This window comes from Aplidium turbinatum, chromosome 5 (assembly GCF_918807975.1).
Source record: "Aplidium turbinatum chromosome 5, kaAplTurb1.1, whole genome shotgun sequence".
Classification (NCBI taxonomy): domain Eukaryota; kingdom Metazoa; phylum Chordata; class Ascidiacea; order Aplousobranchia; family Polyclinidae; genus Aplidium; species Aplidium turbinatum.
In genome coordinates, this window is record NC_137476.1 from 1,818,901 (window position 1) to 1,963,079 (window position 144,179).

At 36.6% G+C, this 144,179-nt stretch overlaps 2 protein-coding genes across 2 annotated transcripts; both read left to right on the forward strand.

Annotated features, from left to right (window-relative positions):
• The first annotated feature begins 35,163 nt into the window (after positions 1-35,163).
• On the forward strand, positions 35,164-40,025 carry LOC145769920 (adhesion G-protein coupled receptor G6-like). The gene is made up of 6 exons (XM_082581470.1): positions 35,164-35,252; positions 35,885-36,014; positions 36,681-36,849; positions 37,717-37,807; positions 39,056-39,216; positions 39,644-40,025. Exons 1-5 carry the CDS (start codon positions 35,185-35,187, stop codon positions 39,171-39,173), a joined length of 576 nt encoding a protein of 191 aa, XP_082437596.1. The 5' UTR covers positions 35,164-35,184; the 3' UTR covers positions 39,174-39,216; positions 39,644-40,025.
• A 19,613-nt stretch (positions 40,026-59,638) lies between these two features.
• On the forward strand, positions 59,639-108,836 carry LOC145770187 (adhesion G-protein coupled receptor G7-like). The gene is made up of 24 exons (XM_082581774.1): positions 59,639-59,738; positions 60,223-60,270; positions 61,399-61,446; positions 64,771-64,818; positions 66,973-67,140; positions 67,709-67,862; positions 73,273-73,566; positions 74,991-75,056; positions 80,107-80,229; positions 82,248-82,336; positions 84,082-84,243; positions 84,489-84,568; positions 85,987-86,099; positions 87,272-87,430; positions 88,055-88,230; positions 88,624-88,773; positions 91,467-91,576; positions 92,576-92,798; positions 93,119-93,255; positions 103,621-103,750; positions 104,437-104,605; positions 106,040-106,130; positions 108,025-108,116; positions 108,554-108,836. The coding sequence occupies exons 1-23, from the start codon at positions 59,676-59,678 to the stop codon at positions 108,071-108,073; spliced, it is 2,850 nt and encodes a 949-aa protein (XP_082437900.1). The 5' UTR covers positions 59,639-59,675; the 3' UTR covers positions 108,074-108,116; positions 108,554-108,836.
• The last annotated feature ends 35,343 nt before the right edge of the window (positions 108,837-144,179 follow it).

Below are 144,179 nucleotides of genomic sequence, written 5' to 3' on the forward strand. Positions count from 1 at the left end.
CAATACTTTTAGATTTGATCCAAAACCCATTTGGTTGGTTGGTTTTGAATCTTTATCCTCGGGCTGACCAATCCTTGATGGTTTGTTCCTGGTAGTTTCGCATACTTGCAGAGGCTCTTGACACAGGGCCGGTTACCGAGATTGGCAGAGTGAAGTTTTCGATTGTTGCTGAGGAATTATTCCATTCACTAGGTGCCGTTTAATGGAGAGCAGTCCTGAAATGCGTTACTCAAGCGCACACCCCGAGAGTCGAACTTGCGCCGCGTGATCTTGAGCTGGGCGCGTAACCACTGAGCTAACGGGGCGGATCATGCAAAAACAGAGTACCGATTACCTCTCTTTCAAATCTCAAAAAAAAATTTGCAGATCTATCTTTTAACTAAGTTGTGGCTTGAATTCTCTGGAAAAAAGTTTCACACTTTTTGGCTTAGCCTAACGTTAGACCGGAATATTCACCATTAGGCCTATATGGCTTAGCAGTAACCGCACTCCTGCCGTTTGTCTCCACGTATATGTGCGTGTTAGTGTTTTCAACGTTGCTAAAATACCGTTCCAGCGTAAATAACGTTGAAGCTGCCTTGAGACCAGCATTGACAAACATCGAGCGACTTGCTTTGTCGCAGAGTGCAGTCGCACCCATCACACTGAATAAATGTGTTTACTTTTGTTTGGTTTTGTTTCCAGCAGGCTACAAGGCCTAGTAAAGTAGTAGGCTTCGAATACGGATAGCTTGCTTTTAGTTTTCGTTCAAATTAAACCTTTCAATATAATATCACAAACGTATATTTCGCATTGTTTATCCCTTTAACCGTAAAGGGGGTCGCGGAAAATTTTAGGAGATTAAAAGGGGTCGCGAGCAGAAAAGTTTGGAAAGCCCTGTAATAGAAGATAAGTTATGCACAGTAGTCAGTAGTGCATATATACTGTATAGTTAGTAACGTATAAAAACGTGGCGTCGTACCACGATAACAGACAAAAGTTTAAACAACTGAATATTTGCGACTATTCACAAACAGGTGATGGACACCATTGACTTAGAAGCTGTTGCAAATGAGCTCATTCGAGCAACTGACTCGCGTAAAATGTACTTCGGATTGGTTTGATATTTGTCTACATACAGAATACAAATTATCCCGTGGACACATTTTATACTTTGCTGCAGATTGTGATGCTATGAGCGTGAAATTTCTGTTTCGTTTCTTCTTGTTCAATCTATATCATTTACTTATCTTCATCTGTCTCAAAAAACGATTAACGAACTGTCCAGCATTATCGCTATATCTTATCTTAAAACTTGAAAAAAAAATTGGCCTTTCAGCAACAAAAGTTTCCTTTGCTGTCTTTATTTTAAAATATGATTTAGAGTCTGCATAAAGAAGGAGAGGTGGATGGCTTCTTGGACTTTGTTGAGAGTTCATCCAATTTAACCTACCTTCAGTTATGATTCATGAAATAAAATTTGTTACGATTTTATCTTGAGTTAAAATTTTCCATTTGTTTTTCAATTTACAGTTAATGAAACCACGACTATCATGCAAACATTCACAACACCTCTCGTAATGGAATCGACCATTTCAAGTAAGTATTGGATGGATTTTTTTCAAATAAATCAACCAAAATTGCATAAACAGTAAACACATCACATTTTAATGTTTTAATCCAACCATCCAGTTTCACACGATCAAAGGTCAATGGTATTGATGGTTAAAAATACGAGAAACACAGCTTTTAAATGGTACGCCTACAACAGGGATAAAGCTTTCCAAGAGTTGTTTATAAACTTTTCTTTAATTACTAATATTGTTATTTTTGTATTTAAATTCAACTTATTTGAAGACAGAATGTTGTTCAATTTAAGAAACGGGCATACACGTGAGAAGCAAGCTAAACGACAATATTCCTCTTTTGAAGAATGTTTAATGAAAAAACGATTTACATTGGGTAGTTTTCTTCAAATTGAACCATTTGTTTCTGTTAAAAAAACCATCTGTTGACTGTTTCGTCAGTTGCCTGCATCTCTACAGATTTGTTAACCTGCTCTCTTCATTACAAAACTGATGGCTGCTTGAACTTTGTTAGAAGTTGGAAGTGGATCCAGTTTAATTTATCACCACTTATAATTTATACAAAAACAATTATTACGATTTTATATTGAGTTACGATTTTCCAATTGCTTTCTTTTTTACAGTTAAAACCACTACCGCCATGCAAACTTTCACTACACTTTCCACAATGGAATCGACCGTTTCAAGTGAGTATTGAGTAAATTTTTTTCAATTAATCCCTCAAAGTTTCAATTACTTTTCTGTTATTGTAGTTGAGTGTAACAAAGACATTGTGGCCTTTCCTTTGGACACTTCTATCCTTGTCGTCTTTCCTACAACACCAGCAGGATATTCGGCGACGTCTGAAACAACTTGTGGTGACAACACACTTAGCGGTAAATATAGTTTGTGTATAATATACAGCATAAGTAACTGCAGACAGTAAGAATAATGAAAAAAAATAAAATAAAAAGATAAAGTAGATGTAATAATATCTTTGATTAGTGAAACATGACAGATAGCAATCAATTTAAAAGCTGTATCAATAACATAGAGCTTCTTGGGCTGCAGTGATTATGATCTAAACAAATTAGTTACTAAAAATTAAAAATGTTATCAATAGAGTAAGTAACGTAGAAATGTCGCAATAACATAGAAAAAAAGTTACACCTAAGTTGTTGTATTGCTTATGATACAAAACAAGTGTTATCACATGAAAAATAATCTTATAAACTTATTATTAAGTTGAAATTTCCTGATCTTCTTATCATTTACCTTTTTCCTGCCATTGTTATGCCCTTCTGATCAACTTTAAGACATATTACATATTAAGACAATATTAAGACATATTAAGACATATTTCTGATCAACTTAAAGACATGTTACGGCCATCAAACTTTACAAAATAAATTTTTATCACAACAAAAAGTAAATATTTAAAATTTACTAAAGTCTGATGAGTGAAACTATGCGCCATAAATTAAAGGTTAAGTTTAGAATTGAGGTGAATATCTGATAATAAATATCGAGAAGATTAAAACCATTGATATGAACCAGGGATTCTAATAATTTAAATTTCAGCTCAGCCAGAAATAGTTTACTACAAAAGTGATCTTATAACAAAGACCAATGAAGAAGTTGTTATAGTTGATTTTCATTTAATTCTAGCTAGAACACCTTTTGCGTCACGGAACTGCCTTCTCAATGCAACATGGGGTGAAATTACTTGGTTGTCATCTTGCATGGTGACTTTGAAGGTATTACTAAACATTGGTGTGGTTGTCTTGTCTACTATTATTTTATCAACCATTAAAATTTTACCCTTTTTCTTTCTATATACTATACACAATATTATTATTTATTTTTTTTATTAAAATATTCAACTATCTGTTGACACTGAAAAGACGAGCGATTATTTTTGACCACAAAATGATTTCTTTTTTCAGTTATCGTGTAGTTGGTTATTGTGGTGTTAAGCGCCTTCCGTACCTCCCGGCCTGGGGGGTCACGGCTAATTAAGGGCTCACTGATTTTAGTCTGTTTAAGGATTTTTGACAGTTTAAAACATAGAAAATTTGCTACAGAAGCTAGATATTCAATAACTTAAACCATGCAAGGCCGTATCTACTGCATCCCAAACCAATGGCTGGGAGCTCACGTTTGCTTAAGGCTCCACTCATATTTAGTTCGTGAGACGTTTTTCTTGTTGCAATTTTGCATGTATTCGTTACATTTAATACGTAATTTTTTTCCAATTTGTAACATTTTCTGGCTTGTTTCGCTCACCCAACCACATTTTGTTCAACTAGCCGGCAATATTAGGCATGCATAGCTCTAACAGTAAATTAAGAGAATAAAAAGGGTTTTCGTAGGCCATAAAAACAAACAAAATGATGTAATATTCCCAAGTAGTCTAAACACTGCGTACTCACATAGCCTAGTTAATTAACAATTAAATTCACAAATTTCATTAATAATCGAGATAGGTTATGAAGTTAAATGTGCTGTGAAAATGCTTTCGGTGAAACGAAAGTCAGGAAACCTCAGGTAAATTTTAAAAGTTTCAGACTGCTGAAAAGCTATAACACAGTGTGTTGTAGACTTTTTTTTATAAACTTTAAAGAAATAAATTATTGAAATCCTTCGGTGAGAGTAAATTAAAAAAAAAATGGTGGGCTAACTTAAATTTTAAACCAAACCTTCTACCCCAATCCAATTTTTATTTGATCAATTTGGTTTCAAACTAAGGGTGCGTCTTGATGAAAAAAAAACACTGTTGTTCCTAAAAGTGCGTAAAAAGTGACCAAAACAGGATGATATTTGTTAAAATTGTCTGAGGGGCAAGCCCTCCACGACCATTTTATTTTTTTCTTCTTTCCTAGCTTTATTCTACATCTACTACAGCATTGTAGGCTGTCACGGTTTCTTTCTATCTCTTACCAGGAAAGAGACTTGGAAAAGTTCAATGACGTAGTTTAATGGGTTAAACCGAAAAGCAGTCAATCAAATCTTGAACAGTCCTTCTATTGAAATGATAATGAAAATTCTTCAAGGTCTTTAACGAATGGTTCAGCACTTCTACCACTAATCAAAGTAATAGTTACAGTGAACAGTAATAGATTACAACGCTTACAACTATTAATCGAGTTTAACGTAATCCACTCACAGCTTCTCATACGATTCTAATTTCAATCAGAAATTATATTAGCATCAACTTTGCTTTACTCGTATTCAATAATTTCAACTCTCAATCAACAATAGTCTTCGCGTCTATTGCCAACTACCACCACTACAATAATGATCTCTCGTAATAATGGTGCGCAAATTGCACCACTATTTATAGCAGGTTGTTTGGTCTAGTAACTTCGAGAAGGTTACGTAATGTTACAGAACTCATTGTTCTGTCAAGTTGCATTGCACGTAAACATCTTTGTGACGTCATAAACTCTGCACCTGGCAAAACACGAGAAGCAAGCAAAAGAAGCTTCCAGATTTGCACGTAGGGTAGTATTTTCTAGAAATACGTTACGTAACAAAGATTTCGCAATCAAAGATCCAATGATAAACATCCTTATGACGTCATGACAAACGACATTTCGCAATTGTGAAAAACAAAAGAACATTCCAGGTTTGCATGTTTACAGAATGCTCTAAAAATACGTTACATAATAAAGATTTCGCAATCAGAGGTTACTACAAGACAGTAACAGATAATAACACATCATTAAAGAATTCCACAATAAAACAGCACGTTCGGTCGATACAAAGCAGCCGTCATGAGGCTCCGCGCATTGATTGTGACATCGGCATTGCTTAGGCCTAAGTTGTTTTTTCAGAAAATGTTAAGAGTTGTTTACTCTTTGCTAAAATGATGAGTGTAATTTTTTCTCCTCGCTAAAAGCCCTAAATGCTTTTCTTGTCTGATTTTTAAGCGCCTCCTTTAAACATAGCAGCCGACTTGTGGATTTAAGGGGGGAGGGGGGAGAGAGAAATGGTGATCTCACGGCCCTGTTGGTGAACATTAACCTTTGTCACTTAATCACTTTCGTAAACTTTTTCTAGATGTAAGTAGAAGTAAAAACATTAAATTGATGCAATTTTTGAAAGGCGATACTTAGAAAGACCAACTAAACGCATGACAAACTTAGCTTAGAAAAAATGCTATTTTTAGAATAAGAGGCTTTTATAAGTGACACAAACATTTGGTCGTTCACAGAATTAGTGCTTGTCACAGCCTACAGTAGATTGATGTGTTACTCAAAGGTGTCTCAAGGTTCGTTTAATTTAATCTTGAATGATTAAGATTAGCCAAGTTCCAAATTTCAACTCAATAGATTGCAGTATTTGCCAATAACTTGGAGAAAAGGTTTAAAGTGTAAGGGCTGCTATAAAGATGACCTGTAAAAATGCATCAAGATGAAGCGAAGATGATGAAGAAGAAAACACGCTTGCGAGCATTTCGTAAAGAATTCGTCTGTCACATTTCGTCTGTCACATTGATCATGTTTTCCATTAAAATTTTGTAATGCAGTTTGTTAGTAGAAACTCCTTGTGATAGTTTCTACCTACACCAAAAAAGCGTATCTTGTTTTTGGCCTTTCAAACTACTTTAGGAATTGCATTATCGGTACTAAGTTTTAAAATGATGATATGTATCAGCTTTATCTATCAGCAGCAATAAAACTGCTTTTTGTAAACACAGGATTTTGATAATGTTACAATAACAACTCCTGAAGAGCGTCTGGAAGTTGCAAACGATTTACAAGTTTTAACATCTGAACCCGAAACTTTAAATGCTGAAAACTTGTCTTCAGCTGTGATTGCTTTGGAAAATGTCGTTAATGCGTCGAACTTAGAACAAAACGTAAGGTTATTTCTTGTAATCTGGGATGTCGTCTTGCAACATCTGTACTTGTTCGTGTGCAAATGTTTGAAAGTGCTCGTTTTTATATCTCTTGTCTTGAAATTACATACGTAATGCTATGAGTTGGGCAGAAAATAGTGGCACAATAGTATTTATGGTTTACAAACAGTGTTTAAAGCACAAGATCATATTGAACATTTTCTGTTTTTAGACAGCGTCTTCTGTTGTGCGAACGGTTGGAAATTTGCTTAACGTGCCAGAAAAAGAGTTGCACAGCGGAGAAACGAGCAAGTGAGACTAAAATATAATTTGGCATTGTCACAACTCTGTCTAGTTCTTATACGTAGAGAGACTTTGGAAAGATTGATGACGTAGTTTATCGGGCCATCAAACAAGAGTCAAATAAATGGTCAAATAATTCTACTTGTGAGATGATAGATGAACATTCTTAAACTGAAAAATGGTTCACCACTTCCAATACATACAGCAATCAAATTCTTAACAGTAAACGTTTTTGTTTAAATTAAACATACACTACTACTTACAACAGTGTCTTTACAATTGGCAATACTGTATATATCCCTCTTTACAATCTATCCAATTTCGGTTGAAACTCTACGATCATCTTCAATATACTTTTCATTACAACTTCTGATCCCCATAATACACAAATTTCAACACAACTCTAATAGTGGGGTTCCATGCCTGTGCATTTTTTCAATTTCATTTCAACTTGATGCAAAAGTTTTGTTTTTAGTACCAACTTGAAGGTAAGGGCCTATGGAACAATTTTGGTTTGGGTGTCAAGCTGTCAGATAAAAAACAACAAAATGGCCCCCAAAATCCAAGATGGCAGCCAATTTCCAGATTTTTTTACATTATGTCTCGTAAATTTTATACTATTGAACCTAGAATGGTGATTTTGGTCTCGAAACCTAGGTTTGCATGTATGAGTAATTCAATTAAAATAAAATAAACACGATTAGAGCAATATGTTTTCTTATATTGAGTTAACTTCCAAATAAATGTGTAACAATCTTGTTAGTTCTGCGTTAGAAGTACGAATGACTGCGAAATAGCGAAGCAATGCAGAGTTGACCACACAGTTAGTCGAAGGCACGCAAGAATGCCAAATTTCTACATCAATAGGCTACAGATTCAGCTCGTATAGTTTAGGGCAGTTAGGGCAAAACTGTCGGCACCAAAAGGTGTTTGGCACGCGAATAAGTCATTAACATTAGCACTAGCACATGGCCACATAATTCGAAAACTGATAGGCTGCGTTGAAAAGGTTGCCGACCAATGGTTTAGGGTCATAAAGCAAACTCAATTATAACAAAAGGCTTGCAAAATTGCTCGAAAAAACTCCTCGAAACAATACATTCAATAAGAAAATGGCTAACAAATTAACGAAGGCCCATATATTGAAATAATTGTATATTTTATATATATGTGTCAATTGTCAATATTGAAAATTGTTGTGTAGTCCAGCTATTTCTTGCATGTGCACTTGCACTGGCGTGTGCATTTTAACTTAGTCTTTACGCATTTGCACCGAGAGCAGGTAATTGTGCAAGAGCACTTCACATCTAGATGGAACACATCCTTGGCGAGGGGCAGCGTGGTCCAAATGGGAAGCAGCTTGCCGTCCTCTTCCCTCCACCCATGGTCAATTGGGTTCATGACAAGCATCGTGGACATGTAGGCTGTTGCCCAGATGCTTGCTTGGAAAACACTTTTTTTAAGATGTTGATCCAAAGCATCACTAGTTGGGGGAATTCTCTCCACGTCCCTAGTTGTCTGTGAGAAGAACTTCATTCGGACGAGGTCAACATCATTGTCCTCATTTGATTCATTTGAGTACAGTTTACAGACAAAGTTCTTTGCCACCTCCTTCAACCTTGGGGATGTTTGGAATGAAGTGTCAGCAATAGTTGCAAATTGCTCCATGAGGGATGGAACTTCGTGCATCAACGTGCAGCAGGATCGCTTACCCTTGAACTTGAAGGAAGAAGTACTGTCTGATCCAGTGAATGCATGGAAAAGGGCCATGGCTTTGTATATTGTCGTGTCTAGATTTATGGTAATAGTATTCAGGGAGATCATTTTGGTCCTCTTTCCCGCTTTGAATGAGATCCAAATTTCTGCTGCCGGGTTCAGAGCCTTTATGCGATGAAAGTTATTCAGAAGGATTACGACAACATCTGTGTCTCCAGTATACACCATCCCAATTGACGAAGATTGGAGGGCGTGGAAGAGATGTACTAAAACACGCGTGTCAGCTTCCTCATAGTTGCATTGACTCATTGGTGGCCCGTTCCCAACATGGTGAACGTGATCACCTGCAGTGATGTAGACATTCTTGTCATTTGGGAACTCTTCTTCTGTTATCTTCGACAGAAATGTGAACAGTTCCTTCTTGTTATCAACATTCGCTAGAAACTTCTGCCAATTTTCTGGGATTTTGGCAGTACCAGATACGCGCTGTCGGATGCCTGTTCCCAGTGTTGGGCGCGATAACTCATTTTTCAGTTAAGCGATAACGATAATCGATAAACGAAAAATGCCTAAAGCGATAACGATAAACAATAAATCGAAAAAAAGTTAAGCGATAACGATAAACGATAAATTATCGCCGATAATGTCCGATAACGATAAATTTTTTTTTTCTTTTCTTGATTAGCGCTGCCCCATCCCTTGCAGCACGAACTGTTTTCATCAACATGACGAAAAATCGAACATAATATACTGTAAAGGGACAAAACTTTTTGTAAGTTATGCATAAATAGAATCGCAATAGTGGCAGTGGGTATCGAATCTTCAACCTCTTGATCCACAATCAAACCACTGAGGTAACCGCCGTGCTTATAATTTTACCTTCAGATACCAGTTGGACGCTTTTATCAATTGAGTTACACTGCCGCTTACGTGCAGTAGGCAAAATAATTAAATCAAATGAAAATACCATAAAAATTCTAAACTTTTTATTTTGCTTTCTGCAGGGCTGTTTACAGCAATGTTAGCAATAATTGAAAAAATTCCAAAAAACGCAAAATGCTTGAAAATTCATCAGTAATCTTAAGCGTTATTTGTTTTTGGTAGTAAAAATGTGCATAGCCTAGGCTACTATGAAATCCATCAAGCTGGTCAAATTAGTCGTGTTTGTTTAAGAACAATAACATTATCGTAATTTACTGATAACTTCAGATATTTTTTTTTGTTTTCTTTGTGAACACCATCATTAAAGCAATGGCAGAACGCTGAGTTGTTGAGATAAGAATTACAATGTAGGCACTGTATTGGTGCGAATAAAAATATTTGATTGAGGTAGGCTCAGGGATGGGAGTCGATAGTGAAAAAGTAAAGAATATTCCGATATTCGATAGTGCCAAAAAAAGTAAAGAATTAACCGATTTCGATACTAGAAAAAAAAGTAAAGAATAAAGAATGTAGTAATCGATAGTGTAAAAAAAAATTATTCCACCACTCTTTCTGAATGCTCAAGGCAGTAACAAATTGAAAAAAATTCAAAGAAGTGAAAAATACTTCCCACTCAAAGGACTAGAAGTAACGAAACATAGTTTCAAATGCAGTCATGCAATAATAATCCTTCTGAGAAGAGTCACAAACACAGTTTAAATCGATCAACCAGGGTTTCCCCGCAAAAAAGAATCGCTCTTTCTTTCAATAGAATTTCAAAGTCTGCCTAATAAAATTGTGGAGTTCGGTTAATATTTTACGTTGTTTATTTGTAAACTTTACAGAAAAGTACCGAATATCGAATATCGGATTCAACGCACAAAAAAGTAAAGAATAGCAGCTGATCGATACTTATTTGAAAAAGAAAAGAAAACACGGATTCGATAGTGACAAAGTAAAGAATAACGCTATCGAATATCGATTCGTAATCGATAGTCCCAACCCTGGGTAGGCTATGTCGCATAGGTAAGCTACGGTAAATGAGAAAGGTTATACTGTATTTAGCATAATTTTACCACGCAACTCGATCCGTCTATTGTCATGCAAAAATTACTACAAGATGCAAAAAATGTGATGTCGGTCTGCATGTTAAATGCTTTAAGTAATATCATAATCCGCAATGACTTGTTTCAGTGATGTTGTGTTACTTTGCTAATTTTCATCTTCATATTTTTTGAACTTTCATTTCAATAAAATGCTCGATGACAATAATGACATGACAAGACATGAACAAGACATTTCCCATTTATCACTTTGAGCGATAAGTAAAATGTAATAAAGCTTAAGCATTACGCACCGGAAACTTGTGAAATTTGATAACGGATTTGCCTAGCGTCTTATATATAGGACGGCTTTTTTTCAAAAAGTACAAACACAATTAGGAAAAAAATAATTGTGATATGTTTTTTAGGTCATAATTAAGCAATATTTAAATTTTCCGAACTTTTTTTTAAGTAGCCTACTTTCACTTTCGGCACAAATGGGTTAACTTTTGTAGTTAAATGGCACTTATGCATTCGGTTATTATTTTTGGATTAAATTTATATCGTCAAGCTAGAAAAGAATCGATCTTACAGTCTATAACCGATCTTGTGTTGTTATTGTGTGTGAATTTTGTCTTTTAATCTGAGTTTGTGACGTAACCGCACGTCTCAAGGCAAGTTCTTGCAATTTTAGTTAATCTACTCATCTAAAGATTTAATGCGCTTAAAACAGTAAGTTTCATGTTTTGACCAGAGAGATTTTATTTTTTTTACCACAATTACTAAAAACTAACACTTCCAACGAAAAAAGAAAACACAAGAATAAAATAGTTGATCGTGAGGTGGCGCGAAAGACCATGTTTCCGATGTAAAAGCGGCCTCGTATTGCGACACTTTCACAAACCACTTGCCAATTTCTTTCGCTTCGCTTCAAAGGAAGTTGTGACGCCTGTGCGCTTACATTTTAATTGTAAAATTCACTCGCGATTGCCCATTGCAGCAAAACAACAAGAGACTTGTTGCATGCATTTCATTGCATTGCAATTTGCACTCTAAAAATTATTGTGTTGTCAGGGCCGTCGCTGCAGGGGGGCATGCCCCCTCCCCTGATAACGACCTGTGCACACACACTTCAGGCACTGAAGAAGAACTGGTTTTAATTTTAGTTTCATTAACTAGGTGGCTAGTAAAAATATTACTTTTCATGATCTTTCAGCTTGTGTGTTGATCCGAAATAAAATTTATCGGCGATTAATTATCGGCGATAATCAAATATTGCTTTTGGCGATAACGATAAACGATAACTGAAAAAATAATTGAGCGATAACGATAAGCGATAAAAATTTATCGCCGATAATTATCGCCGATGAATTATCGCCGATAATGCCCATCACTGCCTGTTCCTCGTTTTTCCCTTGTGCCCCCTTTGATCGTCAGTGCACGATACTGGACTGGTCCCAGGCAATGTCTACTCTTGTCCATCGGTTCAAGTCATGGTGAATTCTTGGGCAAAATACCTTGTGAAAGTATGAATCAAAGGTCTTGCCTTGGACAGTTGTACCACGAAGTGAGTGTATCAGTACTCCACCGTCAATAATAATGAAGTCGTAAACATCTAGCGCAAGTAACTCCTCGTCGACAGAAATTGCGCTACTTGCACTGGCTTCCGTGATATATACCAGAAAATCTGACTTTGTACAAGAGTTGAGGGACTCTTCAGAAGACAACGCAGGTGGGTATAGGAAAGATTCGTGCTGAAAAAACTTCTCCAAGTTCCCCCCACGGCTGTCTAATACAAGAAAAGCTTGCCCAAAAAGCTCTGCGTGACGTTTGAAGTGCTGCATTTTCAGCTTAATTGCTGACTTTTTTTTGTGATTTCTTCTCATGGAATAACACTAACTTGTTGCGCTTGATCGGCGCTGTGAAAGGTGTGTCATTGGAGTCTCTGTCTGAAGTTATAGTACAGCTCTTGTCCCAAAGACTCGACTTTATGGACAGATACAGCAGCAACCGCATACTCACACATTTTGTCATCTAATGTAACCATGTCTCCACTGAACTCCTCAAAAGGATTTCCACTGCTCAGCAACACCTCCATCAGGTCTTTAACATGGCGCAGAAATCGGTGCTGAGATCCACATCCTCCTTCATGATGAGGGAGTTCTTCTTCATCATCGTCGTGAGCATTTACACCACTGAACTCCTCAACGACACGGCTGATTTCTGGGCCAGTCAATATCCAGCGTTCTAACGGGTGCGAACAGTGAACGTAACATTGATATAGACACCAAAATCACCACTCTGTGCTCATCATGTTTATTTTATTTTTATCAAATTACTCATACATACAAACCTAAGTTTAGAGACTACAATCACCATTCTAAGTTCAATGGTACAAAAGTTACGAAGCATAATGTGAAAAAATATGGAAATTGGCTGCCATCTTGGATTTTGGCGGCCATTTTGTTTTTTTTATCTGACAGCTTGACACTCGGACCAAAATTGTTTTATAAGTCCTTACTTTCAAATTGGTACTGAAAAAAAAACTTTTCTATCAAGTTGAAATGACTGAGTGCCTGGGAACCCCACTATAATAATAACTCTTAGAAGAAAAAAGAAATCACGTGGCTATTTATCACAGGTTTTCTTGGACCAGAAGCTTCCAGAGACTAGGGTAATATTACATCACAAAAATTCATTCTTCTGGTTAACAAGTCAAAGAAGTTTCCAGAATGTCACTTACACAAAAACTTTCTAGAAGCGGATTTCACAATAATAGAATGCGTAACTAAAGGTTACTATCGGTCAATAAACATCGAAACACCACATTAGAATTACGCAATAAAATAGTTCACTTATTCAAGAACAAAAATGTAGCTTACGCCGGACTGCGCATATCGATTGTGACAGGAATCTTGATTTTAATTGCAACTAATTTATTTTGAAAGAAACATATTTAGATCGTAATTTCCTTTGAAAAAGTATTTGTCGGTTCCTGTTTGCTGATAATAAAACATTTCTAAGATTAATGTATCAGCATTAAGTTTTGTAGTTCAGTATCATCAATGGTTACATCAAGTAATAGTAAAGATATGGTTTGGTTTTTGAATCTTTATCCTCGGACTGACAAAGCCTTGATAGTTATTCCTGGTAGTTTCGCATACTTGTAGAGGCTTTTGACGCAGGGCCGGTTACCGAGATTGGCAGAGTGAAGTTTTCGATTGTTGAAATGTTTTCGCTGGGGAATTATTCCATTCACTAGGTGCCGCTAAATGGAAAGCAGTCCTGAAATGCGTTGCTCAAGCGCGCACCCCGACAGTCGAACCAGCGCCGCGTGATCTTGAGCCGGGCGCGTAACCGCTGAGCTAATGGGGCTATACAACAACCCGCGTTAATTTTAATGTATTGGATCAAAATTAATGTTAATGTATTGTTTGTCAGTTTTGTTTGTTTTTAGTAGAATGTTTCTAAGAGTAGCCTGAGGCAGCAGCATCAAGTATGGTAATACAGCTTTTCGATGGATGATAACATCAAGTAATGGTAAAGAAATGTAAGAACGTTTTATTTTTATTATATGGAATCAGAACGGACACGGTGTAGCCTACGGCTGTTGTGGATTATCTGCAGGTAACCAAGCAATTATTTGTTTAGAATATTGGACATACTTGATGCCGTCGGTGAAAACGTGGAGTTAGAGGATGGAGAAATATATGAAGAAGTTGCAGCGACACTCGGATTTGCAGTTGTGCAAATAAAATTAAATGGTAAAATTGTTTAACTAAGCTGAGCTTGGACAATAAAAGACGTTTCCAAGACAAATTTAACTAAATGTTGGGCATCTGTTGAAATACCTGCCTGGTGATTGGGTTCTAAAGTTAACATCGAAAAATAGAATAGTTAGATATAAAGCTACGCTGTTTGCAAAGCCAGGAGTTGGCCATGATATCTAAGGGATTTGCAATGTTGACTTATATTTGCAGTCAAATGTTTTAATAAACAACATAACATACTTTTCAGATAGAGCAACCTTGCGTATAAAAGTTGAATGAGGCTGTACATCTGGACTTTCACCAGAGCGTATATCATGTTATTCAACCGTGCGTATGTTAACTTTCCCAAGCCGTTTTAATTATTGCTTTGTGTCACAATCAATATGCGAAGCCTCACGACAGGCTGCTTTATGTCTTGACAGAGCCTACTATTTTAATTGTACTGTATAATTCTTATACGATATGTTTTTATCGGTAACTGTCGAGTAGTGACCTCTGATTGCGAAATCTTTTCTATGTGACGTATTTCCAGAACAATCTCCGTACGTGCAGGTCTAGAAACTTCTTTAGCTTGCTTCTAATATTTTACCAGGTGTAAGGTTTTATGACGCCAAAAAGATGTTTATCAGTAGTAAAACTTGACAGAACAATGAGTTCTTATAATGTATGGTAATAATTATTATCGCACCTTCTCGAAGTTACTAGACCAACAAACCTGATATAAATAGTGGCGCAATTTGCGTAATTATTGTAGATTGTAGTGGTAGACAGGGGCGTTGACAGGGGGGTCTAGGTGGTACTTTTGGACCCGGGCCCAAAATATTTAAGGGGCCCGGATTTAAACAATTTCCCGCGACTTCAAACATTATCAAGATCTTAATATAATCAGATCTAAAGGAATTGCCATCAGAGGATAAAACAGCCATTTCAGCCGTCAGATGGTTAAGTACCGGGCCCCCTTCTGGGTACCGGACCCACTTCAGCTTTCTGGTGGTAAAATAGCCACTTCAGCCACCAAACAGTAAAATAAGAATTTAGTCTAGTACGGTAGGCTATAGTGATTTCCCTAACCACAAATATTACCCGAAACACGAATTTCAAAATAAACAGGTTAATATTTGTTCAAACTCAAAAACTGAAATGGCACAGGTAAGAAGATTACTATCCCTATTTCTGCATTAAAAATTAAACCAAAACCTCTTTTCAGGTTGCAGTAATCAACAAATGTTTGACCTTGGACCAAACACCTTTCCCAAATCAAATTGAAAACTTTCTGACTATGTCTGCACCAACTTTGCTGTAAATTCTCTTCTTGTGAGCCTAGAATGACCAGTGAAACATCAATGGAATCGGGAAGTAATACTCTAGCGCCGTGTGACAAATAAAAATTCGAAAATCAACCGCTAGATAGAGATAATAAGTTTTGCGGTTCAAAAAATTTTAAGATTGTGCAAAGTTTGTTAAATGACCATGCTAAAACGACATCGATAAAATTTTGATCACAACCTTTATACCGTATTCATAACATTGTCAATGAAGGGGACCCGAAAATAAATTGGAACCGGGCCTGAGAAATCTTGTCAACGGCCCTGGTGGTAGATGATGCAGATATTATAGTGAGACGATTGTTGAGAGTTAAAGTTATTGAATACTACGTGTAGATGAGAGTTGGTACTAATTAAATTGTGATCGAAGTTAGAATCATATGAGAAGCTGTTAGTGAATCACGTTAAAGTTGAGTTACAAGCGTTGGAAATCTATTGTCGTTCATTGTTACTTTGATTATTTGCTGGGAGTGTTGAGCCGTTCGCTGAAGTCCTACAAGAATTTTCATTTACCATCACATTAATAGAACTATTTGATCATTAATTGACTGCTTTTCGGTGATATCCCATTAAGCTACGTCATTAATCCTTTCCAAGTCTCTTTTCTGGCAAGAGATAGAACGAATCGTGACACTTCGTATGTGTGTGTGTGTGTGTGTGTGTGTGTGTGTGTGTGTGTGTGTGCAGGCGCGGATCTAGGAGTTATTTTTGGGGGGGCCAGAAAATTTGAAAATGAATCAAAAAGTAAAAAAAAGATAAAACAGATATGAGCAATCAGTGGCGTAGCCAGGAATTTGGGGGGTTTTGACGGCTGGTGGGCGAAGCCCGACGGCGTGTTTGTCAAAGGCGACATCCAGCGGCGGGGGGTCTGGGGGTCCTCTTCCAGAAATTTTTTAAAAATTACTTTGAATTTACATTCTCACTAGAAGACGCCACCGAAATCTGGCACGAATGGGCCATGTTTAATTTGAGTTACAGAATGAGGCACATCAATCCTCTTTTGTTCTCCGACAGCATTCCACATGCCCCAAATCCAAACGAAATGTATGCGGACATCTTCAAGTCCTTTTGCAAACTCAAAGGCTTGAAACACGACTGGGAAAATACTTCCTATAAAAACATCTACCTCAAACTGAAAACGCAAAATGAAAATAAAATTAACAAGATCGATCAAAACGGCAAGAAGATTCCTTGGAATGAGATCCTTTTGAAAAACAAGGAAATCAACCTCCTCCTTCCACCTTACCTATCCTCCATGTCGTTTCAGATTGCTCATGGAGGATAAAAATGGGGAGCATTTAACAGATCAATACAATCTGATAGAATAAAAAACTGCAAATTCTGCGGAAAATCTGAAGACAACGTGGCCCACGTCCTAATCGAGTGCTCCTTTCCACAAGGAATATGGAAACGCCTGAAACAACAATACTCTGACCTGACCAACAAAGACATGAAAATAACAAAGGACATGATCCTCTACAATCAACTCCCTGGAGGACATAAGAACAACCTGATTCTTTTGACCATGATGAATGTCGCCAAGCACACCATCATCCAAAAGAAGATATCTCTGGACATAGGCGACACATATATACAGGACACAAAACGGTCCACCATTCAAGCCCTGTGGGTGATCACGACAAAAACAAAAGAATAACAAAAAAACACAACATACCTTTGTCATTTGACATTTCTCCTCCTTCCAAATCTCCTCCTACGGTCAGAAGAAAGAACCATTCGAGACCGTCTCTTTAACCGCCCCTCTCAGCCGTCCTCGATGGTAGGGACGACTGATTGCAGCGGTGGGTCTCACTAGCCAAGTACGGTCGTAGATCATCTTTGAAGAAGCTTAGACAGCCAAGGGCGTAACAACCCACCTTTAACCCGTCCCTCTCACTCATCTGCAACGGCCTGATGCCGGAAGAGTGATTGCAGCGGGAGATCTTTAACCGTCCCTCTCCGTTGTCACACTCGCCCTGGGATGACAGGATTGCAGCGGCTCATTCCAAGATGACTTTGGGGTCAGCGAAAGTTACCCTCCCTTTGGCCGCTCCTCTCTGGCATCTCCGCCAAATGAGATGTCAGACTGCAGTGGCCCGTTTTCTACAAACAGGTGACCTTCTTCAAGCGGGCAACAAGAAGATACACACACACAAACAAACTCAAATAAAATTAAAATTAATTATCTACCAAAACGTGCTAGTTCTTGAGCTTGACCCACCATCTCCTAGACTGCTCCAAGATCAGCAAGAGGAAAGTCGAGACAGGCAGATCAGCTTGAGGCAGCCACTAACCAAACATTTACATCCACAGATTACCATCTACCGTAGGTCCCTTCGGTCGTAGTGAGTCCCTCGCCTCCCTGGTAGGTATCTTCCATGTAAGTATGGTGTGCCTGCTGAGTGTTTGGGTGTGTGGACGGCTCCCGGAGCGGACGCACTAATGGTGAGACAGGAAACAAATCCATTTCATATGGAAAATTGTAAACCTGCAAGATGTAATTTAAAAAAAAAAAAATGTCGAAACGGTGTGCACTGTCTGCAGTTATGTATGTATGTAAATCAAATATAGTTATTACTATCTTAATCTTTAACAGCCTGTTTAACCTAAAGGAGGATCATCAGAAAGTCCTGAAAAACATGCAAAAGCAATAAATCGGTAATTCCTGAAAAGATATGAAATATTATACCCCTAATCCAATCTGCAAAATGCTTCTTTGTGATGTCACAGGTGTTGGCATCAATTTTTTTGGTTTCAGTCTGAACATTCTAATCGAGGCTTTGTTGTAACAGATAGAGGTAGCCCTTTGTAATTCTGAGGTTTTTTTGCAGATTAGATTATGGTGATAATATTTAATATTTTTTCAGGAATTACAGGTTTAAAGTTTTTTTTTGCAGATTAAATTACAATTGTAATGTTTAATATCTTTTCAGGAATTACCGATTTATTGCTTTTGTATGTTGTTCAGGTTTCAAGGGCTTTAAAGAGGTCAGAATAAGATGTTTGGCGGAAGATCCCTACATGTGGACAACGACAAAGATCAAAAATCTCAGTTAGCGAGATACTGCGATGGTGGAAAGAACTTTGGAGGCTCTACCACCATAATTTTTCATACCTCCAGACTATCTCCTATTATGAACAAAATAAATAAGAAAGCAAACTTTAGTTGGTCAGATAGTAGGCCCCCCAGGCTGTCGGCCAGCTCTGTAAAAGCGACTGGGGAAGAGATCCACACTGGTGAAATTGGTTTACATGGTGATGCAAAGCATGCCATTTATGATGTGGCTATATTAAATCCTTTTGGAAGTCTAGTAACGGAAAATGTAACTGATGAACGTGTGAGACTAAGAAAAGATTTAATGTTTGGAACATGGAACGTAAGAAGTTTGATACAACCTGGAAAATTAAATGTAGTCAGTGAAGAAATGAAACAACAAAAAATAAAAATACTTGGGCTCAGTGAAACAAGATTGAAAGGGAAAGGTACTTTCAGAACAGCTGATAATAATCTGCTTATTTACTCGGGGAAGGAGGATGGAGATGGATACTGCCATGGTGTTGGTGTTTTGTTGGAAAGGAATACTTCGAACAGTCTTATGGGATATCTCCCAGTAAATGACAGAGTTTTAATGATAAGAATCAAGGCAAAGCTTTGCAACATCACAATTATACAAATATATGCACCGACTACATCAGCAGAAAATTCTGTTATCGAAGAATTTTATGATTCATTACAAGATACAATGGACAAAATTCCAAAAAGAGATATTTTAGTAGTTATGGGAGACACAAATTCAAAAATAGGAAAAGTTAATTGTGCATCAAGTACACATGGAATCCATGGACTTGGTCAACAGAATGCACAAGGAGAACAACTAATAAAGTTTTGTGAAAACAACAAGCTTGTAGTAACAAACACAACATTTGCACAGCATCCTCGTCGACTGTATACCTGGACATCACCCGATGGAAAAACACGAAATCAAATTGATTATATCATGATCTCACAAAAATGGAGAAGCAGCATTAAAAAAGTAAAAACTTATCCTGGAGCTGACTGTGGTACCGATCACCAACTGCTAAAAGCAACATTAAAGCTTCGACTACAAAAGATGACACACTCTTTACCCCCACTTCAATTCGATTATGACAATATGACAGAAAATTATTCCATTGAAACAAGTAACAAATTTAAGGTTTTATTGGGTATAGAGGAGGAATCATCACCTCAGGAGCTTTGGAATAACACAAAGGAAATAATTTTAAAATCAGCCAAGAACACATTACCAATGAAAAACAGGAAGCGAAACAACTGGATTAGAGAAGAGACATTAATGAAAATAAAACAACGGAAAAAATTGAAAGCAAACATTTCCCATTCAGAAGAGGCCAGACAAGAGTACGCTCAGCTCAATAGAGAGGTACAAAAGGCCATGAGAAAAAACAAACGAGACAATATAGAACAACAATGTTGTAAAATCGAAAAACACGCATCAAATAACTCATGTCGTGATTTATACCAAGCGGTAAAAAGCATAACCAATAAGTTCAAACCAAAGCTAGACAACATAAAAAGTAAAGATGGTGAAGTTTTGTGGCAGAAAGAGGAGGTAAAAAAGAGATGGAAAGAATATTGCGAAGAATTATACAAAGAAAAAGACCCTATCGATAATGTACAAACAAATCCAATTACACAATGCAAAGATGAAAATAATACAGAGCCACGACCACTGCTGAGTGAAGTAGAAAATGCCTTAAACACTATTAAAAACAAAAAAAGTCCCGGATCTGATGATATACCCATCGAACTATTGAAATATATTGGAGAAAATGCAGTAAGAACAATTCATAAACTTTGTATCAGAATATGGGAAACCAACATTTGGCCAGATGATTGGGTAAAGTCAATATTTGTCCCATTACCAAAAAAAGGCGATATAACGGAATGCAGCAACCACCGAACAATTGCTTTAATTAGTCATGCCAGCAAGGTAATGTTAACAATAATTAAAAAAAGATTAGAAAACAAAATTGAGCACGAATTAGCTCCTGAACAGGCTGGTTATAGACCCCGCAAAGGAACAAAAGACGCAATATTCAATCTTAAAATGCTGATAGAGAAACGAAGAGAACGCAACCTTTCAACTCACTTATGTTTTCTAGACTATCGAAAGGCTTTTGATTCAGTGAAGCACCAACAATTGTGGACAATTCTGAAAGGTTATGGCTTTCCTACACATCTGATCAATTTAATGCGAAGCCTGTATACTGCTCAAAAAGCAGCAGTAAGAACTGGAAATGACCTCACCGAGTGGTTTACCATTGGAAAAGGTGTCAGACAGAGATGCATATTGTCACCATATCTTTTCAATCTATATACTGAACACATAATGAGAAAAGTTTTGGAGAATTTTGATGGCTCTGTGAAAATTGGAGGAAAAATGGTAACCAACTTTCGATATGCTGACGACATAGTGTTGGTTGGTGGAAGTGTAACGGAACTGCAAGAACTTTTGAATAGGGTCAAGTCAAGAAGTGAAGAATATGGTTTGCAATTACATCCCACAAAAACAAAAGTGATGGCCATAAGTAAAAAGGATGAAATTTGTCGAAACTTATACATTGGTGGTAATGTTGTTGAAAGTGTAAGTAATTTCTGCTATCTTGGCAGTGTCATAACTGACACTTATGATGATAGCACGGAAATTAGAAGGCGAATTGCTATGGCAAAAACAGCTGTGACATCACTTACAACGGTGTGGAAACAGAGGTCAATTGGTAAAAACACAAAATTAAGATTGCTGCGAACTCTCGTTTTCCCAATTGCCACATATGGATGTGAAATTTGGACATGCAAAAAACGTGACATTAAAAAGTTAAAAAGTTTTGAAACGTGGTGTCACAGAAGACTATTACGCATCAGCTGGATGGAAAGAAAAACAAATGAATTTGTTTCCCAACAAATAAACGATAAATGGAGTCTGATTAATAACATTAACCTTAGAAAATTGAGATATTTCGGACACATAGCAAGAAGCAACTCGTTGGAAAATTCAATGTTGACTGGGATGGTGCAAGGCAAACGAACAAAAGGACGACAAAAAATGAAATATTTTGACAATATCAAGCAAATTACAGGAATGAAAAGCATACCGGAAACACTAATAAAAACAAAGGACAGAACAAAATGGAGACAGTTCATAAGGGAGATTACAGCTGATCAAACATGATCAATCTGTTGAAGAAGAAGATGTTGTTCAGGACCTACTGATGATCTTCCTTTAGGTGAAACAGGCTGTTAAGGATTCAAATAGTAATAACTATATTTGATTCGCTCTGCTTTGCTTTTTTGCTTAGCATTGCGCACTTTTTGTAGTATTAATAGTTTTAATTGTTTTATGTGTGTATGTATGTATGTATGCATGTATGCGTATGTTAACTTTCTGAAGTTATTCCTTCACTTCTATCTATCTACTGTACAGTAGGGTGGGCCGTTTTTGACTTTTTTTCGAAATTCAAAAACGGCTAAGGCACCTGCAGCTAATAAGGCCCGCTAATTTTCAAGCCTCAATATTTTTCTAAATACTGCATAATTTTGAACGAAACTTGGAATGAGGATACTTTGGGTCTATCTTAACAACATATCTATGAAACAAGTTTCTAAGTAAAAGGGGTTGTAAAATATGAAAAAAATAAAAAAAAATCTCAAGCGGGCCTTATTAGATGCACGTTTTGTGAATACGGCCCGGTTTGAATTAGCACCAAAAGTGATGGGCAAAGGTGTATTTTCACAATAACAACACCACAAAACAAATTCTAATCGACAACACAGGCACATAACTAATAATTAAATACACAGAGACAACTATTCCCACCCCCGCCCCATGCTCCATTTTTTAAAAAGCGACATGGTGTTTTTAGATATGGTAGGGATGATAAAGTATTTTGATTCTGAAATTATGATATTTCATTGCAATAACAAATTGGATTAATGGTGTAACAAGAATTGTTTAGGTCACTTAAGCCTTTAACCCTCACTTTCTTAACCAGGGGTGCACGACGTTACCCCAGGGGCCCATGGGCCTTATTATCAAAATTAGCCTAATCTGATCATCATTATCAGTCTTGCTTTAATTAGACAAAAAGTTCAAATTTATTGGTTTTATTGCATCAGCATGCACATATCTTTCACATAAAATGAAAAAACGGAAGTCAAAGCGGTTTGTTAACTGCAGAACAGTCTAAAATATGTGAAAATTAATAAAACCACTCAACTTCAGTCCCCCCAAACTTCAACTTTCCGTAACTCAAAAAGTTCTCAACTTTAGGCTGTGAAACTTTACCAGTTAGTCTCAATTCACCATAGCACCAATCAGAGCTTCCAATTTTGTTAAAAAGATTTGTAACAACGGAGATCCAGGGGGTGGGCCTTATTACTGGCCGGGCCTTATTAGCTGCAGATGCCTTAGTCATAAAATGTGGCACATGCATGAAAACATTACGTGTGCAAAATTTTATCAGTTTGGGGGTGCACCTTCTACCACCGCAGGGGGGTCAAACTTTCAATTTTTTGAAAAAAAAGGGGAAATTTCACTTTCCGTTTTAACATAATTTTTTTTAGAATTTTTCTACTGGCTAATTATAAATTGTAAGTGGGATGTACCCAGAACTTTTCTATGTAAAGGCATGTTCGAAGCTTAAGGTTTACTGCCCCCGCATCGACGACCAAAATGCTGAATTTTCACCAATTTGATATGCTATTTTGTCATTGCTCAATAAACAAACTTGTCGCAAAAGGGCGAGATGGTGTTAACGCTGTACGCTCATTTATGTTCTGTCCACTAACTTTGTAGGATGATACGAACTGACAAAATATAAGACGTAGTCTTGCTTAAATTGAAAGCAATAGCCTACGTTTGGTCAGTTGCAACTATAAAACGCAACCTATAATTTACTTCAGAGTAAAAGCAATATGATCTGCAGGTTCCGTAAATGGAATGGATTGTACAGTTCCACGTGAATTGTTATCATGATCTTGTTTACACAAATTTGTCATTTACAAACCATTAAACTTTCACTTAATAGGCTACTACAGAACCACATACAAGAGTAAACTTTGTTTGACAGTAATGTAATGATCAAAAAGAACTTGTTTTAACAAAACAAAAAAAAACAAACGAAATTGTGTCAAAAATACAACAAACAACAAGATCTTTTAGCCAGTTCCCCAGATTATTGCTCAAATTTAGTTCTGGCTGAAGTCTAATGAATCATAAAATCTTGTTTCGACTGGAACCTATGAATTTTTTTTCCTTTATTGTAATATTGCTTTAATGTAGGCTACCCATCTCTTTCAACGCTGTCCACCACATGTGATGAGCATCTGTTGTGTGTGGCAGAGAAAATGTAGAAAACAACTGTTGTGAAGGGATCTTTGTTTTGATGTGCTCTTTTATCACATTGCTGTCAACACCACGCATCGCTGGGGGTTCCGTAACTGGAATATTTTGCCAGTCTATCATCTCAAAGTAACGTTCGGAACTGAACTGCAATATTGACAGAGTGAATTTTTGCTGACGAGTGCTATGAGATGATAATATTCTTGAACTGAAAATTCTTCTCCATCCTAGGTCCCTTACATACTCTTTGGTATAACATATGCTTGCAATCAAAATGTTTTCAGGATGGTCATAAAACGCATTCCTCTATGTTACTTTGTTGAGGATATTGCGAGCTTTATTCGATAGCTTCTGAGCACAGTGTAGTATTTTAAAGAAATGTTTTTGGCCATTAGTGAAATTGCTTTCCTTTATAATGGCAAGCCATACTGGAATATAAACATTCATAATAAAATAGTCCACACGTTCCACCAATACAGCTGACGCTTTAGATGCAACATATAAACGTAGAATTCTATTGGCTGTGTTCAACCATCTTGAGTGGTTCATCATACCTGGACTCCTATATGAGAAATGAATTGATATATCTCCACTTTTCACTGCTCTGTGCATGTGTAGAAGATATTTTTGGTCAGTGCTGAGGTCATTTTCATCAATTTCAATCTCTGGTGCAGGAACTGCTTTATATTTTACAACATCTAGTTGTGTGACATTGGCTAGCTGCTTTATAATGGGCCCAGTGAAGCTATCAGGTCTGCTAGTATTGCCATATCTTTTATAAGATGCCTAAGAGGCAATTCATTACTATGGAGTAGGCATCTTAACCATTGAAGTGGCTTTTGGAAATGATCTTCCAGGAGCTTTATCACGACGCCTTTTTGACTTGTGTTTATTGCGGTTCCATCGCATCCAATTGCCATTACATTATCGTAGCTAATTTTATTGGATCCAAGATATTCAAGAATCCCGGTAGCTATTGACACACTAGATCCGTTGGCTGCAGCAAAATGACCAATGAAATGAGAACTTGGCTCCTCAAGTAAAGTAATGTGCTCTTCAACTGCGAAACGTTTTCGAAGTTGCCCACCAATTTCATTTTGTTTGATGGTTTAACCTTTTCGGCCATCAAAATATATGCTTTGCAAATTTATGCACATGATAGGCCTACTTTCCATTTGAGTTGTAAACCTCATTTCTTTTCTCGCTCTTCTCACTTTTCTTTTATCTATGACTGATTGACAACTCCCGCATCTTGTAGAAATGATAAAGCAATAAGTACTGCATACCTATCTGAAATACCAGTACGATCGCATGATTCAGCAAATACTACTAAACTGGAAGTAAACTTGCTTTTTCAGGGGTTTTCCGAGGCAAAACTGAGTTGATAAACAAAATCTTCGCAGCGTTCTTCATTGGATGACAAATTTTCTGAGCTTGAATAAGAAGTTAAAGGCGTTTTAACCAAAGCGCTACTTGTGCCTACTCCTGGGTCTTCACGTAAAGAACGGAATTGTTCTGATCTTGCGAGTCTCCTTGGAAAACGTTTAAAATTAGATTTTGTTGCCGATTTATCATATTTATCAATCACCATTATGCGAGTTGTTCTTTGATCAAGAAGGAACTGTTGTTCTGCAACAGGGATACGATTTTCCTGCGGGCAAGTACATTGCAGAAAATTGGAACACTTAGGCTACAATAACCGATTTCAAATATTTTTGCTTTGCAGACTCTTTCATTTGCTCCAAATTTTGCTGAAATTTAGGCCCACCTCTAGAATTTGACTTCAAAAGGTTATTCACTTTTTTGTAACTCTTTATCATAAATATGTACTGATGTTCGTACCTCATTCGTATCATTCTGCGAAGTTAGTGGACAGAACATAAATGAGCGTACAGCGTTAACACCATCTCGCCCTTTTGCGACAAGTTTGTTTATTGAGCATTTGAGCAATGACAAAATAGCATATCAAATTGGTGAAAATTCAGAATTTTGGTCGTCAATGCGGAGGCAGTAAACCTTAAGCTTTCCACATGCCTTTACATAGAAAAGTTCTGGGTACATCCCACTTACAATTTATAACTAGCCAGTAGAAAAATTCTAAAATAAATTATGTTGAAACGGAAAGTGAAATTTCCCCTTTTTTATCAAAAAATTGAAAGTTTGACCCCCCTGCGGGGGCAGAAGATGCACCCCCAAACTGATGAAATTTTGCACACGTAATTTTTTCATGCATGTGCCACATTTTATGACTAGCCGTTTTTGAATTTCGAAAAAAAGTCAAAAACGGCCAACCCTACTGTACAGTATATTTATCGATCTATTTATTTGCTTTCATTAGTCTAGTCAAAAGTTCAACATTGTTAGACGTAATATTAACACAAACCTTGTATAAATAAAGCAACTGCAAGATTGAGCGCACAGCACGTTTAGGCTACAGCAAGCAGTAGACAGTGCAAAGCTGATGAAGCTACCTAGAGCAAGATTTTTCAAGCATCTTCATTAGAGTCGGTGCTCTAAGAAGCATTGTAATGGAAGTCACATTTCTTGTCTCAAGTTGGAAACTGTTTGCTTTCTGTTCAAGTCGCTTTAATTACTGCAGATTTTTCTATAATAAATAACTTAATGGGTAGGAGTAGGTTACATTATGTATTTGTCATTTAAATATTGCAGACGTTTTACCGGGAATAAGTTATACGTTCAATCCTCTGTCTGCACCAAGTAATCTTGGCTTCTATAAAAATCAATTGCATATTATTGAAAGTAGACCCACCCAGGGAAGCTTTACGTCGTCCGTATATGTACCAGTGGAGGCTATCGACAAGAGTCCAGGTAGTAAAGCTACATAAACCAAATATTTAACAAAATCTTAACATAACATAAGCTGCTTTACTGCTTACTACGATAATCATAAATAATCATATGCGTCGGTATATCTCATTCTGACATGTTTTGATTTTAAAACTCTGTTGAAATTTAACTTATTCCCTTTAAATTCAAATGATTTTAACCGAAGAAAAGAAATGTTGGAAAATATTTGCATCGTCAAACATTGATGATTTTCCCAATGGTCCGAAACACAATGGGTGCAACCTAATTCGTACCATGAACAATTCGTACCGTCAGTTCGTACCTTGAAAAGATCGAGAGAAAAAATAAGAGTTTCCGCAAACATTTTAAAATTTCCGGTGATGATCCTAAAAGTTTTTGTTTGTTTGCGGAAACTCCGATCAGCAACTTCGGCTTTTTTAATTTTTTCTCTCGATCTTTTCAAGGTACGAACTGATGGTACGAATTGTTCATGGTACGTATTAAGTTGCATCCAACACAATCAAGTTTAAAGCTGACTTTACAAATTATATACTTTCTATTTGGAGTTCAATGTTATATTAGTTACAAATGTTACTGATTTCAACTTTGTATATAACAAAATATGTGATCTGTTCAACACCTTTTGAGGCAGTTATCTTTGATTCTCGTGGAGCATATATCGTTGAGTTTGAACTATCAGAAGTATTGTGCAGTTTTTGTTTTTTTCTGTTTATAGATTTAATAAAGTATTGTATTTTATTCACATGTAGTTAAATTATATGTTATTCTTGAAGAGGACATCTTGTGGGGTCGAAAACGTTCGATATTTAATTTGTTACGTAGTTTTGTGTTTCTGTAGATGTAATAATCTTTAATATGTTAAACTTGATCACGTTGCTCGGCTTCATACGCCGATGGTTCAACAATACAAACTCTCTACCGAAGTTCTATAACAAAATAAGTTTGAAGTAAACTGTTACTCGAGTATTGTAGCAACATATATCAACATTAACTTTTATGTTATCACCAGAGAGTCGGGTTAGTTTTTATGGGTTCCACGATGATTCTCTTTTCAAATCGAGCATCCAACAATATGAAAATAAAACTGTCAATTCAGAAATTATTCTAACAGCTACAATTGTTGGAAATGATGACGTGCAAAATCTTGAAAATCCAATAGAGCTCCATTTCTCATTTAATCAAAAGGTAAAAAACAATTTAAACACAAGGTAATTTTTTTCTCAGAGTGCAGATAGAGTTGGCTCGTCTACACAAAGGTTACTGCATACAGTGAAAGAATACAGTATGTTGTTTTTGTTTAGACAATATTAAGTAGCTTACAAATGCGAATCGTATCTTAAAATTCAAATCCGGGAAATCGCATTTTGTTAGGTAGGTGTAACATTTCATATGATGAAGCAATGGACTACATGGACACCATATCAGGTGCTATTCAAATCTTCAATCAAACTTTCTGTTTTCCATTAACATGGAATGTAACATAACCTCTACAAAAGTTGGACTGCTGATGTAGTGTGCAAGTAGCTTAAACGTTTTACTGGTGGATGTAAAGTATTCAAAGTTGCATGTTTTAAAACACTTTCAGAATGTCACTAAAAACGAAGCTGACGACACAGAATGTGTTTTTTGGGATAATGAAATTCAGATGTGGACAATCGGAGGAGGCAAAACAAATTCCAACAACACAGGAGTGCATTGTATCTATACTCATCTTACAAACTTTGCAACATTATTTGTAAGTTTAAATTTGGGTTTTTTAAATATGAAATGTTTTTTTTCTAAAATTAAATGAGAGCAGTTTTGTCTATCGTAAATAAGCGTTTCTGTAGTATACTACTGTGTGTCTGAATGGATGAAGATGTTGACAAGGTATAATTTTGTATACATGGCTAAGAATTACGGCTTAGTAAAAATATTAACTCACGTTCAAACTACAATTTTCAAATCTATCGTCTTTCTGAAATGCAATGTTTTTGGATATGTCACTCACTTTTATAAACAGCAGTTGAAAATAATGAAACCTGTCTAACATTACTCCAAGCTAACTTGGCAGACTCACAGAGGTTTCTGCTGATACTCACTATGGACATTAGGGTGGGGTGAAAAAGTACTAATTTTGGATTTGAGCATTCTCTCGCAGATATTTCTTGTGGAGGTTTGAGAAAACATCACACAAAAAATTTCAGCGATTTTTGACAACAGGAACCTACCCACTTTTTGAGTTGAAATTTCATAATATTTCAAAATATCCCTAAAATTTCAAAGTTTTTTTCGCATTATTTAAAGTTGATATAATATTGTAATATTTCTTTTATACCTAAAACTATTAGTTTACTTATGTGTTTTTCCCAATATGGGGCCAATAGATGCAAATTAAAGTAGGGAAATGAATCATAAAAAGTGTAAAAATCTTGGGTTTTTTCTAAAAATTTACCAAAGTCAAAAGTTACACTATCTAGTTTTGTATAGGCCAATAATTCCCGCATTCAATAGTTTCCTCGTCGAATAGGGCCTCGTCGAAAAATTGCTGCGTCGAATAGCCGTTTACCCTTTTGTGATTGTCTGACAATTTGATACAGACGGTCTTCTTCTTTCGTTTGAAACTACATCAAATTTCAGGACAGGTGGTGGAGAGCCAGGTGAGTGTAGCTTCGTCCAGCGTTGCTATACCATGCGTTCCATTTGGTGCCTTGTAGATGGGACATTCGAGAACGACATGGTCAGCAGTTTGTTCCTCCGCTCCGCATTCGCTGGCCGATGAGAGAGCCAGACCCCACTTGTGCATGTTGGAGTGGAAGCGACCGACTCCGGTTCGGATTCTTTTGAGCTTGACTCAAGTCGGCCGAGGCAGGTCCATACCAGGGGGGCGCGCCACCGGGTGGGGTATAAAACCATGTAGTTTGATGTCGGTGGCGCACCACGCTGCTTTCCAAGTATCTTCCATGAAGTGTGCTGCGCTGATGGCATGATCGCTGAATAGATGTAGTAATTCAACAGCAGCTGGCACAAAGGGGTGTCTTGACTTTAGTTTCCGGGGAGATTCCTGAGGTGGGATGTTGAGTTTTGCATGGAGCAAGTGGTTAGGATCTCCCGCCCGGCGAGCCAGGTGTATTATGGCTCCCTTTCGGCGGAGCTCAGCAGGTTGGATGCCTGCAAGGATTGGTAAGTACTCTGTTGGAGTTGGGCGCAGGCATTCAGTCTTCAGTCACAGTTCGCGGCAGAATTTTGCCGTTAACGGTCACTTTCAGGTCACGTTTTGCCTCCCTGTTGTTGACATGGAAGACTGCCGTCACAGTTTTACTTTCGCTGAGCTTCAGTTTCTATTGATGAAGGTATCCAGATATGGTCGTCATGTCTTGGCTCAACGTCGTTTGTAATGATTGCCAGTCTTTCGCAGAGTACAAGATGGCCAAGTCATCAACATATGCATATTTGTCAGATGTTGTTGATGGTAGGTCGTGCGTATAGACGTTGAAAAGGAGGGGAGCCAAGACTGATCCCTGTGGGACACCGTTTTTGAGTCGCCGCAGTCTACTTGGTTTTCCGCTTCCGGTGGCAAGGGTAAAACTCCTGTTGTAGATGAGTTCCATGATCATTTTGACCATGTGCCTGTCAGGGAGTAGGCGGAGTAGCTTGTAGACTAGGCCACGGTGCCAAACAGTGTCATAGGCTGCTGTTAGGTGGATAAAACAGCCCCCGCTTTCTTTTTTGCTGAGAAGCTCTTCTCAATATCTTAAGTTAGTAGTGTGACTTGGTCTACAGTTGACTTCCGGTGTCGGAAACCAACTTGTTCTTTGGGAAACAGTGGGTCAATTATTGGTTCGACACGGGCGTAGATCAGTCTCTCAAGGATCTTGAAAGGGATGCAGACCAACGAAATGGGGCGATTTGCATCGTCTAGTGGTTTGTTTGCTGGCTTAATGGCTTAGGGATTGCGACGACCAGAGATCTTCTCCATACTTTAGGAATCTTGAGGCGGCACAGGCAGGACGACAGGAAATTGCATAACCAGGACTTTAGAACATAACCAGCGTGCATGATAAGCTCTGGACATATCCTACCTGGACCAGAGGCCTTACCTGGTTTTAGGTGCTTGAGGGCAGCATTGAATTCGCTCCGTGAGAAGGAGCTAGAAATGCTCTCCTAGTCTGGTGTGTTGATCTCCCAAAGCTTTGTCACTTCTTTGGTAACAAACCGATCGGAGATATGGTTACACGGCTTATATATCCCATTTTTTATTACCTGCGATGCGATCTTATTAGCAGGAATGGGACATTGTCGGGGTGATTGTCTTGATCGTCCGTAAGGTTATTGAGTGTGCTCTACGCTGTACGGCTTGAGTGCGAGAGATTGGATGGTCTCTGTCCAGCGTTCTTTTTTTTTGCATCGAGTCATTCCAGAAGAGCCTTGGCGGCTGAGGGTGTTGTTTGACCATCTGAAGAGCTAACAAAAGATTGGTAGAGGCGCTCGCACTCTGCATCCCTAACACGGAGTGTAGTTACTTCTACGACCGCAGCACACTCTGAAAATGTGATAATGGCAATGCTTGCGGATGACACCAGAAAAGTTCGAGAAAATGCAGTCATGGCAATATTGAAAATTCGCAATGGGGCAAATATTGGTGATAGATCCGTTCGGAAGTTTGTTGTTCCAACGATAAATTATGAGGCCAACCATTATTCGACATCACCGTATATTTATGTTATGAACCTATCTTCACAACCACAATTACATCTGATTACATCATCTCATATCGTGAAAGCAAAATAGAAGTGAAAAGCTACCCAAACCACTCCCAATCAGTAGAAAGAATTGTGAAAATGGTGACTGATGCATCGTACAAAGTGTGTGGGTTTGATAGAAGACATGGATTCATCCGTGCTGGTATAGCTTCCAGGAATCTGATTCCTGCTGCAGATACAAAGGCGCACTACAGCCAAGCACATTTGTAGATACTGTTAACACTAAAATCAAGTGCTAGTATATTTGTGTTACAATTGAATTAGTGACTGTTGAATTCAATTGATTTTGCATGACTGTCATTTTATATTCCCAAAACTGATTTTAAAATGCAATGGTATTCGATTTTTGAAAAAAATTGCATGTTTTTGCAAAAAAAATTAAAGCAATCGAATCTCAAAACCTAAACAAAACTTGTATTAGAAGCTAGTCCAAGTCATTATTAGTGCAATGTAAAATAGTACATTGAACATAGCCAAAAAAAGTGTCTTTAAAGTTCTATTTTCATAAGCATATGTTTTGCATATTTTTCGAAAAAGGCAGAATTTTCAACCCAAAAAGTGGGTAGGTTCCCAAGGTCAAAATTTCCTCAAATTCGGTTTCTGGTCGTTTTATATTGTTCCACAAGAAATATCAACGAGACAAAGCAAAATTTTTGGTTCACCCCACCCTAATGGACATAGAAGCTTGGGGTGCAAAGGGTGCGACCGCATCCCCAAACTTTTTGATTTGTCGAAAATTTGGGCAAATTTGAAATATGTTAGATAAAAATTTTGGCTAGATATTTTAACACGTTTTACAAATTTAGTTAAAATTTAACTGCTTTTTGATTTCTTGCATAAGTAATCAAACGATTCCGAAATGTTGAATCTAACGCATGCAACATATTACCAAATCCAACTGCTTTTTGATTTATTGTCTAAATAATCAAAATTAAGCCCTAATATGAAATTTAACGCATGTAAAATTAGCAACATCAGCTAAAGAGGTGCATGATTTATGGTGTCAGAGCAAATGTGTAATTTGAGGAGAGTATAATTTTGGCAAAAAGATCCATATGATAAAGCTTTGGTAGAGAGTTTTCTTTGTTAAACCATAGACAAACAAAACCAAGTAACCTTAGCGGGTTTAACATAATGTATTACACACAAAAAATATATAACATAATAACTCAAACGATTTTGACACGTGCGTGTTTCCTCATCAGGAATTACTTAAATCTGTAATATACATAAAATCAAAATTGTAAGATAAACTTGACTTTGCTCTACAGCTGTAGCAACACTCCGGACTGAAAAGCACAAACTGAACAAGTGACACAGGAATGATTACCAGTAAATTATACGGCTGGAAACAGATCACATGTGGTGTAAACTACAGGCATGTGACAAACAATTAGAACACACACAAAAGGAACGATGAACCACAGGCGAATAACTGCCGGTTGAGAGACAGATTATTACGTTTGATTTTTTGAGTCCGAAGTGTCGCTGCAGATATAAAGTTTTCTGATCATCATAATACACATAATACAACTCTCAACACAACTCTAATATAAAGTGTAATCAAGTCACACAAATCAAATCTATTTATAACAGGTTTTCTTAGACCAGAAGCTTCCAGATACTAGGGTAATATTACATGACAAGAATTCATTCTTATGATCAACAAGTCAAAGAAGTTTACAGAATGTCATGTACACAGAAACTTTCTAGAAGCATATTTCACAATAATAGATTGCGTAACTAAAGGTTACTATCGGTCAGTAATCGTCGAAACACCACAATAGAATTACACAATAAAATAGTTCGCTCATTCAAGAACAAAAATGTAACCTACAGCGGGCTACGCATATGTATGGTGACAATAGTGTATAGGCTAATACTTCTTATATAGTACGGTGTGTTGCATTGGGATTTTGTTCAGTCTTCTTTATACGATTCTAGTAACAACATTCACTCTAACATCTTGCTTTCTCAGACACCAAGTAATGCTGAAAATATTTTACCATTGAATTGGATAACCATGATTGGCTCTTCGATATCAATTGCTTGCTTAGTCTTGACTATTATTGTATATGCAGTTATCAGGTAAGAGATCGCTTTGTATGATCGCAATTAACGTACCTTAACACAATTGTTCTGACATAGCCTGCTTTGTTTCATTGATCTATTGTATGATTTTCAAAGATATTTCGTCTTATTTGATTATTTTTTTTATAAAATTGTCTTAAAACGTTGTTGAATATTACGTTAAGTATATTTGCATTACATAATGCATTAAATGTATGTGATAAACATAACCAATGCATACCCAATACTACGTCTCATACTTCAAAGCTATCAATAGCGTTTACAATAACTTTACAACCTGTTTCACTATAAATTAAGAGGTCATCAATGTTGCTTGTTATTCAAATATTAATCAACTTAAGAATTATCAAACATTATATTGAAACAAATTGGAAGATTTCTTATGTAATGATGATTTTATGAATAATACATATTTGTTTACATACACAAAAGTTATGAATTATATTGATTAAACGATAGCATTGAAATATTTACTATGATTTGACATCTGGATTTGGCACCTTTGAATCAACTTCAATCTAACTTGCAAAATAATCATTTTAGCCTATTTGAAATCCAAATCAGTTTACTCACTTTTCACAAAGCGTCATACTAAAGCAACTTAATTCAACTTGAACAGATGCTGATTTTTAATGAATACAAGCTGCTAAAAGATAGAAGATATTTTTGTCAGTACAGTTGTAGGCCTTTTTATATACATAGCCTACATTTGCTGGGGTTTGTAGGTGCACTAACTGCAAATAGCTTGAATGCATTAAGCTTATCACAACAACAACTATCATCAACATAAATATAAACAAAAAAGAAAGCAATAACTGTCACCACCATATCTAAAACCTTGTAGATTTGTGCAATTTCTTGCCATTGATTGGTATGTTGATTAATCTCATATCGCAGGTTTCAAGTTTTCACTTCTGTTTTCCCAAGTTAATTAATTAATATGATCAAAACGCAAAAAATGAATCACATTAAAAATGTCTCTAATGAAGTATGTTTCAGGTCATCATCGACTGGAACAAAATTCCGATCCTCTTTCTTGCTGGCCAATCTATGCTTGGCGTTGCTTTGCCTCAACCTTCTTCTCATTTTTAGTCAGCAGAAATATGTTACATCCTCTAAAGAAGGCTGCATTGCAGTCGCTGTGCTTTTGCATTTCTTTTTACTCAGCGCAATTGCTTGGATGACAGTTGAAGCTTTTATGATTTACATAACAATGGTTCATGTAAGTTTTTATACTATTTAAAATGCATTTCTGCAGCCACATGTAGAAATTCATCCACATTTTACTTGAAAAGTAGATGTTCATGGCATTATTAGCAGAACATTACCACCCTGAATCGACAACGACATCCAAACTGAGACAACTAGATAACTCTGTCGACATCCAATGAAGGGTCCAAGTTCAATGTCATATGTCATAATGTCATAATGTCATAATGTCATAATGTCATAACGTGAGAAGCACAGCGATTGAAGTAAAAATAAACAAGCCATTGTTCTAACCTCCTCAATTTTCCACTTTTATAATTTTGTTTATAATAATGTTAACTAGTCACAAATAACCAACCATTCTTTGACACTATTCCCAGGTGATGTACACCAAAGCACACGTAACCAATAGGATGGTGATAACAGCCTCAAGTCTGTGGGGTTGGTTAATGCCAGCTGTTTTTGTTTCCATAGTGATTGGAATTGACGTTGACAATTACATGAAAGTAAACGACCAGTACGTATCTAACTGTTGCATTTTAATTCTCGAATTCGCAATAACGAGATTGAATTTTGATTCTTGATTTGTAGTGTTTCAAAACAAGGTTTTAGAGTTGCTAGTATCAAGCTTTGTATGACCATTGAATTAGTTATGCTTAATTGAGGACTTGACATATATTTGACATATTGTCCTTGGTTACAAATCTTTCCACAAAAACAGAACTATGTCGCATATGTACAAGATAGCATGCTACAAGCTAAAATACCTTTTAAAAAATAAACGTATTCTATGGTGTCACAAATCAAAATGCTTCACTGAATTCAAGTAACTGGAAGTGTTTAAAGAAAATTATTGAACCAAAACAAATGTAATGCGAAGAAAATCTTATTGTGTAGCAGCTTGTTGTCAATATGGTATAAAAATCAATTATAATAATTGACCGAAGCAACCAGGTGGGTCATAGAGTTCACTTACAGTAGGAAGAACAGGGAAAGAAAAAACGTAATAGTTTAGAACTAGCATGAAGCTTTAAGTAAAACAAAAAGTATGGTTGTGCTTATCTGATGCAAAGCAACCTATACGTTACAGAATATCCTGAAATATCATAATTGGCACATTGTACTGACGATAATATTGTGACTTTTAAGGTGTTGGATATCTCTGGATTTGATTGAATACTTAATAGTTATACCATGCTCCATCATGTTGGGTTTCAACTTCATTGTCTATGTTCTAACAACATATAAAGTGACTTGTGGTCGCCAAACCTTCAGCAACGTAAGATGAAAACGTGAACAAGTTTTTCTAAGGTTACATACAGTCACACAGTGTATTTGCAAAGTTTAAGCATGTAAAAAATTTTTGAACTTTAATTTCACCATATGACTTGACTCAGACTATAAACAAAGTAAAAACTACCTTTCACTCCTCATAGCAAATGACAAGGAAGGCAAATCGCTACTACCACAGCAAACTCCCAGCATCAAGCTAAAACAGGTCGCTTGCGTCTACATTTGTGAAATAAAAAGTGAAAGAATTAGCATTCGCATTGTGCATGTTTATAACTTTTCTATAGTGAGAGCAGTATCATTGAACCAAGCAGGCCTACCTAGAAGTGGACGATTGGATAACTCTACATACATGATTACATACCGACATAAGATCATCACAACCATTAAGCAGTTGGAATCTCCGGACTTTCCAATTTTCGGAATTCACAAAATTAATCAATTTCAGTGTTCTGAACATATATGATAATAACTTATCCAAAGCAACTTGCAATAAAATTTGAAAGTAATGGAATTTCAACCACCTTATCTAAATTTGTGCAAAGTGGTGTCTAGTCATCTTTTAACCACATGTTTTTTACTTCTTTTGACAATAATATGTTACCGCCTGACATGGTATTGTTACAAGCATTACCCAAAAATTACATTTCTTTAGAGCACCACCCAAGGCTTTGATGTCAAACGCAACTTGATAATTTCTTGGACACTTTTTTTAACTGTTGGAGGAACCTGGATATTTGGCTTCGCTGTGTTTGCTTCGGACTCTGTTAAAGGCGTACAAATTGCATTTTCCTATGTTTTTACTATTTTAAATTCACTACAAGGTAAAATCCTAACAAGATTCTAAATTGATGATGATTAGACCTATAGCGTTTTTAATTTTGTTAGTCGAAAGAGATTGAAACTCTAATAAACCCTTTTACTTGCAAGGGTGTGTAGATTACAGTTTATTTGCCTTCTTCCAAATCTTTCGAAAATTAAGGAAGAAACATTTTCTGTGTTGATGCAGTTCGGTACTGTATTTCCTATTTAAAGCTGAATGGTAACTAATGAGGAAGATTAGTCAAACCAGAATTCACATTTATCTTTATTTCCGTCAAAAATTTTTTTTACACAATCTATTCTAACCCACTGGGTAACTTACTCTTGTTATGATTTATCGTAAAGACTTGTCTTCTAACTATAATGAAGAGTTAAAAGGCCATTGTGTTCACATAAGAATAAATTTCGTTCAGAGTTTAGTTTATCTTTAATTTTCAAAGAATCTCGTTTGTTTCTGTCAAAAGTATTTTCCCACAAAATGTGCACTAATCAGAAACACAGCGTTAAAGAAGCCACTGGTCAGGTTGGATTTGTATGTCACAAACTGATTAGACCTGTTTAATATTTATCCCATGTTTTTAAGACGGTTAGTATGTTGTTGAATATCTAGAACATAGCTTATGCCAATTCACTTTATTTATGGCCATCAAAACAAAAATAATATAACAATACATACATTTATAGAAAGGTAGAAACGACAAAATGCAGACGTTGAAACTTGCTCTCAGTGCAGACGTTGAAACGAGACTAAAATGTAAAAGTAGAAATGTAAAAAGTATATAGAATTTAGCCACGAAATAATATTTGCACTTCCATTACTTTTGTGGTTAGTTTCGTTTTTTCAAAAAGCAGGTTTTGTGTATATTTAGGTTTCTTTTTGTTTTTGATGTACATTGTACGACAAGAATTGCTGAGTGCGTTTCTTCAAAAAGCAAGAGCAGGATTGTCCAAAGATAAAGGGTAAGTTTTCATTTCAGACTGTGTAAATTTTTGGTTGGAACCAATACTTTGTGGCTTTTCCAACCTTTTATGGTGTGCCACGTAAAGTCTGCATCATTTTCTGTTTAGTTTTGAGAATCCAACTTGTGCCATTGAACATTGGCGACCATTTGTGGTCGGATTCAACCCCATTCATATCATCGGATCCTTTAAATTTATTTCAACAAAATCGCTATAACTTGAAAACTGAAGAATATAATGACATAGCGTTTGGTATTGAAATAGTGCAAGTTTAAATTCGCAAAAAAAATGGTTTAAAAACTCTTTAGGCTAAATACTTCATGCTCTGCTTGGCTTTTTTGCTTGGCATTGAGCATATTTTATAGTATTAATAATATTTATTATTTCACTTTATATTATATATTGAAGTGATCTATATACTGTACAAAGTGTACAGTGTACAGTAAAATCGATCTAGTATGTTTTGTTAACTGTAAAAAGCAGAGACCTATAATGAGATTGAAACTTTACCATAACAAAATGATGTGTTCTGTGTTCCTATCAAAATCCTCGAAAGGCTGATTTAAGCCTGCGTCAATCCAATCATCGACTCCTTCAAAAATTTAAAGCTGGGTTGCGGCGCGAAAAGTCCACGTAGATCAGGTTACACTTTTGACTCAAGACATCGAGGACTGCTTTTAGGCAAAAAATAAGGCCGGCGCTGTCTTTCTAGATCTCACAACTTCATATAACACCGTATAGCACCGTGGCCTTACATGCAACTGCTTCGCCGGCTTCCTGACAGACACATCGTCTATATGATCATGGAACTTGTTGGGAATTGAAGCACCCTCACCACTGGCAACTCACAGAGACGCAGACTGAGACACCTGAAATACAGCGTCCCATAGGGATCGGTCCTGGCTCCACTTCTTTTCAACATCTACACCTATGACCGACCACTACAAAATTTGACAATCAAAATGTTTCGTGAAACGATTGAAAAACACCGCTCAACTCTAGCCATCAATGTGTAATAATATGGATGTTCGCAGTTGCTGAAGAAAAGGCGGCCGAGAGAAAAGAATTGTTATTGCCGTAGGTTGAGTATAATGAAAACCTTATCTTATCATTCTCCAAAGCCTAATAACTGAGCATGGGGCCTTTACCTTACATTACACAACTAAATAATACATTTCTGTGCTGTTTCCGTAATTTGTTTCTAAATTTGGTTTGATACATTCCCACGTCCTTTTGTTGTATGTTCAGTGGTATTCGTTCAATTGACAAAGTGACGAATCTTTCAATGACTCAATTAAATACGAATACATGCGCCAGAACACATCCATTCACATTGAGTGGAGATATTGGAAAAAGAGAAATTTAAGATGTCGAGGAAAAACAAAAAACCTTTGCCATTGTGGAAAACAGTGAGTGCATGTTAATTTGGTGCCAACGTAGAATATTGCAATTGTTATTCTATTTAATTATTGCAAAAATATTAGTGCATGCTAATTAGTTCAATAAGCGCGTAAAAGTTTCTTGCTTTATAAAATTTGTTGACTACTATAGCAAGTGAAATACTGAAACATATTTTATTTGGTTAAAACGAAAGTCAGGTCCTTCACAGAGGAATAGAGTATATTAAGTTTGATGCATCTTCAAATTTGTTGCTTGTGATATTTTGAGCATTTTCAACTGTTTATTCCATGTACAGTATGATATTGTTCTTAGAGCTTTGTAGTATCATTGATACAAGCAAAATTGAAAACAAAAAATAGCAAAAATGTAGAATATGTTGGAATTTTAAAATAACCTTGAGAAAAATTTAAACCATAGTTTTTTTGTTTATGAAAGTGATCCATTGCGTCTAATCGAGAAGTTCACAAGTAAATCATTCAGTTCTGTCCACGAAGAATGTCCAGTCAAAGAAGAGCTGACAAGTTGACAACTTAGATTATGAAGAAAAATCACAGCCTGTCTATGTTTTTTATACACTGCTGATTATGAAATCAGTTTTTAGCTGTACAATATTTTATGGCACTGTATTGTTACAATTACACTTTCGTTACAATCACAATTTTGTTGCAATTACAATTTATTACAAATACAATGCGTTTCGATTACAATTTTGTCACAATTGACAAATAAAACTTTTCTGTTTTTGTGAACCAACCCACCAAACTGTCCACTTGAAGTGGTTGACTGTCTCGTATCATTCATATAAGCGTTGTTACTCAATGCAACAAACAGTGTACCAGCTTCATTTTTTAATCATAAATCGATTTCACTAGCACAGTATCCTCAGTATGATCAGGTCAAGAGCAAAAAAAAAAATTCTTCAAAGGTTTCAAGTATAGGTATTGTGGGGTAACAATTGCATGTTGCGCCACCATGTAGATTTAAATAGAATAAAAAAAAAAAACAATGAATGAATGAATGTCGAATCTACAGTGAAGAAACTTATTACTTATTTTTTACTTCAATTGATAAAAGTTACAGACTCTTTAGGATTTTATTCTATTTAAATTTACATGTCACGTTTCTTCATTAGTAATTACGTAGTAGTCGATTATATAATTTGTTTAATTTTTTCCATGGTGGCGAAATATTCAATTGTTACGCCACAATACCAATACCTAAACTTGAAACCTTTGAAAAAAAATTTTTTGCTTTTGACATGATCATAATAAGGATGCTGTGATAGCAAAATTGATCTATGATTAAAAAATGAGGCTGGTACACTGTTTGTTGCATTGAGTAACAAGGCTTATAATAATTTAGCAACAACTACGATTTTGTTACAACTATAACTGCGTCACAGTTGAAATTGTGTTACAATAACAATATCGTCACAATCACAATCTATTACAATTTATTTCAGTTGAAATTTCATTACAATTAAATTTGTGTAATGTACAATATGAAACGTGGGCAATTGTTGAGGCTTTATATGTAAAAATGTAGAATTTGTTGGAACTTTAAAATACCATAGACAGATAATTGATAGCAACTTAATAGAGTTGAATTGCATAATTCAAAAACAAAAAATAAAATGAAAGATAACTTCAAAATAATTCAAAATCATGCAAAATAATTCGAAACTGTCAAACAGACCCTAAGCTCAACAAGCAATTATTTGCTGGACGGGCATCTTTCTTGTTAAATTTGTATTAGATTACGTTTGTTTTATATTGCTTAGAGATTTTCCTTGATTGCCTTAATCTTGTTACCGCTCACTATCTTATCTTTTGACCACACTCCCGCATAGTTTATAACAGATTGTTACCACCTTTTGTGTTTGTTCTTCAGTTGTTGCTTGTACGTAGTTCAGTGCAGTTTCTAATTAATTTCAGTCATTTATTATTAACATTTCACGAATATCTAAGTTTTTTTTTTGTTTAGATGAAACGAGGTTTGCCAAAAACGTTCGAATTTATGTATTAATCTTTTATTTTATGCATTGTTTTTGAATTATGCAATTCAATCCTATCAAGTTGCTATCAGAATGTTTATGGTATTCAAGAAGTATCTCTCTATTAAAGTTATAATTTTAAAATAACTTTAATACATTTTAAACCATAGTTTTTTTGTTCATGAAAACATTTGAAACTGCACGTGTCAATTAAATAAAATTGACTATGTTGACCTAAAATGGAAAATAAGTTTCGGGAGAGAGTTAGCTTTTTTATACCAAAGACAGGCAAGACACAAGAATACAACAGGGTTGAGCATTACAACAGTACAGTATTTTTTACATATTTACAAATAGTTAAACATTCAAGCGTTCTCGTCTTAACTTTCAGAAATCTGCAAATATTTATAAAATACAATAAATTTCAACTTCTTGAAAGTAACTACCGTAACTAACTAAACAACTAAGCATCAAGAAACACGCGACAATTAAAAGCAATAGTGTGGAAAACAAATTACATTTGGAAAAATTTCATAATGTAATTTGTTTTCCGTCTGTCTGTATATTGTAGGGAAGGCAGTAACGAAACCTTTTCAGTAATACAATTAAATCCTGTTTAATCGGCCCGCGTTTAATCGAACAACTTGCTTAATCGGAGCATTTTTTGCTGGTCCTGAAACTAACTTGATTTTTCCATGCAATTTTCTTTACCTAATTGGATTGCGCATCAACATGGGTGATCTGTTTCCATGAGACACAGTTTGTAGCTAGCTCGCACAGTGTCGTTAAATTGCTTTCGGTTTATGCCTGGATGTTGTCATGTTATTGCCTTGGTGGTCTACCTCGTCTTCTCTTTTCGTGAATTTTACATTCCATGCAGATTTTGCTAACTCCGTATTTTGATATTTTAGAATGGCCGAATAGTTTTAGAATTCTGATTTTATTGTTGCTGCAATTGGGTGTAGCTTTGTCATAGTCATTTCTATTTTCATGTGGTCAAGTTGCCTTTTGTTGGTCATGCTTTTCATCATGCGATTTTGGAAAGTAGTGAGTTTTTTAATTGCACAAAATTTGCACATTCTACTCTAGGCAGTATAACACGACTGGTAAAACGTGTGTGTTGAAAATTTTTGATTGTAGTTTTGATTGGTAGTCTATTGGAGGTTAAGATCTTTTTATTCTTTTTAAATGCTGCCCAGCCTAGACTGATTCAATGTTATACTGCAGTTTATCCATTGTTGGTCGATGATAGTTTGTGGCCAAGATATGTGAATTCTGATACTTGCTCTATTTTCTTTCTGTATACGTTGAGATTAAGTGAGCTATCAATTGTATCGGTTGTCATGCATTTGGTTTTGGCCACATTTATTTGAAGGCGGAATTTAGCAGCGTTTTTTGACAGAATTTTGAGAAACTCTTGTATTTTCTGTTTAGAGTTGCTGATTATGGCCATGTCGTCTGCATAGCATATTCTGAAACTATACATATATTGATTTCCATTAAGGATTCTAGGGGATCTCCTGACTAAGAAGCAGCAGGCCAGCGATTCTCCATCAAGTATCAATTAATCATTCTTTATTACAAAAATACATGAAAAATCAGCAGAGCCCTATTGGCATATGCATTTCACTCTACTAGTGTAGAGCATCATTAGTGCCTAAAAGTTCCTAAAATTTCTGAGACTATTGCAGCAGCTACGATGCAAAACAGGATAGTGGACAGAACATCTCCTTGTTTAACATCTTTCAGAATGTCAATCGATTAGGTTGTTCCGATGTATGTTTGTTTGGTATGTGATTTTAAGTTGTCGTAGGTTGCTTTTAAAAGGCTGATGTATCTTTTGTTGATGAAAGTTCATCTAAAAGTTGCCAGAGGTAAGGTAATCTAATCATTTGAAGGTTGGGGGAGGCTGTCAATTCAACTTTTTTGTATCAACAGTTGTATCTCTAAAATCACTGAGACTGCGACTCGGAGATTTCTTGACGTTTCCTAACTTTTATTCACCTCCGTTGAGCTGAAATTTGAGCGAATAAAGGTTATAAATTGAGAGATATAAGGCATTTCTCAGCACATCTGAAATATTTCATATTCTATTGTTCAAAATTTTCCCACCAGCTGGATGAAAGTAATTAATTTGGCCCATGTCTCGTTAATCCTAACTGTTTCGAAGCGTAAAGGGAATTGGCTGTATGTAAAATTATGTAAAAAAAACTTAATCACAACATTGCAATGCATGTTCTTCATTACTCTACCAAAAAATAATGTGTGAACTCACGCTACAATTACAGTCATAAGTCACCTTCACATTTCAACGTATATGAGCACTGAGCATTCTAAAATTCACTTAGTTTTAATTTTCGGATATGTTCAGCGTGAATAATTTTACAAAGTGAATCCCAAATTTTGAAACCGTGCCTCAAAAAATAACAGAGATATCACTAACGCATAAGAAGAATCGACAGCCCCCTCCCCCACCGAAAAAAATGAGCAAGACTCCAGGAGCCCAACCTTCTAACGGTAAACGCTGTCAAAGGTCTTTTTGAAGTCAACGTAGATTATATGAACAGGGTTGTTGATTTCGATAACTTTTTCTATAATTTGTTCCAAAGTTAGGATGAGTTCGATTGTTCCTCTTCCTGGTTGGTAAGCTGCTTGTGCTGGGGGGAAGAAATTGAATCATTAGTACTCGTGTAGCGATAATAGTGATAAAGAGTTTAAAAAATATGGTTGAGTAAACTGATTATACGGTAGTTGCTGCAATCGAGTCTATTGTCTTTCTTGCAGATTACAATTACTAAAGCTTCTTTAAAATTACTAAGGGATCTTTTTTGCCCTTACAATAGAGTTGAAGAGGTGAAGCAATAGTGTGATTAAAGGTTCACCTCCTGCTTTAAGGTATTCCTGATAAATTTTGTCAATATGTGGACATTTCTCACACTTTAAATTATTTATAGCATTAGATATTTCTCTTCTTAGAATAGATAGTATTTTGTCAGAGGTAGAGTCATGGGTATGTATCTGTTTTGGATTGTCGTGATGTAGCCTACTGGGAAGAACAGCTTTTGACGCTTTCTGTAGTTATAGCTTCCTTATTGCATTTATAGCTTCTTGTATACACTCTGGTATGTTATTTAATGTAAAGTGGTATGTTTTGTAGATTTACGTGGAAATGTTCATTGATTTTTTGTTGTTTTAATTGATTAAGGTGAGGTTTCCGAGTAGGCCATGTGAAGCGTACTCTAAACTTTGTACATATCATTTCATTGTCTGATATGACGGGAGTGTTCAAGGTAGAGCTGTCCAAGGCATTTAGTCTGGAGCAGTAGCGCAGCGTCCAAGGGGAACGAAAATTGGTTAAAAAAATTAAGTTGGTTCAATAAAGTTGGTTCGAAAATTTTATGGATTTTGAACTATCAAGGGTGTTGGAGGGTGAAAGGTCACAGGTCACTTAAATTGCGCAATTTATGCATTTAAAAAAAAATTGTTTTTATAACTCGAATGCAAGACAAGAAATAGTTACAGTCCAAGAATCTATCAACACTGAAGTTGGTGTTTTTTAAAACAATGTGACCAACAAGTTTTTACAAACGAGTTTGTGACATCATTATCTTCTTAAGGACGCATCAAAGTAGCCTGCCGTTCGCTTTTCAACATTCTGTTGTCAGCGAAAGTCAGAAAGTTTAAAATCGGTTTGCTGTTTAGCGACGTGCAAACCACTAATTTTAAGGATAAAGGTATTTTTATGAGTTTCTGAATTACTAAAATTTTTATCTTTGTTTCGTTTAGGAATTAGGAGTCAACCGCACCCATTGAGAGAAATATCTGAATATTGATCGTTTTGTTATTGCCATTATGGCATTCTTACATTATTTATTACTCTTTCTCAGCGCTAATTGACCTAATTACTTTTGTATATACAGTAGAATTCACCTATAGTGACACCTGAAGGGACCGCGGAAAACGTGTCACCATAACCGAAATGTCGCTATAGACGAATTCTACTCAACTGTTGCGTATGCAAACGGGACTTTGCAACAGGTGTCACTATAGGCGAAGTGTCACTATAGCCGAAGTCACTATGGGCGAATTCTACTGTACTGAGATTAAGAAAGATAGAAACTATGTTTTGATAACATCAGTCAGCCTATATCCAAGAATTTTTGTGATTGAACAAAATAGGCATACGAAGCCGAGCAACGTGATCAAGTTTAACATCTTCAAGTTTATTACATATAGAAACATAAAACTACGCAACAAATTAAGTATCGAACGTTTTCGACATCACAAGATGTCCTCTTCAGGAATAACATATATACAATTTTACTACATCTGAATAAAATACAATGGTTATATAACTATAAACAGGAAAAAAACAAAAACTGCACAGTACTTCTGACTAGCTCAAACTCAACGATATAGGCTCTGCGAGAATCAAAGGTAACAAAATAATAAAAAAATCCGTTGCTGGTATCACAATTTCTAATTTTTGGCGACTGTTAAGTTTTTGTTCCTAAGCCTATAATTGAGCTGTATGAAGCAATATTAGGCTACTGTAGACCCAGGTAAACCATCCGCTTGAATAAGCTGACCAGGTCTATTTTTCATTTGTGGCTAATCTAATTTTCAATGGGCTACAACTTTCACTTGTAAGTTATTGGAACTACTCGCTTTAATTTCAACGTGACTAAATTTTTTCAATCAGATCTGACTTTGATGAGTTGGTTATTGGTGTTATGTTGAAAAGCTTTCAGATCTACCACAAAATATCGTTTTATTTCGACGGAAAAAATCTTTTCCCTTGTTTCATTTGGACATTGTGGCAATTTAGTTTCGTAATGTGCTTGAAAAAAAAAAAAAAAAACTGCAGGAAATTGTTACAACGCAGAAAGGTCGAAGTGCAAAATGAGCGAGCTTGCATGCAAAGTGCTCAGCCAAGATGAACTATAGTTTCGCGTAAGAAAGTTTCATGCAAAATGCTGTGTATTCAAAATTTTTGCTTCTTTTTGTCGCATACAGTAATTCCTATGTCTTGTTTTTCTTTTGGAGTTAAACGTCTTCCAGGGGTGTCTAACCTTTTTGGCCAAAGGGCCATATGCGATTTACGAATGATTGCGCGGGCCACTTAAGTGTTTATTGCTAATTTGTATTCTTAGAAATGGCTGTTTTATAATTTTTAATTAAAACCCTCACACCAAAATTATAATCTTAGAGCTGTATAATATCTTTTTTACAATTATAAGAACAATAAACATACCATGATTTAGTAAAGTCAACAAAGTCTTACGTCGACATTTCAATGTAAAGTTTGGCACTGTTTTTCTGAAGTTTGACAATATTCGCTGAGATGGCCGATGTAGCAAATGCGAAGCGAGTTTTCCATAAATGTCAGAAGTTAGTGAACTCACAAGGGATTTAACCTCAGACAGCCACTTCATCTGGTCCAGATTGGGTACATCTACCAGATCTGGATCAGATAAAGTGACTGTCTGGGACATGGTCTATCGGCGAAAAAACTTGCTTGCACAAGTAAGTGCTGCCGAATAATGAGGTCACGAAAACTGCTAATCTGTGAATCCTCTGATATTTTTCTTTAGAGACATATTTTTCTTATTACTGCAGAGTGCAGTAAATATTTTACTGCTAAATGCGTTTTGCGCGAGTCTCTGATTTGAAATGTACCTCAATAAAGCAAGAAATATTACTGTTTGACTAACTCTTGACTCTTGAAGCACAAGTAAGATTCTGTGGAAAGGATGTGGACGTAACAATGTGCATTGTGATGCAATAAAATTAACTTGAATAGTTGCGCATCCCTGCACTAGAGACTAGGGTTGCCAGATTGGGCGCTTTTACGCCCAATTGGGCTACTTTTGATTTCTCCAGGCGCCAAAAATTCGCGTTGGGCGCGCTTTTTTGGTTGGCGCCCAATTGGGCTACTTTTTTTACAAATATAATATAACTTTTATGTAAAAATTGTATTATGTTTAGGATTTTTACCTAATTCATAGTTATTTCATTGAGGAGTAGCGTTTTTGGAGGCCTCGGTCAGGCAGGGTTACCAATTTGGTACGTATAAAGATGCTAATTTTCAAAAATGTGCATGTTTAAGCTTTAATATCTGGCAATCCTGGCAACTTAAAGTGATCCAGATTTTCATGAAAATGCAGTGGACATCAGTTCAGCTTGTTATTATTTCTGACGATCACAACGAAAAACAATATATTTCAAACATAGCAAGGTCTAGAAAAAGGTAGAAGCAACAAAACACGGACGCTATAACGTGCATGACGCCAAAGCAAGACAATCAGTTATGGCATGGTCGCAACACCTTAATAAAGTTTTTACAAATGTAGAAAGATGAGAAAAGAAAGGCTAGTGAATTTTTTTTAACAATTTATATGAGTAAAAAAAAAGATAGTTTCTATGTTAATCGACCAAGGTGGGTTATCAAAACTGTTGATGGTCTTGAGGGGAACACTCTTGATGCGTTAGCTCATCACGAAAAGCAATTAAACCATTTTTTGTGTTGCTTGGTGTGGAAGTTGGAACCGGTACTTGTTTGTAGTTATTTTAACAAACAGTTGAGTGAATGCATGGTTGCCGATCTGTCTGAAAGATGTGAAGAACTGGAAAAACACTTATAATTTGGGACTGATGATCAAGCGTTCTTGAAGAATTTTGTATGATAGCCTATTTTTTTGCTTGGGCTCCAATTTGGGCTCTATTTTAGAACCCCAAAAAAAATTGGGCTACTTTTGGGCTACTTTTTGCATAAGCTTGGGCTCTTTTTTATATTAACCTCTGGCAACCCTACTAGAGACTATAGAGCCCGTTGGGTTATTTAATCTAGCCCTCCTGATATTGGCGGAAACGAATGCTTTAACCCAATTCATTACTATTTTTTCTAATGCACACAAAATCATTCTATCTTATTGAAGTTTTGTTATGTAGAAGTCTATGGTTTAGTATTATGTCACAATTAAGAATTGTTAATTTGGTTTATTGTTCCGTCACAGTTAAACGATTGTTGAATCTTTGTTTAATCACTTTTTGTTTTTTGAAAGTTTTGCTTATCACTTCATCTTTAATAATAAATAAACATCTTTAATAATTAATAGTAAATAATAAATCTTTAATCTTACATCTTTAATAATAAATAAATAAACCTGTTAAATAATCAGAAGAATATAGAATATAATCGTAATCGTAGGATCAGAACTGAAGATGTACTAGCAAGTACGAAATATATTTTCTGTCACATATACTGACAACATATCCCTGTTGCCTTAGCAATTGAGGTTTAGCTTTCTAGATCATCAACATTTTTCATCATTTATGATCATCACTTTAATATCATGTTCAAACAATAATTAACTTAATGTATATTCCTGAACACATCATTTATCGATTCCCATTTTAAAACTGCACCACTGTTGTTGCTGCGAACACTTCACTTCATTTTATTTAAAAACGAAGCACTGTACAGTGTACATAGTTTTTTTGTATAATAAGCTCACCGTACGTTTTTTCTTAAATGCTCGTGTTTTTGATTTTTCTTTTTTTTGTATTGGTTGTAAGATTCAGTTGTCCCCGCATGGCTTCTTCAACTGCCAGACCTCCAGTTGCTTTAGGTATGTAGATGCAACTGATTCTTTCAACTAATTCATCTATTTTAAACTGTTATGTTTGGTGGCCGTGCTTAAATTTACTTTCATCGACGTATCCTTTAAATTTACATTGCATGCACGTTTTAAACTTCCTTGGTTTTGTCGCCGTTTCCTTTTGTTGGTTTTATTCCCGTAAACTGTTGGTAACTTTATCATTACTGTTGTTTTCCGACAAAGAAAAATAAATTGAACTGAATAGATATGGAACAGGGATCGTTTCAGAACAAGACTAGGTCAGATAGCGAAGCAGACTCTGACTCAGCTCAGCAGCAGCCTAGAGCAGTTGGCTATAGCTGTTAAATAATGTTGTTAATAAACTGTAGCTTAATACTCTTGTCCATTTCATATACTCACATGGCCGCTTGTCAAAGATTAAAAAGTTTTTGGCCCGTGGTTGCCCACCTCTGCGATAGAGTAATAGAAAAAAATGCAAACAATAAATGCCGATTTTTCGGAATGTATATGTTCGCCATAAATTACGTAGGCGGTCAAATTGATAATATAAGTCATTGCGAAAATACTGCGCGTGCCACATGTGGCCCGCGGGCTACGGGTTTGACATCCCTGTTTAAAAAAAAAAAGTGCTTTATCTGATTTACTTCAAACACCCCTGTTTAAAGTGACTTGTTTTCAGCAAAAGCAATCAAAATTTGTTTTTAATAAATTAAGCTTATCGTAAAATTGTAAATCAGTATGATCTAACTTAGCCTAATTTTGTCCATGGTTACTAGAAGATTTGTTTGCGAGTTAATGACGATGCTGGCTTAAATTACTGATGATAAAACCATAATTGTTTAAAGAAATATTTCGTAATGTTGATAATATGACTACTTGCATGGTCGAAGCGTTGTAGTTATCAACAAGGATTTAAAATTGTAAGATACTTGCAGGTTTTTATTTGTAGAAGTTCATATCACCATTGACTAACTTTTTTTCGAAAAGCAAAAATAAGTCACAACAACTAACAAGTAGTATGACGCAATCTTAATGTAACTTCCAGGAATATTTTTTTTGTTATCTACTCCACAGGAAAGCCTTTACTGAACAATCTTGCAGCTCTGATCATGAATATAATTACAATAAAGCCTACATTTTCTAACTTTTCATAAGCCCAGTTTTATTTTTGACGTGGAGTAAATGTAGGTTATCATGGTTTTATTACAAATGCTTTTATTGGATAAATGGGTAAATTTCGAATGTCATTCATAGGCTGACAAAAAATTTCCTATTTTATAAGTCGATAAGTTGATAAGTCGATTCGGTCTCTTAACCTGTCCTGTCTGCGTGGTCGAGTAGGCAAGTTCATGCTGACTCTAGCGGAAGGTCCCGCGTCGTCAGGGGAATCGATGGACCAGGGGATAGACGTAGATACTCTCCGCCAAATGAATCTGCGGTTTCTTATTAACAATCGGTCGTTAGCAATTTTAACAGTATATTTCCGGTAGTCGTCTACAGCGACTATTTTCTTATAAATGTCCCACAGTCCGGTGTTCGAATTTTCTACTGTGGCCTGAGTTCCAATTGGGAATTCAGGAAGATGATGACCATGATTGTTAGTGAACCCAAGTTGTCCTCTCAATGACCCTGCGAGTAGCAACGGTAGCGGAAATCCACGAAATGCATGGAGAGTTCATTGGAAGCTTGAATAGCGGAAAAACGCATCTTGATATTAGAAGACAAGTAGCGCAGCGCTTGCTGAACGTTCAAGAACACCGTGCAACACCAAGCAGTGTTTATTCTAAGCTGCCACAAGATATACGATTTTATGGCCTGTTTTACTTCCTAGGGCTAGCAAGGTAAATCCAGGTAGGCGCAGCAGGTGTAACAAGAATACAAGAAGTATGTGAACAAAGTGCAACGTCCTTGTCTATGAGGAGCGTGGCAAAACTTGTTTGAAAGATTATCACACTCGTCAGTGCGTAATCACAAATAAAGGAATGTTTTTCATTAATTTGTAACTCTTACCAGACAGACGTAGTTCTAAGTTCTAGTTCTAAGTAAAAAATTGAAAAGCTTGTTACGGAAAACTGACAATGTATCTCAAAGGGAACATGACGTAACTTCCGTTAGAGACATGTTACAACCTTAAAACTTCACAAAATAACTTTTTATCACAACAAAAACAAAATATTTAAAGTTTACTAAAATCCTATGAGTGAAACTATGCGCGGTAAAATAAAAGTTCATCTCAAGCGGTTCTTGTTCAAATCCATAACCGAGGACGTTAGCTCACACACATGAACGGAACAAGCTCAACACTTTCTTGCAAACTTTCGCATTTAATTTCTGGAAATTTGTTTTTATCCAGCTGCTGATAAAAGGCACAAGTGAAAAATGTTATTGTCGGCTTAGCAGAGAAGTTCAATTAGCAGCGGTCGTTGAATTTGCTGGCAAGAAAACGCATTTTCTTGCATCACTCATAACAACTGTATCACTCATAACAACACTCTCAGGCAATAATAATTGATTTTGCGATTATGACGCAGCAATGATTTCATCTTTTCTCGCATGGATTTGTGAGTGAGAAAATACTGTCATCATCAATTTAAAAAAACGCAAGTAGAATTTGTATGATTTGTGTATGTCTGCGGGCCAAAAATAACACATTGTGCAACACCAGGCGCGGCCATACAAAAACGCATCGCGAGCCAGATTTGGCACGTATGCCGGACTTTGAACATCTATGGTTTACAGTTTAAAATACTAATGTCTTTACTTTCAACACGCTGAACAAGCACTTCGATGAACTTTGTGAAATTCAAGTGCGACTTAATCTCATCTGTCCAATGATCAGTTAATGGATCATACTTTTCTACAGATTTTAAAGAAATATTAGGTTTGTTGCTTTTTTCCGCCTATCGCATGAAACGTCCGCTACTTTAGCTGCCATTGTCGTGGCATTTGCAAGCGAATGACATTTTTCCATTTATCACCATTTTGCAAATGCTTAACTGATGTTAAAATACGTTTAGATTGCAAAACTGTATTAGTAATTACTACTAAAGTGCAATAGCGAGGGGTAAGTTAGTATGAAATTTGAACTGAACATAAACAAAAGAATACTGCAACGGCAAGAAAAAATATAATTCGAACAAATAGTTTTCTAAAACGACATCAACCACTTTCTTATTGTTGAAAATATTTATTTGTTTGTTGGTTTCAGTAGCACGAAAACGTTTGCTTTGATGCTTGGAAGTGAGGGAGTTTGCACAGGAAGCTGTTTGCTTAGAAAAAACCAAACAAGTTTGCTAAAACAAAGCAGATGCATAGCGTCATGACTGTATTTCGTTCAGGGCGCAAAGAAATATTAGCATGATGCATAGCGATGATGCCCACGGGCGCTTGATTGCAACGAGATAGTTGCCTGACGACAACAAGAACATTCTTCCCAGCTTGAAGATAAAATTAGACAAACCATTACGTTTTACCAGGACTTTGACTTACACAGGAAAAGATCAACGATAAGTGTTAATAAGGTTTTTAAATTCTCTGCAAAATACGCTGAGCAATAACATTTGCTTTTAGTTTTTGTTTTTTAAGATTAAAAAATGTGTTAAAGGGCTTACCGCCTTGTGTTTCTGGGCAGCCGAATGCAGCAAGAATTGACAGCTATAGACACCGCGATGGCTTGCACCCGGTAGATCTTTTAAGCAAAATCTTTCATGTTTAAATTAACTTTCAACTTAAGTCTGTTTGAAACATTTTCACCAACATTGTTTTTTTATTGGAAGCTACGCGTATAACTTTGAAATTGCATGTGTTACCTACAGTAGCCAACAAGAGAACTGCAAAAATTATTACGTAACATAGAAGTCTATTTCACAATCGTTGTCGGCTCCAGCTCGTGTCCGAGTATTAGTTTTGTCTATCGGATTTGGTTTTGGATGGTGATGTCGTATGTGGCTTTGGAGGCGCAGTCTATGATGGAAAAGACGACGTGGGCAAATATCAAATTTTATGGAGGGTGGTGGACGTGGTATTTGTCATATTTTCATCCTGCATTTTGGGAAAGCGGACTTTAGCGCTATGCATCGGTGTACGCCTTCCGACGTACACCTGACCCACGCTGCAGCCGACGGCAATGTCTGTTTCCGGTTGTCTACTCTATTTATGACTTAAATTTGGTACTACCCATTACTCGAAATCGATCACTGGGTAGAGGCAATTATCGTAAAGTTTCTAGGTAGTTTTGTAGCTTTTCTAGTGTTTTGTTTTTCTTGGACTTTTTGTATACAGTTTTTTTTTTTTTTCGAAAATTTCAGTGCCTTCCCTAGGTATTTTTTTCCAGAGTGTTCTGTCACTAGCAAGTTGTTCCTATGAATCCAGATCAATGTTTGCATGGTAAAGTTCCTGGTAGTTTTAGCTTTTCTAGTGTTTTGTTTTTCTTGGACTTTTTGTATACAGTTTTGTTTTTTTTTCGAAAATTTCAGTGCTTTCCCTAGTTATTTTTTTCCAGAATGTTCTGTCACTAGCAAGTTGTTCCTATGAATCCAGATCAATGTTTGCATGGTTGAGGTAGACTTTCAGCTGATCTTCGTATCTCATTTTTGATCTTCTGAGGTCTCCCTGTCAGTTAACCATAAAGCATTATTTGAGGAAGCCTCGTTAGGTCCATTCGTACGACATGTCCTGTCAAGCTAATACTTCTTCTTCTCTCGTGTTGTCGCTATATGTCAGAGCATCCACTGGTTAACCACCGCCCGGCGTCGTCATCGATAGAAACTAGGCCCCCCACACCATGAGGAGGTCTGCACAGCCGGCAATCCTTGATAATGTGGGCTGCCGTCTGCATTTCACCACACTCACAAGCAGCACTCTCTGCCAAGTCTCAACGCAACATATCTGCACCATAGCGTCCAACACCAGTGAGCAAACGGTTACGCCTTGATGAGGCAAGTCTAGAGAGGCCATGGCCCAGCTGGTTTACGGGTGGGGACCCGAATACTTGGCGAAATGGGGATGGTCTGCTTGACCATTGTTCACACTACGCCTCGTGGCACCACTGGTTGCTAGGGCTTCCATCAGAGGCTGCCAGAAAGTCCTTTGCAGCGCATTCAAATGGCTTTCTTGAGTTTAGCCGCTGCTTTGGTGGATATCTCAGCGTGGTTGCGTGTACCAGATGGCCGGGGTTTAGGGCTTTACGCTCAGGGAAAGAATAGCACGTTGGGAAAGAATAACAGCAGGCTAAGGCGATGTTGCAATATGGTGGCTTCTAAACTGGGCATTGTGGGCAACTTACCGCGATCAAGGATTGCATCGTTGGTGAGACAATCTTCCCAACGACTGCCTAGTATTTGGCTAAGGGGCCTCTGCAGGAAGTTGGCAAGACGATTGATATCACGGTGGTATGAGTTCAGTTCAGTTTGCTTTTATTTCTGACCATCACAACGAAAAAACAATATATGACAAACATAACAGAGGTCCAGAAAAAGGTAAAAGCGACAAACGCGGACGTTATAATGTGCAATGTGCATGATACCAAAGCAGGACAATCAGTTTAAAATATGGCACGGTCGCAACCATATAATGTCCAGGTTTCACAAGCTAAGGGAAGGGTAGATAGAACGACTGCACGGAAGACCATAATTTTCTTGCGGATAGATACAGCACGGTTGTTGAAAACATTATGGTTAAGTTTTCCATATGCACAATGTGCTTCTTTTATACGTTGTTCAATATCCTTTGCACATGTTGATGCTGCTGAAACTATGCTACCTATGTAGGAGAAGTAATCTACATCACCTGGTGGTCTTTCGTTGATATTGATCCGCAGGGTGATCAGGTGTGATCAGGTGGAGTTTGGTTGAGTATCCTAGTTTTGTTAATGTTAACTTCCATTCCAAAATGCTCATAAGAATTGTTTTAGATGGTGGCTATGCTTGGCAGGGTCTGTTATCGAAACACCCTCTCCGATCTATTCACTGTTACATGTGGTTTCAAACCAGGATGCGTTCTTGCATCTACATGTTTTTCACTAGCTTGCTTTGTAGAGGTACTGAGGTGAGTGAAGAGCTGAGAATGAGGAAAGTAGATGTATGCTCTTTGAAGGTATTCCGATGGAGGAACAAAGGAGCCAAGTTTTTAGGTGTCAAGGGAAGGAGATACAAGCAGTGGTGGTCGGCAATGACATTGGGACCAGGGAAGTTTGGATTTTAGTGAAAGAAGAGCTTTGTGAAAATGTTGTTGAGGTTCGTAGACAGAGTGACAGAGTACTGACGATGGTGATGGTGTTCGAGCACGTAGTAATAAGAGTAATTGGGTCTTGGGGACTTTAATGGGCACGTTGGCAAGCAAATCGATTTGGTTGAAGTGTCCATGGAGGATTTGACGTGGAAGAAGGAATCGCGATGGAAGGCGAATACTTGAATTCTGCTACAAAAAGGACCTGTGTGTTGAAAATACTTGTTCCAAGAAAAAGGAAAAAAAGTGACTTTCAGTGCAAGTGGAAATGAAATTAAATTTCGATAAAGGTTGAGGTACACCAGGGTCTGTCCTCTCTCCTCTAATCTTTGCCATTGTGCTTGATGTAAAGGTATGCCTGTCAACATCAAAAGGACAAAGATTGTAATAAGTGGAACGGAATGGGAAACCACAATGAGAAACATCGACCCTTGTGGCATATGTGGAAAAAGAGTAAATGAAAATTCTGTTTTGTGTACGAAATGCAGGAAGTGGGTGCATGGAAGATGTGCAAAGATGTAGAGAGTGACATGCAGATTTGAAGATTGTTTTGAATGTGAAAGGTGCAAGAAGATTGAAGAAAGAATGGTTGGTCCTGTTGAAAAGCTGAATGACGAAGTTGAATCAGTGAATGCCTTTTGCTATCTAGGAGATAGATTGAATGTCAGTGTTGGTTGTGAAGTGGCAGTGACTGCAAGAGTAAGGTTTGGTTGGGTAAAATTCATAGAGTGTCGAGAGTGGTTATGTGATAGAAAATTTACGTTGAAAATGAGAGGAAGAATTTATACTAGTTGCGTGAGAACTACAATGCTGTACGGAAGTTAGACATAGCGCTTATGGGAAAAGAATTGGCGATTTTAAAAAGAACTGAGAAAGCGATGGTGAGGGCAATGTGTGGTGTGAAGCTGATGGAAAAAAAGCAATATCGAAGAACTTATAAACTTGCTTAGGTTGAATGAGAATGTTGATAAGTTGGCGAAGGCAAATGGAGTGAGGTCGTATGGGTATGTTTTGAGAAGGGATGAAAATGATGTTTTGAGAAGAGCTCTGGAGTTACAAATGGAAGGTCGTAGATAACAAGGAAGATTCAAGAAAGCGTGGAAAAGGTAAGTTGAGGAGGAAAGCAGCAAGATGGGCTTGACAAGAGAGAACCCGTTAGACAGATCGATGTGGAGGCAGGGTATGAAGGCGAATACGGCAATTGGAGGTGAATGCGGCCATCCTCGGTAACCGGGATATCACCGGATTAAAACTGGACTACTACTACTACAGTACTACTACCATAAAAGCCGAATGTATATACAAGTTATTTGAAGTTATTTGAGTGACCGCGCATCGAAGCCCTTCTTTGCAACATTGAAATTTAGTTTTTCCATAAAGTTGGTTCTTTTTAAGGCAAAGCTTTGTAAAAATAAAACGTTGATTAAACTAAGAAGTGACAAAAGATACAAACAAGGAATACATTAAAGTTTAAAAAAAAAATGTGTTTAGTAAGATAGTATATGAAATTATTAAATTAACTTTGATGAATGCATAATAACAATCAAAAGGACAAAATAAAACCATGAATTTGCTCCAAATTGTTTGCGATTGTGAGCCATTTCTGCGTCCTCTTGAAAGTCTCTGGAAAGACAAATTTCTTTAGATGTCTTTGCTTCTCAGTGATGTTTTCTCATCAAATCTATCAAACAAAACCAAATTAAAACTCCCTGTGCTTCCTGTTACTAGCCTACAGATGCTTGAAGACTTTATTGTAAACATATTGTTGTATGTCGCTTCACACAGCTATCGGTGACCTCTAACAAGTCGTGCACTCTCACAATTAATGGACTAGAAAACTAAGAGCAAGATTTGAATCGACCTTTAGCCCATAGGTCGGTTTAAATGTAGGCACTAGGCAGGCAAAACTTTGTATCGGTTTTTATTTCATTTATTAAAACAGTACTTTCCTGAACTCAAACTTAAGCAGCGCTTAGACGTGCAGGATATTGCAGTGATTACTACGTCATTTATTTCGAAAGGAAAAGAAACAGCTGTTGAAAGGCCTCGGCGTTTGTAAATTAATAAGCATCAACGTTCTAGTTAAGTGTGTTGGCAAAATCAATTGTTGAAAAAATATAAAAAGTAAAATGAGCCAGATTCAGAAACTTACCTATAATTTATTGATAAACTTTTGCCTCCATAAGACGGCTTTCATTCTCAGTGTCTTATTCAAGTAGAATAAGCCTGTTTTATTTTCTGAAGTTTAATTTTAGTAGCCACGTGTCATTGCAGAAGCTTTCAACTTCGGGTTCTCAACCCTGAGAATACTTCGTCTATCAATGTGTTGAACTAATTAAGAAACTTCAGGATAACTTCTCACGTTTTAACTTCAAAAGTATCTTCAGAGAACTTTTTCTGTGGCCAGGGTTCAACGAGGGTAAAAACAGTTAAAGTCTTTGTTTTAAACTGTTGATGCAAGTTCAATCGGGTGTTCAAACCAGGTTAGTCGTGTAGGTTGCCTATCTGTTGGAATCGGTACTCCTACCCATAGAAATGGAACAGTTTTATATATTTGTTGGCTTCTTGTGAATGCTGTTGTGCTGTGTCCCGTCACAGAAGCAGTGAAGGTATTGACAACCGATGCTGATTATAATAGTTTAGTTTGTTTTTGTTTCTCACCATCACAACGAAAAACAATATATGCCCAACATAGCAGAGGTCCAGAAACACGTAGAAGCAACAAAACGTGGACGTTATAACGTGCATGATACCAAAGCAGGACATTTAGTTTAAAATATGGCACGGTCACAACACTTTATTAGAATGCAAGACTAACAAACACGACAGAGTGGATATTATTAAACAGCATAAAAGTATAAACAATTCGTTGTAAGTTATCTTATATCCCGCTTAGTCGTAACCGTAGGCGTATTTGTAATCCGTAGGCCACCGCAGCAGACAGAGTGCTCTTCTCGAAACATCTCTTACTGCAACTAAATTAAAAAAGTGTTTAGCCGTCATTAGCGTAGCTCAGCTGTCCAGAGTTAGGGATGCAGCAACCTCGACGACGTGGGTTCGATTCACCTCCGCCACCAATTTTTCTCTTCTTTAATTACATTGTTCTGCATGACATTTTTTTGTCTATGAAATCAACGTTTTCGACCTAATCTTGGGGCGTTGATTCCAAAAATACCATCCTTCTGTACCTTACCTATGACAACAAGTTTTAAAGTTACTTTAAAAAAACATACCATCCCTAAAATAGGTGTGTCACAGTCTACATAGCCTATTCCCCGACCACGCGATTGTATCGCACGAAAATGCAAACTTGTATGGATGGGTTTCCATAGATTCGGTTGGGATCGGTTTGAAAAGAAATTGCAAACGTAATCTGGCACGCAACTGTTGAAATCTAGATCTTAAATTTACGTAATTTGACAATGAAAGTGTTTTCAAATCGCATTATAGATGCGTCTGCTGAAATTGATGGATAGATTGATCAAGATTGCACAAGGGTGAGGTGAATACTAAACAGCAATGCAGACAAATGTTTATGTTTTTAGTAGGAAAAAAATTTGAAGTTGAAAAATGCAGGACAGTGTTATCAAAGTTCAAAGCAATAATCAACTCTCTGGCTGATTCCCAGAAAGGTCACAACGACTGCAGTCAACTGGTCTACTGAGAAAAAACGCTTAATGTTCAAAGCGTCTATGGTTAAAACAATCCATCTGCTGCAGCGACCCATGGGCCACAAACACCTCAACCGGAGTGAGCTGGTAAGCACTTATTGTGCCTTAAGTGTTTCTAAAAACTCACTCCATGAAGTGTTGAGGGTAACAAACGTTTTTCATTCAAAACTACTGGCTTACAACCCGAAGACGAAATAAAAAAAAAAACAATTGAAAAAGAGAATTTACAATGGTATTTTTAGTGGTTTAGCAAATCTTTTGTAGTAAATCTTGTAAATTAATAAATTTTAAAGTAGTAAATTTTGTAGTAAATCCAGGAGGGAGCAAGTGGTCACGTGGTTAACTTTTGAAACCTTTTTGTGTTTGTGAAAGAAAAAACATCCAAAACGAACATCAAGTTTAAATCAAAACTTATCCAATTTTAATTTGATAAATTTGGTCAACTACAAGGTGTGCTGAAGCATTATTATTGGGCTTAATAATGCACAAAAGCAATCAAAACAAAGTTGAATTTTTGGGAGGAAACCCCTACACAACCTGCTGCAGTAGTTCTTTTTCAAAATATCTGGTACCTTCTCGAAGAAAGATCCGTTACTGGTCGTCACTTAGGTTTGACTGTTCAAATTGGACAAGTAGTTTAGTTGAGTGTTCAAATTAAAAGATATTGAAAAAGTGTGGAAAAGGACTGACATTGGACTTCACAAACCTATGTGCAACAAATGTTCTTCTTGGGGTGTCGTCAAACAAAGTGGTCCATGGTTTTTTTTTCTTAATAAAGAGTACAAAAAGGTTGGAAACCACTGGTTTAACGTATTACGGAAATCTTTTGACTAAAAATTAATCTTTAGTAGTCTACAAGTCAATATTAGTAGCCTATTAGTCAATTTGTGACAATCTACAAAAATTTTCATTTTTAGATATTTTGTTACAAGTTAGCTTTATAAAGTTGTGAAACAATGAGATCAAGACAAACAAGCTTGCTGTTAATTATCATCTTTCGCTTTTTTTGTGATTTTACGGTAAGAATGTTTGCTCAGTTGAAAGCTGTTTTTTGCTCGTGAAGACGTGTTGTGGCAACGTTTGCATGCGTTGTGTTCTTGATAGATGAAATCGCTGTTTAACAATATACAGACAAAGCTATGCTCGAAAGTTTATGGTGTATGTAGGTACATTTCGCTGTATATTATATTTGCATTAAAGAATAATTACTATTATTAAACAATAACTACAAAAAATGCTCAATGCCCAGTAAAAATCCAAGCAGAACAAATTATATTAAACACAGTTACTATAAACTAAAAGTTCAGTATTTGTATTCGCAACAAGCTGTCAACGTTTTCAACCGGTTGCACCCGTGTTGGGATCATTATCAGAACGTTCCTTAAGATACAGTCCGGGCCTATAATCAGAAAGAATTTTCACTACTCTAACCTCATTTGTATATTTTTAAGTATTGATTTAGCATCTACCTCAGCATTTTGTTTCTGTTGTTTTTTTTTACAGACAAACGATGCTTCTGATTCTTTTTTCTCGTCTCCCGGGGAAAATGAGGTAAGTTGATCCACTTGTTACTTAAACGCTTTTACTAAGAAAACCGTTTGGTTTACAATAAAAGTGAAAGTGGCAGCATAATAGTTGATGTTTTAGCCCTAATTTGAAAAAAAACATTTTTGATGTCATTTCGGCTCAACTCACCTACCCCACGGGCTGATGGCGGAAAGTTCCTCCAATAGTTGTCGGATGAGGAAGCTTCTTCACAACATCCTCTAAGAAAAGCACACTCATCGTCTGCTTTAAAGACAGGACAACTTTTCCTCAGACTTTCCAGGCACTTTTCGTAAAAACTGGGCCTCAATTTCTCCATCTTCATTGAAGCATTCGATTTGACTGATTTAATTCAACAAATTGCTGCTAATAGATGGCAAACAAGTCCTCATTGCTCCAACCAGATGAAGACGATACTCCTTTGGATCCAATGGGAGCTCCAGCAAAAGTAATCATGATACTTTTTTTTGGGAAAATTTAAAAACCAGTGGAACATTATTTCCAGATGCACTAATAGTGCACACTAACAGCTGATGTGACAGAGCCTACTTGCTTCTGCCCAATTTTGCACAATACATTTCGTGGCACTTGGACCGTCGTGACGCTTGTTTCGTCGACATTGTAAATATATGCTGGGCAAAATTGATGCCTGAAATTATAAGCAATGCCTTAGTTCAAATTTCATGTTTTTATTAAGTTTGATTTGTTGCTTCAATGTTATTTCAATGTTACAGTCTTTACCAGCTGTTTCTTTTCTCTTCCTTGAAGAAGGTATGCAAGGTAGGTTATCGGTCATAGCAATTTTGTAGGCCATTGCCCGCAAATCATCACCAGTTATTCCGTAAAATGTTTGTGCTGCCCTTTTTACATAATATTCAACCAAGTGATTTTCAAGTTCAGTGACAAAAGGTAGCCCTAGAGATTTATATCCCACTTTGCTCTCTGCTCATTTCTTATATGCAGCGACGTACCGACTTAGTAATCGATAATATTGATACCGTATTCCTTCTCGGCTTCTCGCAAGCTCATTTCATTATTCACAGAGCCAATGGCTAGTTGTACAGCATCTTTAGATGCTTTACCTCTTATTGATTTAGCATCTACCTCAGCATTTTGTTTTTGTTTTTTTTACAGACAAACGATGATATTGATTCTTTTTTCTCATCTCTAGGAGAGGATGACGTAAGTTGATCCACTTGTTACTTAAACGCTTTTACTAAGAAAACCGCTTGGTTTACAATAAAAGTGAAAGTGGCAGCATAATGGTTGATGTTTTAGCCTTTAATTATTTTTATTTTTTCACAACTAATAAGAATAATTATTGAAAAAAAAACATGTTTCAAATATGATGTCATTTTGGCTCAACTTACCTACCCCACGGGGTAAGTTAGGGCGGGGTGTGAGGTAAGTTGAGCCATTCGTTTAAGTTTAATAACAAAAGCTGTAGCGATGGTACAACATGTAAAATGCAATACATGTGAAAGCATACATTTATTTTGTTGTGACTGTTCGACTGTGAAATTGTGCACTTTCCAGCTGACAAATCTGCCACTTTTTTGTTGATTAAACGTCAACAGACGTTGAATCAATGTAGAACTAGCAGATTGTGTTAACTGAACTGCTGAACAGAAAATAAAGCTATGAATTAATACAGCACAGTCCTGATAAACCTCCAAATGTGAATTTGCTAAATCAATTTCCGTTGTCTGTCAGATCTTAACTTATTCAATATGCCAATTATCAAGAGAGCATGGAAAGCGAAATTTCTGCTGACGGCGGAAAGTTCCTCCAATAGTTGTCAGATGAGGAAGCTTCTTCACAACATCCTCTTTAAGAAGAGCACACTCATCGTCTGCTTTAAAGACAGGACAACTTTTCCTCAGACTTTCCAAGCACTTTTCTTAAACAGTGGGCTTCAATTTCTCCATCTTCCTTGAAGCATTCTATTTGACTAATGTAATAAACAGGCCAGGTTTTCCCTTCGAACTGGACAAGAACAAAGTCCCCCTTGTTGTAAATTTCCTCTCCATTATTTTCAGCAGTGTTTTTTTTTTCATTATGCTTTGTAGGCTCATCGTCTTCCACACGAAGAGACTCTTCTAAATCTTGAACTGAAAATGTAGTTTCATCTTCAGTGTTGGTGAAGTTCAAAACTCTTTTTCTTGGCTTCTTAGCAAGTCTCTCCTTATCTTTTTTAGCTTGCGCTTTGGCATTTTTTTTGCCGTTCATTAAACTTCTGTTCTGTGAGACGTATTTCCGGGGTGTCAGTTAAAATTTTCTTCCTCGCTTTCGACTCCGCTTTTCCTTTCGAGGAGATGCCTTCAGAAATGTATTTAAGACAACAGGAGGTGTATAAATATTTGTGTTGGAAGGGCAACTTGACATCTGTGTTTGTAAAGCATGAGGTTAGTCATAGTTATATGCAGCTGCAGCAAGAGAATCGCTGTTCGAAGGGGCAGGTGAATTAGTGTTGCTCGATTCAGGAGCCCTCAAATCTGCGGCAGGCCTGGTAGCAGGAAATGCATTAGCTTCCACATGTAGAGCAGCGGATGAAGATGCCTGTGCTTCTTCCAAATCAGCAGGCATGGTGCATCTGTCAGCTCACTGGGATCAAATTCTTCTTCAGCAAATATGTTTATGTAAGGCATATCCCTTTGCTTCTAAATCCTGACGGAATGTTGCTTGGAGACATTGCAGACAAATATACCGAGTTGACCAAAGCTGGCAGGTTATGGTGCTTTAACCTCTGCGCTGGATGGTTTCGCATCCAGCAATCCATTGCCCTGCTGAAATAGGACTTAAATGGTCTGTAGACTGTCTTGTCCAATGTCTGCAGACGAAGGGAAGTATGGGGAGGTATCGATAACATCACAATTTCATGATCCCGAGCAATGGTGACAGCTTTGAACGAAATATGGGATTCATGGTTGTCTAAGATTAAACGGACTTTTTTTTCTCTTGAACACCTAATATTTTCAACAAAATGCTGCAAATATATGACAAACAAGTCCTCATTGATCCAACCAGATGGAGACGATACTCCTTTGGATCCCGTGGGAGCTCCAGCGAGGAAGTAATCATGATACTTTTTTCTTGGAAAAATAAAAACCAGTGGAACAGTATTTCCAGATGCACTAATAGTGCACGCAACAGTCACAAGTTCGCTGCGATCAGCTGATGTGACAGAGCCTACTTGCTTCTGCCCAGTTTCGCACAATACATTTTGTGGCACTTGGACCGTCGTCATGCTTGTTTCGTCGACATTGTAAATATCTGCTGGACAAATTGATGCCTGAAATTATAAGCAATGCTTTAGTTTAAATTTCATGTTTTTTATTGAGTTTGTTAGTCATGAGCAAAAGACAAAATCAATGGATTGACATACCTGTCTAGAAAGCTGGTCAAATTTGTGAAAAACTCCGAAACGGTGTGTTTATTAAAAGCGGTTGCACGTGCCAATGAAGTTGCTTCTGGCCTTCTGTTCGAGAGGTGGTGTCGTTTGTTAAAAGCCACCAACCATTCTCTTCCCGGATCAAAAATAAAGCAACACATTAAAGTAATGTAAGCTAAGGATGAAAGTTGAGTTAAGTCTAAGAAAATAGGAAACCACACTATAGGCCTAGGTCTGTAGACCTATTAAATTCTTCAACACAATAGCACAAAAAACTCAGCGGCCTCTATATTTTCTGTCTAGCTGCGAGCCATCTCCACATTATTTGCCACAGTGATGTCATATACCAGCTTTCGAAACTTCACCGAAGATAAACCATGAAATTGTTTGGCTAAATCCTTCGCATGGTTGGCTAAGCCTTCTTCATGGCCTTTTCAGAATACGCGTTGTGCATAGGCATCACTGCTATAACCATAACATGATTCAGCATTCTCCTTCCTTCAGGCAATGTAGCGCTGAAGCATCATTCTATTGATTCCAAATTCTTCTGCACTTGCACTATAGACATTCCGTTATCTTGAACATTCTTTGCAGCATTTTCCACAATTTTTGGATCAGTTTGACCACGCTCTGTTGTACGCTTGTGAGGCATGTTGCTTGTAGGCTACAGGTTACAAATAAATTCAAACTTCAATACACTAATGTACAAATTATTTTTCTAGAGAGTTAGACTATTAAGGAGTAAAACACACTTTGTTGGATATTAAATGAGTACGTATATCATCACTTAAAGCTGAAGTGAGGTAAGTTGAGCCACCGTCATAAGTAAAGTAGACAACCGGAAACAGACATTGCCGTTGGCTGCAGCGTGGATCAGGTGTACGTCGGAAGGCATATACCGATGCATAGCGCTCAAGTCCGCTTTCCCGCAATGCAAGATAAAGATAACAAACAGACAAACTTATTGGGATTATTATCAGAACGTTCCTTAAGATACAGTCCGGGCCTATAATCAGAAAGAATTTTCACTACTCCAACCTCACTTTTATATTTTTAAACATTGATTTAGCATCTACCTCAGCATCTTTTTTTTGTTGTTTTTTTTTTTTTTACAGACAAACGATGCTTTTGATTCTTTTTTCTCGTCTCACGGAGAGGATGAGGTAAGTTGATCCACTTGTTACTTAAACGCTTTTACTAAGAAAACCGCTTGGTTTACAATAAAAGTGAAAGTGGCAGCATAATGGTTGATGTTTTAGCCCTAAGTTAAAAAAAACATTTTTGATGTCATTTTGGCTCAACTTACCTACCCCACGGGGCAAGTTGAGGCGGGGTGTGAGGTAAGTTGATCCACTCGTTTAAGTTTAATAACAAAAGCTGTAGCGATGGTACAACATATAAAATGCAATACATGTGAATGGACACCTTTATTTTGTTGTGACTGTTCGACTGTGATATTGTGCACATTCCAGCTGACAAATCTGCCACTTTTTCGTTGATTAAACGTCAACAGACGTACAATTTGTTAAGTATTTAGTGTACACTTTGTTAGGTTTGTTACACTTTGTACACTTGTACACTTTATTAGGTATTTAATGACTACCTATATCATCACTAGCTGAAGTGAGTTAAGTTGAGCCAGCGGCTCAACTTACCTTTACATCACTGGCTCAACTTACCCCAAGGCCGCCATTATAATTTAAACTGAAATTTCTATAGACATACATGAACTAGCAGCCTCACTTGAATAGTTTCTGAATAAGCTAGCATTAATGATTACCGTTATGTTATTATCAATACTTGTGTATGCCACAGACATTTTCTACAACCCAAAAAATTGTTATCAAAAAGTAAAGTTCAAAAAACCGCTCAAACTGCTCAAAATCACTAAAAATTGTTTATCTGTTTTTCTACAAGACAAAGACTTATAATCTCTACATAACAGCTCCAAATAAGATAAACGGTCAGGTAGGTGCCAGTAGCAAGTTGATGCGATTTTATTTTTCGAGTTACGTGATGTGGCTCAACTTACCCCACTCTCTCAACTTACCTCACCTCCCATATTGCAGTTTACCACAAATACATTTCTTTTAGGCAAAAGTTAGATTTCTATTATTGCTTTTGTAAATGTCAGTTTACTTGTTATGGTTCAATGATTACAGTACAATACATCGCAATAAATCTGATATCAAGCAGAACGAAGATTTGATGTCATGCCTCACTTTTTTCTGACAACCGCTGACGCAAAATCCAGCGGCATAGATAAACACTTTTTTGTTTCACTCTGGTATCTTTTTTTAACCATTTTTAGAAATTTGTTGTAGTGAGGTACGTGTCTATCATTGCTTTTTACAAAATACAGTAGTATACTACACAAAATGCTTTTACCACCAAAATAAGTATAAAATGTTTTTACGAAAATTCACCACAATTCAATCGATTCAAGCCAGTAGCCTTTGTACAATCGATGACATTTTTCTGTGTGGACGGATTCCACCACCGTTAGTCTAAAAGTGGTTAAGTACGTAAACATGGTTTAATAACAAAAGTAAAGTAAAAAATTGTTCTCAAAGAATCAGTATTTTTCCGCTTAACAATCAATTCAACATAATGGTCATTATGGTTTGTTGTGTTCACTAATAAGAATAGACCAGAGTAACTGTTCTCAACTGTTTTTCAACGAGTTTAATTAACCAGCAAATAATGTTTTTGAACTGAAAATGCCGTAAACAGATAGTTACTTTATGAACATCCACAACGATAAGATTTGGATATCCACACAACAACAAAAAGCCTTTCTGGAAAAGTACTTTTAGTTAAAAAATACTTTTTGGACAGCAATTTTAAAACTATCCAATTTTTTAAAATACTTGCTTTCTCTTGATCTCGAGAATTTGAATCTGACATTAAAACACCTCCCTCTTCTACCTCAACATCACTTAGCAACCAGATAATTTCAATACAATTTTTTGTAATATTAAAATAGTGCCAGACGTTTGACATTGTCATTTATCTAAAACCAATAAATTTGTTAATAGGAAAGTACGAAAGTCGCAATTGCCTTTCACATGATCTGTTTTTTCAATATTTTGGTTGTGGAGTTCTTTTATTGTTTGTTTTTTAATTTGCATTTTATATAATTATTCAAAACAATCAATTTCTTCGTTGAGCCGCAGTTTTTTCCCACAGTATAAATGGGCCATATGTAAGAGATCTTACGACACTGTCACTAAGTACTTGAGGCGATAAAGTTGCACACTGATATTTCAAATGCTACAGTGAAGAAATGTTTGATACATTTATTGTTAATGTTGCAGGATTCAGAAAAACCGTATGAGCCAACAGGTCTAGTAACAGATTTAGTAACTTCCACAACTATTGTTCTAAAGTGGCAATCAGGACATAATGCATACATTGTCAAAGCAGTACCAGCTCCTGATTCTGTATCGGATTGCTATGGTGGGGAGGAAAACGTAACTTCTCCGGTAAGTCTGCACATTTATGCAAGTAATGGTAAGTCTGTATTTGATATAACAATGGTGATAAGGAGAGCATAGACATAAGGAGATGATGATGTTTTTTCTCCGATAGTTGGCTTGTGGATCCCGGTGCGATGATTAAACTAGAAAGTCGTAATTCTCACTGTTGAAAATGAAACAAAAAATTCCAAATTTTTTAAACTTATGTTTTGTTTCAAACGGCATGAGTTGACGTGACTTTAAAGCAACATTGTTGCTGATTTGAAATATCGATTTTAGATTTAAGTTAATGCATTTATTGACGAATTAAAGTCTATTATTATTTGTCACAATTTTCATTACGCTGATTTACTCTAGGACGATGTACAATTGTACATTGTATTGTAACATTATGAATCATATATATCTTAACTTTTCAAAGTATCTTCACATTAACGAATCAACGTAATTTTCTATGTCAAACTTTTTGTCTATCGCGAATCCTTGTGTACCAACAAACGAACCAACAACGAGGAAAATGTTAAAACTTACAAATCCTAAATGTGACTTAAACTTACAAGTGCTTTTGTTACAGTTCAGATTGACAAAGGTTAGCGACGGGTCACCATTACAACCAAGAACCGAGTACAACATCGGAATATGCGCTGGTTCGATTCCGGACCCCGTACCTACACCTCCTGAGTCACAAGTATCTATGAGTGATCCCTTACAATCAATTTTAATAACAGGTTTTACCTTTAACAAATAGTGTCAGTTTTTAGTAACAATAGTAGCCTAAGTGATAGAAATAACATTCCAACTAACACCAAGTACAGCATCGGTATAGGCTATGCACGGGTTCAATTCTCGACCCTCCACTTAGTTCTCTGACTCACAAACTTCCATGAGCAATCCTTTCACTTTCAATGCCGTTGAAACAGATTTAGTTTTCACAAATTGTGCAAAAAGTATTCAACTTGTGTTTGTTTCTTTAACCACAAGTTAATTGTAATAGATGAACGTCAACGATTTTTCTTAAAAGTGATTTCTTTTACTGCATCGTAGGTTTTATGATGGAAATTAACTTTGTGTATACTTTGTGGCAAGCGCCTGATAAAATTTAAATTCTAATCTGAATTTGCTTGAATATTTTTCGGTTCTTGTAAAAAACATCAACTTTTTTTGAAATTGGAAGGCTCTGTCTTAATCACACAACACTTTGGCAAGTTAAAAATGCCCTGTTTGAGTCTGCTCAACTTACAAAAAGGTCATCCATTAAGTGTAGCTTATAGATACAAGCGTATAGGTATCACAATTTCACCCTATACCATTTTGTTGCCACTAGGGTGAAGATTTTGAGACCAAATTTGAAATCCCGAGATCGGAATTTCCCAGGATTTTACTCCTTAATTCCGGGATTTTTCGGGATTATCAAAGTAGGAAAATACACATGCAAGCTACACAAACCACATTTATTTATTGTAATACTGACGCAAAAACATGAGAGCATCGAGAGTATCATGATTCAGACGATTTATGTTTTTGATTATGATTTACATTTAGCTGACAAAATATCCAAGAGCTAACAATGCACGTTCAGCCTCGACAGATGTTGGCTTAATACTTTTCAATGCTGCATATAAATTGTTCAGGTTTTCTTGCTTCTTATAGCAGATTTTTTTTCTTGATTCTTATAGTAGAATTTCTTTTTGTATTAATCGAGCGCCGACATCACAGCTTTATGCTTCTTCACTTTCATTTTATGTTACGAAAGCATGCAGCTCTTGAGCTAAAGTCATTTCAGTGCCATGGCTACTATCTTCTGTAATGGCATCTTCATGCTGTTCAGTAGGGTGGAGTGAACATAAGTTTTTCGCGAAATTCAAAAGCATAGCCCCCTAAAAAGTTGCTTTTCTTCATGAAAAACACATTTTTGAAAAAATAAAAATAAATAATGTCTTGATGAACCTCAATCCACAAATCAAAGATGGCCGCCAACTTTGCTTAAAAATACAGTAAATTCACCATAACTTTGCCAATACTTGCCCAATTTTCATCATATTTCAACAAGCTTTCCTCGTTCATGTCATAAAACACTAGAAATACATATGATGACAGCGTGAGCAAATTATGACGTCACCAAATCCAATATGGCGGCCAAATTCAGTTTTTCACATTTCCTATCCATATTACTCACTTTTTTTTCGATTTGCTCAAACGTTTGACACTTATATGGTTATGCTGTCTTCTGTCGTGGGTACGATTGTTCCTCTTGATAATAGTAAATACAGATGGAAGCTTTATTTAGTATAGTATTCATCTAGAAATTAAAAATACCTTCAATAATTGCAAAAGAGTAGGATAGGACTTTTAGCTGTTAAGCCCTTAGAATTAACGTTTCCAGTTCACGCCACGTGGAGGCAGTCCTTCATGTGAACCTTTTAGGGGACAAACCGGGGATGAAATACGTTTGTCGCCCAGGGATATTCTGGGAAGTCCAAGGGATATGAATTTTACCCCAGAATGACCTGTTCAATGTAACCTTCACTGAAATTCTAAACTTTGAAATCAGCCTTGCTGTCCAGGGTTACCTCGGCGTAACCCTGGACAGGTCACTCACGTACCGACGACACCTGGAGTCACTGCGCAAAAAACTATCTGCGCGCGTTGCACTTTTGAGGCGGCTGGCGGGTTCCGGCTGGGGAGCTGATGCGAAAACCTTTCGCACAGCTACCTTGGCCCTTGTCCATTCTACCGCTGAGTACTGCGCACCAGTGTGGTGCCGCAGCTCTCACACCCGCCACATTGACACCGCCATCAATGACGCACTACGCACTGTGACTGGATGCCTGCGTCCCACTCCAACGGACTGCCTTCTCATCCTTGCAGGCATCCAACCTGCTGAGCTTCGCCGTAAAGGAGCCATGATTTCCCTTGCTCGTCGCGCACTGGACCCCGACCACCTCCTCCACAGTACATTCCAGCGCCTACCTGGAGGACAGCAGCGACTGAAATCAAGACGCCCATTTGTGCCCGCCGCACGACAGCTTCTGAACAACGTTGAAGATCTTGGAATAAGTGCGGCACACTGGACGAACTACACATGGAACATGGAGTGGCAAAACAACACCTCCCGACTCCGTGATTTCCTACCCGACGTCGATACCCACCCTCCGGGAATGTCCCTCGCAAAACTTGCGTGGGTCCGGCTTAACCGCCTACGAACCGGCGTCGGTCGCTTTCGTTCAGACATGTGCAAATGGGGCCTGGCTCCCTCACCGAGATGCGAGTGTGGCGCCACAGACCAGACAGTAGATCATGTCGTCCATGACTGCCCAATCCATCAACCACCACATGGAGCGCCTGGACTGAAGGCCCTGGATGACGAGACTGTCGAGTGGCTGATGACATCATGCCCAAACATATAGTCCAGAAGAACAGCTCATACGACGAAGAAGAAGCCTTGCTGTCAAACTTTGGCATTTTGCGCCTGCTCTCTAATCGAGCCCTGATGAAACCATCTCTGTTATCTTCTCCACAAACGAGGCCTGAAGCCTCTGTCACAAGCTTAACATGGCGTTCCACAGCCTGGTTATGACAGGGGAAACTTTCAACTGTGAGAGGACTCATCGTGAATGGATTTGTTTTGATCATATTAATCAAATCTTCATTGCTAAGGTTCTTGGTGTGGGGAGCTTCAGTAATATCTTCGGTCTGCCAGTCAATTATTTCTATATAATTCCTAGCGTGAAGGTTCAAGGTTGGCACTCTAAAAATTCGCACTGTACTGCTGCTTTTGCGTTCTCTGGACTTCAGCATTCGCCTGAGAGCCAGTTCTCTGATACTGATGTTGTTGTCTGCCAACATTGCCAGCAGAACGTTTTCAGGGTGCGCAAAAAAGACATTTCTCTGGATAGCATTCACAACAACTTCCTTAAGCTCATCCTCAAGATATCTGGCCTTGTCTACCATGTTGTAGACATGTTTTGCTCCATCTGTACACAAAGATGCATTTTTAATAGAGAACCACATCGGTGCATACACTTTCAAAATAAAGGTGACAACAGTCTTCAATTCTGTGGATGGTGCTTCTGTTGAAATATACAACCGCAATATGCGATTTACTAAAGTCAGCCATCTTGGTTGATGAATTGTACCAGGGCATTTGAGTGAAAGGTCTAAGGAGCAACAACCTTTGCTAATAGCCAGACAGATTTCAAACAGATACTTTTGATCGGTGCTTAGATCTTTGAGTTGCAGTATGTGCTCTAAATCACAAGGTATTTTGTCAAAATTTACCAGTGGTTGACGGTCACAGGTATGAACAGCTTTGCTGATTGGTCCTGTAAATCCATGGGGGCCAGTAGTTGGACCAACCATCTTCTGAAAAAGATACCTGAGAAGAATCTCATTTGCATGCAACAGGCAGATAGCCTACACCATTGTAATGGTCTACCTAGTGACTCTTCAATTAATCGAATGACTCCCTTCTTTACACCAGTATTGACGACTGTTCCATCAGTACCAATTACATTGAGTTCATTTGTATCTACCCCCGTTTTTTCTAAATAATCTATCAACTTTGAAGCTATCTCAGCCCCTGTCCCGTTACGTGCATAAACATGTCCGAAGTAAGATGATCCTGGTTCTGCTATAATTTTTATGTGTTCCTCTGATATTATTTTACGGTGAAATTTGGCATCAATCTCTTTTGCATTAAACATTGTCTGATCTTTTCGGCCATCAAAATATAAACCTGTAATCTTTGTGCTAGCTTCACCTGACAAAGCTGTGCGTTTCTTCATCTTTTTCCTGCGAACTTTGCTTCTGTCGATCACCAAGGAGTTGCCGCCTTGAACATCAGCAAGAACAGAACTCGTTATGGCTGCTGCTGCCCTATCTGAAACTCCATATCTGTCACAAATGGTTGCCATTGTTTGCAAAAATTTGGAGAAGACCTTTCTCTTCTTTGGACAGGAAGCATCTATATATGTACCACTATTGTTGAGACATTCTGTGTCACTGTTACTGTCACTATGATAAACCTGAGATGATGCAGACGACTGAGTTGCACAACTTCTTGGGGTCATTTCACAATGCTTTAACAATGTTCTCCTTTTGTTTCTTTTTTCTAGTTTTAGTGTTTCTGCTTTATCAATACTACCAATAATCATTTGCCTGGCATTTCTTTGATCTATCAGAAATTCCTTTACGACATTAGGCAATTTACACTCTTTCTCACACTTGCAGTTATACAAGTTAGCACACTTGCAAGTCGAAACGTCAAATAGAAAATTGAAATACTATACTATCATACCCTATACTACCATAATACCATACCCATTGAAGAAGAGAACGTAGCCTAAATAACTATAAAAAAATGAAAGAAGAAATAGTAGAAATGGAAAAAAGTGCAAAATAAACATAATTTAGCGGCCATATTGGATTTGGTGACGTCATAACTTTCTCACGCTGTCATCATATGTATTTCTAGTGTTTTATGACATGAACGAGGAAAGCTTGTTGAAATATGATGAAAATTGGGCAAGTAATGGCAAAGTTATGGTGAATTTACTGTGTTTTCAAGCAAAGTTGGCGGCCATCATTGATTTGTGGATTGAGCTTCATCAAGACATTATTTTTTTTTTCACAAATGTGTTTTTCATGAACAAAAGCAACTTTTAGGGGGCCATGTTTTTGAATTTCGCAAAAAAGTTATTTTCACTCCACCCTACTGTTCAGTAGAGCCTCGAAACATTTGGGCTTGGGAACAATCTTTGAAGAACGTTCGTAGCCAGGGTAGCAATTTTCTGATGCTTTATTTTATGACCAAGCTGATCCTGTGATTGATCAATGTAGAAATGTTTCTTAAGGTAACCAAAAAGGTGAACCAGTTCGACTTAAACAAATGTTTTTACAAAACCAACAAACTATTTTATAGCAATATGAACATAATTTCCTCAATCTTGTTTATTATTCTAGTGCAAGTATTTATGTGAGATCTCATCCCAGTCAGCCCATTCTGGGCAGCCCATTTGCAAAACGACATTTTACAAATTTAGTTTGAAAATAAAAAATAGTTCTTTTTCTTGAAGTTATTTAGCTGTATAATTGTATAACGCAACAGTCTTTCAAAAAGTTATTTGTGTTCATTCCCAGGACCTCCACCGCCAACAAACGTGCGAGTTCCATTCACAAAAGCATATGAAATATATGTCGAATGGGATGATGATTATACATTTAATGATTATGGATATCCTGCCTCGCAATATATCGTGTATTATAAACCTACTGCTGGTGACGTTGGTGAAAGTGGAATTATGACAACAAATCGAACTAAAAGTATAACAATCACTGAACTCAAATCCAACACCGAATACACGATCAGTGTTGCTTCCTATGTAGATCCTATAGTCATCAGTGATAACAGTTCTGCAGTTACAGCAATGACAGGTGAGACATACAAAATTTCTTTTAAAATATTATTACTGTGTTAACATTAAAGTAAAAAACTGATTGATTCCAAAGAGGTTGATTGGATGGAATACTTCTAGAAGATTCTGGCTCCTGATGTTTCTACATTTCACAGCAAACAACGTAAGACAACGTTGGTTCTACATGGCCACCCCTACAGATATTACAGTAAAGATGAATATTATAAAGATGAGTTGCACCACTCTCACAGCCACATGTTGCCTGCTCATTGCACGATCAAACAAGAACACTTATCTGTACCAAATGGTGGTTGTCTCAACCAAATAACGTGTTGATTTGTAAAATGAACATAGTCAACCATAAATAATAATTAATCCATTCATAAGGACTTTAAAAGCGCAAAAAAACTGATTTAAAAATTAATTCGTACAATCAAAATATCTGAACATTATTAATTAGTAGGCCCAAAAATTTGTTAGTATTATTTAGTTTTGTGCATCTAAACTATAAGCTTAACATATATAACATATACACTACTTAAGTTAAGTTATGTACAATATTGCACATGTTATGTTAAGTAGCGTATATGTTATGCTAAATTAGAGTGTATAGGTTATGTACAGTAATGTATGTGCTATGGTTGGCCATTTTTTTGATGCAAAACATGCATGAAACAAAAACGTACAATGCGCATCAATTTAGTTTTGCATGAGTTATGTTTAGTAGAACATAAGTTATGCACAGTAGTCAGTAGTACATATGTATAGTTAGTAGTGTATAAAGACGTGACGTCGTATCACAATAACAGACAACAGTTTAAACAACCGAATGTTTGCGACTATTCACAAACAGGTGATGGACACCATTGACTTAGACACTGTTCCAATTGAGTTCATTCGAGCAATCGACGCGGGTAAAATGCACTTCGGATTGGTTTGATATTGGACTATATACATTATACAAATTATCCCGTGGACACATTTATACTTTGCAGCAAATTGTGACGCTATGAACGTGAAATTTCTGTTTCGTTTCTTCTTGTTCAAGTTATTTCAATACATTTCATTTACTTATCTTCATCTGTCCGACAAAACGAACTGCCCAGCATTATATCTATATCTTATCTTAAAACTTGAAAAATAACTGACCTTTTAGCAACAAAAGTTCCATTTTTGCATAATCCCCCCTCCCCATCAAAAATCGTTCCAGAGCCACTGCTTCATTCGTCGGGAAACTGGTTGTAGAGGATCTCGAGGTTCTCATTTTTATTTCAAAATATGATTTAGAGTCTTGCACACAGAAGGAAAGGTGGATGGCTTCTAGAACTTCGTTGGGAGTTCATCCAAATTCAATCTACCCTCAGTTATCTTTTATGAAAAAAACTGTATTACGCTTTTATCTTTAGTTACTGTAATATTTTCTATTTGTTTTTCGATTTACAGTTAATGAAACCACGACTACCATGCAAACCTTCACAACACCTCCTGTAATGGAATCGACCATTTCAAGTAAGTATTAAATAGATTATTTTCAGATAAATCAACCAAATTTGCATAAACACATCACATATTAATGTTGTAATCCAACCATCCGGTTTCAAATTTGTAAATGATTAAAGGTCAATGTTCATGATGGTTAAAAATAAGGGAAACACCGTTTTTAAGTGGTACGCCTACAGCAGGGTTAAAGCTTTAAATTTAGCTTATTTGAAGACAGAATGTTGTTCAATTTAAGAAACGAGTATACAAGTGATAAGCAAGCTAAACGACAATATTCCTTTTTTGAATAAAGTTTAAATAAAAACGATTACTTTTGTGTTGTTTTATTCAAATTGAACCATTTGTTTTTTTAACCCTATCAGTAGCGACACCGGGCTTTATGAGGACGCCCCACACTAGTAGTGAAATATTTCACAGAAGGAAATATGCTAGAAATGTGAAATTTCTTGACTTTTAGTTTTTATTCTTTGCGAATTTTCTGAACCTACACTGGTCATTTTTCTACCTTCCTGCCATCCACAATAAGCATTTCGTCTCAGGTGGCTAGACATTTTTGTGCAATGCTAGATATATATAATTTAATGTATAATATTTCGATCTATAATTTAATGTAAGTGAAATGTAAATGCTAGTGCAATTACTTTGCCCAAAAATGCCTTATATTTATGAGCAAAAGTAATTTTTTGCTTAGTTTAGCATTAATTTATGTTATAAATCAAAAATTTCAATTTTGAAGCTATTTTTGGGAAATTAAAATAAAAACCAACTTTCTGACGTTTTTCCATCTCAAATAATTTATTTCAATAAATTTGTTGGGTAACAATTTAATGTCTATATGCACAATACACATGGCTATCATCTTGTAAAATGTTTTAGCTCTGTGATTTTCATAGCTCTCGTTATTAACGATTAATTAGCACGGGCTAAGATAGCCCGTGACGTACTTTCCGCGTACGCAAACAAGATAGGGTTAATAAGGCCATCTGTGCTCAGTTGCTTCAATTGCCTGCATCTCTACGGATTTGCTAATCTGCTATCTTCATTACAAAACTGATGGGTTTTTTAACTTTATGGGAAGTTGGGAAGGACCCAGTTTAATCTATCACCAGTTATAATTTATACAAAAATAATTATTTCGATTTTATTTTGACTTAACATTTTCCATTTGTTTTCTTTTTTAACCCTTTTTCCTGTGACGTATTTTGGCCAGTTGACTTGCGGACGGGGGGGGTCGGTTCGACACTATCACTTTGAGCTCGTGTAACTCAAAAACTACGCAAGATAGATCAATCAAATTTTCACATGGTGTAGATAATTTATCTGACAACATATCATCGAAACTCTTTTGTAATTTGTTCAACAGTGCAACTTGAAAAATCAAATAATTTGATGGTTGGTCATATTTTTTTATTTGACTTGAGAAATTGCTTCTTAATTAACTTATAATTGAGTGTGACGGGTTAATTCCATTGTGTAGATTTTAATCTCTTACGCGGAGACGTCGTCCACGCTTCAATGAAATCGTAATTGGCGTCCGACTCGCGTTTGCTTGTTGTTTTGCCGGAGGCATTGTAAAAAAAATTGCTTTGTTTCAACATTTGCAGAGAATGAGACAAAATCACCGCAAAAAAACTATTTCAAGTTCTTTTTGAGTCACATGTTTATAGTCTACACTTTTTCAAACGTACTGTCCATACTTGATATTGGAACTAAATCAAGCAATTTTTTTCACACTGTCGAATTTGGTTATGCTTTATCAAGAAACACTTTGTATTTCACAGCACATCTGAGGAAGCTATTTATTCGTTTTTAACATTATTTCAACGTCTAAAGAGGTTGCATCGATGTAAAAAGTGTCTGATTTGCTGTCTGGGTAGCGGTTGAACACAGAAAAGTAAGGTAGCCTAATGGTATCACGTGGTATTTGAACAACAACCTATCCAAAGGTAGTGACTTGCTTCGATAGGAGCTTGTTCCATTTTAGGCCATCAAGCACTCCAAAAACAAAGAGCGTCTAAAACTCTTGACTGATAAACTATGTCACGATGCATTCCAAAGTGATATGTTTCAATACTTACCAACAATGATCACTTTGAATGAAACAATTTTGCAAACAGTTGTGACAAAATGTAGTGATAATAATCGCTTAGTCAAATCGTGTTGGTAGGCTATAGAAGAGGTCATTTGCCAAATGGAACTCCCTTTCTGCGTGACAAACTCAAAATCGTGGCATAACGATACGAAAAATAGAAAAAAAAATCTTTTTCAGGCCGAGTGCTATTGTCGTAAAAAAACAAAAAATCACTAAAGTGTTGACTTTTTCCTTGGGCAAAGTTGAATTTTATTGATATTTTAAAAATGCACGTTTGTGTCAAAATGATTGAAGTGTTTTTTTTCATGTTGTTAACTAGATTTGCAAAATAACGTTTTCTACATTTTTTTTCTAATTTGTTGGACATGCATTTTGTGTCAAGTTATTTACTACGCATTAGAAGATTTCTTTCTGTTCAAATTTTGAAATAGCATTTTAGATGCAGTTTGCGGTTGATGGCGTTACTGCAAAAGCCATCTTTTGTAATTGACACACATCCAAAAACAAAAGACGCATAAACTACTGCTGGCCAATAGACCACGTCACAATACATCATAATGATGTTTTTCCGAACCGAAGACCCAGAAAGCCAATTTTGTCGTATATTAGTTTAGACGTCTGCAGACGTTGAACCAATGACAAAAAGTGATTTGCTGATTTGAAACAAAGTGATTGCTGTTTCCAATGTGCAAACATTTTGATAAAAAGTAATCAAGTTTAGGCCACAGCTTTCTGGTCCATTTAGGCTACTATGGTCAATCAACTCACGTTGCAAATAACTTGTTTTGTGTAAAGTCTTGCTTGTGAAACAATCGAAGTAAAAACACAAAAATGAAGTAAGCTATATTAACAAAGTATTATATTCTTGAATGAACCATAGTTTTAAAAAAAATAGTTTGAACAGGTTTCATCTGATAGAAACTATAATTAATTGATATCATCGCGAAGGATCAAATAGCTGCGAAAATCACTTCAAGCAATTCTTTGGGGTGATTTTCATTATGCAAACCAAGGTGAACCTCAATATACATATTTTTATGCTAAACGATAAAAATCGTTCTTTCTTTTTTTCAATGACAAGGAAAACGATCCGTATAAAATATAATTCAATTCAACATATTTTCCTTATTTTGTCAGATATGTATTTTGTGTAACAATGCTCATGGCCACCTAAAGATATGGCCTGATTTGTCACATTTTGCAGAAATTTCTAGGTTTTTCTAACTTTGGGTGAACGTTTAAATATATTTTTCAAAAAATTAGATTTTTACGCTTTCTTTATTCTTTTCCCCAGATGACACAATAGGTTTTAACATCCTCACATGTTGAAAAACAAAGAAAATTTGATTTTGTAGATTTTAGTCAGACTGTTAATTTTCAATAACAGTCTGATTTTGCGTTTTTCAACTTACTTTTTCTCATTTGCTACTGCTTCCCCAAGGCAACAAAAAAGTTTTTTGTCATTAGGAAACCGCAAAAAGTAAAAACATCTCACAAAATGTCAGTTAAGCACTAGCAGTAGCTGTAATCAAAATCTGCAAAATGTGACAAATCAGGCCTCATCTCCAGGTGGCCATGCAATGCTTTAGAAAAATTGCTGAGTATGGTATAGCGTTTGAGATGCAGTCAGAGAATACAACTCTATGGTTGATGGCGTTATTACAAAAGCCAATCTTTTGTCACGGAAATGTATTCGAAAACAAAAAGCGCTGACTGATAGATTACGTTACGATACGTTACAAAAACGAGGCATTGATTTCAGATTCTTTCAACCCAACAAACAACTTTGCTCCAAATGACACAAACGTCCAAATTTATGGAGAAAAAAATATAGGCCTACACCGTTTTGTGAAAATAAGCTTTTGAAGACCAACATTTGAATGAAAAGTTTGAAATTATTGAGTTGATCTTAATAGTGTTTCTGCTGAGATATATCAAAACTTTTCAATCCTCGTATAAAAAAATAATTTTGTAATCTCTCAAGCAACTGCAAAATTACCATTTGGGTAAAGATTCAGTGATGATACAATATGCACAATGCTTGTCAAAGCACAGTAATTTAGCTGCGCGTGTTTTTCCACAAAAGCCAAGCAGTTTAGATAGTTTGTGTCAAGTTCTTTTCAGTATCCTTCAATCTCTCGTTTTCATAAAACATTTTCACAACATCCATAAATATTCATGTGAATATAAGTGTACAGGTACATGCAAAAGTTTATTGGCGGGTCAAGAACGCACTCCTTGCTTTCCGACAAGAAATCAAGAAACTTACCACATCAATCTGTTTGTTTTATGAGATAAACAGAGTTTTGTCAAGAATTTTCCTACTGCTTCTTGTTATAAGTTAGAAACAAAATGTATTCGCCATAGAAAACAACGTAAAATTACATTTTTTTTAGCATAGCTTATCGGATGCTCTCTGATAATTTCAAAGCAGCTCAGATGTAATTAAAAGATTAATCAAAGCAACTCAAAACTCGAGTTTGCAAACAAAAGGCGGAATCATTACGGTTGAAAGCTTTACAACAAAACCAACTCTTGAGATATCTGCGTCGCAGTTCCACGCACGGCGGCGCTCAGTAATCCTATTAATCCGTATAATTTGAAAACAAAAGGGCTAGCTAGTAGCTAGCTAAAATATCAGAGTATGTTATGAAAATCATGCCATATCTCTCAAACTATAGACAATAGCAACGTCATTTAAAGCGGAATAAATACTTGAATAATTTTTAGAAAAAGTCAAGAAATTTCAAAGCTGTGGATCGCGTAGTTCTTTAATGATATTGCTTTGAAAAGTACCAAGTCCCCACCGACCCCTCCCCACAGGAAATAGGGTTAAAGCTAAGACCACTACCGCCATGCAAACTTCCACTACACCTTCCACAATAGAATCAACCGTTTCAAGTGAGTATTGGGTAGGTTTTTTTCAATTAATCCACCAAAGTTTTAATTATTTTTCTGTTATCGTAGTTGAGTGTATCAAAGACATTATTCCGTTTCCTTCGGACACTTCTATCCTTGTGGTTTTTCCCACAACTCAAGCAGGATATTTATCAACGTCTGAAACGACTTGTGGTGACGACACACTTAGCGGTAAGTATATTTGAGATCGAATTCATAGTTGCTATTATTATGTTTTAAGCTATTATTATTAGTATACTGTATAAGTAACTGCAGACAGTAACACACTTCTTTAAAGGCCTCATCAGTGCAGAATATGTACAGTGAGAATGACCACGTAAACTCGCAAAGTATTATATCAAACCATATTGCACAGCATAGAAACGTTAATAAAATTTTATTATTTAATTTTATTACATTAAATCTTCATAACTTTACCAATAACATAGAGCTTCTTGAGCCGCTGGGATTATGATCTAAACAAATTAGTTATTAAAAAGTAACAATGTTATCAATAGAGCAAGTAACGTAGAAATAACGCAATAACAAAGTTACACATAAGTTATTACATGCTTATGGCTTACTATGGTACAAAAAACAATTGTTATCACATGAAAAATAATCCTATAAACTTATTAGTAAGTTGAAATTTCAGATTGCAATTCATTTTGTGCAATGTGACGGAGTCGTTATTCCCTTCTGGTCAAGTTAATAAAAAACATCTTGCAAATACAAAAATCTCTACGAAGGTCAATTTCAGAATCGGATTTAATTAAACTTGGGAATCCATAAACAAAACTATAGTTTTGAAATCTTCCCAAGTCTACCACTATTATTATCATACACATGTAGTGACAACTCCACGTACAAAAACCACTTCAACGTCAACAACTTCAACAACCGGAAACTTCACTTTGCCATTCTCGGTTACCGGCCCTGTGTCAAGAGCCTCTACAAGAATGCGAAACTACCAGGAATAACCAATCAAGTCTTTGTCAGTCCGAGGATAAAGCTTTAAAACCAACCAAAGAAGCAGTTTATTTGAACAGTTTGTATTAAGCACAACGCAACAAAGTTTGGACAAAGCTGAAAATGTGGATTCAATTACTTCACTTGGTGAAGAAAGAGAAACTCGAGTAGTCAGGCCTACCTTTGAATCAGGGCAGGGCATAATTGCAAGGTCCGAAATGTTGTTAACAGGCCAGGGTGTTTAGGAAACCACCGCGTATTCTTTGAATATGGTGCTTTTTTTATAAGTGTCTTAAATTGTGGAACCACGATCTCATTGGTAGTGTGCCCAAGTGATCCTCTCAACGGCCCTGGGAGTAGCAATAGTTGCCGAAACCCACGGAATGCGTGAAGGATGCACTGCAAAGTAGAAGAGCAGAAAAGAAGCTTCTTGATTTTAAAAGAGTAGTAACTCAGTGCTTGCTTTCAAAAACACCCAAAACACCAAGTAGTGTTTCTTCTAAACTACCTCAAGATATACGCTTTTAGGACCTACTTTACATCACTTCCTAGGAATAGCAACGTAAACCCAAGGTATGTGCAGCAGATGCAGAAAGAATACGAGAAGTATGTGCACAAAGTGCAACATTCTTCTCTATGAGGAGACTTCCAAAACTTGTTTAAAATATTATCGCACCCGTCACTACCACCTTGTCACACATAAATGAACGTTTTTCTACCAATTTGTTACTCTTGCCAGACAGACGTAGTTCTAAGTTACTGGAGTATAAAGTTAAAACTCTTGTACAGGGAAACTGCCAATGTTCCTCAAAAGCAACATGACGTAACTTCCGTTAGAGACTTGTTACGAACATGAAACGTCACAAAACAACTTTGTATCACCACAAAAACAAAATATCTAAGTTTACGAACGTACGATGAGTGAAACTATGCGTGATAAATCAAAGGTTAAGTTTAGAATTAAGGTGAATATCAAACAACTTTGTATCACCACAAAAACAAAATATCTAAGTTTACGAACGTACGATGAGTGAAACTATGCGTGATAAATCAAAGGTTAAGTTTAGAATTAAGGTGAATATCTGATAATAAATATCGAGAAGATTAAAACCATTGATGTGAACCAAGGATTTCAATAATTAAAATTTCAGCTCACCCAGAAGTAGTTTACTACAAACGTGATCTTATAGTAATGACAAATGAAGAAGTCACTGTTATAGTTGACCTTCATTTAATTCTAGCTGGAACAACATATGCGTCACGGAACTGCCTTCTCAATGCAACATGGGGTCAAATTACTTGGTTGTCATCTTGCATGGTGACTTTGAAGGTATTACCAAACATTGATGTGATTGTCTTGTCAACTATTATTTTATCAACCATTAAATTTTTACACTTTTTCTTGCTACATACATATATATACAATGTAATTGTATATAACAATTGTAATACACACAATAATATTTTTTGATTTTTTATTAAAATGTTCGACTATTTAACTAACTATTGCCATTGAAAAGACACCGATTATTATTTTCCACCACATAATTATTTCTTTTTTCAGTTATCGCGTAGTTGGTGCACAGGGCTGTATAAACCGCCTTCCGTACCCCTCTGGCCTGGGAGAGTCACGGCTAATTAATGGCTCACTCATTTTAGTCAGTTTGAGGGTTTTTGACAGTTTAACTCTATTCGGACTGACGGGTGGACGGGTTCCATCCATACCTAAAAGTTTTATCGATTACATACAAGCGACTGGCTCAAATTAACTGAAGTTTTATGAATTTTCCTAAAAATTGTTCATCTTTGGTTTCGTAATAAAATGACATTTTTGTGTAGTATTGTTTTTTAGATTATTTAATAAAACTTCCAGTCAACGTTTTCTCTCTACATTGAGAAATTCCAAGTCTGACTACTTAGATTGCTGGAAGATGGAGACTACCGTTTCTTCGACTTGTTGTTTTTCTTTAGTCATTGCAAACAAACTGTACTTCAGAAATGTCTGCAAATAATTTAGTTAAATTTAGTTAAACGATAACTGCAAATAGTTTAGTTATCAGCAGTTTTTGACATCCTACTCCCAAAATCGTCTGCAAAACTAGTAAAACATTAATCAGCGTGAAATTGAGTAGGGATTAATAGGGATTAACTTCACCGCTGGATTGTGCTTCAGCAGTTATCGGAAGAAAGGTCTTGTCAAGCAATACACATGGCTATTATCTTGTAAAATATTTTGGCTTTGTGATTTTCATAACTCCCGATATTAGCGATTAATTAGAACGGGGCTAAGATAGCCCGTGACGCGCTTTCCGTGTACGAAACAGCTCGGATTAAGATTAGATTGAGCACCATCCCTAAACATTGGGGTCCACAAGTGGATTTCAGCGTGGGGGGGGGGGCGAGATGGTGCTTAAAAATCCCTGTAGGTGCACATTAACCTTTGTCACTCAATCACTTGTCATAGCCTACAGTAGATTGCTGTGTCATTCAGAGATTTCTCGAGGTTCGTTAAATTTAGTTAAATCTTGAATGACTAAGCCTAGCCAATTTCCGAATACCAACTCGATGAAATGCAGTATTTGTCAATAGCTTTGAGAAAAGATTTAAACTGTAAGGGCTGCTCCCTTTAAAGGTGCATCAAGATGAAGCGAAGATGATGAAAAAGAAAACACGCTTGTGAGCAGTTTGCAGAGATTTCGTCTATCACATTGATAATGTTTTCCATTAAAATTTATAATACAAGTTGTTGGTAGAAACTCCTTGTGGTAGTTTCCACATGCACCAGAAAAGCGTAGCTTGGTGTGGCCGTTTAAAATCCCTTTAGGAATTACATTATCAGTACAAAGTTTTAAAATGATGGTGTCTATCAGCTTTGCTTTTACACCTAAAACTTTGACATAGTCAGCACATTGGTCACATGTGTTAGTCACATTTATTTCTACTTTAAAAATCACAGCTTTAATGATTATTTTTTTTAATTGTTCTCGCCCCACCGGGCCCATCAAAGCCGCGCCTTTTTCCTTTGTTGATGTTTTGGGAAATCATTTGCGATAAAGCATCTTTTTATAAACACAGGATTTTGAGAATGTTACAATAACAACTCCTGAAGAGCGTCTGGAAGTTGCAAACGATTTGCAAGTTCTGACATCTGAACCCGAAACCTTAAATGCTGAAAACGTGTCTTCGGCCGTGGTTGCTCTGCAAACTGTCGTTAATGCGTCGAACTTAGAACAAAAGGTGAGATCACTTCTTGTAATCTGGGATGTCGTCTTGCAACATCTGCACTTGTTTATGTGCAAATGTTCGAAAGTGCTCGTTTTGATATCTCTTGTCTTGAAATTACATACATAATGATATGAGTTGGGCAAAAAATAGTCGCACAATTGTATTTGTGGTTTACAAACAGTATTTAAAGCATAGGACAATTTTAAACATTTTTTATTTTAGAAAACAAACTTTTCAGCAATATTTATTATTCTTAGACAGCATCTTCTGTTGTGCAAACGATTGGAAATTTGCTTAACGTGTCACAAGAAGAATTGCAGAGCGGAGAAACAAGCAAGTGAGACTAAAATATAATTCGGCATTGTCACAATTCTGTCTAGTTTTTAGACAAAAAGAGATTTTCGAAAGATTGGTGACGTAGTTTATCGAGCTATCAAATGTTAAACAGTCAAATAAATGGTCAAATAGTTCTACTTGTGAGATGATAGATGAAAATTCGTCACCACTTCCAACACATACAGCAATCAAATTTGGAACTGCAAACGTCTTCTTCAAATTAAACATGCACTACTACTTGCAACAGTTACTTTACAATTGGCAATACCTTCCACTTTTACAATCTATTCAAAACCCTACATTCGTCTTCAATATATTTTTCCTTACAACTGCTGATCCTCATAATGCACAACTCTCAACACAACAATAATAATAACTTTTAGTAGAAAAATAAATCACGCGGCTATTTATAACAAGTTTGCTTGGAACAGAAGCTTCCAGAGACTAGAGTAATATTACATCACAAAAATTCATTCTCCTTGTCAACAAATTTCCAAATTGTTACGTATACAGAAACTTACTAGAAGCAGATTCCACAATAACAAATTGCATAACTAAAGGTAACTATCGGTCAATAAACTTCGAAACACCACAATAGAATTACGCTATAAAATAGTTGACTCATTCAAGAACAAAATGCAACCTACCGCGGAGACGCATATTGATTGTGACATGCATCTTGATTTTAATTGAAACTAATCTATTCTGAAAGAAATATATTTAAATCGTAGTTTCCTCTGAAAAAGTATTTGTCGGTTCCTGTTTGCTGATAATAAAACATTTCTAAGATTAATGTATCAGCATTAAGTTTTGTAGTCCAGTATCATCAATGGTTACATCAAGTAATAAGTTAGTAAAGATATGATTTGGTTTTTGAATCTTTATCTTCGGACAGACAAAGCCTTGATAGGGTGTATTCCTGATAGTTCTGCATTCTCGTAGAGGCTCTTGACGCAGGGCCAGTTACCGAGTTTAGCAGAGTGAAGTTTTCCGATTGTTGAAGTGTTTTTGCCGGGGAATTATTCCATTCACTAGGTGCCGCTGAATGGAGCAGTCCTGAAATGCGTTGCTCAAGCGCACACCCCGAGAGTCGAACCAGTGCCGCGTGATCTTGAGCCGGGCGCGTAACCACTGAGCTAACGGGGCTATACAGCAACCCACGTTAGTTTTAATGTATTGGATCAGAATTAATGTTAATGTATTGTTTGTCAGTTTTGTTTGTTTTTGGTAGAATGTTTCTAAGAGTAGCCTGAGGCAGCAGCATCAAGTATTGTAATACAGCTTTTCGATGGATGATAACATCAAGTACTGGTAAAGAAATGTAAGAACATTTTTAGTTTAATTACATTGAAGAAGGTAAAAATGGTGCATGGTTGTGTTGTGGATTGCCTGTGGGTAACCAAGCAATTCATTGTTTAGAATATTGGACATACTTGATGCCGTCGGTAAAAACGTGGAATTAGAAGATGGAGAAAACTATGAAGAAGTTGCAGCTACAGTTGGATTCGCAGTTGTGAAAATAAAATCAAATGGTAAAATCTCAGAATCCATTGTTTAACTAAGCTGAGCTTGAACGATGTCGATTAAAAAACGGTTCCAAGACAAATTAAACGAAATGTTGGACATCTGTTCAAATACCTACCTAATGATTGCGTTCCAAAGTTAATATCGAAATATGTAGTAGGCTAGTTGGATATAAAGCTACGTTGTTTGCAAAGCCAGGAGTTGGCCATGATATCTAAGTGGTTTGCAATGTTGACTTATATTTGCAGCCAAATGTTTTAATAAACAATTATGAAACCTACTTATCAGATAAAGTAACCTGGCCTATAAAAATTGAATGAGGTTTCACATCAGGCCTTTCACCAGAACGTATATCATGTTATTCAACCTTGCGTATGTTAACTATCCGAAACCGTTTTAATTATTGCTTCACTTCAATCTACATGTATCTACTGTACAGTATGTTATGTATTTATCAATCTATTTATTTGCTTTCATTGGTCTAGTCGAAAATTCTACATTGATAAACGTAATATTAACGCATTTTCTTGTATAACTTGTATGAAGCAACTGCAAGATTTAGCGCACACTTTTAGGCCACAGCAAGCAATAGACAATACAAAGCTGATGAAGCTGACTAGAGCAGAAGTAAAATAACATAATGCGTTCTACTGGTGCAAATTAAGCTAAACTATCACACGATATATAAAGTGACAATCTGCTTTTATTCCGACGTTTCGTCAATCAGACACGACTGACTTCTTCAGGGAGCTGGACCAGGTAGTGACTACCTGTCTAGCATGGCAAAACACAAGACCATGTTGCTGAAATCAACTAAACATGCAAAATTAAAATTCAATTTCTAGACAAAAAATTATGGCGCCTACTTTAAACTAGAAAAAAAGAAGGGTTTAAGTTTTAACGATCAACAAGAAGCAAGAGTAAGTAAAATCGATGATTGGACTGCGTCCTGCCAACGCTTTAATCGCTTTTTATCAAGACTGTCCATCAGATCTGAAGCATTGACTACAACATCTTGATTTGATGCGGAACTCAAAAAGCATTGTATTGGAAGTCACACTTTTTGTCTCATGTTGGAAACTGTTCGCTTTCTGTTCAAGTCGTTTTATTTACTGCAGATTTTTCTATAATTATGGGTAGGAATAGGTTTGCGTATTTATTTGTAATTGAAATATTGTAGACTTTCTACCGGGAATGAGCTATACGTTTAACCTTCTGTCTGCACCAAGTGATCGTGGCTTCTATAAAGATCAACTGCGTATATTTGAAAGTAGACCCCCCCAGGGAAGCTTTACGTCGTCCGTATATATACCAGTGGAGGCTATCAGCATGAGTCCAGGTAGTAAGGCTACATAAACCAAATATTTAACAAAATATATACATGTTTCTCGGCAGCCGATTTGTAGCAAGAATGGCTAGCGTGGAAGCTACACCGTTATGGTTAGCGAATCGCAGCTGCTCGCTGTACTAGCGAGTGCTCAGCCTTGTGCTGATAGCCGGGAAGAACACCCCTCTCTTCAAATATATATAATAATAAGTTATAATATTCTAAGATGTGCACTAAGCTACCTTATTGTTTGCTACAATAATCATTACTCATTCAGTATATCTCATTCTTACATACTTTAGCTTTTCGAATTCTGTTGAAATTTTACTTATTTCCTTTAAATTCAAATGATTTTAACCGAAGCAAAGAAACGTTGGAAAATATCTACAACGGTCAAATATTGATGATTTTCCGAATGGTTTGAAGCACAATCCAGTATAAGACTTTACCAATTACTTCCTATTTGTAGTTCAATGTTATATTTGTTACAAATGTTAATGATTTCAACTTTGTAGCCTACATAACAAAATAATGTACACAGCAACAAAATAAGTTTGGAGTAAACTCTTTTCAAGTGAACTGTTACGCGAGTATTGTAGCAACAATTAATAACCTTAACTTTTGTGTTATCAACAGAAAGTCGGGTTAGTTTTTCTGCCTTTCTCGATGATTCTCTTTTCAATTCGAGCATCCAACAATCTGAAAGTAAAACAGTCAATTCAGAAATTATTCTGACAGCTTCAATTGTTGGAAATGATGACGTGAAAAATCTTGAACATCCAATAGAGCTCTATTTCTCTTTTAAACAAAAGGTAAAAAACATTTAATCACAAGGTAATTTTTTTGTCAGAGTGCAGATAGAGTTGGCTTGTTCACACAAAGATTACTACATACAGTACAAGAATATGTTGTTTTTGTTTAGACAATATTAAGTAGCAAATGCGAGTTACAAATGCGTATCGTATCTTAAAATTCTAATCCAAAAAATTTCATTTAGTTAGGTAGATGTAACATTTCATAAAGCAATGGACTACATGGACACCATATCAGGTGCTATTCAAATCTTCAATCAAACTTTGTGTTTTACATTAACATAGAATGCAACAAAACCACTACAAAGGTTGGACTGCTGATGTAGTGTGCAAACAAACGTTTTTCTGCTGGATGTACAGTATTCAAAATTGCATGTTTTAAAACACTTTCAGAATGTCACTAAAAACGAAGCTGACAACACAGAATGTGTCTTTTGGGATAATGAAACTCAAGTGTGGACAAATAGAGGAGGAGAAACAATTTCTAACAACACAGGAGTGCATTGTATCTATACTCATCTTACAAATTTTGCAACATTATTTGTAAGTTTAAACAGTTGTTTTTAAATATGAAAAAAAAATTCTTTTAAAATTAAATGAATGCAGTCCTGTCTATCGTAAGTAAGTGTTTCTGTAATTATGTAAGTGTGTGTCTGAATTGATGAAAATGTTGACAAGGTATAGTTCTTTATGCATGGCTAAGAAATACGGCTTAATAAAAATATTAACTTACGTTGAAACAACTATATTCATCTCTTTTGTTTAACTTTCCGAAATGCAATGTTTTTAGATATGTCACTTACTTTTTTATACAGTAGTTAAAAATAATTAAACTTGTCTAGTGTTACTCATAGTTAACGTGGCAGACAAATAGAGATTTATGTTGCAACTCACCATAGACGTAGGAGCTAGGGGTGCAGGAGTGCAATCACATCCCTAAACTTTTTGATTTGTGGAAAACTTGGGCATTGATAAGTACAAACAGCTCATGGTCGAGAAACGAACAATGAGGCATTGTATACAACCCTCAATATGAGTAAGAAACGTAATGATGAAGATGAAAGAACCTCTAAATTGAACGCGATTCAACCGTGACGTCAAAATAAGCTTTGTGAAACTTTATTCAATTAGAGAAGAAGGGTTGAAACATTTTTGACGTTCCAGAATCAAAGTCAATTTTAAAAGTTGCATAGTCACAGTCATTTTTTACCTTGTCCCAAATTGGTAACAATGGTTGTCACAATTCTTTCCACTTGTTACACGTACTCAGAAAAGATTAATGACATAGTTTTTTGGGATATCAGACGTTAAACAGTCAAATAAATGGTCGAATAGTTCTACTTCTGAGATGATAGTTGAAACTTCTAAAACAGACGAATTGTTCACCACTTCCAGCTCATAAACAAATAAATTCTGAACAACAAACATCTTTGTCGGTTTTAAATTAAAAATGCACTACTACTTGCAACAGCTACTTTACAATTAGCAATAAGTTCCACATTTACAAACTTTTTAATATCCGCTAAAGCTTTACAATCGTCTTCAGTATACTTTTAGTTACAACTTCTTATCCTCAACACAACTCTCAACACAATTCCAATAATAATTCTAATAAGAACAAATAAATCTCGCGCCTATTTATCACAGGTTTGCTTGGACCAGAAGCTTTCCGATGCCTGATGATGTTCGCCCTTCGTTTCCGAAGATGGCCAAAATCCGATGCCTAGGATAATATTAGCCTACATCACTAGAATTCATTTTTCTGGTCAAAAAGTCAAAGAAGTTTACAGAATTTCACGTACACAGAAACTTTTTAAAAGCATATTTCACAATAACAGATTGCGTAACTAATGGTTACTATCGGTCAACACTACAATACTACAATAGAAACAACACTACAATAGAACTACGCAATAAAATAGTTCACTCATTCAAAAACAAAAATGCAACCTACCGCGGAGCTACGCATATGTATTATGACAACAGTGTATAGGCTCGTTTCTAGCACTAGTTGCTACGTTCATCTGATGAAATTGAAAGTAAAATTAACAACAAACAAGATGGTTTATTGCTTCACTGACGTTTCGCGCACCATGACAATGCGCATCCTCAGAGCGAATAACATACAAAATAAAATTTCACCAGGTTATATACTGCAGTGCGATTGAAGGCAAGAAAAAATAAAATAAAACACGCAATATTTTAAAAAATTGGCCAATAATGTGTGAGCGGTTACTTTCCTCGTTAAATTACGTAAAAACTTCCAACAATAGACATAAAAATTCGAAGCGGTGACGACCAACAGAAAAAGTGCGATTGAAGGCAAGAGAAATAGAACACAATGTTTTTAAAGATTGGCTAATGATGTGCGGTTACTTTCGACGTTAAATTACGTAAAAACTTCCAACAATAAACATAAATTCGAAGCACTGAAGACCACTAGAAATTCGAGACAAAATTAGATTGCAATGACTTTTCTAACTGTGTTTAAGTAGGCTTGAAGCCTGCATGTCGAGACAATAGTGACAATCGAGACAATAGTGAAAACCTTATAAATCACTATTGTCTCGACATGCAGGCTTCAAGCCTACTTAAACACAGTTAGAAAAGTCATTGCAATCTAATTTTGTCTCGAATTTCTAGTGGTCTTCAGTGCTTCGAATTTATGTTTATTGTTGGAAGTTTTTACGTAATTTAACGTCGAAAGTAACCGCACATCATTAGCCAATCTTTAAAAACATTGTGTTCTATTTCTCTTGCCTTCAATCGCACTTTTTCTGTTGGTCGTCACCGCTTCGAATTTTTATGTCTATTGTTGGAAGTTTTTACGTAATTTAACAAGGAAAGTAACCGCTCACACATTATTGGCCAATTTTTTAAAATATTGCGTGTTTTATTTTATTTTTTCTTGCCTTCAATCGCACTGCAGTATATAACCTGGTGAAATTTTATTTTGTATGTTATTCGCTCTGAGGATGCGCATTGTCATGGTGCGCGAAACGTCAGTGAAGCAATAAACCATCTTGTTTGTTGTTAATTTTACTTTCAATGTCATCAGATGAACGTAGCAACTAGTGCTAGAAACGATAATTGTCCTGATGAACACCCAAACTTTTCAGTATTCAGTGTATAGGCTAATACTTCCTATACAGTACGGTATGTTGCATTAGGATTTTATTCAGTCTTCTTTATACGATTCTAATAACAACATTCGCTCTAATATTTTGCTTTCTCAGACACCAAGTAATGCTGAAAATATTTTACCATTGAATTGGATAACCATGATTGGCTCTTCGATATCAATTTCTTGCTTAGTGGTGACTATCATTATATATGCAGTTATGAGGTAAGAGATCGCTTTGTATGATCACAATTAAAGTACCTTCACACAATTGTTCTGACATAGCCTGTGCTTTGTTTCATTGATTTATTGTACGATTTTCAACGATATTTTCAATTATTTGATTATTTCTTTTATAAAATTGTCATAAAACGTTATTAAATATTACGTAAAGTATATTTGCATTACATAATGCATTAAATGTATGTGATGAACACAACCAATGCATGCACAATACTACGTCTTATACTTCATAGCTTATCAAGGCGTCTCCAATATCTTCACAACCTGTTGCACCATAAATTGAGAGATCATTTGTTATTCAAATCTAAATCGACTTTAGAATCTTCTCACATTATAGTGAAACAAATTGAAAAGATTTCTCATGCAGTGATGATTTTATGAATAATACAGATTTATTTAGCCTACATAAAAAATGTAATAAATTATTATTTAAGATTGATCAACAGCATTGAGTATTTACTATGATTTGACATCTGGATTTGCCACCTTTGAATCAACTTAAATCTAACTTGCAAAAAAAATCATTTTGGCCCATTTTAAATCCAAATCAGTTGACTCACTTTTCACAAAACGTCATACAAAAGCAACTTAATTCAACCTGAACAGATGCTGATGAATTTTAATGAATATAAACTGCTTAAAGATAGAAGATATTTTTGTCCCTGCATTTGTTGGCCTTTTTATAGACTTACATTTGCTGGAGTCTGTAGGTGTACTAACTACAAATAGCCTGGATGCATTAAGTTTATCAGAACAACAACTGTTACCAACATGAATATAAACAAATAGAGCAATAACTGTCTCCACCATATCTAAAACTTTGTAGATTTGTCCAATCTCTTGCTATTGATCGATATGTTGATCAATCTCATATCGAAACTTTCAAGTTTTCACTTTTTACTGTTTTACCAAGTTAATTAATATGATCAAGATGCAAAAATAAATTACAATAGAAATGTCTCTAATGACGTCATGTTTCAGGTCATCATCCACTGGAACAAAATTCCGATCCTCTTTCTTATTGGCCAATCTATGCTTGGCGTTGCTTTGCCTTAACCTTCTTCTCATTTTTAGTCAGCAGGAATACGTTACATCCTCTGACAAAGGCTGCATTGCAGTCGCTGTGCTACTACATTTCTTTTTACTCAGTACAATTGCTTGGATGACAATTGAAGCTTTTATGATTTACATGACAATGGTTCACGTAAGTTTTTATATTATTATAAATGCATTTCTGCAGCCACATGTAGAAATTCATCCACATTTTACTTGAAAAGTAGATGTTAATGGCATTATTAGCAGAATATTAGCACCCTGAATAGATTAAGACATCCAGATTTGGACAACTAGATAATTCTGGCGACGTCCAACGAAGGATCTAAGTTAAATGCCATAACACTGAGAAACACAGCGATTGTAGTAAAAATAAACCAGCCATTGTTCCAACCTCCTCAGTTATCCAGTTTTATAATTTTGTTTAGAATAATGTTAACTAGTCACCAACCATTTTGACATTATTTCCAGGTGATGTACACCAAAGCTCACGTGACCAATAAGATGGTGATAACAACCTCAAGTCTGTGGGGTTGGTTAATGCCAGCTGTGTTTGTTTCCATAGTGGTTGGAATTGACGTTGAGAATTACATGAAAGTAAAAGATCAGTACGTATCTAACTGTTGCATTTTAATTCTCGAAATCGCAATAACGAGATTGAATTATGATTCTAGATTTCTAGTGTTTCAGAACAAGGTTTTGGAGTAACCAGTATCAAGCTTTGTATGTCCGTTGAATTGGCCTTGCTTAATTGAGGACAAGACATATGTTTGAATTATTATTGTCCATGCTTACAAATGTTTTTGGCTCCTTCACAAAGTGGACCTAAACCACAAAAACAAAATTATGCCGCATATATACAAGTGGTCACAGCGGTAAACCATAATCTCTTTGTGGGAAAATTGTAACGTAAGATTCCCGAATCCGTTCGTCTGTATGTAATGACCGAAAAAGAAACACTCTTTGAAACGTCTATTCAAAAAGTGTATTCCTGTAACTTTAGCCCGCGGCTATCGAAATCGAGATGCAACGCCGTACACCTCTAAAAACTGTCACTAGAATACAAACTACTTAGATAAAGACGGAATTTTTGTCCAGCTAGCAAGCACTAAGCAAACAGTTAAATGTGCGACTAACTCTCAAGCAACCATTTCACGAATGACCAGAATAGATATCACTATCTCAAACTCACGTATGCAGTACTGTGACGCAATAGTGAAAGACATTGTCACGCAATTCAAACAGGTGTTCAAAGCTGGTGATCCAATGTTTCATGTTTAAACAGGATACGCAAATACAAAGGGCATGCAAAGAATGAACAGCAATAAGAATAAACACGACGATACATGAAATTGGTACCATAGGTACACGCTAAAATGACGCTATATACAATGGTTGCGATAATAACCGACTGTTCCGGGCTCAGACAAGGGTCGGCCACCGCAGACAAAACCAGGCTCAAACCCTAACACTTAGGTGTTCTTTACGGGGGCGAGGCACGAAATATCCCTCAACACATAGTCTACTTTCACTTTCCTCGTACTCTCATCATAGTTGCAGACGGCAACTTTGGCTCTACCAACCACAGGCTTCCCTTTCCTAATTTGTGGAACTACCTCATGCACCCTCCCAAGTTGATACTTCCCACGTTTACCAATGTCTTGGAGAGAACCTACCACTACAAATTGACCAGGCTCCAAATTCTCGGCCATTTTTAGCCATTTTTTCCGGCCCTGAAGACCTGGCAAGTAAAAATCGATCCATTTACTCCAAAACTGCTGAGAAAGTGACAAATTGAACCGATAATCCCTTCTTAATTGGTCACGATCATGTGGTTTCCCAACAGCACAGTATGGGTCTAAGTATGGGGTCAAAAGTGAGGCAGGGGTGATGACAGTAAAATCCCTAGGGTCGTCACTCAAAGGTACCAAAGGGCGTTCGTTCACGATCCGAACGGCACTGCCTGTGTACGTAAGCAGTTCAATAAAATTGGGCTTACGTAGTGAAGAGTCCAAAATGTGAAAAAGTACTTGGTCATATCGGCCACGAAACCAAATCTGCCAAGCCGAAATCTAGCCAAGACATCTACCAGAGGGTTTAACAAATCAGGACACGAAAACATTACATCATTAACACAAGTTCCTCGAAATTCAGACTTGCCATAGTAAACAATACGCTTTTTTAATTGTGACGTCACAAAGTATGGTAAATACCATTCAAATCCCTTTACATTTTCTGCTTCACCAGCACGCTCAATATAGCCATTAGATTTAAGATCCTTCATGGTGTCAGTAAGGAAATCACAAAGTTCAGGTTGTTTTAAAGCCTTCTTCCTTAAAGCAGCAGCTCTATCTGACGCCAACACAAAATTGTTAGGTAAATCAATATCTTCCTTCAACGGTACAGGTATCTCAAATCGACCATCTTTCAACTCAATATTCGGTTCAACAAGTTCTCTAGCCAAAATGTCATTGCGAGACAATTCACAGGTTTCATTTTGCAAGGTCAAATCCTGAATGACTTTGTTCAGGTCTGCTATTTCCATATCACGAGACTCAATTTTACGCTGAAAGCCAGAGATGACATCCGACTCTGAAGACGTCTGCACTCTGCACACATTAGCAACGCTTTCATCTAAGGGTGACTTACCACCACAAGCCAATCAACCGAGAGGAGTGAGTAAAGCATGCGGGTCACTACGATTTTCACCAACACGCTCCTCTTTGGCCCACATCAAATAAGCGTTGTCGTTGCCAATCAGTACATCTACAGTACTACAATCATTCAAATGAAACATATTCACGTCATGAAAATGACGGAAACCATTTAAATCTTGTTTATGCGGTAAAGTTTTAACATCGTCAGCCCAAGCTGGGTTAACCACCGAAGTTATATCACAAAACAGTTCATCTGTCTCTAACGAATGGATGTTGAGTTTAACAAGGTTAGCACAAGTAGGTTTCTGACCAGCCAGAGTATCCATTTTAAACAACGCTTTATCATACGGTTTAACGCCAAGTTCGCAGACCAAATCACTCGAAACAAATGTCAACTGCGAACCAGGATCATGCTGACAATACACCAACTTCGATTTACCAGTTATTGGATTCAAAACACGAGCAGCAGTAACGCGGTTAAAAGCTGCTTTAACATTTCCAATCTTAACATTACGCACAGGAACTCTGGCACCAGTATCATCTTTGCCGATCGAATCCAGAGAATCACGTGACGTCACATAAAAATCATGCAGAAGAAAATAGTGTTTCCTATCGTTGTTAGGCCCACACTGACGACAGTTGTTTGCATGATTACAGTCCCTAACCATATGCTGGCGCAAACAATTCAAGCATTTTCCAGCTTTCACAATAACATCTCTCCGATCTTTAGGTGTCAAGCGCAAAAATTCTTTACAATGAGACAAAAAATGATATTCAACTTGACCACGTGACGAACAACAAATGCATGCCGATAGGTTTTTACGTCTGGCTTTACCACCGCGCGGTGCACCAACAGCAGTCGAGTACTGCGAACTCCCTGACATCACATCATCATGGGGTCTTACCGACGACTGCCTAACCGGACATGAAGGCAATTTTCCTTTGCCAAACTTTTTAAATTGCTGCGACTCACCAGAATCGCCCATTAGCATAATGCTAAAATCAGTCGACTTGCGCGTTTCCTCCCGTACTACAAAATCAAACAAACTCTGAAAAGTAGGCTCATCAGTGCCACCATACTGATCACCTAAAAAGTCAAGATAACGCTGCTTAGCGTCAAACGGGAGTCGCTTAGCCAAATCCAAAACAAAACGTCCTTCCAATTTGTCACGCTGACCATAAGCTTGCGCGTAAAGCAGACACTGCGACAATTCATCTTTAAACTTATTCAAATCACTGGAAGAGATAGAAGTCAATTTGCTACCATAGCGATACTTTCTAATTTCTGGTTCTGCGAAAAGACCTCCACGAACTCCAAAACGTTGGGACAAGCGAGCTAACGACATTTCTATCCTGTCTTCTTCTGACAAGCCAGGAGTGCAGGAAACCAAATTAGCAATCGTTTGCGCAGCTGTTCTAACACAAGCTGCTTGTAACAAAGTCAAACGAATCCCCTTAACCCATATCCTCCTGAAGTCTTATTTTTCTTCGATATCTTGTTTGCACCTTAGTTTTAGGGTAAGTTGAACAGATTAGGCCGAATTTTTGCACACTTTTGTGTTTGACCGGAAATAAGGCCAGTTTTATGCGCGTCAGTTTAAACTGACGCTAGGAAGATATGGGTTAAAGGGCGAAGCTGCCATCAAGGCCGTAATACGATTTTAAAAAAAGATAAATGGCATATTATTACCATCGTAACCAATCAAGGCCGCCTTATCGAAAAACGTCCTACTATTTTGGTATTCAAAAAAGCAATCCTGCTATTGAGAACTCGATTTAGCGGGAGAAGACAAGCTATATCCCTTAAGGAGCTGAGGGGGCTCAGTCACATGCACAGCCCGATCACGATCCTCACACACGTCAAAATCAGGAGACGCGATACGCCTCTCACACCACCCAAATTACGTGTAGCTGGGCGATCTAAAACTAGCGGCGCAGAAAACTGTGAAGGGGGCAAAACATTACTTCTGATGGCGGCCCCGTGACCTGTACGCTCTGGGGGAGGAGTTCGGCTATTATTCGCAGGCCTTAGCTTTAGATCCTTAGGAAGACCCTTAGCCGCGGCCCCGAGACCTCCTGAAACAGCTTGAAAACATGTGGATTGTACTGGACCACTTACGGATTGAACAGGTGTCTGGAAAAGGTTATCTAAATTTAACCGAGATTGATGTTCACTTCTGGAATGCCTAGAAGATTCCTTCTTAGAGCTACGCCGGGAGCCCGCCTCCGATCGATATTCAGCTAAAGCTACCTCCTTACGTTGTTCAGCCCTCAACTGGGCGTCTTTGAGTGCGAACTCAGCAGCTCTCGCGGTGGCCTCAGCAGCTCTCGCTTCGGCCTCAGGTCTCGCGGCAGCCTCAGCAGCTCTCGCGGCAGCCTCAGCAGCTCTCGCTTCGGCCTCAGCTTGTATCTGGAGCTCCTCTCGTCTTAGCTGCAGGTTAATTTGTGCCACTATCCGAGACGAAGTCCTAGACATGCTAGTGCTTACATTTGAGGCGCTATTCTCAGGATGTATGTCAGCATCCAACATATCTGAGAACTCACTTTCTTTTTGTTCAAAGTTATTTTTTAACGAGTTAAATTCGGGATCTACCCTATCACGAAGTTCTGCCAAAATTGCAGAGTTGAAAATTTTACTCAAAAGAGCATGGAAATTCCGTAATTCCTCTTCTAAAGTAGATAAGTTAGATTTAAAAATTAACAGTTCCTGATTATCACTCAAAGAACCTAGGGCTACAGAAAGTTTCCCAATTTGAGTCAAAATATCCCGTCTAAGATGCCGGGCTTCTCGAACTGACTTAGCCTCATCATTACTGGGTCCCTCCCCAGAATGGCCTGCCCGACCGCAAAGAACATCATCAGGCCTAAACTCAGTCAAGTCGACGGCGGCCGAGTCCCTGTCGCCACCGAGTGTAGACATATTAAATGTTGGGGCTAAATTTAACAATTAAAAAATTAAGTTACACAAACACACAAATTATTACAGTAGTTATAAAAAACTTAACTGCAAAGACCGTAAAATACAAAAAAGAATTCAAATGCACGATACCGTAGCTGTACGAGTATATGAAGTCCAAAAGTCCACAAAACTTGCTTGGATTCGTCCACTTGAATCTTCAAGCACAGATGGATAGTCTTTAATCTTCTTTCTTGCCAATGGATGTCAAAGTTATTTTTCTTCAGTACCAAACTGAGAAGAAATGTCTTTACTTTTTAGCTTAAAGTTCTTCAGTAGCCTACCAACCGAGAAGAAATGTCTCCAATTTTCTTTGCTTCTGTAGACTACCAACCAACAAGATCTTCTTTATTATTCTTTGTGCTTCTAAGTTCCAACTGACAACAACGTCTTTATTTTTTATGTGCTTCTAAGTGCTTCTTGGCCTACCCGCTAACAGGTCTCGTCTTTGTTTTTTATGTCTTGCCTGTGCTTCCTTACAAACACTAGCCAGAGAATCGTCTTTATTTTTTATGGTCACAGCGGTAAACCATAATCTCTTTGTGGGAAAATTGTAACGTAAAAGTCCCGAATCCGTTCGTCTGTATGTAATGACCGAAAAAGAAACACTCTTTGAAACGTCTATTCAAAAAGTGTATTCCTGTAAAATTAGCCCGCGGCTATCGAAATCGAGATGCAACGCCGTACACCTCTAAAAACTGTCACTACAATACAAACTACTTAGATAAAGACGGAATTTTTGTCCAGCTAGCAAGCACTAAGCAAACAGTTAAATGTGCGACTAACTCTCAAGCAACCATTTCACGAATGACCAGAATAGATATCAATATCTCAAACTCACGTATGCAGTACTGTGACGCAATAGTGAAAGACATTGTCACGCAATTCAAACAGGTGTTCAAAGCTGGTGATCCAATGTTTCATGTTTAAACAGGTTTCAAACTGAAACAGGTTTAAACAGGTTCAGAACTGAAGATGCACTGAATAAGTGCGAAATATATTTTCTGTAACATCTACTGACAACTGATCCCTGTTACCTTAGCAATTGAGGTTTTAGCTTTAAAGTGCCTCTGACAGAAAAATAAATTTGCGAAATTTACCTAAGATATCAAAAAGGTGACACTAACAAACTTCCCTGACCAAAACATTGTAAAAAATATCAACAGGCTACTAAGTTACACGCTTGCAAACTTTCGTTAACATCGGCGAATCTGACACTCATTCTATTGCGAAAATAAAAACGGCAACATCGCTGTGACGTCACCGTAAGCTGGAAGGATACAATCTGTGGTGACTGGTGACTTGGTTAGGTATAGTACGGCTACTGCAAAACGTGAATGTGTGGGGCTCTGTTGGTCTAAAGCATGTGCAAATTAAGAATTACCGAAATAGAAAAGTGAACTTACTATTACTACCAGGTTTTGATCAAATAGGTTGAGTTTATTTTTATCAAACAGCATCTCAATTCAATTGAAATTGCAGTTTCATAGGGCTACAATTTTGATACTTTTTTATTTGTCCTAATCTGGCTATAGCCATTTGCAGTGTAACAACAGTATCTCACAAACAGTAGGCTACCTTTAATTTATGGTTGAGGCAATGCTTAAAAATTGCTGTTCATGTGTATTGTTGTATTTAAAAATATCTATCCCAAATTTCCTTGCCAACTGAAAGTATTAAATGCAATAATTCTCATTGTTCAGATGCTTCTCATGTTGCCTCAATAGACTCTTTCTATAATATTATAACTGATGCTCTCAAAGCAGCTTCTGATAAAATCTTTGTTGGTGTAAAGAAGAAATGTAACATATTTTCTGTTCCTGGTTGGAATAATCATGTTAAGCAAGCTCATGCTACTGCCAGAGAAAGTTACATCATGTAGGTGAAAAATGGGAAACAGTGAAATGGTTAACTATATGAGTTGATGCAGAGCAAACGAAAGGAGTTTAAAAAAGCCTTTCGCCGTTGTAATCATGCCTCTGAACAACATAGAGCAAATGTGCTTGCCTCAGCACTCAACTTGGACAGCTCACATAAGTCATTTTGGCAGAAAGTAAAAAAGTCTACTTGCAAAAAGAGTTCTCTTCCTGTAAATGTTGGTGGAGCACAAGGTCCTGAAGCAATTGCTGAGATGTGAAAACATCATTACAGCTCCTTGCTAAATTCTAGCAAAACCAACACTGAAAAAGAATTTGTTAACTCATGTATTTCTTCTAGGGATAAATATTACAACTTTTGTTGCAACATGGACACAATTGGTTCCTTGCTTGTCAAACTGCCATAAACCGCGCTGCTGGTGCTGACAAAATTTCAGCTGAACATATTGTTTATGCTGATTATTTGTTTTTATATTAGTGTACTTTTTAATATATATGTGTCTTAGTCATGGCACTGTACCAAATTCTTGCTTGAACACTGTCTTAGTCCCGATTGTAAAGAATTTGAATGGCGACATTCAAGATTCAGGTAACTATAGACTTATTGCTCTAGCCACAGTAATCTCAAAACTGTTTGAACGTTTTATGTGAATCATCTATTGCCTTTCTGGCATACCAGTGACAATCAATTTGGGTTTAAGTCTGGTCATAGTACTGAAATGAGTGTTTTTTAATAAAACAACCAGTGTCCTCTTATATCAGTCATGACACTCCTGTATATTCTGTCTTTTTGGATGCTTCAAAAGCCTTCCACAAAGTCAATCATCATTTATTGTTTAAAACGCTTATCACACGTAACGTGCCTACTGCCTATCTATTTTGTTCGCTTATTGGAATACTGGTGACCTTTGTGCCTTTATAGTAAAAAAACCATGCAAGTGAGGTGGGAAGGTCACCTGTGCCAATCATTTACTGTGTCCAGCGGAGTCTGACAAGGTGGGGTGTTAAGCCCCTATCTTTTTGCCGTATATATATATTGATCAGCTTTCTTATCTCAATAAAACAAAAGTTGGTTGCTATGTTGGCAACTCTTGTCTAAATCATATTATGTTTCCTGATGACATTTGCTGCATCTCGCCTAGTTTGTGTGGCTTACAAAATTTGTTAGATGTTTGCCACAAGTATGCTGTTGAACATGAAATTACTTTCAATTCTAAAAAGTCATTTGGTATGTTATTCTCCCCAAAAAACTTTTATCGTTTACGTGCTCCTCTGCTACATCTAGGTAAATCTGAAATTGTGTTCACAGACTCTGTAAAATATCTGGGTGTATTTATTGATAGTTCTCAGATGAAAATTATATTTCAAGGCAAGTACGCTCTCAGTACTGTGCTGCAAATAATGCAAAATCTCAATTTTTCTAAATGCTCACCCGCTGTAAAAAACAGTTTATTTCGTTCTTATTGTATGTCGTTTTACTTATCCCAGTTGTGGAACAAGTTTAGATCTTCTAGTATAAAACGATTACGTGTTGCTTACAATGACTCTTTCAGAATATTGCACAATTTGCCTCGTTAGGTCAGTGCCCGTGAATATCAAGTAATGAATAATGTAACTACGTTTGATGCTTTATTGAGGAAAAAACATGTTTTCGTTTATTAACCGATTGCATACACTCCTCAAATCGCTTTATATCAGACATGATGTCATCTGATTATTTTTATCGTTCTGAATGCTTTCAATTCTTCCAACGCTCATTATATGTAAATTTGTGACAGTAGATAGCCTATTTAGTGAGCTTTTAAACCGACGGCATCCAAGGTGGCTCTCTGTGATCTTTGTGCATTTTCAATTTGTGTATTACAGTATTTCGTTGTTTTGTTTTCGATGTGGACAGCTTTGTCTGACGCAAATAAATAATAAATAAATATGTGACAGTGTAGTGACAAAGACCGTGTGGTTTCTTTTTACGCTTTCCCACAAAACAAGGTGCTGAGAAGAAAATGGTAGAAGTTTTCTTCAAGTGTTCGAAAGTAGGATGGGCCATACAAAACTAGTCATATATGTTCTCTTCACTTCACTGAAGATGATTTTGTTAATACCACTCAAGTAAAAATGGGCTTGAGCAAACTTTACATTTTGAAGGAATTTGCCATAGGCTACCATCTATAACAGCAAAGATGCAACCAGTTGCTGATGATGATTTCAGCACTTCTAAACAACAACGTTTACAAAAACGTACCCTTGTACAGGTAAACTAGGCTTTTACATGTATAGACTCTGCTATGTACGTACTGAGGGCACATTATGAGAGAGAGAAAGAGAACTTTTATTTATTATGAATAGTGATGATGAATTAAATATGAATGATGATTCGTACAATTTCTTCATTTTTCACTTCAAGTATATTTTAGGTTTTGTAGGAACGTATCCAGTACAGTTTTATTAAACTGTAAAAAACAACAGATCTTTGAAAAAAGCAACCGCTTGTACCAACTTCGACTAAACTGTGATCCAGCAATCACATCTAGGAAACGTATGTTTCATCCGTCGCTAAGAACGCCGACTTACAATGACGTAATACCACCAAAGTCGTCCCAGAGCAGTGAAATATGGAGTTTCGCCTGTGGTGGCGCTGCGGAGCCGTCGTTTGATGTAAATTACGCCCTAACCAGTCGAGCTACGAGGTTAAGGTTAAAAAGTTTGCTAAGTATGATTCTGCGCAAGGAAATGCTTTAAAAAGTTACTATACTTGGATCCAACCTGTCAGGGGCACTTTAAACAGGTTTGACACAAGTCTTATGAACGATGGTGCAATTTTGGCACCTTTTTAGGAAAAATTCCATGACGTAATACGCTAAGATTCAGTAGACCTGAACGGTTTTTATATGACGTTTGATTAGGTGAACAATTGTCTGGAACAACAAGATAGCATGCTACAAACTCAAAACCTTTTAAAAAATAAACGCACTTTATGGTTTCACAAATCAAAATGCTTCACTAAATTCAAGTAACTGGAAGTGTTTATAGAAAAGTATTGAACCAAGACAAATGTCATCATCATTTTTAGCCTGTGAGTGCCCACTGAAGAGCGAAAGCCTTCCCCTTTTCATGCCAATATACATAATACAATACATGACAAATATACTGTGAAGAAAATCTTATTGTGTAACAGATTGTTGTCAAAAGGATATAAGATATAATTGTTGTCAATTATAATCAATGGTCGAAGCAACCAGGTGCGTCATAGAGTTCACTTACAGTAGGAAGAACAGTGGAAAGAAAAAACGTAATAGTTTAGAAAAGAACCAGTATAAAGATTTAAGTAAAACAAAAAATATGGTTGTGCTTATCTGATGCAAAGCAACCATGACAATCTGTACTACAATTATAGATCGCCATAAAAGCAACCCATACGTTGCAGTATATCCTGAAATATCATAATTGACACATTGTACTGACGATAATATTGTGACTTTTAAGGTGTTGGCTATCTCTGGATTTGATTGAATACTTAATAATAATACCATGCTCCATCATGTTGGGTTTCAACTTCATTGTCTATGTTCTAACAACATATAAAGTGACTTGTGGTCGCAAAGTTGTCAACAAGGTGAGATTAAAACCTGAACAAGTTTTTTTAAGTTACACACAGTGTTTTTGCAAAGTTTAAGCATGTAAAAAAGTTTTTGAATATTATCTTCGCCGTTTGATTGAGCTCAGACTATAGACAAAGTTAAAGTTACCTTTCACTCCTCATAGCACATGACTAAGGAACTGTTTTACAACAGCTAAGGCAAATCGCTACTACCACAGCGAACCCACAGCATCAGGCTAAAACAGGTCGTTTGCGTCTAATTTTGTGAAATAAAAAGTGAAAGAATTAACATTCCTATTATGCATGTTTATAACTCTCCTATAGTGAGAGCAGTATCATTGAATCAAGCAGGTCTATCTAGAAGTGGACGACTGGACAATTTTGCATACATGATTACATACCGACAGAAGATCATCACAATCATCAAGCAGTTGGAATCTCCTGAATTTCAAATTTTTGGAATTCACAAAATTTAAGCAATTTCTGTGTTCTGAACATATATGATAATAACTCATCCAAAGCAACTTTCATTAAAATTTGAAAGTAATGGAATTTCAACCACCTTATCTAAGTTTGTACAAAGTAGAGTCTAATCATCTTTTAACCGTATGTCTTCTTTACTTCGTTTGACAATAATTTGTTACCGCCTGACAGTGACATGGCATTGTTACAAGAATGACGCAAAAATTACATTTCTTTAGAGCACCACCAAAACCTCCGACGTCAAACGCAACTTGATATTCTCTTGGACACTTTTTTTGACTGTTGGTGGAACGTGGATATTTGGATTCTTTGTGTTTGCTTCGGACTCTATTAAAGGCGTACAAATTGCATTTTCCTATGTTTTTACTATTTTGAATTCACTACAAGGTAAAATCCTAACAAGATTCTAAATTGATGATGATTAGACCTATAGCGTTTTTAATTTTGTTTAGTCGAAAGTGATTGAAACTCTCATAAAACCTTCTACAGTACTTACAAGGGGTAGATTACAGTTTATTTGCCTTCTTCAGTATCTTTTGAAAATTAAGGAAGAAAATATTTTCTGGGTTAATGCAGTTCGGTAATCCATTTCTTATTTAAAGCTGAATGGTAACTATAGAAATTTTACCAGCAATGTGAGATTACAAAAATAATGAAAAATGAAGTTAGAGATGTCATAGAAAGACTCACAGATGGAAAATCAAGTGGGATAGATGAAATTATTTAAAGCTGAATGGTAACTAATGAGAAAAATTAGTCAAACAAGAATTCACATTTATCTTTATTTCCGTCAACGTTTTTTTTTACACAATCTATTCTAACCCAATGGGTAACTTACTCTTGTTATGATTAATCCTTCACACATTTCATCGAACTATAATGAAGAGTTAATACTCATTAAAAGGCCATTGTGTTCGCATCAAAATAAATTTCGTTCAGAGTTTAGTTTGTCTTTAATTTTCAAAGAAATACACTGTCGCATTTCTGTCAAATTATTTTTCCACAAAGAGTGTTTTCCCACAAAATGTGCACTGTGGCCACCTGAAGATACGGCCTGATTTGTCACATTTTGCAGATTTTGGGTACGCTAGGCCTACTGCTAGTGTCTGACTGACATTTTTGATATGTTATTCCTTTATATAAAAGCTTTTTTTTAGCTTGGGGAAGCAGTAGCAAATGATAAAAACTAAGTTGAAAAATGCTGAATCTCACTGTTATTGAAAAATTAACAGTCTGACTAAAATCTTCGCTATCAAAATTTCTTTGTTTTTAAACATCTGATGATGTTAAAACCTATTGTGTCATCTGGGGAAAACAGTAAAGAAAGCGTAAAAATATAATTTTCAGAAAAATTTATTTAAACATTCGCCCAAAGTTAGAACAATCTGGAAATTTCTGCAAAGTGTGACAAATCAGAAACACAACGTTAAAGAAGCCACTGGTCAGGTTGGATTTTTATGTCACAAAATGATTTGACCTGTTTAATATCTATCCCATGTTTTTAAGAGGGTTAGTATGTTGTTGAATATCTAGACTAGAACATAGCTGATGCCAATTCACTTTATTTATGGCCATCAAAACAAACATAATATTATGACATTACATAGATTTATAAAAAGGTAGAAACGACAAAATTCAAACGTTGAAACGTGCTCTAAGTGCAGACGTTGAAACGTGCAGACGTTGAAACGAGACTAAAATGTAAAAAGTTGAAATGTAAAAAGTATAAATAATTTGGCCACAGAATAGTATTTACACTTCCGTTACTTTTGTAGTTACAGTAGTTTCGTTTTTACTATAGCAGATTTTGTGTATATTCAGGTTTCTTTTTGTTTTTGATGTACATTGTACGACAAGAATTGCTGAGTGTGTTTCTTCAAAAAGCAAGAGCAAGATTGCCCACAAGTAAAGGGTAAGTTTTCATTTCAGAGTTCTGACAGTCTTAATTTTGGGTGGGAACCAATATTCTGTGGCTTTTCCAACCTTTTATGATATGCCACGTAAAGTCTGCATCACTTTCTGTTGAGTTTTGAGAATTCAACTTGTGCCATTCAACATTGGTGACCATTTGTGGTCAGATTCAACTCAATTTATATCATCGGCTCCTTTCAAATTAGTTCAACAAAATGGCTTTAATTAAATAACTGAAGAAAATAACGACATACTGTAGTGTTTGGTATTGAAATTAGTGCAAGTTTAAATGCGCAAAAAAAATGGTTTAAAAAATCTTTACGCTAAATACTTCATGCTCTGGTGGGATTTTTGCTTAGCATTGATCATATTTTGTAATATTAATAATATTTATTGTTTCGCTTTATATTTTATGTTAGAGTGATCTATATATGTTGTACAGTACAATCGATCTAGTTTATGTTTTGTTAGTTGTAGGAAAAACTGTAAAAAGCAGAGACGTATAATGAGATTGAAACATTACCGTAACAAAATGATGTGTTCTGTGTTCCTTTCAAAATCCTCGAAAGACTGATCTATGCCCGCGTCAATCCAATCATCGACCCGCTCTTTCCAAAAGAGCAAGCTGGGTTCCAGTGCGGAAAATCCACCGTTGATCAGGTCACACTCTTGACCCAAGGCATCGAGGACTGCTTTGAGGCAAAAAAGAAGGCCGCGCTTTCTTTCTAGATCTCACAGCTGCCTAAGACACCGTATAGCAGCGCGTCCTTACTTGCAAGCTTCTTCGCCTGCTTCCTGACAGACATATGGTTCATAAGATCATGGAACTTGTCAGGAATCGAAGCTTCACCCTCACCACAGGCAACTCACAGAGAAGCAGACTGAGACACCAGAAATACAGCGTCCCACAGGGATCGTTCCTGGTTCCACTTCTTTTCAACATCTACACCCACGACCTGCCAAGCACGGTCTCCGCAAAATACGCTTGTGTGGTGGAACTGGCAATTTTCCACTCGAAAAACCTATAAGGCAGTTTGAGCCAAGACATGAAGACCTTCTCAACTTATCTCTAGAACTGGCAACTGAAACTCAGAGAAACCAAAACAGTGGCTGCAGCTTTCCATCTACACAATCGGGAAGCTAATCGTGAGCTACATGTTCAGAACAGTAGAAAACCTCTGTCCTTCTGCCCAGAACTAGACACTAGACACTGGTGGGGTGACACTAGACAGATCGCTCACATACCACCACCATTTGGTGTCACTGCGAAAGAAACTGAAATCCCGCGCTGCCCTACTCAAGACAGGCAGGCTCCACCTGGCAGCCTCCACCTGGGGGCGAAGACTGACACTTTGCGCATTAAAGGGCCTAGCCCTTGTCTATTCTTCAGCAGAGTACTCTGGACACTACTCGGCTATCATCAGAAGGTCCTTATCTATTTGAATAAGGAGCTTCTGATGATCCTCCTTTTTGGTGAAACAGGCTGTGAAGGGTTTAGAGACTAATAACTATATTTGATTTAATATAAAATATAAATGTATATATAAAATATATTAAATCAAATATAGTTATTACTATCTGAATCCTTAACAGCCTGTTTCACCTCAAACGGATCATCAGAAGAGTCTTATTCAAATAGAATCTATTTTTTTTATTCTATTTTCAAATATTTAATATTAAAATATTATTCAAACAAATTCTATTTGAATAAGACTCTTCTGATGATCCGTTTGAGGTAGAACAGGCTGTTAAGGATTCAGATAGTAATAACTATATTTGATTTAATTCGCTCTGCTTTGCTTTTTTGCTTAGGATTGAGCACTTTTTGTAGTATTAATAGTTTTCCTTGATATAAAATATATTATATTATATAACAATTATATTTTATGCGCCAGAACATATACATTCACATTGAGTGGAGATAGTGGAAAAAGAGAAATTTAAGATGTCGACGAAAAACAAAAAACCTTTGCCATTGTGGAAAACAGTGAGTGAATATGTTAATTTGGTGCCAACTTGGAATATTGCAATATTGTTATTCTATTTAATTAATGCAAAAATATAAGTGCATGCTAGTTCAATAAGCGCGAAAAAGTTTCTTGCTTTGTAAAATTTGTTAACTACTATAGCAAGTGAAATACTGAAACAAAAATTATTTGGTTAAAAAGAAAGTCGGGTACCACAGAGTGGAATAGAGTATATTAAGATTTGATGTATGTTTAAGTCCGTTGCTTATGATACCTTGAGCATTTTTAACTGTTTATTCAATGTACAGTATTATATTGTTCTCAGAGCTTTGTAATATCATTAATACAAGTAAAATAGAAAAAACAAAACAAAAAAAAACAGTAAAATTGTAAAAATGTGTTGAAATTTTAAAATAACCTTAAAAAATGTAACCCATAGTTTTTTTGTTTATGAAAGTGATCCGTGCTGATATCGTGTAGTCGAGAACTTCACAAGTAAAGAATTCTGTTCTGCCAACTGCGAATGTCCAGTCAAAAAAGAGCTGACAGCTTTTTTATGTTTTCTATACACTGCCGATTACGAAATCAGTTGTACAATCTCTGTATAAAATTTTATGGCACAGTATTGTTACAATTACACTTTCGTTACAATCTCAATTTTGTTGCAATTATAATTTTTTTACGATTAGAATTTTGTTAAAATCACAGTTTCGTTACAATTAAAGTTTTCTTATAAATACAATTTCGTTTCGATTACAATTTTCTTACAACTACGATTTTGTTACAATTATAATTGCGTTACAGTTACAATTTTGTTACAATAACAATATCGTCACAATTACAATTTATTTCAATTGAAATTTCATTACAACTAAATTTGTGTGATGTGTAATGTACAATAATATGAAACGTGGGTAATTGTTGACGCTTTATGTGTAAATAAACAATGTAAAAACTTATCAAATAATCATCAAAATCATAATCTTATAAGAAAAACATACGAATTGATTATTATGTAAACACTTCATTACTAAAAAGTAGTCAAGTATGATGAATAGAACAATCACCCACTGCGAAATAATTGGATTTCAGGCGGGTTGTCAAACAATCTTTTAATTTCGTTATAATGGAGTAACCATTTCAAGAGGTTGGTTTGGTTAGTTGGTTTTTGTATCTTTATCCTCGGACTGAGAAAGCCTTGATAAGTTATTCCTGGTAGTTTCGCTTACTTGTAAAGGCTCTTGCCTCAGGGCCGGTTAACGAGATTGACAGAGTGGAGTATCCGATTCTTGAAATGTTGTTGTCGGGAAATTAATCCATCCATTATGTGCTGCTGAATGGAAGCGGTTCTGAAATACGTTGCTCAAGCGCACAGAGTCAACAAGCGCTGCGTAATCTTGACATTCTTGAACAGGGCGCGTAGTCACTGAGCTAACGAAGCGTGCGGAAAGTCTTTAAACCTATTCGGACTAACGGGTGGACGGGTTCCATCCATACCTATAACTTTCATCGATTACATAAAAGCTACTCGCTCAAATTAACCGAAATTTTATGACTTTTCCTAAAAATTATTCATCTTTGATTTAGTAAAAGAATGACATTTTTGTGTAATATAGTTTTTTAGTTATTAGCAGTTTTTGACACCCTACTCCCAAAATTATCTGCAAAACTAGTAAATTCAATTCAATTTTTTTCAATTCAATTTATTTTTCTTTGTCAGAATGCAAAAGAAATGATATTGTGAAAAAGAAATACAGTAACAAAACTAACAAAAGGAAAGGGTGGCAAAACCTTAATGGTTTAAGACGTGCATGAAAGGATCTAATATTGCGGTATATGCATCAATAAATATAGTTAAGCACGGCCACCAAACCTGCTACTTTAAAATAAGTTGATGAATTAGTTAAGAATCAGTCGCCTCCTCGTTCCTGGAACAACTGGAGCGCCAATTCTTAAAGCAATAAAAACACGACTGAACCCAACATCACAAAAACAAACTAATATACACAGTTACACACACATATTGAAATTACGTAACGGACTATCAAAACAAGGACTATTTACAGATTTCATACAGAAATAAAGTGTTCGCAGCAACGATATTAAGTAGCCTATATATTGCAGAACAAATACATAATATGGCAGCTCATTATCAAGATAAAATAGTTAAAAAAGCTTTGTTTTTTTAAATTAATTTCCTGCGCATGTAAGAGCATAAAAAGCATGATGATATAGCAGCGTGTTTTTGGTATTTCTAATAAGAGTTGAATCATCTTTTATAGCGTCAATGAGGGATGGAGTGTTTTTGGTATCGCTAATGAGAGGTGGAGATTCTTTGGTAGTCCCTTCGTATGTCTAAATTCTATGAAATCTGAGACAAGACTTCTAACACCAAATCCGCCTTTAATTCCATTCTATACGCAATATGAATTGCTGTATATCTAGATTTCGAGTATTAAACTCTCTTCAGTACAGCTTGAATAGCGAATGAATAAACACTACAATGAACCAGTATATATAATGCGAAAACAACACGTAGGCAACAATGACGAAACAAATGCTTCATCATCATTGTCTACCTGACAGGAGATTTGACAGTAGCGAAACGGTATAAGCGAACAACAGATAAAGGCCAACGGATAAAGCTACACGTTGAGAAAACTGCGTGAACAATAATATCAAAGTGGAACAGTATACTTTGGTAGTGCCGATGAAGGATGTAGTGTCTGAGTTGTTTCAAGCATCTTTTCCAAACCAACCTAAATAATAATCTTACGAAAAGTCAAGCGATCCTCTGAACGAACATAATAGCTTATAATAATCAGGGAGTAGTTAGATGCAAGCTGGTAGTAACATAGTGATATAATCTTATCTGGGAAATATTAAATTATACAAAATGGTATAGTAGCTTATTCATGGAAGAGTAAAGATAGTAGGCTAATCATCATCCTTATCCGGTCGGGTGTAATATATAAGGTATACGTATAGCAAGATATGTTAATGTATAATATAGTAATATATGATATGTAGGATAAATTTACAAAAGTGGCATTTGGAAAGGCATGCTATACCAGGATATGGTGCAACAATCAATAATACAGTCAGATAATTAAAGAGTTACAGCATAGGTTGTTAGAGGTTAATTTTCAAAACGCAAGTGCTTTTTCAAGTTACTGCAAAATATTGAAAAGGTTTCAATTTCAGTGATGGTTTTCGGGAGATGGTTCCACACTTTAACTCCACTAAACTGAATGGATTGTTGAGTCAAGCTTTTGGAGAAGTAGGGGAGGAAAAAGTGATTGTTGCTTCAGGTTGATATTGAGTGCAAATTGTTATTAAGTTGAAATAGAGAATTAAAGCATTGGGGTAAGTGATTGTGTTTGAGTTTGAACATAAATTTTGCAGTTTCTATTGTGTATAGTTCGTCAATTGTGAAGAAATTATGGGATTCAGAGTGATTTGATTCATGTTTTGCAATCATTTTTATAAATTTGTTGCAAATCTTTTGAAGCTTTTTTAAAACAGTTACATGACCATGCTTCCATACACTTATGCAATACCGGAGATTGCTTTCAATTAAGGAATGATAAAGGCAAATCAAATTGTTGGTGTTTAGGTAGGGCTTAACCTTGCAGATAACTCCAAAGTTTTTGCGAAGTTTTTGCAGTAAAGATAGCATGTGGGGTTTCCATGACAAGTCTTCGCTCAGCAAAATGCCCAGAAAAATAATAGTGTTGACACGTTCAATGGGTTGATTGCATATAGACAGTGTGTAAGAGAGGTTTGAAAGTTTATTTGTATTATTGAATAACATGTATTTTGTTTTTTTTACATTTAGTGATAACTTATTTGCTGCTAACCAATTTGTTACTCCTGTCATTTCCTCATTCGCCATTTCGAAAAGTTTATCATAATTTTTACTGCAAAAGAATAAATTGGTATCGTCAGCAAACATTATAGATTCAGAGTGTACTAAACATCTCGAAAAATCATTAACATAGATTAAAAATAATAATGGTCCAAGGATCGATCCTTGTGGTACTCCATAACATATTTCTCTTTTAGCAGACATTGAGTGAGATACTTCTACAACTTGAAATCTGTTTTGTAAGTAACTTCTGAACCAGTCATGGGCTATACCCCTAATACCAAAATAGTAAAGTTTGTTTAGCAGAATGTGGTGATTGATAGTATCAAATGCTTTGGACAGGTCCAAAAATATACCTAGTGTTGTTTCTTTTCTTTCAATTGCATTTGAAATTTTATCAACAAGATGTAATGCTGCATGACTTGTTGAGTGATTTTGTCTGAAACCAAACTGCTGACCATAAAAGAAGTTATTGCCTTCTAGAAAATTGTATATTCTATTGTACATTATGTTCTCAAGTACTTTTGAAATTGATGGTAATAAACTGATAGGTCGATAATTACTGCAGTCTTCTGCTTTCCCTTTTTTAAATACAGGTATTACTTTAGATGTTTTGAATGATGATATGAATTTGCCATTGGTTAAGGATAGGTTAAATATATGTGCAAGTGCAGTAAGTATATTGTCTGGGGAAGCTTTTATAATTTTTGTTGGTATTTCATCAATGCCACAACTTAGTTTGGATTGAAAGGAAGAGAGAATTTGCTTAATTTCAAGAGTGGTGGTGGGCTGTAAAAAAATTGATTTACTAATAGGATTGGAAAGGTATTCTGAAAATTGTGAAGTTTTGTTTGGGACTTTATCAACTAGCTTTGAGGCAATTGAAGAAAAATATTCATTAAAGTAGTCAGCTTTATCTTTGTTGTGAGTTAAGATTTTATCTCCAGCAGCCAGACGGGACTATTTGTTGCACTTGCTTCTCCCTAATAGCTGATTTAAAACACTCCAGGTGCTTTTAAGATCATTTTTGTGTTTTAACAGAGCAATTTTGAAATGATTTTGCTTTTTGAGTTTCAGTGATCTAACATAAAAGTTTCTCAGAGCATTGTACCGGGATTTATTTATTTCAGATGATTTTCTAATGTACTTTTTATATGCAAGTTGTTTTTTTCTATGAAGTTCACAGAGTTCAGCATCATACCAACATTGGGTTTTCGTGTGTTTTACTGATTTGAAGTTCATCTGGTCCTTTGTCTCCATTCATAGAATTTGAGCATACGCTGACGACGACTGATTTGACAGGAAAACTATTTTTAAATAATTCGGAGTAATTGTTAAAAAACCTATTGTAAGCTGCATCAGTGTTAGTTTTTTCCATTATATTTTTAGTGTTAAACTCTGATAGTCTTTTAACAAAATTACAGATGTTTGTGTTACTAAAGCACCTTTTCTCTTTGAAGTGGGAAAATTCTTGAATTAAACCTAATTGAGAGCATTGTATTACAGGCAGATGGTCAGCAATGCAGTCAACTATTATACCAGCATTTGTTTTGGCATTATAGACATTTGTCCATATGTGATCAATAGCTGTGGAACTGGATGAAGTAATTCTAGTTGGTTTAGTTATCAATGGATGGAAGCTGTATTCAAACATTGCATCAACATAGTTACTAGTGTGACAGTTGTTATGGTCTAATAGATTGTAATTAAAATCGCCCATAATAAAACATTGTGCATTTGATTTTGATATTGTTTTTATAGTTAGAAGGAGTGTCTGCAGAAAATCAGAGTTGACAGCACAAAGTGATTGAGGGGATCTATAAATAGTACCACAAGTTAACTTTTTTTTGTTCACGAATAAATCAACAAAAAGAGATTCAAACTTTTTTTCTTTCATAATAGTTAAGTCATTTCTTACAGAGAACATAAGATTATCTTTAATGTACAGTGCTACTCCTCCGCCCTTCTGTTTGCATCTGTTGTTTGCAAGAAAAACATACCCTGCTAGGGAGGTAAATTCACCAATCTGATTTATTTTTAGCCATGTTTCATTGATGGATATAATATGCGGTTTAATTGTCATGGAGGTTAAAAGTGCTTGAAGTTTAGAGAAATTGTTTGGGTTGGATAGAGCAGGGGTCCGCAAATACTGGGTCACGACCCAAATTTGGGTTGCGAGAACATTCACAGTGGGTCGCAAAACGGTTTAAAATTACCATAAATATAACTTGTATGGCAAAAATAAATACAATCATATAGTCTTTGATGTGCTGAGTTTCGTACAATTTGGTAGGCTACAAGAAAATTTATACTTTCGATTGTAGTACAGTAGTTAAGCCCATGGTTATATATATAGCCTGGAAGACAGCTTGAGCCAGGGCATGAAAACTCTCTCAGCTTATCTCCAGAACTGGCGACTGAAACTTAGCGAAAACAAAACTTTGGCGGCAGCTTTCCACCTATAGCCTACAATCGGGAAGTTGATCGTGAGCTACATGTTCAGAACAATGGAAAACCTCTGACCTTCTGCCCCGAACCAGAATATCTTGGGGTGACACTAGACAGATCGTACACATACCGCCACCATTTGGTGTCACTGCGCAAGAAAATGACATCCCACGCTGCACTACTCAAGCGCCTGGCAGGCCACAGCTGGGGGGCGAGAGCTGACACTTTGCGTATAGCAGCCTTAGCCCTTGTCTACTCTTCAGCAGAGGACTGTGCACCTGTTTGGTGCTGCAGTGCACACTGCCATAACATCGGCACATCATTGGATAATTGTGCCATTCTCGCTGGCATCCAACTTTCTGAGCTTCGTCACGAAGAAGCCACTCTGTTTCTTAGCCGACGGGCACTAAAGCCTAACCAGCTTCTCCACCACAAGATATCTGCTTCCCCAAACCAGCACCCCAGTCGACTGAAGTCAAGACAACCATTCGTGCCAGCCGCTCAACTTCTGATCAACGCAGCAGAAGAACTTCATTTCTGCGGCTACTTGGGCGGACTATAAATGGAATTCTGAAAGGAAGTCAAGTACCACCGGACTTCATTCCTTCATCCCCAACGCCGACACATGCCCCATCGGCCTGACACTACAAAGACAAGCATGGGTGCGCCTCAACCGTCTTCGTACGTGCGTCGGGCTTTTCCGGTCAACCATGCGCCATTGGGGAATTAGCCTCTTCCTCCTCCTGTGAATGTGGTGCCGAGGAACAGACTGCAGACCACATCATCAATAACTGTACCATCTTCAAGCCACCTAAGGGAGTAGAAGGTCTGCGTGTCATGGATGATGAAACTAAATACTGGCTGCTCTCTAATAGCCTTCCAGTGTAGTCCGGGAACATCTTGAGTCTGGGCTGGTAAATAGATAGAGTAGACCCTCGGCCCCAGAGGCTTGCACGACGACGACGCGCACGGTTAATAGGTCCACCCGCTTATTCAGCCCAATTTGGTCCATTCCGGAATTACTGAAGGTATAGGAGTGGTAGAAAATTGTCTCTCGCAGCCAAAATCGTCCGGTCCCGATGTGGCCTTAATAAGTGGGGACGACCGTATTGGAATTAATATTAATTTGCAAAGTGTTTTGCGCAAAATTATATGCTTCCGAAACGTTTGGGTCGCGAAGACTTCGAACGATTGCTTTTTGGGTCGCACCAAAAAGTATTTGCGGACCCCTGGGATAGAGATCTAATGTTTAGATGCATAGTTATCAGGGATTCATTTATTTGCATATTTGCTAATAATGAGCTTGCTTCAGTTGAACTAATATACACATCATTGACTTCAAAATATAGATCTGGTTCATCATTACTGGCAATTTCATTTGCATTTTTAGATGAAAAAAGCTTGTTAAGTACTGAAGGTTCATTGCTGAGGGGTTGAGGAGCTGTGTGTATAAACAGTTCTGAGAAATTAGTATCATCACAGTTTAAAAAGGGTAAAGAGTTTTGCAGACAATTTCTGCATAAGTAAGAATGATCAAGTTTTTTACATGTACCAGTGGGTATTCTTATATTACTGGTAGTGCATTTAAAGTGATAAGAAAAGCCACACATGCTGCAAAATGTGGATTTCTGGTTGCTGCGAACAACCTTATTACATATGTTACATTTAGGTTTAAGCATAACAAATAAGGAATAAGGACTTACCTGTATAGCTGTGAAAAAACAAACCAAACTAAATGCAGAAAATGTAGCCTACTGGTTTAGTGCTGAAAGCACTATAATTATGTTATTGTTATTTTGGGAATAAATGGATCAAAAGGACAATAATAAAATATACTAATGTCAGTTGAAAGAAAACATATTTTTCTAATTGTCAGACTTGTAGTCCATGTACTAATTTGCGACCGTTTATCTTCAGGGACCTTTAAACATTTTATATGTTAACTTAAACAGCTCCAAATTTTTCTCTGTCAAATTATTTTCAGTTGCAAAATCTTTGCAAATTTTGAAGTGGACACCATTACAGCGATGGTAGCAAATTCATACACGGACCCCAATATGTACCGGTATAAAGTTAATTTTAGTAATTTATTTATCAATATGTCATTATCTGAGAAAGAACAAGTTTCTATTTATAATTTAAGCTGATAAAAAGTAGGTTATTGTATGGATGTAGCTAAAATCAAGTTTATCTATTTACTTAACTCTTCAATGTCCTTTGTTGAGTGAACTTGGTCCTTTTTTTCCTTGACATAGGCGAAAATGTTGCCATTGAAGGTGTAGACATTACTTTTTCCGAGTTTCTCTTTTGCCTGATTAACTAATAAAAGCCTTTTTTTAGTTAGAGATTCAGTGATTGCCATTCCTGTACCTTTCAATTTTGTTTTTGACTTAAATATTATGTCACGAATAGATCGCCTGGTAAATTTTACAATCATAGGTTGTTTTTTAGACCTTTGGGACAGTGGATGGCAAATACTGATGTCCCAAGCAGTTACCTCAGTACCAGTACTCATTCTCCCATTAAATATATTTAAAACATAATCAACAAATGAGGCATGGCTGCTTGATCTATCAGGCATGTCTGAGCAGCCATGAATGATCAAGCAGTCACGCCGAGACTACTGTTCCTGCTTGTCCAGCTGTTCTTCAAAGTTTTGTATGGCAGAAGATATGCCACTAATCTTCTTGGCAAGGTCATCTATTCGTTTGTCTAATCGTTCAACAGCATTTTTTTTAGGACCTGAAACAAAAGGGACAGGATTAGTATCAGTTTTAGATTCAGAATTTATGTCACCACACTGACCTTTGAGAACCTTTTGTTCTTCCTTGATTTGAGCCAAGCTGTTCAACACATCTGTCATCATAACTCTCAAGTCTTCTTTGCCTCCCATTGCAGTACCGTAATTAATAGTAGACTAGTTGAATAAAGATTTAATGGTAGTTTTAACACAGACTTCCTAGGCACTCATTTACCTGAAACTTATTCAAATAGAATTTTGAAAAATTAATCAGCGTGAAAAATTAATTTAAAAAATTAATCAGCGTGAAATTGAAGAGGGTTTAAGAGGAATTAACTCCACTGCTGGACTTTGCGTCAGCAGTTGTCGAAAGAAAATAGGTCACGACGTCAAATCTTCGCTCTGTTTGATATCAGATGTGTTGTTCAGAAAAATCAGTGAACCATGACAAGTAGACTGGCATTTATGAACAAATGCAGTTGATCTCGTGGGAATTGTGTTTTCGCAAACAAAAGTGCATGAAGTTTAGAACTCAACTTTGTCACAATTTTGTAATCGGTTTCTAGCAACAATTTTTCTATGTAAAAAATTAGGCTACGGAACAAAAAAACCTCCAAATTTTATGATAAACAACATGGTTGATAAATAATATAAAAATGTAAAGAAATATAACGTTAGTATAATAAATAAATACAAAGATTAAATGTAACCATAATTTTACTGCATACTTTTAGTTTATTTTTATGGCTTTACGAAAGTCAAAAAGAAGACTTTTATGTCATGTCAAACTTGTCATTTTTGTGACTTGTCTTCAAGTATGCTCTGTACATTTTAGTTTACACAAAAACAGAAAAAGTTAGTTTCATTAGCTGTTGGAACTTTTTTCACCAAAAATGACAGAGGTTCCCAGACAACAAAATCTGTCATTTTTACGTTGATTCAACGTCTGTCGACGTTGAATCAATTTAAAAATGACGGATTTTGCTGCTTGGGTTGAAACTTCAATAGAAGTTTGAGGTTAGAATTGTGTCTAATGCTAATAGGTTATCTAATATATAAATTTGCAAATTACAGACACTAAATAGAACTGTTTTTTTTTTATGCAAGCAGGATTGCAGCCTAACGTAATAAAGTTTCATGAAATAGTAACATCAAGCTGTACAAAATAACCCAATCGAGATTAGTCAACATCGCTTTGTTTTGTAATCTTGAAACTTCACTCTTTATTGTTCTGCACGCAAAACAGCAGTTTGAACAAAATAAAATTGTTACAAAGTCTCCTCAGAAATGTTTTAGAACAAACATCCAGCATAAAATTAGGTTAGGTAAAAGAAACGCTCAAGCTGCTGTGCAAACATCGCTGTTTTTAGAACATATTGATTGCATTCATTCCTTTGTCTGTGCTATAACAATGCCAGCAAAGTTACAATTGTTTCTAGGCTAATTGGTTTTTACAAACAGTATGGTGCAACCAATTTCCGCATAAATACTCAGAAAACCCAACATGTACATTCATTTGTGAGAAAAATTTGTGCATGACATACAACCACACTTCAAACGCGCAACATGGCTCGACAACAATTTTCTGCAAGCGAAGTTGTCGAACAACTGGAAAATTCTTTTGAGGAAAATATTAACGATGTGCTAATGTCTTTTTTTTTTTTTTTTTTTTTTTTATTTCTTTCTTTCGCGCAACGCTCAGAGTTCAAGATGGATACCACTACATCTTGCAGGTTTACAAATTGTCCATATGAAATGGATTTGTTTCCTGTCTCATCATTAGTGCGTCCGCTCCGGGAGCCGTCCACACACCCAAACACTCAGCAGGCACACCATACTTACATGGAAGATACCTACCAGGGAGGCGAGGGACTCACTACGACCGAAGGGACCCACCGCGGTAGATGGTAATCTGTGGATGTAAATGTTTGGTTAGTGGCTGCCTCAAGCTGATCTGCCTGTCTCTACTTTCCTCTTGCTGATCTTGGAGCAGTCTAGGAGATGGCGGGTCAAGCTCAAGAGCTAGCGCATTTTGGTAGAGAGTTATATTTAATTTTATTTGAAATTGTTTGTGTGTGTGTATCTTCTTGTTGCCCGCTTGAAGAAGGGCACCTGCTTGTGGGAGACGGGCCACTGCAGTCTGACACCTCATTTGGCGGAGATGCCAGAGAGGAGCGGCCAGAGGGAGGGTAGCTTTCGCTGACCCCAGAGTCATCTTAGAAAGGGCCGCTGCAATCCTGTCATCCCAGAGCGAGTGGGACAACGGAGAGGGACGGTTAAAGATCTCCCGCTGCAATCACTCTTCCGGCATCAGGCCGTTGTAGATGAGTGAGAGGGACGGGTTAAAGGTGGGTTGTTACGCCCTTGGCTGTCTAAGCTTCTTCAAAGATGATCTACGACCGTACTGTGCTAGTGAGATCCACCGCGGCAGTCAGTCATCCCTACCACCGAGGACGACTGAGAGGGCGGTTGAAGAGTGGATCTCGACTGGTTCTTCTTTCTTCTGATCGTAGGAGGAGGTTTAGAAGGAGTAGAAATGTCAGATGACAAAGGAATGTTATGTTTTTGTGTTATGTCTTTCGTTTTTGTCATGATCACCCACAGGGCTTGAATGGTGGACCGTTTTGTGTCCTGTATATATGTGTCGCCTATGTCCAGAGATTTCTTCTTTTGGATGATGGTGTGTTTGGCGACATTCATCATGGTCAAAAGAATCGGGTTGTTCTTCTGTCCGTCAGGGATTTGGTTGTAGAGGATCAAGTCCTTTGTTATTTCCATGTCTTCGTTGGTTAGGCCAAGATATTGTTGTTTCAGGCGCTCCCATATTCCTAGTGCAAAAGAGCATTTGGTGAGGACGTGAGCAACATTGTCTTCTGGTTTTCTGCAGAATTTGCAATTTGTTATTCTGTCGGAATGTATTGATCTATTAAAGTCTCCCCATTTGTATCCTCCATGTGCAATCCGAAAGGACATGGAGGATAGGTGAGGTGGAAGGAGGAGTTTGATTCCCTTGTTCTTCAAGAGGATCTCATTCCAAGAAATCTTCTTTCCGTCTTGATCAATCTTGTCAATTTTCTTTTCAAATTGCGTTTTCAGATTGAGATAGATGTTTTTGTAGGAAGTATTTTCCCAGTCGTGTTTCAAGCCTTTGAGGTTGTTTGACCAAAACGTGCAAACACAGCTCAAGAATACGTCATAAAGTCCAGCAATAACAAAAACCACGTTACCAATCTGATGTTTTGAGCAAACTGTCTGCTGTTTTGATGTTAAAATGTGCTGTTTTGATGTAAATACATACATAGCCTACAGTCAAATCGCCCGCAGTAACAATTATTGCGTGATCGGTTGATTGCTAGACTTTATGACGTAGACTTTATGACGTTCTTTACAGTCGCACGCTTCGTTGCTCAGGCCAATCTCATTTTGAAAGCTCTGACAAAAGCACGCGCACAATGGTGGTCAGACCACAATGGGGCAAAATTTTATTGAAAATCGTTTTATGGTAGCATGTTAAACACAAAGAACGTGGAAAATCGCCAAGTCAGGTTTTTCCTTTAATACCCCTTTAATAACTGTTTGATGCAATGACCGAAGTTCTTCGTAATCCTAGTATTTCCATCAAAGATGCTACAGCTTTTCCTCATAAAGTTTCCATAATTTATCGGAGTTAGTTCAGCAATGTAAATTTTTTTGTTTGTTTTTTTTTGTGGCGCCCAGTTTATCAATAGGCCTACATGTGCTCAATTACGAAATTTTCTTAGATCGACCTTTTGATTTTGTTTGCTAGCTACTGTCGGCATGTCCGTACTCAACCGGGAAGCTACCGCAGTCTGCAAGTGCAATAAAGCAACTTTCACCAACGGGGCAGTAGCTCACTGTTCTCAAACTAGACAACTACAGTTGAAATTTTGAAGCACCATCAAATTAGAAACTGTTTTCAGAATAATTTGGAGCAGAATGAACTCTTAGTGATTTGAATATGAAAACCACACAAATGCAATAAAGCTTGAGATGCAAAATGAACTTGTAATACTTGCAATGCTCTAACTACATAAGATTTTGCTCAATTATAATCAAAAATCTTTGAAATGGATGTAGGCTACTCACTTCCTTTTGTAGCGCACTAATATTCTATACGTAATAATATCTTTTTAATATAGCACTTCTCTTATTTTCAAACTCTTGTCAATCCCAAATTCAAATAACATAGGTTTGCTTGCAATAAAGCAACATTTATCAAAGTTGAATCAATATGAACTAATAATAAGCACTTGTTTGATCTCGATCGGTGTCATAGATAAATTTAGCTGAATTTCTCTCAATCCGTCGACAACACCAGAAACGAAAACTTTCTTTTGATGGAATTAATTTTGAGAAGAAAATATTTTCTCTAATCTAATATCATCTCTAAACTAACATCAGCTTTATGTTCAAAAACCAATGCAATTGCTTTGGCTGGAAAAGTTTTGGTTTATTCGCCATCACAATTTGTTACCGAATTTATTTTATTGCTAAATCAATCTCACCTTAAATTTCCAAACATTAACATAGGCCTCATCATTAGTCGTTATCTCCGCCTGCGGCAGATTGCGCATCAACATGGCTTATTTGTTTCCAAGAGTGGCGATTTTGAGCCAACTCGCCCAGTGTCGTCAAGTGGAGTCCGGTCCATGATTGAATGTTGTCTTGCCATCGTTTTGGTTGTCTGCCACGTTTTCTTTTTCCTTCTACTTTGCCTTCTGTGCAAAGTTTGCTGATTCCGAATTGTGATCTTTTAGTGTGGCCGAACAGTTTTAAAACGTTTGATTTTATTATTGCTGCAATTGGATGTAGTTTTGTCATAGTTAAAAGATCTTCTATTTTTATGTGATCAAGTAACCTTTTGTTGGTCATGCTTCTCATGATGTGATTTTGGAAGGTAGTGAGTTTTTTCATTGTTGATGATGTCCAATTTACGCATTCTAGACCGTACAGCACGACTGGTAAAACGTAGGTGTTGAAAATTTTTGCTTTCAGTCTGATTGGGAGTCTATCGGATGTTAGAATCTTTTTGTTCTTTTCAAATGCTGCCCAGCCTAAGCCAATTCGGTGTTGCACTGCAGTCTTTCCATCGTTGGTTGCGGATAGTCGGTGGCCAAGATATATGAATTCTGGTACTTGTTCTATTTGTTTTCCATAGAGAGTGAGATTGAGTGTGTTGTTAGTTTTGTCGGTTGTCATACATTTGGTTTTGGACACATTTATTTGGAGGCCGAATTTAGCAGCATTTTTTGACAGAGCATCTAGGTATTCCTGCATTTTCAGTTTAGAATTATTCAAAATGGCCATATCGTCTGCGTAGCTTAAGTTGGATATTACATGACCGCCGATGGTGAATCCAGTTGTACACTTATTTTCTGTTTCTGAGATTATTGCAGCCGCTACGATGCAAAACAGGATAGCAGACAAGACATCTCCTTGCTTAACACCTTTTATAATATCAATTCGTCTGGTTGTTCCGATGTCTGTTTTGATTAGTGCTTTAGAATCGTCGTACGTTGCTTTCAAGAGGTTGATGTATTTTTTGTTGATGGAAGTTTTATCCAGAAGTCGCCAAAGGTAGGGTAATTTAACACTGTCAAACGCTTTTTTGAAGTCAATGAAGGTGATATGAACGGGATTGTTGAATTCAATAGACTTTTCTATGATTTGTTCCAGCGCTAAGATTTGCTCGATTGTTCCTCTTCCTGGTTGGTAGGCTGCTTGTGTAGGGGGGAGGGATGCATATAGGTCATTTTTTACGCGTGCCGCAATGATAGTGATAAAGAGTTTGTATACATGACTGAGTAGACTTATTGGACGGTAGTTGCTGCAGTCGAGTCTATTGCCTTTCTTGTAGATTACAATTATTAGAGCTTCTTTAAAATTGCTGGGTATCTTTTTCGTTGTTAAGATAGAATTGAAGAGATGAAGCAGTGCTGTGATTAGAGGTTCGCCTCCTGCTTTGAGGTATTCCGAGTAAATGCCGTCTATACCGGGAGATTTGTCATACTTTAAGTTGCTTATAGCATTAGATATTTCGCTTCTTAAAATAGATGGGATTTCGTCAGAGGCAGAGTCATCGATGAGTATCTGTTGCGGATTGTCGTGATAGAGTTCTTCATAGAATTTTGCCCATCGTTCGAGGATACAGCTTTTGCTCGTGAGGATGTTTCCTTTTGCATCTTTAATTCCCCAACTGATGTTTTTAGGTTTTGCTTTAAGTTTCTTTATGGCAGCATAATAGATTTTGTGTGGAGGTAACATAGGCCTATACTGTATTATATAGGCCTAAATATAATTGTAAAAAGCGCGATTGGAACACACCAATGGAGAAGGTTTAGGAGTAATGATTAACTGCAGACTTTTACACTGCTCAGTCAACTAAAACATCATCAAGGAGAGGATACTTTTATTGCCAAAGCAGATTGGCTACATTTAACAACGTCGTATAAACTATCAAATGACAAACATTCAAACATTCTTGCATAGCAATAGATAGAGTTTCGCTTTTAGCAGTATGATCGTTAATTTCTTCTTCACAAATGTATTTGCATTTGGAGTTCTTGCATAGATTACTCTACTGTAAAATAAATTTGGATTGAACAAAAGATGATTTTTCTTCATTTGCGTTTTTTAGTTTCGAATACATCACTACGTGTTTTCAATTGTTATATTTGTTGGTAAATCATATATTCAGTGGTTTATGGTAGTCTACAACAACATACAACTTTTAAAAAGTGCGATAAACCAGCTTTCGACTTTGTTTTGATCGACAATCTACAAAGGGACAGAGAGCACATTACTAAGTTTAGAACTATACTATACTATACTATACACTATACACTACAACCTACTTGTTTTGAACTTTTGCAAAAAACAAAGTTTTTGAAATAACAAAAACATTTTCGATGTTACTTCTACAATTTTCAAACTAATAAAAACCCAAATTCAGATAAATTTAAAAGTTTTTTTGCTGAATAACATTTAGCAACGCTGAATCAACATGAAGTAAACTTTCTAACAAATACGTTTATTTTTATTTTTGCCATTTAGCGATAATGCAGAAAAAGATTGGTTACATTGAAACGTCGTATAAACAATGGAATGATGAGCATTTTAGTATGAACGCAAAAACTGATAATTACTCACAGAAACCCTCAAAATCAGTAATTTACTACGAAACCGTATCAATTAAATTCAAAATAATAATAAAGTTGAATAGTTATCGAGACGTTTGTTGGTATGCTTGTGCTGTAATTTCTGACGACTTTCTTCATAATTCATACATGTTCCAACGCAAGTCTAAAACAACTTCATTTCAAGTAACTTATTCCTTTCAAAGTCACAAGCAGATTGAAGTCACAAGGAAATCAATAGCCAACGCAATAACTAAGCATTATCTGAAAATTGAAATATTACTTGTAAATGCAGCGTAGTGATTAATGTTTTATAATAAACGACAAATGTTTTTCGAAGCATATTATTGGTTGATGAGAAGTTTTGCGCTGGTTATCTGGAAAACTTTATCTTCTTGTACAAGCAAGTTAGCAAACATTTGTATTGTTTTGTGCGGTCCAAGACTTACTGCGTGACCTACATGACTAGTGACCATTTCGGATTACATGCATGGCTGGACCGTGCGTGCCTTCAACGAAGAGATTAGCGATTTCAAGGAGATTACGGCGGAGACATCAGACAAATTTTAAAAAAATTGACTTTTTTTAGCAAAAAAGCAATAGAAAATAACTGGTAGAGTATGTGTGTCCACTTAAAATTTTAACCAGTTTTTCAATAATTTTGCTCTAACTTTGCGAAAAAAGCAACCTCGTAACGTTTTTATATTAAAAGTTATTAGACAATGAAAGTGTGGATGGAATAAGTCCACACGTCAGGCCATTACCTCACAAAAATCGCCTAGTCCGAATGGGGTTAACACTAGAAAACATCAAAGTGCCTGGACTAGAAATAAACAAAATTCTACAAATGTTATTGTTTTTGATGTTAAAAAGCTATACGAAGCACAGAATGACATTGACGAACAAGGAGTTGCTGTTAAAGTATCAGCTTTTCTCACCATTTAAAAGAAAACATTTGAACAGGATGAGTCCATTACATAAAATTGACTACACTGACCTGAAATTGAAAAATTGACCAAACGATAAAAATTGACCAAACGATATACTGTAGATCTATCAAATTAAGGTTTTGAAACCTACACTTGTGGCCAGAACTCTTACTTAAAAGCACACCTCAATAACGTACTAAAACCTTGACTTGACTGATTTTTCTTCCCCTAATCATGACTAACGATTCATGACACGTGATTGCTTGGTTTCTTTTGCTTCAAAAAGCAATTTGCGGCTTATTATTTATTATTTAAGCGAAACTAGAACGTTTGAAAGGTTTACATCTCTATTTAAAACGTTTGTCATAATTTCTGGATGAAAATATCCGAGAAGTTGGTTAAGCTTTTGTTTCTTTTATGAGCACGAAAATTAGAATCTATTCAAACACCACAAAACAGCAATCATTTGTATGGAAGGTTTAATCTAAAACCTAACCCAAAGGTTTATAGCCACGTGCCTCATTTTGCTATTCGTGAGTCTTGGGAGGCCGCATTGCATTTATCACTCATTTTTTCCCTTACAGTCAACCGCTTTTAATTCGCCCACCTTTAATTCGGAGCATTTTTTGCTGGTCCCGAGTCTAAATTGATTTTTTCAGTGCAATTTTCTTTACTTAATCGGAAGATGTATAGCCCCGATAGCTCACTTGGTTAGCGCGTGACTTCTGGAACGAAGAAGCTTCAAGATCAAGCGGCGCTGGTTCGACTCTCGGGGTGTGCGCTTGAGCAACGTACGTTAACACTTTGCTCCTCAAAGGGAGGCCAGATTTGGCTCCCTTCATATTTCCTTTGATTGCTTGAAGGACAGTAACGCCATGCGCTTAGTTTTTCTTGACTTTTCCTAAAATTGTCAGGCGGATCTGATGATATTAAATTTGATGCTAAAACTTGTGTAGTTTTCTTGTAAATTCAAGATTTTGGTGAATTTTTGCTATTTCTAGCTAACTTCCAGCAAAGCGTGAAATGGATTACATTGCGATGACAAGCCATAAGCTCATAATTGCTTCTTGCAATGATATGCGCGAGCAGAGAGAAACATCCTCTTGTTTTCCTTTGTTCGGTTTGACCTCAATAATACAAAGCGCGTTATTTCTTATGCCACAAAAGAAAAACCAGTGATCAATAAGCTGTTAATTAAAAACAATAATAGCAAACATTTTTTTGCGTTATCAGCTCTACGAACAATAGCAATCCATGATCAAAATAGTAGGCAATGTAAGCCACAAACTATTCAAAACAGATGTTTCAAGCAGATAATATTCATTGACGAATAAAAAACGTTGCAATAAGAAATCTTCCCTTGGGTAAAGACACGAAAAACCTGGTTTCGAAATAAACGTTCTATGGAAATGCTCTCATTGGCAAAACTTGCAATTGAGGAAATGTATCACTGCAAATGCTTTTGGGAGAAACCGGAGAAATAGCGTTTTCGCAAACAGTAATTGTAAGATACACTCAAAATTATGAGATAGGCTCCATTTAGGCTACACGTAGCAGCTAACTCGATGGCTACATGTCCCTTCCCTGCTTTATGTTGCCTACTTGCTGTTATGTCTTGCATTTCTGTTTCACAGTGCACTGTGTGTTGTTCCAAAGAGCGCAAAATAAACATGATAATGCCTTGTCTTACATTACAAAATATACATTACAAAATATTTTGTAATGTAGACGAGGCATAAAGCTAGGCGTCACATAAGACAAACAACGAATCAGCTTTCTTGATCATTGATTCAACATCTGAATACGTTACGCCAATGTATAAGAGGCCGGCTACTGTAAAGACCCGCCATTTATAAACGATCCGATTATACCAAAAGTGAGACAAACTAGTACTAGTGGATCAAAGAATGAATAAATAATGCTGAGAAAACTAAATCTAAGTGACGAACAATACCGATGTCTTCATTTATCTTGGAAAAATGCTGCCTAAACTTATCAACAAAAAATACAGTAAATAACGGCAAGGACCCGAAAGCAGAATTTGCTCGACTTTGGCATGAATTTAGTCAGACATCTAATAATTCCACACATACAATAACGGGCTCTCAACGGCTGTAAGATACATAATCAACCTGGTTCTGGGCGGTTTGTGTAACAGTTTAGGGGAAGACACTACTTGAAATGATGCACCACACAAAAGATTTTCTATGAAGACTGAGTCTAAAAACAGATGTGGATTGTGCTGCACAATGACTTCAAGTTTAGGACAGAAAAAGCACAAAAATATCACGATAAAAATAAAGACCTTGTGGGAAATTTTTGAGAATCATAACACGATGCAAATACCATAAACGCGTAGTTTGCATGCTGCTCTAAGCTAGCCGGTAACTACAAAGGTTGACAATACAGGCAGTTTATAATTCGATAACAGCGTAATAAACATTATAAATACATAGACCGACAATTTTCTTTTACAAACGTTTTACGTCTAATAGTAAATTTTCCCCAACAATTTTTGTGAAGCGCTTGCAAACCACGGTTTTGTAAAATAATTCATTATTATTATTTTTTACTTTTTGGATGTTGTAAAACGTCATCAGCAAAATCACTATAAAACATTTCATTACTTCAATGTAGTAGGCCTATGAATTTTTTATAGAATTGTAGCCACGTTGTTTCAACAAAGAAGCCATTTTTTGGAAATATAAAGTTATAGAAAATAATTTGCAATCATGCAAATGTTTGGAAAGAGTCTAGGAAGTCTTCTCACAATCTGGCACAAAAGGATTATGTTTATTGTATCTCTGCAATATTTTTTAGGACAAACTTTGAAGCTTCGTTATAATCATTTTTATCTTTGAAGTCAAAAGTTATATTTTTTTTTGGCCAGAAACATATTCGCTGCCTTGCTGATGTTGTCGGCTTTAGGCGTATTTTTTGTGCTTCAAACAATAAGGACCCAGTCACTCAGCAATCCAGTCCTTTTACATTGATTCAACATTTGTAAACGTTAAATTTATGTAGATTTACTGACTGTGGGTTATTTCACATTTCTTTTGTTTACGCATGATCTTCAATTCGCTGTTGCATTGTTTCGACGCTGGCGGACTAAAAATGTATTTTCAAATTGATTGACACAATCTTCAATAAAAAGTGAGCTTCGAACTTAGCTTTGTTGATGTAAATGCTGTTTTTTTTGTGGATGTAATTTATGAGTCATATTTATAAACACCCGTAAGCGAAATGACTTATGATGCACCCTGCATGATATTTGTGATGCGACTTGACACAAATCCACAATTTCAAAAGCACCTAATTTGAACTTAGAAATTTCAGATAATTTCAACAACTTGTTCAATTGTCTTCTCTCTACTAAAAATATTCATACCACAAACTCAATTGTAGACCTAAAATACACAAACGAAGAAGTAAACAGCTACTCAAGCAGGCTAAGGTGTTACTTATGAGAAGTTTTGTTCCCTAAAACTAGAAGCTAGCCATGAGTTTTGGAAAGCATTAGTTTAGGACAAAAATGTAAAAGAACAAACGCAGTTTTTTTTTTTCAAATTTGTGTAACAATATTACTCTGATTGTATCTATTTTAGAATCAATGAGTAGCCTACAATAAGATTTGCTCGCAAGGCGTAAATCTTTATCAATGCAATGATTCGGCACACACACTTCGTGCGGTTGATCGAGCTCTTTGTTATTCAGAACTTTGCATGAAATCGGATTATCATGGTAATTAAGCAGCGGCAAGATAAATCAAAATTGTCGTTTTTGGGTACCTTTGCAAAGATTGAAATATCAAGTTTAACATATAAAATTTTGAAATAATGATTTTTCAAACTTATAGACAAATGATTTTTTTTCATACCAGTGCAACTTCTGTTGAAATAGCACCAGCGGATAACACGTAACAACGGATTGAATTTGATCCAAAAACGCCCCCCCCCCCCCCCCCTTGAGCAGTTAACTTCCAAAAAAAGGTTGAAAAGCAAAGGGTTAAGGATTGCTCTCCATTCAGCGGCATCTAATGGATGGAATAATTCCCTGGCAACAACACTTCAACAATCGGAAACTCCACTCTGTCAATCTCGGTGATCGGGCCTGCGTCAGTAATTCAAAGCCTCTACAAGAATGCGAAACTGCCAGGATTAAGCTCTGCAAGAATCTTTCCCTGTCCGAGGATAAAGATTTAATCAATCGCCATCTCCGCTTGCAGCGGGTGCGCATCAACATGGGTTATCTGTTTCCATGACTCACAGTTTTCGGTTAGCTTACACAGCAGCGTCAAATTGAGTTCGGTCCATGCCTACATGTTGTCATGCATCGCCTTGGTGGTCTGTCTTGTTTTCTTTTTCCGTTAACTTTACCTTACATGCACATTTTGCTGGCTCCGTATTTTGATCTTTTAGTATGGCCGAGAATTTTTCAAAATTTTTAATTATTGTTGCTGCAATTGGGTGTAGCTTTATTATAGTCAATAGGTCTTCTACTTTGATGTGCTCAAGTAGCCTTTTGTTGGCCATACTTCTCGTAATGTGGTTTTGGAAAGAGGCGAATTCTTTCATTGTTGTGAACATCCAATTTATGCATTCTAGACTTTATAGAACGACTGGTAAAACGTAAAAGTTGAAAATTTTTGATTTTAGTTCGACTGGGAGTCTAATTGAGATTTAAATCTTTTTATTTTTTTCCAATGCTGCCCAGCCTACATAGATTCGAAGTTGTACTGCAGTTTCTCCATCGTTGGTTGAGGATAGTTTGTGGCCAAGATATGCGAATTCTGATACTTCCTCCATTTGCTTTCTGTATACAGTGAGATTGAATGAGCTATCAATTGTATCGGTTGTCATGCATTTGGATTTGGACACATTTATTTGAATGCCGAATTTAGCAGCGGTTTCTTGACAGATTTTTGATAAATTCTTATATTTTCTGTTTGGATTTGTTGATTATGACCATGTCATCTGCATAGCTTAGGTTGAATAGCACGTGACCGCCAATCGAGAATCCTCTTGTACATTCATCTTCCGTTTCTGAGATTAATTGCAGCAGCTACCATGCAAAACAGGATAGTGGACAGAACATCTCGATCCTTATTTAACACTTTTAGGATATCGATCGATCTGGTTGTTCCGATGTTTGTTTTGATCAGTGCTTTTAAGTTGTGGTACAGTAGGTTGCTTTCAAAAGATTGATGCAACTTTTGTTGATGAAAGTTCATCTAAAAGTTGCCAGAGGTAAAGTAGTTTAACACTATCAAAGATCTTTTTGAATACAACGTAGATTATATGAACAGGGTTGTTAGATCCAGGATCCGGAAGTGGCATCCTCTTAGTTTCAATGCTATTAATTAACATTTTGATAGGCCTACCATGTGATTTCATTAGCCGTACTGCTTCCATGCTGGCTCAAGGCAGGTTGGAAGAGAGTGTTGATTTATGTCACTGTCATTAGAAGACTGTCTAACTAGACTAGTGAGCTGTCCTGCCCTGGTCGGGGGGACTAACTTACGTTGTTTTGCCTCTGTGTTTCAACCAACCTGGTCTGGGTGGCCCTTATTGGAGATGATACTCTCGTCAGTACAGCTCTAAAGGTCATTGAGGCACTGAAACTCTCGCACCACGTTAAGGTAGTAGTCTAAGAAAGTCCAATCATACCATTGCTTTGCTCAAACAGACCACCCCCCTCTAACTAAAATTAAGCTTTGTAGTTAACGTTTTTTCACGTATTTGGCGATATTACATTTCTGTAAAAAAAAATTTCCACCCTGTTGGAAATTTTCTACATACACTTGCTCATATTGGTTTCTTGTGTTCTGCCATTTCTGGTCACTTAAAAGATTTTCTTTGCTTAATTTTGCTTTGCAGCGGTAACAGTTGCGAAGGACTGTTTCCATGTCTGGCTCCATTTAGTATTGAAACTGAGAAGTGCAACAGAGTTGAGCTCAGGCTTCTTGTTTGGGCCATATTCAATTATATTTTCAAAGTTTGCCGCTGATGATGTGATGGATGACGTCAAAAGTGAACGTTAGAGTAGTGTGTTAAATGTTAAGATTGCTGGGGTGATGCATTTTATGGTTAAATTTTCCATTTTTACTGGTTAAGAATCAGTGTCCTTTGGATTTGGTATACTGTAGGCCAGGGGTTCCCAACCTTTTTTAAACCGTGGCCCCTTTTGAAAATTTTAATAAATCAATGGCTCCCCTATTTTTTTAACCTTTTGAAAAAATTAAGAAGCGTCATTTTAATTCAAAAACTTGTTTACACAGTAACCGGTAGTTAGAATGATAAAATGATATAAATACAACACACAATAAACATCATGATAGTACAGTAATTAGTTATTACATATGCAATTAATGTAATGGTTGAGCTTATTTTTGCTCTGACAATGTCTTAATTGCTGGTTTGGTGGTGGAAAGAGCCGCATGTCATATTGAATATCCATGACACTGTGCTGCTTTGTCTTCAGTCACAAAACTGAACGATATGTTGAAACAACCGGGAATTAAAGACCATTTCATGAAGATTTGGGCAAAATGTACAACAGTATTTTTATTAAATTTTAATTTTTTTTTTGTTATGTAGCGTTAGAGTGGACTAGCTGTAGTGCATTAGCTGCCTGGTTTAACGGCTCCGTAGTATTAAGCGCGGCTACAAGCTCCTTTCTGGCAATCGGCCATGCACTTTGATGCTTGATGACAACTCTGCTTTTGCCAAAAACCTAGGATACGCAAGGGATTCCGTTACACAGCCTACGTATATACACCACGGAAGCAAAGGAGTGATTGGAAGCATCACTGAATCCATGTAACTGATATAAGTAGTATAAGATGTAAGATAAGAGTTGTAAATGTGTTAACCCTCGGTGCTAACCTGCAACAAGCACATTTGATTTTATACCACATTTGATTTTATATAGTTATGAATATGAATGGACTTGTAAATGTATTAACCCTAAGTGGTGAAGCACATTTGATTTTATGTGAGAAAGGTAAATCGCAAAGTACAAAGTCCGAATTATGTGAAGTGATATAATTGTGTAACCGGGTGCATAATTCTCACGATCGAATACTGATAAAAAGGCATTATGAAATAAGCGGGGAATTGAAAAATGAACCTTTCCTAGCAAAAACATAAGATGCAATCAACAGACATACGTCATCCAAGCATCAAAAAGTGGTAACGTTAAGTGGTGACGCTATATCAAATGTAGTGACGTTAACACTAGAACGGCCGAAAAAAAAGTATACCTCCAACGGCCGCTGGTGTCGAAATCGACACTTTTCACAAAAACTTTATTTTTCCGCAAAATTAACAGTAAGAGTTTGTTTTATTTTACAGTGATAAAATTATCTGAAGCACTTATTACTTTTGTCACCCATTTGCGGTGTTCATTTGTTGGTTTTAGACGAAAATTATGACGTACGCTATCAGGTTTTGATCAGTTCGAAACTTGACTCTGTACGATGGTCTAAAAATTCAACAGAGCGAAGACATAATTATCATAAAAATAGCACAAAGTTTTCTTATTCAGGAGAAAAAAAATCAAACAAACCAACAAACACTTTACGCAGTGTAGCCTTTGCACTCTATAACTTCCCAGTCACCATTACCACACTTCCCACTTTTCGACAGTGGCCGAAAATGGTAACTGTATTGTTTTTGCAATAATATCCAGCACATTTTCCGCGTTTTCTAGATGGTCGTCCCTGCTCTTCTTCTCTCTGCAGTGTCGGCTTTCGTTTCAGCACATGAGCAGTTCTCAAGCTCTCAATCTGGACGATAAAATCACGTCGGCTGATGTTGCTGCCGGAAAGTTTTCTAAATATAATCCAAGAGCTCAAAGCTGCAATATCTAGCATATTTGTCCAAAGTGCAAGAGGCTATCTTTTGCTTGCTGCATGTGTGATGTATTTTCTTGCCATTTGGTCAAACACATCAACTGCTACCTTGTTCTCGCTATAAAAATGGATCACAGAGGGTTTATTTTTCTCTGTTGCATCAATACTGGGGCTGTCATGCATAGTGGAAAGGACACTTGCATTTTTTTGCACTGATAGTTTACAAGCATGCAGCTGTTCGTTGAAGTGTAGAAGAATTTACTGAAAAATCTTTCTCCTCCACCCTTGTTCATCTCCTTTGTCAGTCCTTTACTGTTAGCTCGAACAGTTCCAACAATGGTTATATTTCTTTCCTGTAGTAAACCAGCAAGATTCACCATAGTAAAGAAGTTAACTGTTGTGACGTTGTACCCGCTTTGTCTGTGTAAATTGGTGGTGATCTTGATAACTACATCCTCGGTGAGAAGCCTTCCATTTCGTTGCTTTCTTTCAATAGTTCCGAGGTACGATAAGTACGGTACGGTATTGCATACGTATTTTGAATGAACTTCGGCTAATACCCAGAATATCATGCCACACTTGTCTGGTTTGTTTAGCATGAACACGATAAAAGGACATCTGTTTTCCATTGGAAATAGCTGTTCATCGATTGGTAGGCTCCAATCCGGATTGCAATTGTTGTTTTTTTTTTTTTTTTTTTTTTTCGCGCAACGCTCAGAGTTCAAGATGGATACCACTACATCTTGCAGGTTTACAAATTGTCCATATGGAATGGATTTGTTTCCTGTCTCATCATTAGTGCGTCCGCTCCGGGAGCCGTCCACACACCCAAACACTCAGCAGGCACACCATACTTACATGGAAGATACCTACCAGGGAGGCGAGGGACTCACTACGACCGAAGGGACCCACCGCGGTAGATGGTAATCTGTGGATGTAAATGTTTGGTTAGTGGCTGCCTCAAGCTTATCTGCCTGTCTCTACTTTCCTCTTGCTGATCTTGGAGCAGTCTAGGAGATGGCGGGTCAAGCTCAAGAACTAGCGCATTTTGGTAGAGAGTTAATTTTAATTTTATTTGAAATTGTTTGTGTGTGTGTATCTTCTTGTTGCCCACTTCAAGAAGGGCACCTGTTTGGAGAAAACGGGCCACTGCAGTCTGACATCTCATTTGGCGGAGATGCCAGAGAGGAGCGGCCAGAGGGAGGGTAGCTTTCGCTGACCCCAGAGTCATCATGGAATTGGCCGCTGCAATCCTGTCATCCCAGAGCGAGTGGGACGACGGAGAGGGACGGTTGAAGATCCCCCGCTGCAATCACTCTTCCGGCATCAGGCCGTTGTAGATGAATGAGAGGGACGGGTTAAAGGTGGGTTGTTACGCCCTTGGCTGTCTAAGCTTCTTCAAAGATGATCTACGACCGTACTTGGCTAGTGAGACCCACCGCTGCAATCAGTCATCCCTACCACCGAGGACGACTGAGAGGGCGGTTGAAGAGTGGATCTCGACTGGTTCTTCTTTCTTCTGACCGTAGGAGGAGGTTTAGAAGGAGTAGAAATGTCAGATGACAAAGGAATGTTATGTTTTTGTGTTATGTCTTTCGTTTTTGTCATGATCACCCACAGGGCTTGAATGGTGGACCGTTTTGTGTCCTGTATATATGTGTCGCCTATGTCCAGAGATTTCTTCTTTTGGATGATGGTGTGTTTGGCGACATTCATCATGGTCAAAAGAATCGGGTTGTTCTTCTGTCCGTTAGAGATTTGGTTGTAGAGGATCAAGTCCTTTGTTATTTCCATGTCTTCGTTGGTTAGGCCAAGATATTGTTGTTTCAGGCGCTCCCATATTCCTAGCGCAAAAGAGCATTTGGTGAGGACGTGAGCAATATTGTCTTTTGGTTTTCTGCAGAATTTGCAATTTGTTATTCTGTCGGAATGTATTGATCTATTAAAGTCTTCCCATTTGTATCCTCCATGTGCAATCCGAAAGGACATGGAGGATAGGTAAGGTGGAAGGAGGAGTTTGATTCCCTTGTTTTTCAAGAGGATCTCATTCCAAGGAATCTTCTTTCCGTCTTGATCAATCTTGTCAATTTTCTTTTCATATTGCGATTTCAGATTGAGATAGCTGTTTTTGTAGGAAGTATTTTCCCAGTCGTGTTTCAAGCCTTTGAGTTTGCAAAAGGACTTGAAGATGTCCGCATACATTTCGTTTGGATTTGGGGCATGCGGAATGCTGTTGGAGAACAGATGAGGATTGATGTGTCTCATTCTGTAGCTCAAATTGAACATGGCCCATTCGTGCCAGATTTCGGTGGCGTCTTCTAGTGAGAAGAGGTGGCGAATTCTGTCGATGCGGCTTGTTTGAAATTTTGATTGGATGTCCACCATGTTGATGCCTCCATCTTTGACAGGAGGAAACGTCTTGCTTCTCTGGAGCTGTTCGAATGGTGAAGGATACCAGAGGAAGTTGAAAAGGATTTTGTTGAGTTCTTTGATGTGTTGTTGTGTTGGCATCAGGACTCTACTCAGATGCAGAGTGACGGGTACCAAGAGAGTGTTGATGATGGAGATCTTTCCATAGAGGGAGAGTCTTCGTGGTTTGTGGATGTTGGCGATCGTTTGTGTTTTCTTGATGGCGGTCTGCCAGTTCATCTTGTCAAGTTGTGTTTTGTTTGTGCCTAGCCAGATGCCCAGGATCTTGACGTTGTTCAAGATTGTAATTGTTGATGCAATTAGCAACAAGTCCTTCCAGTGACTCTCGAATATGAATAAACTTATCTGTTGCAAATCGCTGATAGATTTGTGGAAGGTATTTGTAAACTCAGTAGGATGACCTAAAAGCAAGCAGAGCGATAACACACATCAAGCCGAGCGTTGGACAATTACCATGAGAAACGCTATAAGTAATTGGGAAAACTATTGCAATAGTTTTTTTCACACAGAAAATCTTTTATACTTTAAAAATCTTATTGAATTTGTATGAGGTGTCGATTTCGACACCTCGGCCGTTGGAGGTATATCCGCACATTGTAGATAACATAAAAAGATTTTTTAGAAAAATAATACTGAACTATAAAATTTAAGCATAATTGGGAAGCTACTGAAAGTTTGAAAACGTTGCGATAACAATTAAGGCCCAAAATAGTGAACTAAATTTCTAAAAGTGTCGATTTCGACACCTCGGCCGTTCTAGTGTTGAATGGTGACGGTTAACTCCTCATTCATTTTCTAAATTATAAAACAAAAATGTCTTATAACGAGCCTAAAAGAATGCATAGACTACATAAGATTCACTTACATAACCTACACAGAATTACATTGCTAAACCTGATTGTAATCATTTTTTTGCAAACCTTCATTAGATCATTTTTTTAAACGCGTCATCGCTTTTGTTTCATGATACTGCGCATTGAATGTATTAATTGCGAAATCGTTTTAATCTCGCTGTCACAATCAAGGTGCAATGCCTCGCGATGGCTTGCTTTGTATCTTCAACGAGCGTGTTGTTTTGGTTGTAGAATTCTGGTGCGATGTGTTATAATCGGTTATGACCTGAAGTAACCTTTGAATGAGAAATCTGTATTATGTAACGTATTTCTAGAATCGTCTGTAAGTATGCAAATCTGGAAGGTTCTGTTGTTTTTCATAATTTCTGAGCGTCGTTTGTCATGACGTCATAACGGTGTTTATCAGTAAATGTCCGATTGCGAAATATTTATTATGTAAGAATCTTCTACACCACGTGATATTCTTTAAACTTCTTTGAGCTTCTGCTTGTTTACATTAATGCAACTTGACAGAACAATGTGACAGAACAATATTCAAACGCTTTATAGATGACATAATGTGGATATCATTTGGCCAAAAGACCACAGAATTGATAAAACGCAGCTTAATTACAGCATTTCAAAATCACGACTTGGAACTTACTTTCAGAGAAATCAACACCTCCCAAACTGATAAAAATGTTGAGTTTCTAGATGTTAACCACCGCACTTGCAAAACTTCGAACTTTAAATTTGTGACCACCAACTACACCAAAGAAACAGCTATTGATCGCTTGTACCTCAATGGTAAATCACATCACCCCACATCTACATTCAAGGCAATCATACATGGAGAAGCATTACGACTCAGGAGATTGAATGAAACACAACACGACTACACTGCAGCACTTGAACATCTTAAAAACAAGGCTTTGAAATCAAATTTTCCCCAAAAACTTATCAAAGAAAAAATTCAACTTGCTGAAAAATGGACAGAACGGATACCTAAACCCACAGAAAAAAATGCAACCAAAGCCCACAGAGTAATCTGGCCTACATCTTTTCCTAATTTACTCAAGACCACCAACGCAGAGAAAAAACTACAGCCCAATCAAATGATGACATATAAAAAGCCAAGCACGCTGGGAAATTTACTCACAAAATACAAAAAAATTGCCCTGAATACAGTAACACCAACCAATGGCTACTCCAAACCATGCGGCAAATGTGCACTGTGTGGTAACCATGGAGCGCATAAGCCTATGGTAAAAGAATGCACCTCTATTAAATGTAAACTCAACAAAACATACAGTCTCAAACAAAAATTAACTTGCCAAAATTACGGGATATACATTGCAACGTGCACCATATGTCACGAACACTATGTAGGACAAACCATGACAAAATTTTCCACACGTTGGGCCACACATAGATCTATTTGGAACAGTTTTAATTACTTTGATAAATCCGGTGACAAAGCAGCATTATTGAAACATTATGCGAAACTCCACAATATTGAACTCAAAAAGAAACCAGCTCTGGCAGACTGCTTTGTCGTTACTTTCGCCGAACAACCCAGCAAACATTATTTAGACATCGCTGAAGATAAATGGTTACATACAATCAAAGCCACCATAAACATACAGAAATTGATTCGACCAACCACTTAAATCCCATGTCATCAGCAACCTCCGACCCCTGTGGTGTAGATTCTTCAACTATGCCCATTTAAACGTATTCTTTTTTGACGCTTTGTCTATGTAAGCTTATGGCAATGGATTGAAATTAAATTGCGTTTTTCTTTGTATTCGTCTTGTTGAACTGTTGTAATTTACTAGATGGATGCCCATTTACACTTATTCTTTATTGACGCTTTATCGATGTAAACTTACGGCAATGGACTGAAACTAAATTGCGTTTTTTCTTTGTATTCGCCTTCTTAAACTGTTGTAATTTACTAGACGGATGATCAGGTTAATGTATTTCTTGAATTTTGTACCAGTATATTGTTGGAAATCGTGGGAGAACACCAGTTAAGATTTAGGCTTGCAGGTTTTGATTTTAATATTATGTAACCATCTATTTAAAATATAATTTTTATGCGTGTTGATAACATCGGAGTTTGCTTTATTTGTTCGTTTTACGTATTTTCAAATTTTCTTCTTTTTTTACATGTGCTAGCTGAAGATGCTATTACTATAGCGAAATCGATTCTTAACTTAATAAATTACACTAAGAGGTTAGATTGTTGTGCAAATGCCAGCATTTGATGAATGCAAATTAGCAGTACCAACATTACGTAACCTTCTCGAAGTTACTATACCGAGAAACCTTCTATAAATAATGGTGTAATTTTTTTATGATGAAATTATGATGAGTTGGTTATGAGAGTTGTGTTATGAGAGTTGTAGATTGGTAGTTGGTGCAGAAATTATTGTTGATTGAGAGTTGAAGTAATCGAATACAAGTAGATGAGAATTGGTGCTGATATAAATTGTATTCGAAATTAGAGTTATTTGAGAAGCCGTTCGTTAAAGTCCTTCAAGAAGTCAGATTATCATTTCACTAGTAGAACCATTCGACATTTAATTGACTGCTTTTCGGTTTGACCCATTAAACTACGTCATTGAACCTTTCCAAGTCTTTTTCCTGGTAAGAGATAGAAAGAAATCGTGACACTCGCAGGCTTTCATAATTACCTTGCTTTAATTTCTTTCATTTCAATTTCACTACATACATTACATTACATATAAGAGCTTGTAAATGACGTGATTTTGACTATTTTATATCTTCGCTTCGAAGTACTGCCATAATTGTTATTACAATACAATGCCTAAACACACCTAAAGCATATACTTGAAGATCATAAAGGTTTATTAACGTTATTTATGTTTCTTGCTCAATCAAAATAAAAATATCAATCTCACAAAATAACTAATGTAGTGTTGTTGATTTAAATTGCAGATCTTTTGGTTCTAGGCATATAGAACATCACGATTTGAAATACCAACACAAAATATATCAAAATCATGGACACAGTTATATTACCAACATTAACATATGGAGCAGAAACATGGTCATTCACGAAACAACAAACAAGAAAACCGGCAGCGGTGCAAAGGAACATGGAAAGAATAATATTAAACATAAATAGAAAAGTAAAGATTAGAAATGAAGTCATCAGAAACAAAACTTGTATTAAAGATATTATAGAAACAACAACAAACCTAAAGTGGCAATTAGCGGGACATGTAGCAAGAATGACAGACAACAGATTGCCCCAGAATGGACACCAAGATATGCAAGAAGAACTAGAGGGAGACCAAAAAGAAGATGGCGAGATGACATAGAAGAAAAGATTGGCACCACCTGGATGAGAACAGCAAATGAAAGAATGATGTGGAAACATATGTGGAGGCCATCTGCCAGCAGTGGCACGACCGGCTGATGTTGATGATATATCAACGCATGTTTGTTCTTCTTCCCGTACAACACGTAATGCGTGCCGATCGCGTTTAAGTTAGCAAACTGTCTGTATGCGTATGGACGTAAAAATTGTAGATCGGTGAATATGTAGGATTTAATTAAGATAATTTCATAAAAGATTTGTTAACTTTTTATCGGTTTGGTTGTAGCCATGTTTTTTCGTAAAGCTGTTTGCTTGCAGGAATAGAGTTTTCACTATTGATTCTGATGGATAGGTCTATTGGTTCGATTCCAGAGATTTTCAAATGTTGGGTTTTGTTCATGCTGAATGTGTTATTTTGCTAAATCAATGAGGTTTCACTATTTTTTGGCATGTATGGGTTAGGTAATTTCGTTATACTTTGATTCTTTTATTCAGTGGTTTGCTTTTAGTTTATTGTAAAGTGATTAGTCAAAGGGGTACTTAGTCGCTTATTAGTTAGTTATATATATTATAATCTATGACTGGTCCAAAAGCTTAATAAATAATGCATTTTGGCATCTCCATTTCGGTTAATTTTCGTTTCGGTTTATTTTGGTTTCGTTAAACCTTTATTTCTTTAGGTCTACGTTTCGCTAAAACAGTGGTTTCAGCTAAACCTTTATATAGTAACGTTTGAAAAATATAACTAACCTGGAAATTAAAGTTGTTGGTATGATGTCACGTAAAACTTATAAGAATAATAGCTTTTTCAAAACAACGTTACTCTAAATTTGTTATTGTTTGTTTGTACGAATAAATTTTTATTTTAGATGATGCTAATTCCAGCTAAAGAATCAACATTCTTTTTATGCAATAAGAACACCCAAATAAACAACTATAGAACAAATTGTTGCAACACATATTTCTGCAATCTGACAACTTGAAAAAAAATCAACATCACAAATTGTTACCTTAACTTAAGACAAGCATGAAAAAATACAAAGCTCTAACAGAATGCGAGCACAAATTTTGCAACACGTAATGACACCTGATGATAAAAACACACAAACAAATCTTCGAACACAAATTTTAACATTACAAATTATGCAAAAGAACTTGTGATATTTCGTTGTCTTATCTTAAGCTTGTAAAAATAAAATTGCAATTTGTTGAAAATATTTTTTAAGTTTGTAAAAGAAAATTTAAGTTTGTGACTTAAAATCATTTTTCATGTGTATGTTTTCAGAGATAAACTTTCACATTACAATTTGTTGAAACTATTTTTTTAATTTTCAGTTTGTAAGTTATGGAACTTAAAAGGTTGCAGCTAGTCAGTTAACCCTTTAAGGGACAATGGTACATTAGACCGAGAACCTACGACAGAAGATTTCACCCCATAAGGTACAAAAGGTTTGACCCCTTGAAGTTACTGGGGTTAACCATGTCACTCACAAAAAGTATGGAAGATTGACCGCACCGGCTGGATCTGGACACTAGAGCCCCCTAAAAAGCCCAAAAAGGGGGTTAATTTCACTCCATAAGGTACAAGGACCAAACTTGGTGAAAACGAAGTTCTATGTCAGGACATCACAAAAATATCAAATCTAACAATATTTTCGAGTGGAAAGATGATGTAAGACCCCCCCGAAAGTGACCCCCAAGGGGGTTAATTTCACCCCATAAGGTACATGGACCAAAGTTGGTCAAAACGAAGTCTTTTGTCAGGACATCACAAAAATATCAAATCTAACAATATTTTCGGGTGGAAAGGTGATGTAAGATGCCTTCAAAGTGACTTCCCTTAATGTGACCCCCTCGGAAGGTATATTTGACCCCATAAAGTACATGGACAAAACTTGGTCAAAATGAAGTCTTATGTCAGGACATCACAAAAATATCAAATCTGACAATATTTTCGGGTGGAAAGGTGATGTAAGATGCCTTCAAAGTGACTTCCCTTAATGTGACCCCCTCGGAAGGTATATTTGACCCCATAAAGTACATGGACAAAACTTGGTCAAAATGAAGTCTTATGTCAGGACATCACAAAAATATCAAATCTGACAATATTTTCGGGTGGAAAGGTGATGTAAGATGCCTTCAAAGTGACTTCCCTTAATGTGACCCCCTCGGAGGGTGTATTTCACCCCATAAAGTACATGGACCAAACTTGGTCAAAACGAAGTCTTATGTCAGGAAATCACAAAAATATCAAATCTAACAATAGTTTTGGGAGGAAAGATGATGTAAGACACCCCAAAGTGACCCCCCAGGAGATTAATTGCACCCCATAAGGTAGGCTACATGGACTAAAGTAGGTTAAATCGAGTCTTATTTCACGGCATAAAAAAATATCAAATCTAACAATATTTTTGGGTGGAAAGGTGATGTAAGATGTCATCAAAATAACCCTCAGAGGGTTTATTTCACCATAGAGTACATGGACCAAACGTGGTCAAAACGAAGTCTTATAGGACACCACAAAATATCAAATCTAACAATACTCTCAGTTGGGAAGATGATAAAAGGCCTACCCAAAAGTGAATCTCCTCCTATAGTTTAATTTACTTCATCCCTTACTCGAACCAACCTTGGTGTAACGGAAGTGCTATGCCAGGACAGTACGAATGGATTAAATTTAAAAATATTTTTAGATAGGTTTTGGTGAAATACATTCACAAGCTGTCCCATGATGCATGAAATGGAACTATAGCCTACTTTACAAAAAGTTTTTGTATAAATCATATTCAGTCAATCGAAAAAAGGCAACAGGACATGACAATACATGGCTTTGTAACACGAAAAACAGAAAGTACATAAGAAGCATATAGGCCAGGGGTGTGCAACCTTTATTACAGGAGGGCCAGATATATATAACTGGGTGAAACCGCGGGCCGCACGTTTATTTAAGATTTGAATTCTAGTAGTTGCAGCCACAAAAAAGTAGTTTTGTTGTTCATGTTATTCTTATGGCATTATTAGGTTAACTTATCTCCTTGCAGAAATAATAAGTTAAGACGCATAAATTTCTGAAGAAAACTGCTATTCAAATTTATTGTCACACCGACTTTAAACGAGTTCAGTGAGAAGTTTGCAGCTGGCTTCTTTTCCCGACAAATTTTTTTAAATTTACTTTAATGGAAGTGCTCGCAATTCGAACTCCATTTTCCAAGTGTTCGTCTGTCATAACCCATCTATAGGGAGATTTCATGACGCACATTTTAGAAAAAAATTGTTCGCACAAATACGTTGAGCCAAAAGAGTCATTTTTGAAGCAATAGATTTCTTCAAATGTGGAAAGTCATCTTGGTTGAGATGTTTTCGGTAAAAATCGCCAAGATTCATTTCTAAATACTTTGCTTTCAAATCCGTTTTCTCTTGAAGATCAATCAGTTCAAGTTGGATATCAGCTGGTGCTTTGTCAATGTCTGTGTTGAATGGCGAAGAGAATATACCAAACAATTATTCATGAGATTTGAAGTCCTTGAAACGAGCCAAAAATTCACACAACAATTTTTCAAATTTAGTTTTCTTCTCAGGATGCATTCCATATAGTCTCTCAAAGTTGGAAAGTGGAAAAGATTTCCTATTTTTATATGAGCTTTCCAAAGTCGTAATTTGTTCATAAAGCTATTTATGTGACCATACATTTTTACGTTCCAAATAATTAAACACAATGGATTAGCGGTGGCCAGTGGGAGATTTCTAAAATGGTTAGCAGAAGGTGCGAAATTTATAATAATCCACTCCACAGTGAATTGTTCACACGTACCAGACTAAACTAAATTATAAACACGTTTTACGGGCCGCACACAATTCAAAATTGGCACATCTTTGGGGGCCGCAAAATTTTTCTTTGCGGACCGTATTTGGCCCGCGGGCCGCACGTTGCACACCCCTGTTAGGCTACAGTAGCCAGAAAATGATCCAAGATCTTGATACGACCACTAAATGTTGACTTAATCGAACAACTGACTATCCAAATCAAAACGTTTCGAAATGAATCATTTGGAATGTTAATTCAGGCAGTAATGAACATTTTCCAGCTGCTACAATAAATAACCCAATAAATCCAATGTAGTAAATTTTTGTTTAATGCCATTAGCTACATGTCTCCAATCAGTTATTGTAACTGTTCATTTAGAAACAGAGATTGTTTGTGTAAATGTAAACGGTCGTTTCTTTATTCTTCATTGTCACTGCTGTCGCTTTCACTTCTTCGTTTTATTCTTCAGATTCATACAATTCTCCTGTTATATACAGAGAAATAAAGACTGTACGAAACATTTGCTATTATGCACTACAGATATATGTAACATACAATAGTAATTTTATTATCTTTCACAGACGTCTATTTTTCTTCGAATAATGCAACATTGCAACTTACTATGAACTGGAAAAAGTTCAACATTTATTAGTTATTTAGTGCACCCAGGCA

Excerpts from the sequence above, each read along its gene's own strand:
- LOC145770187 (XM_082581774.1), top strand. The coding sequence starts at position 59,676 with ATGAGATCAAGACAAACAAGCTTGCTGTTAATTATCATCTTTCGCTTT. Across the intron at positions 75,057-80,106 it reads AATGGAATCGACCATTTCAA|TTGAGTGTATCAAAGACATT; the intron begins GTAAGTATTAAA and ends CTGTTATCGTAG. Across the intron at positions 86,100-87,271 it reads TGTGAAAATAAAATCAAATG|ACTTTCTACCGGGAATGAGC; the intron begins GTAAAATCTCAG and ends GAAATATTGTAG.
- LOC145769920 (XM_082581470.1), top strand. The coding sequence starts at position 35,185 with ATGCCAGCTGTTTTTGTTTCCATAGTGATTGGAATTGACGTTGACAAT. Across the intron at positions 35,253-35,884 it reads TACATGAAAGTAAACGACCA|GTGTTGGATATCTCTGGATT; the intron begins GTACGTATCTAA and ends GTGACTTTTAAG. Across the intron at positions 36,850-37,716 it reads TATTTTAAATTCACTACAAG|GTTTCTTTTTGTTTTTGATG; the intron begins GTAAAATCCTAA and ends GTGTATATTTAG.